The sequence below is a fragment of the Gigantopelta aegis genome, chromosome 1, assembly GCF_016097555.1.
Source record: "Gigantopelta aegis isolate Gae_Host chromosome 1, Gae_host_genome, whole genome shotgun sequence".
NCBI lineage: Eukaryota > Metazoa > Mollusca > Gastropoda > Neomphalida > Peltospiridae > Gigantopelta > Gigantopelta aegis.
The window spans coordinates 27,998,463-28,118,153 of NC_054699.1; the positions used below are offsets into that span (position 1 = coordinate 27,998,463).

General features: G+C 37.4%; 3 protein-coding genes across 4 annotated transcripts; 2 read left to right on the forward strand and 1 right to left on the reverse strand.

The window, feature by feature from the left end:
- Positions 1-6,766: 6,766 nt before the first annotated feature.
- LOC121373274 (phospholipid scramblase 2-like) lies at positions 6,767-58,015 on the forward strand. Of its 2 annotated transcripts, XM_041499798.1 has the most exons (8): positions 6,767-6,871; positions 10,520-10,578; positions 12,909-13,037; positions 13,751-13,828; positions 18,139-18,278; positions 20,341-20,505; positions 34,544-34,705; positions 38,203-39,481. In XM_041499798.1, exons 2-8 carry the CDS (start codon positions 10,548-10,550, stop codon positions 38,251-38,253), a joined length of 756 nt encoding a protein of 251 aa, XP_041355732.1. In that variant the 5' UTR covers positions 6,767-6,871; positions 10,520-10,547; the 3' UTR covers positions 38,254-39,481. The 2 variants fall into 2 exon arrangements, with proteins under 2 accessions (XP_041355732.1, XP_041355742.1); XM_041499808.1 differs by lacking the exons at positions 34,544-34,705; positions 38,203-39,481 and adding an exon at positions 57,360-58,015.
- A 117-nt stretch (positions 58,016-58,132) lies between these two features.
- LOC121373293 lies at positions 58,133-61,045 on the reverse strand. The gene is made up of 4 exons (XM_041499834.1): positions 60,455-61,045; positions 60,123-60,307; positions 59,659-59,895; positions 58,133-59,434 (listed from the first exon to the last, which is right to left on the reverse strand). Exons 1-4 carry the CDS (start codon positions 60,546-60,548, stop codon positions 59,291-59,293), a joined length of 660 nt encoding a protein of 219 aa, XP_041355768.1. The 5' UTR covers positions 60,549-61,045; the 3' UTR covers positions 58,133-59,290.
- An 8,053-nt stretch (positions 61,046-69,098) lies between these two features.
- LOC121374144 (tyrosine-protein kinase HTK16-like) lies at positions 69,099-113,718 on the forward strand. The gene is made up of 6 exons (XM_041501144.1): positions 69,099-69,218; positions 89,236-89,473; positions 90,452-90,619; positions 100,073-100,216; positions 112,489-112,563; positions 113,627-113,718. Exons 2-6 carry the CDS (start codon positions 89,260-89,262, stop codon positions 113,716-113,718), a joined length of 693 nt encoding a protein of 230 aa, XP_041357078.1. The 5' UTR covers positions 69,099-69,218; positions 89,236-89,259.
- The last annotated feature ends 5,973 nt before the right edge of the window (positions 113,719-119,691 follow it).

Here is a 119,691-nt window from a genome sequence, read left to right on the forward strand (position 1 = left end):
TGTATTGTCTATTATATACACTAGCATAATTCTTGTTGTATTGTCTATTATATACACTAGCATAATTCTAGTTGTATTGTCTATTATATACACTAGCATAATTCTTGTTGTATTGTCTATTATATACACTAGCATAATTCTGGGGTTAGACGTAGCTCAGTGATACAACGCTCACCTGATGCGCGATCGATCTAGGATCAATTCCCATCGGTGGGCCCATTGGGCTATTTCTCATTCCAGCCAGTGCTCCACAACTGGTGTAACAAAGGTCGTTGTATGTACTAGCCTGTCTGTGGGATAGTGCCTATAAAAGATATCTTGCTGCTAATCAAAAGGAGTAGCTTATGAAGTGGTGACAGCGGGTTTCCTCCCTCAATATCTGTGTGGTCCTCAAGCATAAGTCTGATGCCATATAACAGTAAATAAAATGTGTTGAGTGTGTCATTAAATAAAACATGGCCAGTTGATCAGCAGGCCATAGGATTTCAAATTTCATGGGAAACACTTTTTCGGTTCCGTGCTTTGTGATCATGGGAACCCATGGGAAACTGTTTTTAAAAAATAATTGTATACGTAACATGTATGATTAATAATATAATAATCATGGAAAACAAAATTTTGGTTCCGTGAAATCCAAAGGCCTGGATAAGGATCTCCAGTTGTCAGCCAACAATGGTGCAGGCTGTCTGTCCTCAATCTTGATATTCCGGCCTCGATGGCGTTGTGGTTAGGCCATCGGTCTACAGGCTGATAGGTACTGGGTTCGGATCCCAGTAGAGCCATGGGATTTTTAATCCAGATACCGACTCCAAACCCTGAGTGAGTGCTCCGCAAGGCTCAATGGGTAGGTGTTAACCACTTGCACCGACCAGTGATCCATAACTGGTTCAACAAAGGCCATGGTTTGTGCTATCCTGCCTGTGGGAAGTGCAAATAAAAGATCCCTTGCTGCCTGTTGTAAATGAGTAGCCTACATGTATGTGACGAAAGCGGGCTTCCTCTAAAAAACAGTGTCAGAATGACCATATGTTTGACATCTAATAGCCAAAGATAAGATAAAAAAATCAATGTGCTTTAGTGGTGTTGTTAAATAAAACAAACTTTACTTTTTACTGTACATTTCCTGTATGTTCAGGGAACTGCAGTTGTTTTTTATGTTATTATTACATTCACCTAAATATCGCTGGTCAGCTCCATGTGTGTTGCCTTTCTGAGTTTTGTTAGTTACCTTTACAAACCTCTATTTCTATACTGACAAAGCTCTATTTACCTGGCATTTCTCTATCCTGATAAACCTCTATAACCTGGCATTTCTCTATCCTGAAAAATCTCTATAATATGGTGTTTCTCTATCCTGACAAACCTCCATAACCTGGTATTTCTCTATCCTGATAAACCTCTATAACCTGGCATTTCTCTATGCTGACAAAACTCTATAGCTTGTCATATCTCTTTCCTGACACATCTATAGCCTGGCATTTCTCTATCCTGACAAACCGCTATAACCTTGCATTTCTCTATCCTAACAAACCTCTACCTGGCATTTCTCTATCCTGACAAACCTCTATAACCTGGCATTTGTCTATCCCAACAAAACTCTATAGTTTGTCATTTCTCTTTCCTGACACATCTATAACCTGGCATTTCTCTAACCTGACAAACCTCTATAACCTGTCATTTCTGTATCCTGACAAAACTATAGCCTGTCATTTCTCTATCCTGACAAAACTCTATAACCTGTCATTTCTCTATCCTGACAAAACTATATAGCCTGTCATTTCTCTATCCTGACAAAACTTCATAGCCTGTCATTTCCCTATCCTGACAAAACTCTATAGCCTGTCATTTCTTTATCCTGACAAACCTCCATAGCCTGTCATTTCCATGTCCTGACAAAACTCTATAGCCTGTCCTGACAAAACTCCTATTTCCCTATCCTGACAAACCTGTCATTTCTCTATCCTGACAAAACTATAGCCTGTCATTTCTCTATCCTGTGTCATTTCCCTATCCTGACAAAACTCTATAGCCATTTCTCTATCCTGTCATAGCCTTCACTTCCCTATCCTGACAAACCTCTATAGCCTGTCATTCTCTCTATCCTGATTTCATCCTGACAAACCTCCATAGCCTGTCATTTCCCTATCCTGACAAACCTCTATAGCCTGTCATTTCTCTATCCTGATAAACTCTATAGCTGTCATTTCTCTATCCTGACAAACCTCTATAGCCTGTCACTTCCCTATCCTGACAAACCTCTATAACCTGTCATTTCCCTATCCTGATAAACCTCTATAACCTGTCATTTCTCTATCCTGACAAACCTCCATAGCTTGTCATTTCCCTATCCTGACAAACCTCTATAACCTGTCATTTCTCTATCCTGACAAACCTCCATAGCCTGTCATTTCCCTATCCTGACAAAACTCTATAGCCTGTCATTTCTCTATCCTGACAAACCTCTATAGCCTGTCATTTCCCTATCCTGACAAACCTCTATAGCCTGACAAACCTCCATAGCCTGTCACTTCCCTATCCTGACAAACCTCTATAACCTGTCATTTCCCTATCCTGACAAACCTCTATAACCTGTCATTTCTCTATCCTGACAAACCTCCATAGCCTGTCATTTCCCTATCCTGACAAAACTCTATAGCCTGTCATTTCTCTATCCTGACAAACCTCCATAGCCTGTCACTTCCCTATCCTGACAAACCTCTATAGCCTGTCATTTCCCTATCCTGACAAAACTCTATAGCCTGTCATTTCTCTATCCTGACAAACCTCTATAGCCTGTCATTTCCCTATCCTGGCAAACCTCTATAGCCTGTCGTTTCTCTATCCTGACAAACCTCCATAGCCTGTTATTTCTTTATCCTGACAAAACAACTATAGCCTGTCATTTCTATAACCTGTTATTTCTCTTTCCTGACAAACCTCTATAACCTGTCATTTATCTATCCTGACAAACCTCTAACCTGGGCTTTCTCTATCTAGCGCAGTGGCTTAGTGGAATGATCATGACTTGCTGGCCCAAAGCACCAAATTTGGCACAGTTGTAGCTTAGGACAGTACAAGGTTTTTTTAAGAGGGGGCTACCCGATTGTAGAGGTCAAGGTCAAAGGTCAAATTTAGATAATGTCCATAAAACCTGTTTCAAAGTACTATAGGCATATATTTACCCTAAAAAATGTACGTACACAATGTTTAAGAGGCCACTCCCCCAATTTAGACGTCATGGTCCAAGGTCAAACTAAAATAGTTTTCAAGAAATTCAGAAAAAAATACACTAAATTTCAAATAAATAACCTAGTATTTTGATTGCTAAAACCTTTATCGGTGGTTGTTTTTATTTGTTTTTTTGTTGTGGGCTTCTTTTTTTTTGAGGGGGGGTGGTAGGTTGGTGGTGGTTTTTGTGTCTTTAAAAGGTGTTAATTCAGGATCCGGAGAATACAAACTTTGCACCCTTGCAAATTTTGAAATGTCCAAGATGGCTGTCAAAACAACTGGCAATATAACATATGTTATCACCTATGACAAACTGTTGATGTCTATGGCCGGCTTTTAGGGAAACGAGTAATTAATTTTGAACAACTCTCAGCTAATCATGACATTGCAGCATCATTTAACTCCAAGATGGCCACCACAATATCAGTCAAGACATTGTAATTTATCGCATTTTACATCAACTAAGGCAAGATTTTGATGTTAGTGATAACGCTTTAAGTGTCAAGGAATTGAATGAAATCATTTATAGCAACATTTTGTAACTGAAATATTGCATCATAATTAAAATCCAAGATCGCCACGAAAATTAATACCAAGAGAAAGAAGTGGGCACCTCCCCCCCCCCCCCCCCCCCGCCCTAAATACTTTTTACTTTAAATACAGGCTTTCAGGATGCAAGAAATTGAATTCTCGCATTCACTTTCTAATACTGTCAATGTTTGTTCATTGACTAAATCGAATAGGGCTACCAAAATGACTACTGTAACAAAACAGTGATCATATTATACGTTTTACATCACCTAAAAATAATTTTTCTTTGTTTATAGTGCACCAAATAAAATTTAAAAAACCTATACAAATGTAGCTGCATGATATGGGCCCGTGCTTATAAAACTTTTAGAGTCTAGACTCAATCTCTAATGACGTCACATGTATACAATGTGTATGGCGTTGTCATGACATTAGTGTCTCAGACTATTAGAGTCTCGAGTCTTAGACTCTAAAAGTTTTATAAGCACCAGGCATTGTCAAGCACTTCACAATACCAACCTTGCTGTGATAAATGCGCATATAATATGCGTGCAAATCGCAAGTGACTGATGTTTAGTTTTCACCATTTTGTCAACCAACACTATTTTGTCTCAGAAACTGTAATTCATTTGAGCTACCATTTGTCACCGTAACGTGCAGTGTATTCACAGGATACAAATAACAAACCTCTATATATCCTGGTGTTTCTCTATACTGATAACCCTATAACCTGGTGTTCCTCTATCCTGGAAAACCTGTATAACCTGGTGTATCTCTGTCCTGACATACCTCTGAATCCTGACAAACCTCTATATATCCTGGTGTTTCTCTATACTGATAACCCTATAACCCGGTGTTCCTCTATCCTGGAAAACCTGTATATCCTGGCATATCTCCATCCTGACATACCTCTGAATCCTGACAAACCTCTATATATCCTGGTGTTTCTCTATACTGATAACCCTATAACCCGGTGTTCCTCTTTCCTGGAAGACCTGTATAACCTGGCGTATCTCTGTTCTGGCATAGGCCTACCTCTGAATCATGGCATTTTTTCTATCCTGTAAAACCTCTGTATCCTGATATACATCTATATCCTGGCATTTCTTACTCTTGACATGCATCTACATGTGTATGTCCTGGCGTTTCTCTATCCTGACAAACAACTAACCTGGTGTATATCTATCCTATCTATAACCTTGTATATCTCTATCTTGGCATACCTCTGTATCTGATTCGGCAGTACAGAAGCATTTCAGTAAAGCATGGTTTAATGGCAATTAAAAAATTAAAGTTTGTTTTGTTCAATGACACCACTACAGTACACTGATTTATTAAACATCGGCTATTCGATGCAGTCTTAGAGAGGAAACCCGCTACATTTTTTTTCATTACTGGCAAGATATCTTTCAATTGCACCATCCTACAGACAGGATAGTCTTTGATATACCAGTCACAGATCACTGTCTGGATCGAAACATGGCCTAGTGGGCCTACCGACGGGATTGATCCTAGACCGACCGCTCATCAGGCGAGTACTTTTACCAATGGGCTACGTACCACCCCCTGGCACATGTAAAGATGAAATCAAAGAGCGAAATAGGACTCAGGAAAGGTTCAAACACGAATCTACCAGAGATAACGTGAATAGCTCAGGCAACATCTTGTAATGCAATCGGTTAGAGCAAAAAATAAAAATAAAATAAAAAAAATCATCTAGGAGAAATTATGTCTCCACGTTGTCTCAAACATCTGTGAAATCTGACAATGCCAATGCATTAGCAGGCAAATTCTCTCGTAACTCCACTTCTGCTTTCAGTACAGATTGTAACATCTGTTAAAAATAATTAAAGATTAAAATCAACCTATTTAACTTTTCATCAGAAATACCGAAATATACAACGGACCCTCAACATAACATCCTGCCAGGTACTCTATTTTCTGTGAAACTTAAGAGCACCATGTATCTCCTAGAGGAGTGGCGGTTCTTATAAGGACGAGCACCTGATAGTGTATCTTCATTTCATTTCAACTTATGTTTGGTGCTTATATCCACTTAAGGTTCAAGCACGCTGTCCTGGGATCACATCACGGCTATCTGGGCTGTCTGTCCATGACAGTGGATCAGTTGTTAGTTGGTTAGTGGTTAATGTGAGAGAAGACGCTGTAGTTGCCTTACACCTACCCACTGAGCCCTTAAGAACTCGCTCTGAGTTGGAGCCGGTACTGGGCTGCAAACCCTGTACCTACCAGCCTGTAGTCCGATGGCTTAACCACTGCGCCAACGAGGCCGGTTTACGAGTTTATCTAACGTCCTTTCGTCTGTCTTGTACAGAGATATCAATACGATTTTGATATCGGAATACGGTTTTGTTATTCAGATTCTGTGAAAATTAAGGGCATCACCCAGTTATTAAAAATCGTATTGATTGATATTATGTAGATGAATTTCAGATTTGCTACAGATCGTCCAGTATGAGTAATATCGAACGTTAGGTGTTTTTTTTTTTTTTATAAGCTTCAACTTAAAATATTTCCACCTGAAGAAGTTCATTGGAACTGAAAACGTGGAATTAGGCCTATAATATTATATCAATATACAAACATACATTTTAACATGTTCCATTGTGTAAATCAAATGCGACAAAAAAAAAAAAAAAAACTAATAAATAAACAAATAACAATAATTATATAAAGAAAAGAAAATCAGAGGGACGTAAAAATAAAACGGGAACAGAAAGCAAATCAAAGGAATGTGCTGGTAGCTAAAACATTAAAAATATAGTGATACGTTCGAGTACATAATGGGAATTCGAACTTCACTATCACAAATAAATATAAACTGACGCTCAACATAAGAATCTTGGGTTTTGTCTTTAAAAATTAAATTAAAATTACATTGCCATTTTTAGTTTTGATAAAAATGTTTGCGATCGTGTTCGCTAGGCATTAGATGCAGTGCTAATAAATCGGAGGGAAATCGACAAAGAAAAACAATTTACAATTTGCCGCGTTTTTAACTTCCGGAATATCCATACAACTTGTCACTGTCAGTCTTTTCTGCAGATCTACATGTATGTTCGGGAATATAAGCAGGCCTTTTAAGTTTCAGGTACAATCACGCTCTAAAAGAATCACTGACCTTCAGACTGGACAATTTTCGACATATTTTACTTGGTAAAATACACCCTGAAATCGCATGTTTTAGATTGGATAAACGAAACTTTATCATTTATGAATTCCTGGTCCGTTTTAGTCAGCCCGAGTACAGTGACTATAAGAGAGCAAGACAAACATTTGAACAGCATGTATATCAAAACTGCGCAATATGTGCCTACCAAAAGTAGTCAAAGATTACTGCTCTAATACAGTAACAGTCGTAAGTTTGACGTTAAATATCGTCCGTTGACCTGTTTCGGCGAGGGACCTGTTTCGGTAATTGCGTCTTTTGTGGGCAACAGTACGTACATTTGAATATTTTGGACGTCGTTGACTTTTGCATGGGGAAGTAAACAAATGTCTGCCATATTCACAGAAATGTTCGTAAAAATAAAGTTAAAAGGAGCAAAGAAAGCGAGATTGAACATTACCCACTCATAAACACATATGATACAGCACATTACTTAATACCTTTTCTCTATGATTATCAAAGACTAATTTGAAAGAGAACTTAATTTAAAAACCTATTTCTGCCTGTTCTCAGCTGTACTGGTATCTGGTTATTGAAGTCACATGATTGGAATAGTGTCTGCTTGTAAAACTTAACAGATATTTGCCAAAAATATATGGCCCTTGTTTGTTTTAACAAATATCTTTCTGGGTATCTGTTTATATATCAGTGATAGAAATAAGCAGAATTTACTTGTCCATCAATATTTTACTTATCCAAATAAGTTAGGTTTATTCAAGAGCAAGAACAATGTTTTTAATTGCTCAAAATGAAACGGCATTATAAATGTTTACTTGTCCACTGGATAAACCACATTACGGTTCATTTTGCTTGTACCAGCAAATTATCACTTTTCAGGACAAACAGATAAGTCCTTATTTCGAACACTGTTATATATTTATTAAAACTCAGAATGCAACTTAATTTTTTTTTAACCAAACAATTTTACCATTATAACCACTCGTTTGCTCAACTTACAACATGACTGCAAGACAGAATTGTTATATTCGTTTTCCTAAAATGTTCTGTTAAGATTGGTTCTCGAAGACTCCATTTTGTTATTATTATTATTTTAAGTGTATGTTTTGTTGAATTACATGTTTCGATAAAACACGAACATTTTTATATTGGAAAGTGTTTGCTGTAAGCTATACCACTAAACATATTCACCGAAACAGGTTACCTAGTTAACAATATTTACTACTGATGCATGCTACAGTTTTTGACGCATGTGCGGCAAACTTAGCTACTTAGTGGTCAGTTTAGTGCTCATTTATTTGAAGCATAGAAATACTAATAAAAAGGTAGGTATTTGAATAACAACTGTCTGTTTATAAATATTGATATGCTTTAGAACCGAATGCTTATGCTCACCGAAACTGGTTCACCCATGATGCCTTTCTTACACACCTGTTAGAGCATCATTTGTTGTTTTTGGTAACACATACTTGTTTACACATGTACGTGTGTTAATAATTTCGAGATGTATAACTGGCTTCTCCTAGGTGATGACCAGGTCACCAATGTCATACATCCAATGAAAAAACAGCACAATTGAAATCGATTACACTGACGTATAGTTAACCTGATAATCATTTGTCTGTGATGCGTAAGTCTGCTACCAGTGCAAAAGCTGTAAATAACTTTTAGTTGAAAAAGATGTTAAAATTTGTTTAAAAACTGGTTTTTGAGGATATGTAAGAAGTAGAATAATGCATTTGTGTCTGTTGGATACAATTTATCTTACAACTTGTTGTTTAAGACATATCAAACTGGCTTTTGCTCATTAGATATATTTTTAACACAACTCATTGTAAGATAAATGGTATCTAGTGGCCACTCATGTATTATTCTCTATTTACATCAATTATTTTCGAGTTAGCTGATAAATATTTGACATGTTAATTATTCACTAATACACACACTAGCTACAGGAAGAAATCCTACAGTACCCTCTATTTTATAAGGTTAAATACAAATTTAAAATCATTTCACTATACTATATAGCAGGGCTAACTCTGGGGTAGCAGAAAAAATTCACCAAATCAGGGCATAAAATTATAATTTTTCAGACAACCAACACACAATGTACATGTATGTTGTTCATGTGGTTTTAGTGTTTACACAAACAATTTTTTTCAGTAGTTAGATAGCATTTCCTATCATATATACAAAATTTTTTATTTTGTGTGCTAGGACTAAATTGAAAGCTGTCAGGTGAAAATAAAAATTAGGTTTGTTTCTCCTAACCCGACCCATGAAAACCGACTCGTGTCAAATTTTTTTGACCTTTTGGGGAAGAATTTTCTTATTTTAATTTTTTCTTTTCTTTTTAACCAATTTCAATTTAGATTTAAACTAGTATACTATTGATCTGTAGATTATACTTGTGAAATGTTTTAAAACATCGATGAATTTAACAAAAATTTATTAAAGTTAGTTTCGATTCGTTGGAAATCAGAAATTCTGTAAAATGCTATTCATAGTAATGAGTGCACAATTTTCCCACGAAAGTGGCATAAGATCTCATGCAATGCGGTGCATGTTCGTAATAATTGGTACATGCTCTTGTGACAGGCAAAACGGATACCTTCGCATGAGCCAGATGAGGCTATATATTGGCATGCTTTGACAGTCACAAAGTTAATATTGGTGGTCATTTTGTCTGACTCAAGGTAGTCGCTAGAATGCCATCACATTTGCCATTAATAGACCGATGTAGTCTGAAAGAAGCTATACAACTTACAAGCGTCAAACTCCGTCTTAATGTTTAAAAACATGTTGTTTTCCTCAGTGCCATTAACTTGCATCGGTATATAATATAATATTCTAAGAAACTACTCATAAAAGTTCTGTGACGTGCTTCAAATGCTGAATATCGTGATGTCAGGAGTTTGAGAATTTCAACAAACTTTCATAAATTGTAATGTGTTGGTGACGAGCTGACGTAGGTAGAATTTTTGAATGAAAGTAGACTGTTTGTGAAAGAAATAGCTGGACACATTGAACGATGGAAAAAAGTTGGTTAGAATATTACCATCAAGCACATATGATGTACATCTAGAACACGGATTTCCCACTGCACGCAATTTTCCAAAACATTGATGATATTAGCCAACACGTTTGTTTGGATTTTCTGATGAGCGGTTACAGCTTAAATTGCACGGATGATCTGTTGTTTATCTTGATATTGGTTTTGCATAACTGACAGACGAACGACAAAATCGTGTGTGCCAAATTTTATGCACTGCAAATCATCTATAACACTTCAAAAATTGCAGAAACCCAATTATTTTCTAACAAAATATCAATTTATTACATGTAATTATTTCGCCAAAATAATTAAAATAAAATTTGCCAATTGTTTTTAAAATTTGCAATTGGCGAATGGCAGAGCTGTCCCTGCTATAGTACGTTCATAACTGGTACACACGTTCCATAATTATAGTCTGCAACACATGTGTTTGTGTACAAACATGTTACAATAGTAAATTTATGCATTTCAAAACATAAAAAAAAAAAAAATGATACCAATCTCAGCATATACATGTACATTTAATTTACCTTCTATTTTCACTTTTTTTTCTTCAGATTTTCTATGTGGTAATATCACAAAAACATGTCTGTGGAACCAATCTTAGAAGAACCAGGTATAACCCCTGTTTACAGTATTTTACAATTAATTTAGAATTTTTTAGTTTTTATTACATTTTAAACTTTTAAATAGAAATTTAACTTTGCAGATTAAAAAAAATCAATCTTTTTTTTAAGTTTGATCAAATAGTTCTGAAACTAGGTACTATGATTCTCTGGGGCACAAACTAATAAGATATTTAGGAATTTTAAAATTTTTATTATTGAAAATTTCCTAAGTATTTTATTCAAGAGTTTTAAGTTTAAAATATTTGTATATAAATTTTACTTGTTATGACCATAGTCATTGGAGCTTTCCTAATACCAACTTGTCTGGTTTCAGTCTGGCATCGATCTGCCTGTCAACTTTGCTTCTTATAAATCAAGTTTCAATTGGATTGTTCTGAAACTTGCTACAGTTATCTTCTGGGGCAGTCTCCACAGACTAATTTAATAGATATTTTGAATTGCGTGTATATAATTTGATTAAAATTTGAAAAAAATTAAACTGAAAATTTGAGAATCTATCTTCTGTTAGTTTTGATGGAATAGTTCCAGGGAATATTTTGTTCAGTATTGCGTTGCTATTCACTATGCAAGTTTAAAACATATACATGTATAATATTATTACACAGTAATGTTGCTAATAATGATTTTGAAAACAAAATGTTTACCGAGTTGTGAATCTTGGTTTGATGGCGGGGCGGGACATAGCCCAGTGGTAAAGCGTTCGCTGGTTGCGCGGTCGGTCTAGGATCGATCCCCGTCGGTGGACCCATTGGTCTATTTCTTGTTCCAGCCAGTGCTCCACAACTGGTGTAACAAAGGCCGTAGTATGTACTATCCTGTCTATGGGATGGTGCATATAAAAGATCCCTTGCTGCTAATCGAAAAGAGTAGCCCATGAAGTGGTGACAGCAGGATTCCTCTCTCAATATCTGTGTCGTCCTTAACCATATGTCTGACGCCATATAACCATAAATAAAATGTGTTGAGTGCGTCGTTAAATAAAACATTCCCTTCCTTCCTTGGTATGATGATTCTCTTGGGCAGTTTTCACAAACTAATAGAGAGAGATTTTAAAAACGTTTTACTTTTTATTAAAATTTAAAAATTAAAATAAAATATTGAAAATGTTCAAAGTCTGTCTATTTGTAGAGTATTAAATTTAAATATACATTGAAAGCCTAGTTTTTACAAACTAATAGAGAGATATTTTTTCACTTTAATTTTTATTAAATTAAATGTTTTAAAATATAACATTGAACATATTCAAAGTATCTATTCCTAAAGTTTAAAATTTTAAATATATGTAATAATGTGACTGAGAACTTGATGTTCCGAGTGAATACATATAACAACATGTACTGGATAATAATTATTATGATTTCAATATTAGACAGTCAGGGTTATTTTCTGCCAGAGGGTAAAACGTGTATGGTGCCATACCCAGATTTTTTTGCAGATTTTTTTTTTAAAGTTAACCTTTTGACAAAATTAATTACTCTTATCATTAATGAATGACTTTCTTAATCCTAACCCTAAACTTAACCCATTCTCTTTCCCACAGACAGGATAACAAATACCACGGCCTTTGATATACCAGTCATGGTGCACTGGCTGGATATCCATGTATTAGGGGAGAAGCCTAGTGTGTTTTTCGATTAGCTGATGTGCATCTATAGGTGGTTTTACTGTTCCAAATTAAATTTAATTGGAGGTGATTTACTGGTTTCTTCTCTCATTCTCTAGAATATCCAAATAACTACTTAATATGTTAAAACACCAAATAGCTGTTGTTTAAATTATGCCAAGTTGTCATCAGAGAAATCTTTCTTTTTTTCTCTCTCTCTATCCAGATAACGACTTAATATGTTAAGACACCAAATAGCTGTTGTTTAAATTATGCCAAGTTGTCATCAGAGAAATCTTTCATTTTTTCTCTCTCTCTATCCAGATAACGACTTAATATGTTAAGACACCAAATAGCTGTTGTTTAAATTATGCCAAGTTGTCATCAGAGAAATCTTTCTTTTTTTCTCTCTCTATCCGCTGATGCTATAATAAAACAAATCAATGTGCTCTGTAGTGGCATCGTTAAATAAAAACTTTTAACTCTCTCTATCCAAATAACCACTTAATATGTTCAGACACCAAGTAGCTGTAGTTTAAATTAAGTTGTCAAGTTGTCATCAGAGATGTTTCATTTTTTCTCTCTCTCTATCCAAATAACCACTTAATATGTTCAGACACCCAAGTAGCTGTTGTTTAAATTATGCCAAGTTGTCATCAGAGAAATCTTTCTTTTTTTCTCTCTCTCTCTCTCTCTGTGTGTCTAAATGACAAGTTCTGCCTCAGTCATCAGGGTGGATGGCAGCCGAGGAAGCGCCCTCTGGGGGGGTGAACCCTGCAGGCCTCGAACGTCTGACTCGGCTCGACCTTCTGCTCGTCACACAGCAAATGGAGCAACTTGAAGGCAAGTCGCCATTTTATTTTCGCCATATTCAATCTAATTAAAATTAGCTCCACTATTACATGTGGATCTAACAGCAGCCCGTTGGAGCTCATATGTCCAGTTGACCTTTTATTCGACCAATCAAAACCTTACTTGCAGAATCATATGCCAGTGATTTGAAAAGAATTTGAAAACTTTCAGGATTATGCTGAGGGTATATGAAATGATTTGGGTGAATTACGAAGTATGCCGGAAACTACTTCCAATATAAAATTTTATATAAAATTTGTTTCAAGATGAAACAAAACAAAAACATGATGGTATAGCCATAAAATCTGTTTATACTAGTATACATTTATTACTGCACTTTTCCCCCTGTTTTTTTCAATATTGAAATAGACCAACAAGTTTGCCTATTGCATAAATAGTCTCGCCTGATATTTTTAGAATTTGTATGCTCCCGAATAACGCTATAAAAGGCGAAGTGTAATTGGTCGATATTTAAATTGTTATTTATAGATGAAATGTCACCTGGACATGGGAGTCCGTCCACACAATGCTGTTAGATATCTAACAGTATTGTGTGGACTCCCATTCATGTCCAGGTGAGACCAGTACAGCTAATTTTAATCAGATGCACCATATTTTAAAATTCTTCCATAAGAATTAATGGAAATGCCTGAAGTTTTATAATTTAACAAGTTAACAGTTAAGAATTTTGTTTTGTATTGTAGCTGTCGTTGGTTTAAAATTGACGAACCAGTACATAGTTAAGAATATTCGTGGAGAGAAGGTATATTTCGTCGCTGAAGGTGAGATTAGGTTTCATGTGTCATATCTGTCACCTACATGTGTAACGTAGCCATGGTTTAACTCTAAGATCAAGTCTGCACTGTAGTCGAGGGGTGCAATACTACTGTACTGATCCATTCTGCACTGTAGTCGAGATGGGCAATACTACTGTACTGATCCGTTCTGCACTGTAGTCGAGATGTGCAATACTACTGTACTGATCCGTTCTGCACTGTAGTCGAGATGTGCAATACTACTGTACTGATCCATTCTGCACTGTAGTCGAGATGTGCAATACTACTGTACTGATCCATTCTGCACTGTAGTCGAGATGTGCAATACTACTGTACTGATCCATTCTGCACTGTAGTCGAGGTGTGCAATACTATGTACTGATCTATTCTGCACTGTAGTCGAGGTGTGCAATACTACTGTACTGATCTATTCTGCACTGTAGTCGAGGTGTGCAATACTACTGTACTGATCCATTCTGCACTGTAGTCGAGATGGGCGATACTACTGTAGTCAAGGTGTGCAATACTACTCTACTGATCCATTCTGCAGTGTAGTCGAGATGGGCAATACTACTGTACTGATCCATTCTTCACTGCAGTCGAAATGGGCAATACTACTGTATTTATCCATTCTGCACTGTAGTCGAGATGTGCAATACTACTGTACTGATCCATTCTGCACTGTAGTCGAGGTGTGCAATACTACTGTACTGATCCATTCTGCAGTGTAGTCGAGGTGTGCAATACTACTGTACTGATCCATTCTGCACTAGTCGAGGTGTGCAATACTACTATACTGATCCATTCTGCACTGTAGTCGAGATGGGCAATACTACTCTACTGATCCATTCTGCAGTGTAGTCGAGGTGTACAATACTACTGTACTGATCCATTCTGCACTAGTCGAGGTGTGCAATACTACTGTACTGATCCATTCTGCACTGTAGTCGAGGTGTGCAATACTATGTACTGATCTATTCTGCACTGTAGTCGAGGTGTGCAATACTACTGTACTGATCTATTCTGCACTGTAGTCGAGGTGTGCAATACTACTGTACTGATCCATTCTGCACTGTAGTCGAGATGGGCGATACTACTGTAGTCAAGGTGTGCAATACTACTCTACTGATCCATTCTGCAGTGTAGTCGAGATGGGCAATACTACTCTACTGATCCATTCTGCAGTGTAGTCCAGGTGTGCAATACTACTGTACTGATCCATTCTGCAGTGTAGTCGAGGTGTACAATACTACTGTACTGATCCATTCTGCACTAGTCGAGGTGTGCAATACTACTGTACTGATCCATTCTGCACTGTAGTCAAGATGGGCAATACTACTGTACTGATCCATTCTGCAGTGTAGTCGAGATGTGCAATACTACTGTACTGATCCATTCTCAACTACCTAGTCGAGATGTGCAATACTACTGTACTGATCCATTTTGCACTGTAGTCAAGATGTGCAGTACTACTGTACTGATCCATTCTCAACTACCTAGTCGAGATGTGCAATACTACTGTACTGATCCATTCTGCACTGTAGTCGAGATGGGCAATACTACTGTACTGATCCATGATTCTGCACTATTCGAGATATGCAATACTACTGTACTGATCCATTCTCAACTACCTAGTCAAGATGTGCAATACTACTGTACTGATCCATTCTGCACTGTAGTCAAGATGTGCAATACTACTGTACTGATCCATTCTGCACTGTAGTCAAGATGTGCAATACTACTGTACTGATCCATTCTTAACTATTGGAGATGTGCAGTACTACTGTCCTGATCCATTCTCAACTACCTATTCGAGATGTGCAGTACTACTGTACTGATCCATTCTCAACTATTGGAGATGTGCAATACTACTGTACATACTGATCCATTCTCAACTATTCAAGATGTGCAATACTATGTACTGTACTGATCCATTCTCAACTATTCGAGATGTGCAATACTACCGTACTGATCCATTCTCAACTATTCGAGATGTGCAATACTACCATACTGATCCATTCTAAACTATTCGAGATGTGCAATACTACGTACTGTACTGATCCATTCTCAACTATTCGAGATGTGCAATACTATAGACTGTACTGATCCATTTTGACTCTAGTTATATTTCCTTTAATGTATGTTTACGCCTGTTGGGTAGTTCCATAATTGCATATCACAGATAGAAATAAGCAGAATGTTTTACTATAGTACTGTCGGAAATAGAATAAAAATGATTTTCGTCGATTATTTCTTACATACTAAACTGACAAGTAAATATTGTGTAAATACTCATTCAATGATACTTTACCTAATTTAGCATTTACTTGTTTGGCCTCTCACTGATGTACAAGGTGGTGTTTACTCTTGAAATTAAACTAAATATGTCAGTAAACAGGTGATTTGTGACCTTTATTGGAACAGACTATAACACATTTTGATCATATGTGTCAATTTCATTTACCCTTAAACAAACTTTTAATTTAAAACTGCAAGTTAACTGATTGTTTTGAATTGCAGCATAAATTATTAATTATGACTAGTATATTTATTGAATATAAATTCAATATAAGTACATTAGAAATTTACACATTCTTGCAACAATTTAAAGGTGCTATATAATGCGAGCTGTGATAAAGATTCTCCAATAAAAAAGTATTTTCTACCAGTAGATAAAAATTATTTCCTATAATCATTTATGAGCATATTGTTAAAGGTGTCTTCTTTAAATGTTAAATCAAAAGTTTATTCAAAAAAAAAGAGAAAAAAAAAAGAGAAAGATTTGCAATAGCTGTCATTGGGTAACATTGAGATAGCACCTTTAATGGCGGTATAATGGATCGTTATAATGGCTCTTGACAGTTTTGCTCAAAAGTTACTTAAATATGACTACAAATTTTTGTTTTGGAGAGGGATAGGGGAAAACCTTCATTAGAAACAGTCCCTCACATATTGTAACAGCAATGAAATTGACACGTTGACCAAAATTTGTTATAGTCTGTTTCAATTAAGTGCATAACTCACCTGTTCACTGACATTTTTCTTTTAATTTCAAGAGTAAACACCACCGTGAACATCAATGAGCGCCCAAACAAGTAAATGTTAAATTAGGTAGACTATCATTAAATACATGTAGATATTTACAAAATATTTACTTGTCACTTTAATATGTAAGAAATAATAGACGAAAATCATTTTAATTCTATTTCCGACAGTACTTTAGTCCAACGGACAAATACATGAACATCTAGAAATCTACTTGTCTGCCAATATTTTCACTAAATAAATAAATAAATGGTTTGTTTTGTTCAAGTACAAGGATAATGTTTTTCATTGCTTAAAATGAAACTGCATGCATTGAACATTTTCACTTGTCCACAGGTAAACCACCAAGGTACATTTCGCTTGTCAGAATAGATTTTTCACTTGTCAGGACAAACAGACAAGTGCTTATTTCGAACGCTGTACATTTGATGGTTAATAAATATTTAAATCAACATCTCTATATGTAGTGTGACCGGCCTCGGTGGCGTCGTGGTTAGGCCATCGGTCTCATTCTCTCTCTCTCTCTCTCTCTCTCTCTCTTTCTCTCTTATGTCATTAAGTATTATAACAATATTATTGCATAACAATTAATTAAATGTTAATTTATAAGAAAATGAAAAAAAATTTGACTACCCTTTTTGTTGTTGTATTCATGTCCAGATGAATTTGTTTAGTTTTGATGGTTCTGCTTGTTGAATGTTAGTGACAGTTACCCCCATGCATTGTGCTATTTCTCGTTCCAGCTAGTGTACCACCTCTGGTATATCAAAGGTATGTACTACCCTGTCTGTGGGATGGTGCATATAAAAGATCCCTTGCTGCTAATCGAAAAGAGTAGCCCATGAAGTGGCGACAGCGGGTTTCCTCTTTCAATATCGGTATGGTCCTTAACCCTATGTCTGACGCCAAATAACCTTAAATAAAATGTGTTGAGTGCGACATTAAATAAAACATTTCTTCCTCTATCCATCTCTCTCTCATTCTCTCTCTCTCTCTCTCTCTCTCTCTCTCTCTCTCTCTCTCTCTCTCTCTCTCTCTCTCTCTCTCTCTCTCTCTCTCTCTCTCTCTCTCTCTCTCTCTCTCTCTCTCTCTCTCTATGTCTTAAAATATTAATAACAATATTATTGCATAATAATTAATTAAATGCTAATTTATAAGAAAATGAAATTTTTTTTGACTGCCCTTTTTTGTTGTATTTTATACCACTTAAAAATAGTCATGTCCAGGTGAGTTTGTTGAGTTTTGACGGTTCTGCTTGTTGAATGTTACAGATAGCAACATTCTTGAACGCCATTTACTGGGGCGTTGTCGGCCATTTCACATTAGAATTTTCGACGAAGAAAATCACGAGATTATTCATCTTCAGCGGAGATTGAGATGTTCCATGTGCTGTTTCCCCTGTTGTTTACAAGTTGGTAAAATTCATATGTGTAGAACTAGCTGGTCATATATATATGTATAGGGGTTTATCCAGGTGTTCTGTGGGTACAAACATACAGTGTAGGCCCCTTCCCAAAAGAAAGTGACCCTGAAAATTCCCAATTTCTGTACTAAAGATTTCCAACATAGATGTATATACATATATTTAATTATGCCTGGGGTGGGGTGGGATGTAACCCAGTGGTACAGTGCTCTCTCGATGTGTGGTCTGTCTGGGATTGATCCCTGTCGGTGGACCCATTGGGCTATATTTCTCATTCCAGCCAGTGCACCACGACTGGTACATCAAAGGCTGTGGTATGTGCTATCCTGTCTATGGGATGGAGCATATAAAAGATCCCTTGCTGCTAATCGAAAAAGAGTAGCCCATGAAGTGGTGACAGCGGGTTTCCTCTCTCAATGTCTGTGTGGTCTTTAACCATATGTCTGACGCCATATAACCGTAAATTAAATGTGTTGAGTGCGTTGTTAAATAAAACATTTCCTTCCTTATGCCTGGGGTGGGATTTAGTTCAGTCAGTTGAGTGCTCGGCTGAGGTACTCAGGTTGCAGGATCAAACCACCTTAGTGGATCAATTCAACTAATTCTTTTTTTTTGTCGTTCCAACCAGTGCACCACAACTGGTCAGAGACTGTGGTATGTGCTTTCCTGTCTGTGGGAAAGTGCATATAAAAGATTACTTACTTCTAATGGAAAATATAGCAGGTTTTCTCTGATGACTATGAGTCAAAATTACCGACTGTTTAATTGACATCCAATTGCCTATAATTAATAAATCAATGTGCTCTAGTGGTATCGTTAAATAAAGCAAACAAACTTTAATTATGCCTGTTCTAATAAATTGAATTAATAGTGGTGTACTGCCTCAGAAATATCCCCAAAATTAGTTACTTCTGCTCATTGGAGTCGTGGTTAGGCCATCGGTCTACAGGCTGGTAGGTACTGGGTTCGGATCCCAGTCAAGGCATGGGAGTTTTTTATCCAGATACCAACTCCAAACCCTGAGTGAGTGCTCCGCAAGGCTCAATGGATACATTGTTGTAGGTGTATACCACTTGCACTGACAAGTGATCCATAACTGGTTCAACAAAGGCCATGGTTTGTGCTATCCTGCCTGTGGGAAGCGCAAATAAAAGATCTCTTGCTGCTAATCGGAAAGAGTAGCCCATGTAGTGGCGACAGCGGGTTTCCTCTCAAAATCTGTGTGGTCCTTAACCATATGTCTGACGCCATATAACCGTAAATAAAATGTGTTCAGTGCGTCGTTAAATAAAACATTTCTTTCTTTCTATAGTGAAAATTCCTGAATAAATCTATGATGATATTGTACATTAACATACTTTCAGTATAGTTCACATTCAAGTGTTTTTTTAATTGCCAGATATAAATGTGAAGTTGAAGTCAGCATGGGTACATCTAGCATTCTGTGTATAGCCCGAGTACTCTGACAGTAAGAGAGCTAGACAGACATTTGGATGGTTATTAGCCCTCTTACAGTCAGAGACCAATTTTTAAGCTGTGTAATTTTTTCGCAATATCTGCCCACCAAACAGTATAGTCTAATACATGTACCACACAAATCTTGTTTGACGTCAAATACATGTACCTTTATGTTGGTCATTTTCGAGTTCCTTGATAAAAAAAAATCCAAATATTAGTCACTGTAATACACACACTACCTCAAAGAAACCCGACAGCACCCACATTCAGCTAAGCTTCGTCTAACTCCGACAGCAGTATTCCAAGCTTGCCAACTTATATCATGACATAGCATCACCCACTCTGTGATTCCACTTTCCAAGAGCTGTGTCATACGACTCGAGGTTACATGTACAACATGGATTAGTTTCATTTTGTGTTTTTGCGATGGAATGCGCTTGTTGTAAGAGCATTTCAAGCATATAGCTTGGTCTCTGACTGTAAGAGGACTATAATAACCATCTAAATGTCTGGCTAGCTCTCTTACCATCAGAGTATTCAGGGTATAGCGAGCTCTGGTGCTAATGTTAACCAAATATTCCTCTGTTTGCAGAAAATGACAGTGGAATCTCCCCCAGGCAAAGTTATTGGCTATGTGAAGCAGACATGGACCACATGCCACCCACGCTTCCTGGTCCAGGATAGCAGTAAGAAAACCCTCTTGTACATCACAGGGCCTGTGTGTCCGTGTGGGTTCTGTGGACACGATAAATACAGGGTAAGGCTTGTTCAACATCACGGGGCCCGCTTGTCCGTGTGGGTTCTGTGGACACGATAAATACAGGGTAAGGCTTGTTCAACATCACGGGGCCCGCTTGTCCGTGTGGGTTCTGTGGACACGATAAATACAGAGTAAGGCTTGTTCAACATCACGGGGCCCGCTTGTCCGTGTGGGTTCTGTGGACACGATAAATACAGGGTAAGGCTTGTTCAACATCACAGGGCCTGTGTGTCCGTGTGGATTCTGTGGACACGATAAATACAGGGTAAGGCTTGTTCAACATCACGGGGGCCCACGTGTCCGTGTGGATTCTGTGGACACGATAAATACAGGGTAAGGCTCGTTCAACATCACGGGGTCCTTGTGTCTGTGTGGATTCTGTGGACACGATAAATACAGAGTAAGGCTTGTTCAACATCACGGGGCCCGCGTGTCTGTGTGGATTCTGTGGACACGATAAATACAGAGTAAGGCTTGTTCAACATCACGGGGCCCGCGTGTCTGTGTGGATTCTGTGGACACGATAAATACAGGGTAAGGCTTGTTCAACATCACGGGGGCCCACGTGTCCGTGTGGATTCTGTGGACACGATAAATACAGGGTAAGGCTCGTTCAACATCACGGGGTCCTTGTGTCTGTGTGGATTCTGTGGACACGATAAATACAGGGTAAGGCTTGTTCAACATCATGGGGCCCGCGTGTCTGTGTGGGTTCTGTGGACACGATAAATACAGGGTAAGGCTCGTTCAACATCACGGGGGCCCACGTGTCCGTGTGGATTCTGTGGACACGATAAATACAGGGTAAGGCTCGTTCAACATCACGGGGTCCGTGTGTCTGTGTGGATTCTGTGGACACGATAAATACAGAGTAAGGCTTGTTCAATATGGCGGTGTCCGTGTGGGTTCTGCAGACACAATAAATACAGGGTAAGGCTTGTTCAACATCACGGGGCCCGCGTGTCCACGTGGATTCTGTGGACACGATAAATACAGGGTAAGGCTTGTTCAACATCACGGGCACCGCATGTCCGTGTGGGTTCTGCAGACACGATAAATACAGGGTAAGGCTTGTTCAACATCACGGGGCCTACGTGTTCGTGTGGATTCTGTGGACATGATAAATACAGGGTACGGCTCGTTCGACATCACAGGGTCCGTGTGGATTCTGTGGACACGATAAATACAGAGTATGGCTCGTTCAGCATCACGGGGTCCGTGTGTCTGTGTGGATTCTGTGAACACGATAAATACAGAGTAAGGCTTGTTCAATATGGCGGTGTCAGTGTGGATTCTGTGGACACGATAAATACAGGGTAAGGCTTGTTCAATATGGCGGTGTCCGTGTGGGTTCTGCAGACACGATAAATACAGGGTAAGGCTTGTTCAACATCACGGGGCCCGCGTGTACGTGTGGATTCTGTGGACACGATAAATACAGGGTAAGGCTCGTTCAACATCACGGGGTCCGTGTGTCTGTGTGGATTCTGTGGACACGATAAATACAGTGTAAGGCTTGTTCAATATGGCGGTGTCCGTGTGGGTTCTGCGGACACGATAAATACAGGGTAAGGCTTGTTCAACATCACGGGGCCCGCGTGTCCATGTGGGTTCTGCAGATACGATAAATACAGGGTAAGGCTTGTTCAATATCATGGGGCCCGCGTGTCCGTGTGGGTTCTGTGGACACGATAAATACAGGGTAAGGCTTGTTCAATATCATGGGGCCCGCGTGTCCGTGTGGATTCTGTGGACACGATAAATACAGGGTAAGGCTTGTTCAACATCACGGGGCCCACGTGTCCATGTGGATTCTGTGGACACGATAAATACAGGGTAAGGCTTGTTCAACATCACGGGGACCGTGTGTCCGTGTGGGTTCTGTGGACACAATAAATACAGGGTAAGGCTTGTTCAACATCACGGGGGCCCACGTGTCCGTGTGGATTCTGTGGACACGATAAATACAGGGTAAGGCTCGTTCAACATCACGGGGTCCTTGTGTCTGTGTGGATTCTGTGGACACGATAAATACAGGGTAAGGCTTGTTCAATATCATGGGGCCCGCGTGTCCGTGTGGGTTCTGTGGACACGATAAATACAGGGTAAGGCTTGTTCAATATCATGGGGCCCGCGTGTCCGTGTGGATTCTGTGGACACGATAAATACAGGGTAAGGCTTGTTCAACATCACGGGGCCCACGTGTCCATGTGGATTCTGTGGACACGATAAATACAGGGTAAGGCTTGTTCAATATGGCGGTGTCCGTGTGGGTTCTGCAGACACGATAAATACAGGGTAAGGCTTGTTCAACATCATGGGGCCCGCGTGTCTGTGTGGGTTCTGTGGACACGATAAATACAGGGTAAGGCTTGTTCAACATCACGGGGTCCGTGTAGATTCTGTGGACACGATAAATACAGGGTAAGGCTTGTTCAATATCATGGGGCCCGCGTGTCCGTGTGGATTCTGTGGACACGATAAATACAGGGTAAGGCTCGTTCAACATCACGGGGTCCGTGTGTCTGTGTGGATTCTGTGAACACGATAAATACAGAGTAAGGCTTGTTCAATATGGCGGTGTCCGTGTGGGTTCTGCAGACACGATAAATACAGGGTAAGGCTTGTTCAACATCACGGGGCCCGCGTGTCCGTGTGGATCCTGTGGACACGATAAATACAGGGTAAGGCTTGTTCAACATCACGGGCACCGCATGTCCGTGTGGATTCTGTGGACACGATAAATACAGGGTAAGGTTCAACATCACGTGGACGTGTAAGGCTTGTTCAACATCACGGGGTCCGTGTGTCTGTGTGGATTCTGTGGACACGATAAATACAGGGTAAGGCTTGTTCAATATGGCGGTGTCCGTGTGGGTTCTGCGGACACGATAAATACAGGGTAAGGCTTGTTCAACATCACAGGGACTGCATGTCCGTGTGGGTTCTGCAGACACGATAAATACAGGGTTAGGCTTGTTCAACATCACGGGCACCGCATATCCGTGTGGGTTCTGCAGACACGATAAATACAGGGTAAAGCTTGTTCAACATCACGGGCACCGCATGTCCGTGTGGGTTCTGCAGACACGATAAATACAGGGTAAAGCTTGTTCAACATCACAGGCACCGCATATCCGTGTGGGTTCTGCAGACACGATAAATACAGGGTAAAGCTTGTTCAACATCACAGGGCCCATGTGGATGCCACAGAAACGATAAATACAGAGTACGGCCGTTGCTTTCCCTGTGGTAGCTCAGGCTTTGCATGTGAAATATGATGTCATTTCGTCGTCTTCTTCTAGTTGTGTTTCAAACTATAACAATAATAATATGGATATTAAAGAAATTATTACACACTTGTGTGTCATACTGATTTAATAAAACTTGTGTCGGGATTTATGTATAGTCTAAACAATATTTATTCCCAATTATAATGCTGGTTGGGAATTGGCCAATGGGCAAAATGCCTGGGATTTATGTATATTAGCCTCGCTGTCACTCGGACAATATAAAAATCTCGACATTTAATTGTTTCGTAAAATCAGTACGACACACAAGCTCATATAATAATCTCTATTTATTCTACCTTAAGTTAATCAACTGGTAGAAAGGTGCTATAGGTGTGTCCCTGGACAGTATTATACGCCCTTTCCTCTAATCCTTTAGGAGGCAGTCGGCTGTTGGTTACATACATCATTCAGTAAGCAAGATGGTAGATGATGTGTCATATAATATGTAAGATTGCTTGCATTCAGTAAGCAAGATGGTAGATGATGTGTCATATAATATGTAAGATTGCATGCATTTAGTAAGCAAGATGGTAGATGATGTGTCATATAATATGTAAGATTGCATGCATTCAGTAAGCAAGATGGTAGATGATGTGTCATATAATATGTAAGATTGCATGCATTCAGTAAGCAAGATGGTAGATGATGTGTCATATAATATGTAAGATTGCATGCATTCAGTAAGCAAGATGGTAGATGATGTGTCATATAATATGTAAGATTGCATGCGTTCCTTCTCGTGAAGGGGCAGGATGTAGCCCACTTGTAAAGTGCCCGCCAGATGCGTGGTCGGTGTGGGATCAATCCCCATCGGTGCGCCCATTGGGCTATTTCTTGTCCCAGCCAGTGCACCACAACTGGTATATAAATGGTACTATCCTGTCTGTGGGATGGTGCATATAAAAGATCCCTTACAGCTAATCGGAAAGAGTAGTGGCGGCAGCGGGTTTCCTCTCTCCATATCTGTGTGGTCCTTAACCATAAGTCTGACGCCATATAACCGAAAATAAAATGTATTGAGTGTGTCGTTAAATAAAACATTTCCTTCCTTCCTTTTCGTGACTTAATAAATATCAGCTGCCAGAAGGAGTGACGTCATCATAAAAAAATAAATTGCAGTAAATTATAATTATAAGAACTATCTACAAAATGGTGAATTGATGGTATCATATAACCATCGTATATCGCTGTGCATTAGTTGACTTTTCAAGTCTCTAATTACTATCAATACACAGTCAACCAAAAAATGTCGAAGAAAATACAATGAAATATTGGGGTGTATGGAAATGTGATACTAACAAAAACATGTTGGTCATTCTAGGCTTCAAAATTTCACAGTCCGTTACATTTTATTCCCATATACATGTAGTCTAATAATACACAAGGAAGTATTATGACATAAATGGAACAGTTGTAATTTAAAAAAAAGTGAAGCCAGCACCAAGAAGTTGTAATCGACAGAATGGTGAAATCAACAACTGTAACGATGCAATCGATACAACACATGGATGACCATTAGATGAAATACTAAGATGACCACTATTAAATACTAAGATTACTACTTGATAAAACACTAAGATGACCACTCGATGAAGTACTAAGATGACCACTTGATGAACTACTAAGATGACCTCTCGATGAAATACTAGAATGACCACTTGATGAAATACTAAGATGACCACTCGATAAAATACTAATATGACCAATCTATAGAACACTAAGATGACCATTCTTTGAAATACTAAGATGACCACTCAATGAAATACTAAGATGACCACTATGAAATACCAAGATGACCACTCGAAATACTAAAATGACCACTCGAAATACTAAGATGACCACTCGATCATATACTAAGATGACCACTCTATAAAATACTGAGATGACAACTATAAAATACTAAGATGACCATTCTTTGAAATACTAAGATGACCACTCAATGAAATACTAAGATGACCACTATGAAATACCAAGATGACCACTCGAAATACTAAAATGACCACTCGAAATACTAAGATGACCACTCGATGAAATACTAAGATGACCACTCTATAAAATACTGAGATGACCACTATAAAATACTGAGATGACCACTATAAAATACTAAGATTACCACTCGATGAAATACTAAGATGACCACTCTATAAAATACTGAGATGACCACTATAAAATACTAAGATGACCACTATAAAATACTAAGATGACCACTCGATGAAAGACTAAGATGACCTCTATAAAACACTAAGATGACCATTATAAAACACTAAGATGACCATTATAGGACACTAATATGACCACTAATTAAATACTAAGATGACCACTTGATAAAACACGAAGATGAAATACTAAGATGACCACTCGAGGAAGTACTAAGATGACCACTTGATAAAATACTAAGATGACCACTCAATAAAATACTAAGATTATCACTTAATGAAACACTAAGATGACCACTCGATGAAATATTAACTTATTAAGATGACCACTTCAAATACTAAGATGACCACTCGATGAAATACTAAGATGACCACTCTATAAAATACTAAGATGACCACTATAAAATACTAAGATGACCACTCGATGAAAGACTAAGATGACCTCTATAAAACACTAAGATGACCATTATAAAACACTAAGATGACCATTATAGGACACTAATATGACCACTAATTAAATACTAAGATGACCACTTGATAAAACACGAAGATGAAATACTAAGATGACCACTCGAGGAAGTACTAAGATGACCACTTGATAAAATACTAAGATGACCACTCAATAAAATACTAAGATTATCACTTAATGAAACACTAAGATGACCACTCGATGAAATATTAACTTTGACCACTTGATAAAACAAGATTTAAATACAAAAACCCACTAAGAAGAGTACTCAATAAAATAATAAGATAAGCTCATGATGAAACACTAAGATAACCTCACAATGAAACACTAAGTTAACCTCACGATGAAACAAAGATCACCTCACAATGAAACACTAAGTTAACCTCACGATGAAACACAAAGATAACCTCACCATGAAACACTAAGTTAACCTCACCATGAAACACAAAGATAACCTCACAATGAAACACTAAGATAACTTCGCGATTAAACATTTTAGTCCAAGCTCCAAAACCCATTTATGAGGTACTGTATACCTGACATGGAAAGCTGCAGAAGGTTTCTATGCATTTTTGAATGCAATGTCATGACCTGAAACTATTCAGGGTGAGAGTACTAAATTCTGACCTGGGCATGTTACTTTTTTTCACTATTATTGTTAAGGTACTGTGGGTAAATGTATAGCTATTTTAATCAAATGCATTAAGAGTATTCTGTAATCCAAACTGATTAAACTCTTAACAAGAAATAATATAAATAATAAAACCAACCATGCAACACAAATTCATAGCATGAACAACTTTAAAACTGTAATCCAGGGACCACATAACTCCAAACCGTAATCAACCCCCCCCCCCCCCCCCCCCCCTCCGCAATTTCTATCAATTTCAATAATAAACTGACCTAAACACCTTCAGTGGCATCACCTCCTACAGAATGACAAGGGTATAATTGTAATTAATGTCTATATACAATATGGTCTTCGTTGGTGAAGTACGTTTTATGCATCACACTTAATGCTGATAGGTAGCGGGTTCATGTCCTGGTACCAGCTCCCAGTCTAGCTGATTCAGTTTTACTGGCTTAACATGGTGTAGGCCTACTACAACAACTACACAGACTTCTCTCTCACTAAACACTAACAGCTATTGACCTACTGTACTTGACAAACAGCCCATATAGGATACTTTGTTTGAACATTAATTAAATATAAAGTCTGGTTTCCATAAAATATGACGCAGGTCTGCTACAGACGCAGATCGACAGGAACCATACATTTTGTTTAGCCTGTATCTATCTGTGTTGGTCGCCAACGTGTATCGAAACCAGGCTTACGGATGAAAAGGTTAAAGTGTATTAATAGTGGAGTTGTTTAATTGCATTTTTTGACGAAATCGAAATCGACCACGAAATCGGGAGGTCTGGATGACCTTCAAAATCAAGGTCAAGATCACAATACTGAAAATATCGAATATATTATGTATTTATCTTTCTGATTTACTATAATCGTTCATTTCAACTTAATCTGTTTACTATTCAACATAAGTTATAGTTAGATCACACGAATGACCTACATCATTTTGGTTAAGGTCATGAAAAAGGAATGTAATACAGTTTGCACCTGCATGTAATAGTCCAGGAGCCAAGTTTAAAAAGATGCCTAAAAATGATTTGTGCAACACCCTCTAAACAGTTGGCTTGTCATTTCTGGCTATATTTGTAAGTCCACAGAAGTTTTGAATGGCTGTACCTCCTACAAATCTCACAAAAGTAGATGGAAAACTTGAAGAAGCTAAAGCCATCGAAAAGGCTTGGATCTTAAAAGCTTTTAAACTCCTAGAAAAGGAAAAACTTGGCAAACGTGATCGAATTGCCTGGGCTGCATGTCATGCTTCTAATCAGCCAGAATCGTCTGATCCACCAGCTGTGGGTGCTTTACTTCCATTGTTTTATGAGAAGGCTGCTTCAGTTGCCATGATAAAGTATGGCATGGACATCCAAGGAGATATCACTACCTACCTAAATCCATGACAGATATCTGTGTCAACATTTGACCAACCTCTCATTACACTTGCCAAATACGTCCAGTGGAAATGGCCAGATATATATGGAGAGCAGATGCACATATTAATGCTCAGAGGGATTCACATAGAAATGTCATTTTGGAACACAATCGGTGACTTTCTACAAGCATCTGGTTGGACAACAGCACTCAATGAAGCTAGTGTTGCTACCTCTGGCATTGCAGATTAATTTCTCACCTTACCAGGACAAGACACGCCCATCAGGTGACAGCAGTATCTTTGGCAAAGCTTCAGAATAATGCATGGCTGGAGATGATAAAAAAAGACCAGACAGCAGTATGGGATATGAAACATGGCGACAATCCATGATAAACAAGAGTCTGACCTTCCAATATTGGGACATTATTCTTGAGTTTGAGATCCTGGTCATGATTTTAATCAGATCACAACGCACTGGTGACTTTGAACTATATGTTGAAACACTAGAGCCTCTAGCTCCTTGGTATTTTGCATTAGATCATCAAAATTATGCAGGACGGATATCAATACACATACGAGATATGAAAGCACTACCACAAAAGGTTGAAGAGGACTTCAAACATTTCTGAGTTATTCAAAAGACACAGCGCAAATTTTCCTGCATACCAATAGATCAGGCACACGAACAGAACAATAAGATTGTGAAAACACCTGGTGGAGCTATTGGACTCATGGAGAATCAAGTGGCCTTTCGACAGTGGATGATTGCTGGGCCAGAGCAAGCGATGCTGCTGAGTTGAGTTCTAGAGTCAGTTCATCAACGATGACGTACTGGCAGTTGATCACCATGAGAAAGGGCCCACAACTCAAGAAACATTCAAGCCACAGGAGATAACTCTGTGTGAGGCCAATGAAAAAATGGGCACTCTGGACACTCACAACTGGGTAAATGCTGATATGGTGGCAACAGTGAGAGGAATTAAGGGAAACAGTCAAAGTCAGTACAAGAAATATGTCATGGATGTCATCACTGACAGAGTAATGTCAATCCATGAACCAATCAACAGGAACTCTGCCCTTTTTAAGCATCCTCAAGGCAAACGATGGCTAGTCTTAAAAGTGACTACACTCTCTTTGGTCAGCTTTATATTGCAAGCATGTTCTGAGATCTTGATCACGAGGAGTTGTTCTCACATGAGAACCACCCATGGCCACCATCCTTATCAGACTATGGGAAGCTTCGACTGCGAAGAAAAAAGTCAGATCTACTGATATTGCTTCACACAGAATCTCAGGCTGAAAGGCCAGCATCATTCGATGCCAAGATATTTTATGGTGCTGTTATAGATCATCTCCTTCCAGCTTATGGTGAATACTGTGAAAAGATTTTCATCACATGGATCACAAATCAGATGGACAATAGTGAAAGGATCGACATTGTGTGGGACAGATACCAGTCTGGCAGCCTAAAGGAGTCAACTAGAGAAAAAAGAGGAAAAAGGAACAAGAACCAAGGTTCAGGGTCAATCGAAACTGCCTTCAAAGTTCAAAGATTTCTTGCGAGATTCAAAGAACAAAGAAGAGCTCTTCAATCTCCTGACTGAGAAAACAGCTCTTCACAAGTTTCCACCAGGAATATAGGTCTACATCACCCAGGTAGAATCAGTTACCTCAATTGGCTACAGCACCCCATGGGACTCTGTAACCATGAAGAGGCAGACTCAAGGATGTGTATCCATATTAGTGACGCTCTTAAGAAAGGTGCCAATATGATCCTTTTACGAACAGTTGACACAGATGTCATCGTCATACTCGTTGGAATATTCTTCACTTTTAAATCAAGTCACCCTGAGGTCGAACTGTGGGTAGCATTTGGTTCTGGAAAATGGTTTTAATACTATTCCATCAACAGTATCTGCAGGAAGCTTAGAAATATGAAGAGTCGAGCCTTATCTGTATTCCACTCTATAACAGGATCCGATACTACGTCGCAATTCTTTAGAAAGGGGAAGAAGAAAGCCTGGGAGTAATATCAAAGTGTCACCGAGTCATTCTGCCACATGGTTGACCATCCATTTCAGATCATTGAATTGGAAATGGCAATATTTGCTTCACTGGAACGATTCACATGCATTCTGTATGATGAGGCCACCAACCAGAGCAGCGTAAAATCAACACATAGAATGGAGAGTCTACCTCCAATCCAGGCTGCATTACTGAAACATGTCAACAGGGCACAGCATCTGGACCGATTGTCTTCAGTCAGAACCAAATCAGCCTAGTCCCCAGGGTTATGGCTGGACAAAACATGACGATTCTTGGATGCCAGTTTGGACCCTCTTGCCAGAAGCAGCAACGGCCTGCAGAGAAATTGTCAAATGCAGTTGCAAAGCTCAACCTTGGTGTCACAAACATTGCAAATGCAAATTGGCAGGGCTGAAGTGTACTTCAATGTGTAAATGCGGTGGGGTTTGTGTAACATAAGTACTTGACTTGTAAAATCTAATTGTGAAAAACTGACTGGCAGCTATGTTATTGAGAATTTTGTAGTCATCATCAATGACACCCATAATTGATTGATAATGGCACCATGACAGATTGTTTTTTTGCAAATATATATACATGTAGGTTGTGATAATTTTCAGATATAAATTGTTTTAATTTTGTACACAGGCATTGTTTTGATGACTTTGAATAATCAAACGACTTTAGGTCATGACCTTGACCTACATTACCAAGGTCATCTCAAGAGTATATTAGATACTAGGCTGGGAATATAATACAGAAATATCCATGATCCTATGTGTTTACAAAAATCACTAATTATAATTATGACAGTGACCTTGAAAATAATGTCAATACAACACAATTCCTAAGATATATTCCACATTGATATATCCTTATCTGGATACATTTGACGAAGAGTAGAGTGCTTAAATTTAGCCAAACATGAAAATCACAGTGTTATTATGAAATGTGACCTTGACCTAGAGTCTGAAGGTCACCGTACCCCCGACTTCGTGACACCCCTTCTAAATCCAGTATGCACCCCCTAAGCATCATGCGTGCCAAATTTGGTGCTTTCTTCACATCGGTATCGATTTTTTGATTAAGCAACCCCACTATAATAAAATAAAAAGAGGGTCTTGTAACTGTTACGTTGTTGGCCCTGATAAAAAAAGAATCCTTGGCAAAAAACCCCAGTAAACACTTGTATTATTGGTAATGGCTGCAGCCTTTATATGCTGACCCGCATAGAAAACACACCATGCTATTTTAGATTAAATAATGCTAGATAAGTATAACATAGAAATTCAATACATTTCATATAATGTAGGCCTAAATATTAATTATAACAAAATTCATAGCAGCAAAGACCAGTTATAAGATGAAGATTTCTAAAATACACTGATATGATTGTGGAGGGCAGAGGGGTGGGGCAAACTTCAAAATGTCAGGTCACTCAAACTAAATTTCAGTTTTTATTATACACTAGTAATGCGTATGTCCCCAATTTGAGGCAATACATAATGTATAGCGTCTCCTCGTTGAATTAACAATCCTCTGGGAAATCACTCATGGCAGATTGTTCCAGACATGCACCTAGGCAGCTTCCAATTGTTGGAGAGAGTGTGTCTCTATTCCATGCTGAACATGTCCTACATGTCTCATCTTACACGTGCTAAATAGGTGCCATGTTGGGTGAACGGGATGGGCATGGCAGTACTTGGATGCTGTGCTCTGCCAAGAAAGCAGTTGTGACCCCCAGCTGTGTGGGGACGTGCATTGTCATGTTGTAAAAACTGCAATCTTTGATTAGCTCTAAACATAGATAAGACGTGGTCCCGTAAAGCATCAACTCTGACACGTACACTATGACATGTAGACCCCATCTGTTGCACCCAAGAACACAACAGCCTGCAAATACTTACCCCTTCCCTGCCATATGTGAAGCCTACTATCCGTATTTGATAAGTGAAATCATCTTTCTTCAGTGAACAGAACCGTTGCCAAGATGATCTCCTCCAGTTGAAACGTTGCTGGGTCCACTGTACGCGACGCTGATGGTGCTGTCGTGTCCAATATGAGGATGTCTGCAGCTGATATTTGCTGCTCTTAAAGACCGTTGCACTGTTTCTGATGAGACGGAACCATGAAGTCCATGGGCACTAGCTGCCGTTCGACATGCTGCTTGAAAGCGATTTTGCAGATGGGTTAAACGGATGTATAACGATCTGCGATCTGCCGCTGTTGTTACTCTTTGTCTTGACAGTTTGTAAATTACTACAGGTTGGCTCAGACAAAAATGCACAGACAGATATGTGAAATTGTGGACTTCCTTTCTGTTGATAACTTGTATTTTGAATTATGGGATAAGACTTTTAAACAGGAACGTTTCCTCCATAAGCACCAACTGTGCACCATTACTTGCCTCTTTCTTTCTCTCTCTATGAATATGAATCACAATTTCTAATTAATTTGATTAAATCAAAACAAAATGAGTATAGCTATGTTGATCTCATATCATTTAAAATTGGCATCCAAAATAACATGCCGGTAACATAAAGCACACTTGTAACACATATGTCAAAGTACACCATACATAATGTGTGGCGTACGTCCGACGTAAGTGTTACGAGTGCTTTGTGTTACCGGGACCAGAATTGACATGCTGCTTGAAAGCACTTTTGCACATGGGTTATCCGGATTAACGATCTGCAATCTGCCACATTTGTTACTCGTTGTCTTGACAGTTTGTAAAGAGTACAAGTTGGCACAGACACAGATATATGTGAAATTTTCGACTTTCTTTCTGTTGATAACATGTATGTCGAATTGGCGGATAAGACTTTTAAACAGGAACGTTTCCTCCATAAGCATCAACTGTGTCCCATTACTCACCTCATTCTGTCTTTCTCTATGAATATGAATACAAAATTCTAATTAATTTGATTAAATCAAAACAAATTGAGTCTAGCTATGTTGATCTTGTATCATTTAAAATTAGCAGCCAAAATAACATACTGGTATTACCTTACATTTATTTACACACCAGAATTGAAAATCCAAAAACTACTGATGGCACCAGATCAGTTTCAAACATTGATCTATATACATGTATGCAAACTAAGCTGTATAGACCAAGAGCCCATTGCCTTGAATTCGAACAAACAAGGTACATGTACCAATATATGAGTATATGGTCATTCAGTTAGTGGCATAAGATGCACAGTAATTTTTGCTCGTGACCACACCCTGCATATATGTGGACCAACAATATGGCCTCCAAAATGGGTCATACAAACAATCAAAACCAGTTCCAAATATTACACATTACAAACCTGAACATGGCCAGGCCCACATGTAAAATACATGTTTAGAGTGCAGTGTACAAGGACCCATATGCCAAAAATGTGATCCCAAATTGGGTTATATACTTCGAGGTTTGAGATAAAACCAACTTTTAAGTGAAAAGGTAAATAACAGTCTGGTCTATGACAATGTGGTCCTGCCTGACATCCCCAGTACCTAACCCATAAGTGCAAGTTGATTATACTTTAAAATATTTGATATGAGATAAAACTAGCTTAAAATAAACATGTATATAACACAGTCTGAAATGGCGCATGCCAGGCAATTTGGACTGTTGACACCCCACTTCAACATATAACCCCAGGGTCCCAAACTGGTTATGTTTAAACATTAAGGGGTACATATAAAACCAACATTAAAGAAGTACATACGTCACAGATTCTGAACTGACCCATGACAGACAGTATGACTCCTGCCTTCGCCAGATTAAAGCATGGGAATGCATTTGATCTAAGACCAGCTGAAATTAAACAGCTAGATTTGCTATACTGACTCATTATCATGCCAGATTAAAGCATGGGACTGGATTTGATCCAAGATCAGTTCAAACTGAAGAGCTAAATTTGCTATAGTGACCCATTATCATGCCAGATTAAAGCATGGGAATGGGTTTGATCTAATAAAAGCTAAATTTGCTATACCGACTCATTATCATGCAAGATTAAAGCATGGGAATTGATTTGAGCTAAGACCAGCTGAAAATGTGAATAGCTAAATTTGACTAAACTAATATTTTGCTAGGTTATAGATGTCGAGGATGATAGAGATGTTGGGTGTATTGGAAAAGAGTGCAACGGCGTGGCCAAGGAAGTAAACCCTCTCTCGGACAACTTCGGTATCAGCTTCCAACTCAGCCTAGACGCCAAAATGAAGGCTGTCCTCTTGGGAGCAGTATTTCTAATAGTAAGTTGTTTTAAACAATATTTATTAACCATCAAATGTGTGATTTTGGGATTGGCCAAGAGGCATAAGCCTATATTAAGGCCTGTCCCTACATTTTTCAAATACAACGACATACAGCCAAGATGACAAATTTAATAAATTAATATTTGTAAACGAAGACAAATGAAGTGAACAAAAGGAGAAAGAGTGGAGAGAGAGAAAAAAGAAAATGAAAGAGAAAGAGAGAGAATGGATTAAGTGAATGGTTAAGTTATCTCAAAATGTTTACTATTTATATTGAAGTCCTGGGCAGATTTGAATATGCAAGTAGTTGAACATTGAGTTCACAATCAGATTGTTACAAGAATTTACTCTGAACATCAAGTTCAGTCAGTTTGTTACATTTATTTACTCTGAACATAGTTCACAGTCACATTGTTGAAAGTATTAATGCTGAACATCATTCACAGTCAAATTGTTACATATAATTACTCTGAAGATAAAGTTCACAGTCAGGCTGTCACTTGTATTTACTCTGAACATCATGCAAGTACAGTCAGATTGTTACATGTATTTACTATGAACATCGTTCACAGTCAGATTATTACATATAGTTACTCTGGATATGAAGTTCACAGTCAGATTGTTACATGTATTTACTCTGAACATCAAGTTCACAGTCAGATTGTTACATGTATTTATTCTGAACATCAAGTTGATTGTCAGATTATTATATATATTAATTTACTCTGAACATCTAGTTCACAGTCAGATTATTACCTATATTTACTATGAACATCAAGTTCATTGTCAGATTGTTATATATATATTAATTTACTCTGAACATCTAGTTCAGTCCGATTGTTACATGTATTTACTCTGAACATCAAGTTCAGTCAGATTATTACATGTATTTTCTCTGAACATCAAGTTCAGTCAGATTATTACAAATATTTACTCTGAACATCAAGTTCACAGTCAGATTATTACATTTATTTACTCTGAACATAGAGTTCACTGTCAGATTATTACATGTATTTACTCTGGACATAGAGTTCACTGTCAGATTATTATATGTACATGTATTTACTCTGAATATCAAGTTCATTGTCAGATTGTTATATATATTAATTTACTCTGAACATCTAGTTCACAGTCAGATTGTTACAAGTATTTATCTCTGACCATCGTTCACAGCCAGATTATTACATGTAGTTACTCTGAACATCAAGATCACAGTCAGGTTATTAATTGTATTTACTCTGAACATCAAGTTCACAATCAGATTGTTTCATATAGTAATTACTCTGAACATCAAGTTCACAGTCAGATTGTTAATTGTATTCACTCTGGACATTGTTCACAGTCAGATTATTACCTCTATTTACCCTGAACATCAAGTTCATTGTCAGATTGTTATATATATTAATTTACTCTGAACATCAAGTTCACAGTCCGATTGTTACATGTATTTACTCTGAACATCAAGTTCAGTCAGATTATTACATGTATTTTCTCTGAACATCAAGTTCAGTCAGATTATTACAAATATTTACTCTGAACAGCAAGTTCACAGTCAGATTGTTACATGTATTTACTCTGAACATCAATTTCAGTCAGATTATTACATGTATTTACTCTGAACATAGAGTTCACTGTCAGATTATTACATGTATTTATCCGCAGATTGTTATATATATTAATTTACTCTGAACATCTGGTTCACAGTCAGATTGTTACAAGTATTTATCTCTGACCATCGTTCACAGCCAGATTATTACATGTAGTTACTCTGAACATCAAGATCACAGTCAGGTTATTAATTGTATTTACTCTGAACATCAAGTTCACAATCAGATTGTTTCATATAGTAATTACTCTGAACATCAAGTTCACAGTCAGATTGTTAATTGTATTCACTCTGGACATTGTTCACAGTCAGATTATTACCTCTATTTACCCTGAACATCAAGTTCATTGTCAGATTGTTATATATATTAATTTACTCTGAACATCAAGTTCACAGTCCGATTGTTACATGTATTTACTCTGAACATCAAGTTCAGTCAGATTATTACATGTATTTTCTCTGAACATCAAGTTCAGTCAGATTATTACAAATATTTACTCTGAACAGCAAGTTCACAGTCAGATTGTTACATGTATTTACTCTGAACATCAATTTCAGTCAGATTATTACATGTATTTACTCTGAACATAGAGTTCACTGTCAGATTATTACATGTATTTATCCGCAGATTGTTATATATATTAATTTACTCTGAACATCTGGTTCACAGTCAGATTGTTACAAGTATTTATCTCTGACCATCGTTCACAGCCAGATTATTACATGTAGTTACTCTGAACATCAAGATCACAGTCAGGTTATTAATTGTATTTACTCTGAACATCAAGTTCACAATCAGATTGTTTCATATAGTAATTACTCTGAACATCAAGTTCACAGTCAGATTGTTAATTGTATTCACTCTGGACATTGTTCACAGTCAGATTATTACCTCTATTTACCCTGAACATCAAGTTCATTGTCAGATTGTTATATATATTAATTTACTCTGAACATCAAGTTCACAGTCCGATTGTTACATGTATTTACTCTGAACATCAAGTTCAGTCAGATTATTACATGTATTTACTCTGAACATCAAGTTCAGTCAGATTATTACATGTATTTTCTCTGAACAGCAAGTTCACAGTCAGATTGTTACATGTATTTACTCTGAACATCAATTTCAGTCAGATTATTACATGTATTTACTCTGAACATAGAGTTCACTGTCAGATTATTACATGTATTTATCCGCAGATTGTTATATATATTAATTTACTCTGAACATCTGGTTCACAGTCAGATTGTTACAAGTATTTATCTCTGACCATCGTTCACAGCCAGATTATTACATGTAGTTATTCTGAACATCAAGATCACAGTCAGACTATTACAAACATTTACTCTGAACATCAAGTTCACAGTCAGATTGTTACATGTATTTAAGTTAACATTAAGTTCACAGTCAGATTGTTACATATATTTAAGTTAACATTAAGTTCACAGTCAGATTGTTACATGTATTCACTCTGAACATCAAGCTCACATTCAGATTGTTACAAATATTTCGTGAACATATAAACCACTAATATGCACACTATATGAAGAAACCCGTCAGCACCTACATATTTAATGCGAATATAATTGAAAGCTAGTGGCTGCTGTCTGGTTTCTTCCTGTAGTGTGTATTAGTGGTTATGTGAAATGTATATTGTTAACAACTAAAGCCGTGAGCTGTGTTTCTGTTACATGCAAGGTGGGTAATCCTCTTTACTCGGTACCAGAGACAATAATTGTTCGATGTCAGAGTAACAGGAAACACTGCTTTTCCGACAGTGAGGTGTTTTTTCATGGCAGGAATATGAGCTATTTTGAGATTTGCTTTAAACAGTAAATTGGTATTGAAATGCATGAATACTAAAAAAAATTCTGTTTATTTTTCCAGGATTTCATGTTCTATGAGATTGAAATGGAAACTAAAAGAATCTTCTTCTAGTCGTTGGCAGTGCTTCATGTAACAGTGATCAGTTTCTTTTCACTTATCACCGACTAGTCTCTCACACTCACTCATACTCATAAAGGCATCACTTGGACTCATAAAGGCATCACTGAAGACTTGTAAAGGCATCACTCATAATCCCATAAAGGCATCTCTCAGACTCATAAAAGGATCACATAGACTCATAAAGGCATAACACACTCATAAAAGCATTCTTCAGACTCTCATAAAGGCATCACACAAAATCCCATAAAGGCATCACTCACTCTTATAAAGGCATAACATACTCATAAAGGTATCACTCACTGTCATAAAGGCATCACAAAATCCCATAAAGCCATCATTCAGACTCATAAGGCATCACTCAAGACTCATAAAGACATCACACAAAATCCCATAAAGGCATCACTCGGACTCATAAAGGTATCACTCAGAAGTTCACAAAGGCATCATTCAGACTCATAAAGACATCACTTACTCATAAGGGCATCACTCGTAATCCCATAAAGGCATTCATACTCATAAAAACATTTTTTAAAATCCCATAAAGGCATCATACGGACTCATTAAGGCATCACTCATACTCATTAAAAAAAAAAATCCCATAAAGGCATCACTTACACTCTCATAAAGGCATCACTCAAGACAAATGCATCATTCAAGACTCATAAGGCATCACTCAAGACTCATAAAGGCATCACTCAAGACTCATAAGGCATCACTCAGACTCTCATAAAGGCATCACTCAGACTGATCAAGTCATCACCCGGACTCTCGTAAAAGTATCACTCACTCTCATAAAGGCATCACCCTGACTCATAAAGGCATCACTCAGACTCATAAAGACAAAACATGACTTTGTACATCATAAAGGCATCACACACTCATAAGGGCATAACTCACTGTCATAAAGGCATCACAAAATCCCATAAAGCCATCATTCAGACTCGTAAGGCATGAAGACATCACTTACTCATAAAGGCATCACTCGGACTCATAAAGCCATCACTCAAGACACAAAGGCATCACACATTAAGGCATCACTCATACTCATAAAGGCATCAAAAAAAATCCCATAAAGGCATTACTCACACTCATAAAGGCATCATTCAAGACTCGAGGCATCACTCATAAAAGTATTACTCGAGACTCATAAGGCATCACTCAGACTCATAAAGGCATCACAAAATCCCACAAAGCCATCATTCAGACTCATAAGGCATCACTCGGACTCATAAAGACGTCACTCATAAAAGCATCACTCGGACTCATAAAGGCATCACTCGAGACTCATAAGATCTCTCAGACTCTCATAAAGGCATCACTCGGACTCATAAAGGCATCTCTCACTCTCATAAAGGCATCACTAATAATCCCATAAAGGCATCATTCAGACTTATAAAGGCATCACACAGACTCATTAAGGCATCACTCATACTCATAAAGACAGAAAAAAGCCCATAAAGGCATCACTGAGACTCATAAAGACATCACTCAGGCTCAAAGGCATCATTCAAGACCCATAAGGCATCACTCAGACTCATAAATGCATTACTCAAGACTCATAAGGCATCACTCGGACTCTCATAAAGGCATCACTCCGATTCATAAAGGCATTACCCAAGACTCATATGGCATCACTCGGACTCTTGTAAAGGTATCGCTCAGACTCATAAAGGCAAAACATGACATTGTACATCAATGTAGAACATTTGAAGATGTTTCCCGTGATTGTTAATATGTTGGTGACAAATCATTCTGAACATTTCGATATAAGACTTTATAACAGCAGCTTGTTACATGAACCATGAAAAGATGTTTCACACAAGTGATGGCTTAAATTTTACAAAATGTAGATCTACAAGACCTACATTGAACTGAAGAGGTTACACTCTGAAATCAGCAACCGTTTGCATCAGTTTCCACAGTGTAGCTAAAATCATTTGGCTAACAAAAATAGGACTTGAAAATACCTGTTCACGACATCTATATATATTTATTTTGTTCCAGAACATCTCAGTAGATGTTAAACAGCTGTTGGTATTTCGATACTTGGTCAACACATGGAATATCTGCTGCTCTGTATCAGTCATAGACTACTACCAACAAACAAACCACCTTAGATATCTTTTATGTGTACATTCCTGTGAGCAGGACAGTACATACCATACCTTGCTGTAGTAATCTATCACTGAATTGTGTCGCACTACAGGTGTGAGATCTAGCATTGAGATAATTCCATCGCCTCGCCCATGACTAAAAGTAGCACATTTATTTAACAGACCATTTTGAACTGCATGATCTGATTGTCTTATAAAGACATGCCCACATCTACACTTATTACGAGCCTTGGTGGCGCAGTGGTTGAGCCGTCGGATTACAGGCTGGTAGGTACAGGGTTCGCAGCCGGTACCGGCTCCTACCCAGAGCAAATTCTTAAGGGCTCAGTGGGTAGGTGTAAGGCCACTACACCATCTTCTCTCACTAACCACTTACCAACTAACAACTAACCCATTGTTCTGGACATATAGCTGAGGTATGTGCCCAGGACAGCGTGCTTGAACCTTTATTTGATAAAAGCATGAAAATAGGTTGAAATGAAATGAATACACTTATTCGTAATTGTTTTGTCCATATCTTGCACAAAAGAGGCGAGACGTAGCACAACGATCCTACTTTCCACAACCTTTTGGTCTTTGTCCTATTTTTCCTTCAAAATACCTAGTTTTTCCTACTTTTTTGTTGATGTTAAACTGTACATATTCTTTGCGTTATTATAAACGTCAACAGTTATGGGAATTGGTTTTAAGATATATCTTCCAATTTGCGGCAGCATATAATCATAGGTGTTTTCCGAAACTGGACCCAATTTCACTAAACATCGTAAGCCTAGTTTTGCACGTAAACGTAATTCTATGATAACACCACAATTCTTATTACTGTTATAGGACATCCGTAATGAAAATGACGCCAAACACTTGCAAATGTATACTTGATATACCTGCTAGTCGCAGACATAAACTTGCGATGATTTGTGGAATTGGCTCCTGTAACTTGAACAATCGAAACTATAACGTTTGTTGCATCTAATTATTTTTCAACATCAAGAAAAAATTCCATTCTAAATGTAGTACTATATTGTACATATGTTAAAATCCATTGCAATAACTTTTTGCTGTTTAAATAGTTTACAAGTACTTTTGTTTCATTTTAGTCTACACTTAAAACTGTTTCAACATGGTCTATTGTTCTGATGTGTCATTAGGCCTATTGTTATTAGGAATGTGTCTTTGTTTACGAATCTAGTTCCACTGAATGATTTAGTATTTTGTAGACACGCAGCTGTACATGAATTGTGGTCACTTTCAGTTAGTGTTTGTGTTGGCAGTTATTGTTTAAATAGTCCACGTGTACTTTTGTTTCAATTTAGTCTACGCATATAACTGTTTCAACATAGTCTATAGATGTACATATACACCTTTGTTTATCAAGTTGTACAGAAAATACACAATTTTATTACATAAACTGATGTTAAACTTCCCATGTACATTAAATTAGATTTGAGAAATAAATATTTAAACCTTGTGATATAGCACAAAGTGTATTTGTATTATGGGTGTTATGATACGGTGATATTAAGTCAGCTTTATTGCAATGCATATGATTTTATACAAGTAACATCACAGGCCTTAGTTTCAGAGAGACTTCCTTTTCTTGTTTTGTACTTGTAAAGGTGTTGAAATTAGATGGGGGGGGGGGGGGGGGGGTGAGCAGAGACGGTGCCACCCCAGTTAAAAAATCAAATTTACAAGTTTTATAACCCCCCATCCCCAGGTGCTATCATCATCTGTCCTTCATGTAAAATACAATTGCTGAGAACATGTGTATGTGATATAATCGTCAGTTGAGAAGTAATGCGTTTCATGCCTATGGAAATAATTATTTTGAGAATTACCAAAGTTGTGAGGACATTAAAAATACAGTGATGAAACAGCAGGACTTTCACTCCTGCTGTTTCATCACTGTATTTTTAATGTCTTCATTTTTCTTTTTGCAAACTGTAATTTAAAAATTTTAACTTTCAAGACACCAGGTTTAGTTCCAGATGTTCATCAATTTACCTTTGTGTTCATAAAAAAAAAAATCATTTTAAGCTACTCCAAGTAGCAAAAACAGAATAATAGGTTACAATTGATGATTAACACAGACAGGAAGACTGCAGCAATGGAGGAGGAGGTACTCATTCCCTATTCAGTTGGGGGTGGGGTAGGCGGGGACAGATTCTGGCTACCTCAACTTCATAACCTTGTTGCACTTCCAATACAAAGCACGGGCGTTTGGGTCCTGCTCTGCAGTTATAGGTGTATGATTTGTGCCAGTTGATGGAACACCGATGCGCGTAACGCTATATATAGCCGTTGTTCATGTATATATATATAGAGAGAGAGAGGGTAAACAAATTTACATTTATACGTCAAAACATATTGGTCGATTCCTGGAATGATTTGCCAGACTTGTTTCACAAGAGACCTTTTTTTAAAATTCCATATTCTTGACTAAATATTTGTCAGATTAAGTCTTTGTGACTATAATAAAACATTTAATTCTTTTGGGGCACGTGGTTTAAAATTTAAAGTTTGTTTTTGTTTAACGACTACACTAGAGCAAATTGATTAATTAATCATCGGCTTATGGATGTCGGCTATTGGATTTCATATATCAGAGGAAACCTGATACATGTTTCCATAAGCAGAAGGATATTTTATATGCACGTTCCCACAGACAAGAAAGCACATACCACAGCCTTTAATCAGTTGTGATGCACTGATTGGAACGAGAAAAACAAAACCTCAACCAGCTGCTATTTATATACACCGTAGCATGAGTCACCTACGTCCGTACCCCTTAATAAGGCTTAATGATATTAATATGTGGGGAAAGGATGTAATGCTGAATTAACTTTGCAAACACCCTGAAAACATCCAAAATGTAATATTCATAATTCCTCCACATCACTCTTGGAAAAGAAAACGAAAAACAAAACAACTAAACAAAACAAAACCTAGAAAATAATTAAATAAATACTATATCGTAGATATATTTTTATTTATTTATTTATTTGTTTATTTTTTTTATTTTTTTTTATTTTGCAGAACAGGTTTCGGTTTGACTATCATGCTTATAATATGAATAATAATAATCAAATCTAGCAAAGAACCACTGACAGTACATTTATACATTATCATGAAATTATAAAACATTTGGCCATTCTGAATTTCGCGCTATTTTTGTTTCGCATAGTGCATTTGCATTGGTCTATTAATAGTCTCTAACACGCCCGTTGACCATAATTTGTATTCATTAAAGGTCGGTAGGCACGGCCTAAACTCACTTTTGATGGAACTAAGCGGTTTTTTAGACGAAATTGCACAAGATTTCGGTGAATATGGCATGGAAATTATTCAATGAATACCATTAAACCCTATAAGTAGAAAGATTATCATTCTAGGAATCCACTGATATAAGTTTTGTAATTTTTGTATGTTTTATATTGTCGTTTTTAGCCAGTGGGTATGTGTATCTGATCGATCTTCGTTTCCGACCCTCTCTCTACATACATCAAATATGATTGTGCACCCTACTAAAAAAACTTATTTTACTCGAACATAGCAATGTTAATGTGGGTTGAGATGATTTTTCAGGTTTTTTTTTTTTTTTTTTTTTTTGGGGGGGGGGGGGGGGGGGGTGCTGTAAGCCCACCCCCATGGGAAATTATTCAAAATAGACCATGCACAGAGTACTTCTGAGCCAATTGGTTATACAAATTATGAAAATAAAAGGAATCCAATATGATGTCGGTTTTCATTCTAAGTTAATATTAATGAAACTCAAATTACTGATAATCCATCTTATACTTACTCCTCTGTTATATCCATATTCAAACTAAATGTGTGATGACAGCCATGAGTCACTTTTAGTTGATATTCATTTAAAATGTACAGGTACAAGTAGTGTAGCCAACCAATCATCATGCTGTCATGTACATCTTCATATCATGAATTATATTTTACAAGACAAATACATGCGTATATCATTTGCAAGAAACATTATTTAAAATTCATAAAAATAGTCGATGTATATCACCGTTGAGCGGTTTATGGTAGGTAATGTTTAAAATGTTTTTTTGATGTGAAAGTCGAGCCTTTTGTCGCTGCCTTACTGAATAGTTCTTTTCCTTTTCGCTTGGTTAGACGGGATTTGCCTTGGACACCTAAACCCTTCTTCTTTTCATTTTGTAGATGCTTCTTCAATTCTAGCTCTTCTTTGTATTGCTTGTATGCAATTCTGAATCCACCCTTTCATGCAAACAATGTGCTTTCCAGAAGTACTCCACACTATTTTTTTTCTGATGCCATCAAAGCATACTTGACATGTTGAATAGAATTGTAAGTTTCAATTTTTAGTTTGCCTGATTTTGAGTCCATGACATCATTCATAATGCTGAATGAAGATTCCACCTGTGGGCCATGAAAAAAGGAGAGTAAAGCTAATACCATTTTTGACAAGCATGGATATTTCTTTGCAGCATAAACCTCACCTCACCAATGGTCGATTCTTTGTTCTTCCATCACAGGAGGTAAAGAATCATCAGTTTGGAATATTCTGATTCCCAGGTCATACATTTCAGTTTCTTCATGACAGAACATTTGGTGCAAGGACTGGTAACTGCCCCAAGTATTTAGAGAGTTAGAGAGTTACCTGGCAATTGAACTAATGGCAGCTACAAACTTCAAGAATGGGTTGGTGATTGGCATCTCTGCTTGCAAACACTTTTTACAAGCCACATAAATTCATAAATTCAGTGACACTTATGCCACGTGACGCATCATCTGCTGGATTCTCTTCACCCATGACATACTTCCACTGAGAAGGATCGCTATGTTCTCTGATTTTTTGCACACGATTCACAACAAACACGTGATTCATTCGCAATATAACTTGGCACAATTTTGCTGTCAGACCAGAACGTTTCAGTAATGTCGTTGTAATAATGTTCACATTGCAGAAATGCAGTCAGTTCAAGCTGTGGAATTGTTTTTAGAGGAGCAACTCTAGCTTTACCCATAACGAAGGAAGAATGAACGTTTTCCTGGTCATCAACCAATCGCAGATATGAACACTTACCGTATCCTGAAGTACTTGAATCTGCAAAATGATGAAGTTCAACCCATTGTAGTTTTCCAAACCCATCTGGCTTGAAGCATCTAGGAATGTCTGTCTTTAAGAAGCAATAGTTGAGTTCTCCAGCTTTCCCATTGTATTCGTAACTCACCCGAAAGACGACTATCCCAGTCTGATTGATCCTTACACATCTGAGGAAGGATCTGCTTACCCATCAACAGAACAGGAGCAATGAAACCAAGGGGGTCATAGATAGAGTTTATTGTGGCAAGAACTTCTCGTCACTCTAACAGTTGATCCTTAAGGCAGGCTTGCAAGCGGGCCCTTATTTTCCTAATTTTCCTTATTTTTTGACAGCAGCCCTAATATTCCTTATTAAAGCTTCAAAATCCTAAAAAGCCCTAATTTTTTGGTGAAAATCCTAAATTTTCAAATTTTGATATTTTTTGATAAATGCAACATAAAATAAGTGTTGGAATTAATTAAATCTAGCCTTAGTATACTTTCAGATAATGAATATGTTGAATTAATGTATTTCTCAGAAGACATCTTGGTGGTTAGCAGCATCATATTCAGCATGGATTTGCACCATATCAGATTACTTTAATCTGGTTGTATTGATATGCTGAATATCGCTGTTGATGACCATTGGCATGATCTTCTGAGTTGGTAATTAGCTTTTGTATTTATGTTCTCCCTGGAGGTGAGTACAGAATGTTTTTCTTTTATATTGATTATTGAATTTCAGTCCTTATTTTTGTCAAAAAAAAAATTCCTAAAAATAGCCCTTATTTTTTAAGAATTTTGCCCTAAAAAAAAAGCCCTTATTTTTCACAAAATCTTGCTTGAAAGCCTGTTACGGTAATTATGAACTAAAAGCAATCAGATTCAACATACCAGTTCACTCCAAGGGCTCTGTCAACAGATAATGAGTCGTGTTTAAGATCATCATTTTGGATACCCTTCGCACAGTCTTCTGAAGGAATAACTTTATGACAAACCACCTTTCTGACACATTTTCTTGCTTTTGTGAATCGAGTCAACCACTTATTCTACAGTAGGTAGTGATTTTAGTCCATCGTCCACATAGAAATCATTTCGCAAAAAGTTTGCAGCAACATCTCCACTCCAGGTTCTCAGGTTCGTAGTCATTGACAACTTGTTTCAAACCATAGTTTGCACAACCGGGCCATCAAGCTGCACCAAACAAATGCACAGTCGTTCGGAATTCGGCAGGCTCACTGTCCAAGTCTTCAGTTTCCCACCAAAGGAATGACATAAAGTTTCTACGGCATTCATTCACCTTAAACTGGTGGAACATTTGCTTGATATCACATATAATGCAACTGGTTCTTTTTGAAACTGACAAAGTACCCAACTTAGAGTATTTGTTAGATCTGGTCCTTGTAGTAAGTAGTCATTCCGTGACACACCTCCGTGTTTTGCACTACAGTCAAAGACCAGTCGAATTTTCTCAGTGTTTTTTAGGGTGGTAGACTCCATGGTGTGGAAGATACCACACTTTACCTTCGCAGTTCAGTTCTGACTGTGGCACGTTCTCAGCATATCCACTCTGAATAATGTCCTACATAAATATCCTATAATCATTACAGTACCTCGAATATTTCTGAAAAAGTGTTTCAGCAACAAGAGACGATGAGCTGCCCTTAATCAGTTATTTGGAAATTTAGGTTCAGTGTCTCTGAAAGGCAATGACATCTCATAACGTTGATCCTTTCGTTGGTGAACACCTCTCTCTACATTGGTCAGAAACATTCTGTCATCACAGGACAGTGCAATGTGTTCGGACTTTCGTTCATTAAAATCGAATTCCATCATTTGGGTTACATCGCATGGCGCAAATGCTTCCTAGACATTTGTTTCGAAAGAGAAGAGCACCTTTTGAGTACCTTTATGTTGAACATTTGAAACACACAATTCAGTAGGAACTTCACATGCTATTACTATGTGGCTAACGCCAATGACATCACGACTGTCAATCTAATTGTCTATGATACCAACTATGCCCCAACCAAGATCTGTTCTTTGTCCATATGGTTCATTGTCATGCACAAGAGGAATGACATCATGAGGAATGCACGAGGGCAGTTGTAGCCAATCAGAGGCCCAGTTCAAGACAAGACAAGACGATATTTATTCAGTTATTGAGACCAAATGACCAAGATAACTACTTTTAAAATTCCACGTGTACAAATTACAATACATGCAGTGTCTGCACTTAACCTTTTTTTGAGTTGCCATCCAGGCAAGTGGTGACAGCACTTTCACTTGCCCGGATCTATTTTCACTTGCCCGAATAATATTTTCTAAAAAGACAACAATATTGCAACAGGATTATAAGAGAAAACATTTATTTTTAACTATGCACGTGATGGGTCACGAACTATGCATGTGTTAGAAGTTAGAACACGAGCTACGCACGTGTTAGGACACGAGCTATGCAAGTGTTGGGTTTGCGAAATCGCTTAGCGTTTCATATTAAATTCGATAATAGGATTATATAATTCCCGATTATATAATTTCCAACAAACAAAGATGCTTGCGTTCACCAAACGTTGATCACTGGTATAACCAACACAACTGCTTCCTCCCCCCACCCCCCACCCCACCCCATCTCAATGAAATAATAATAATTAAAAAAGAAAAATCCTAAAATATAATGTTCAGTGGATACGATCTATGACGTGTATCCATAACCAGGGCTCAATCTTGTCGACATGAATTTGTGCCCAATTTTACATGCCACTTAACTTACCTTACACCTATTCTTATATTGGGCATATGCTTATATGTAAAAGCAGACCTACACTTTTTCATGGTGCAAAGTAGGCTACATAGCTGTACTTTTATTTATTTATTAATTATTGATTTAATTTTTTTTTTTTTTTAATCGGTCGCTAGGCGGGCAACCTTACTGTGGGTTTTCATTCGCCAGGGGCGATCGGGCGAGCGTTAGGTTCGAACCCGTAACATGTATAATCAACTTAAACTGGCAGATTTCTTTTTATAAACAAGGCTATTCCTTCAATACACTTTATATTTTGGGTAGAAATCAATAGATTAAAATTTTCTCTTGAAGGATTTACTATAAAGTATTCTGATATGAAATATTTCCTGCTCAAAGCATAATATGGACATACTAAAAGAAAATGATATTCATCTTCCACTTGATTAAGATTACACTTTAAACAGATAGTTTCATTTCTTTCTATTACTGGATTATATCTGCTTTTCTGTACTTTTAATTTGTGTGACAAACACCTAAATTTAGAAACAATTCTCAAGAGATCTTTGTATTGTGATAAATATAATATATACTTTTCTGTTTCTAAAAGAGATTTATAAGAAGAATGTGCCTTTAAAAAAATGAGAAGAGTTAATATTATCATGCCAGTGTTGAACATGAATGTCTTTACATCTCTGTACAAAACTGAACATAAATAACTTGATACTGCCACATTCTTGAGCAATCCAAACATAAGAAAACCCTGTTTGAAACAACAATGTTCTTACATGTCATACCCAATTAATTGTACCGGTTTCATCATGACATTTCAATATATCATAACAAGCTTTGGGATATCTGGATGACTCCATATATATCAATTTACACCAATATTTTATACAACGGCAAAAATATTCACACACAAATAACCTCTACCTATTTCCCCAAGTACAGCATTTGATGATACTCTCTTTGAAACTCCTAAAAACCTTTTAAAAAATTTACTTTGTACTTTTTCAATAGATTCTCGGTAAATAAATCCCCATATTTCAGAGCCATATAATAAAATAGGAGCTATTGTAGTATCTAATATATTCTGGACACTACTATATGATAATGTAGGGTATTTCTTGAATAAAGTAAAAATGGGGAAGAGGCATTTCTCGCTTGAATAGATAAAGTCTCACAAGCCTTAGACCATTTCAAACGAGAAGAGAATGTTATACCAAGATACTTATAATATGACACAGTTGTTAATTGACTGCCCTTAAAAAAAAAACTTCTCATTACGTCTTAAGTACCCACCATTTCTAAATATAATTATATTAGATTTATCAACATTAACTTCTAATCCCCATTTTACACAAATATTATTTAATACATGAAGGTTTTTTTGCACCATCATCAGCAAAGACAAGCATTAGAATATTATAAATATTTTCAATCACAAAAATTCCTCTAAGATTACTATTTTTCATCTCATTTATAAATTCATTAATAAAAATTATAAACAAAACTGGGCTTAACATACACCCTTGACGGACACCACTAGATGTTGTAAAAGGATATGTTCTAACATTCTTTACTCTAACACAAGCCTTTACTTTTTCATACATATCTTTTAAAATGTTAAACATTTTAAAGGCCCAGTTCTACATCTCACAAGGGCATCAGTTCATCAACTATGCTTTCCAGGTGAGGCAACATTTTTGCCTTTTCCGGTGTAGGAATGTGTGTTCTATTCGCAGGCATGATTTCCCTGGAATATGTCGCAGGCAAGGAAATTCTAACAGCACTGTTAAATCCATGAATCACTAAACCATTTATTTTTGTGCTCTGGACAAGCTGATCCTTTGAGGACATTGTTTGACAGCATGAGGTTAACACTGGGTCCAACTAGCTCCAGATCATCACTGGTACATTCTAGTATAAATGTTATATCGGATTGTGTGTCAAGCATAGTATACACCAATCGTTCTGAGTCTGGCCAATCACAATGTGACAACCAAACTGGAAGTATCATAGAACACTTGTCACCTATCTGGCTATCACTCAAATGCACGATACTTTAATGAGAGCTGGTAGATACAACAGTCTCTGTTGACGTAGTAGTTTTTTTCCCCCTTAAGTCTCCATGCAGAGATGTCTTGCACTTTCTCCTTTTCTTGCAGTCTCGAGATTGATGTCCTACATGCAAAGAACCAAAGCAAAGTTGTTTCTCTCTTGCAAACTCTTTCTGCTCACTCACAAATTTTGCAAGAAAGGATTTACAACTGTCAATTTCGTGGTTTTCATTACACAGAGCACACCAAGAAACATCACTAATGTCATTCTGATCAGTCTCTTTTGTCACCATCACCTCTGTAGAAAATGAAGTACAAGTTGTACGTGTTCGATTAAACTTATTTGAATGTTCTAATTCAGTCTTGTTTTGTTTTTACAAAAGAAAAGATGTAACTGGGTCACACACAATGTCTGCTTCCTTAACAATAAAGGATACAAATTCGCAAAATGGGGAAAATCTGGCAGTTTTAGAAGAAGGTTTTGATTCTCGTAATAATCGTTCAACACAATTAAACTACTTACAGTTTCCATAGCTGTAAGACACTGTCGCAGAAAATCAGCTAATCTTCTTAATGCAACACCATCATGACCTGTTATTTCCGACCACAATTCTAGGTTATTGCAAAAGGCATTGGCAACGATAAATGAATTCCTAAAACGTTTTTCAATCAAAGTTCTGGCTTTTTCATGTGCTTCCTCTGTGGACAATAGAAATATCTCCATCCACAGATTCCATTGCAGAACCACCAACATATCTTTTGAAGTAATAGATCTTCTCAGCAGATGGAATTCCCAGTCTTTCTATCAATGTCTCAAAGGCTGCTTTCCAACCAGGGTACGCCTGGGGATTCCCAGTAAATATTCCTGGCTCTGGAGGGGAAAACCTCCCTAAACTGATTTTCTGTGCCAATGAATTTGTTAATTTCTCGATTTCCAGCATATGGGAAGATTTTTCTTCTGGTACGAACTTTTTAGCTGATGCACTAAGTTTTGTGGATGAAAGTAGCTCTAGGTCATTTACAACACGACTTTGTGTATTTTCCACTGGAACAGACTGAATGTAGCCTCGCACATACTTATTAACATCATGAGACTTAGATACACTGGTAACAGGTGGATATGAATCACTATTATTCTTTCAATGAATTGCCTCTTCCTGCTCTACTTGTCAACATATTTTAATTTCACCTTTAATGCTGCAACCTCAGCCGCTGTTTCTGCCTTGGAAGACACGCTAGAAATTACTGATTGCTTGTCACTCATATTTAAATGTCATTATATGTACCACCATGAAGAATAATGATCCAATGCCCACACAGTATCCACAAATACACGAAACAGTTAATATTGCTAAATTTAACGGTAGCCCGTATTCACGTAGTACTACAGTAATTGTTCAAAATGAAGAAACGTTTCACCGCCAAACGTAAAACTTCTAATATATATATATCATATCTTATTTCCGTTGATCATCATCATCATTTCCTGTCATGCCTAGTGGCATTTGGGGCAGCGATGAAGTTCCTTACGCCAATCTATCCCTTGCCAATCTCTCGATGGTGCCCCAACTGCGTCCTGTCTCCCACATCTCCATTTTCACTGTTCGGCGCCATTTTGTTTTCTGACGTCCTCTCTTTCTTTTCCCTTCATGGGTCCAGCGCACTGCAGTTTTGGTGATAAATGTGTCTTCTTTTCAGAGTACCTTGCCAATCCACTTGCACCGTCTTCTGGTGTTGATGGTTCTCATGCTTTCCTGATTGGTCTCTTCCAGTACTTGTTCATTGGAGGTTTTTCTGGGCAAGAATATCCTTAGGATTCTCTGGAGACTGGTTGTGTGGAAAGAAGATGGCCTAGACATGTCTTTCTCTGTCAGACTTCAGCACTCTGATCCATCAGAAGGGTGGTAAGTATGCAGCATTGGTAGATTCTTAGCTTCATACGTGTGCTATATTGTACTGACTTCCATACTGCCTTCATACTCATGGAAACACCTCTGGCCTTATTTAATCTGCTCTGAATGTCCATGCGTGCACCTCCACCCTGTTAACGACGCTACCCAAGCATGTGAAGGTGGTTGTACTTGTCAGTTCAGACTGCCCGACCTTCACTGCTGACAGACTGGATGCTGACAGTGATCACTTTTGTTTTCTTTTGGCTAATTTTTAGTTCAACTTGTTGGCTGAAAGTGTTGAGCCTTGTTGTCTTTTCTTGTATATGACAATGAGAGTGCGACAAGTGATCAAGATCATCTGCAAAATCAAGGTCCTCTAGAGTGGTTTGTCTTCTGTTGTACGTCGTAGTACCTAGTCAATGATAATGTTGAAGAGGATGGTCGACATTACACACCCCTGTCTGACTCTGGTTTTCACACAAAAAAACTTGTCACTTTGGTCAATGCTGCATGTGAAATTTGAATAGAAGTTTCGAATGATATTAACAATCTCGATTGGAATCCCGTATGCTCTCAATATTCGCCATAGACTTTCCCTGTGTATGCTATCAGATGCCTTTTCAAAGTCAATAAAGTTGATAGATAACTGTCTTTGCCATTCTGAACACTGTTCGATGATGTTGCGAAGTGTAAAAATGTGGTCTGTGCATCCGCATCCTCTACGGAATCCAGCTTGTTCTTTCCTGAGAGCATCATGAATAGCATCTGTGATTCGTCGGACAATTATTTTGCATAGGATCTTACTTATGATGGTACAGATAGAAGGGTAATTCCACGCCAGTTATTGCAATCACTTAATGCTCCTTTCTTTGGAATCCTGATCATCACACCTTTGTTCCACTCATCTGGTATTCTACCTCCTTCCCATACTGCAGTGAAGACATGTGTCAAGATGGAGGCTGCTGTTTCTGGGTCTGCTTTAAACAGTTCGGCATTCAGGTTGTCTTAGCCAGAGGCTTTACTGTTCTTCAATGACTTGATTGCAGTGATGATCTCCTCTTTAGTAGGTATATCCACGTTGATGTCAAGTGTTTAGTATTTCCTGGAAATGTCTAGTCCAGCGCATTTCGTGCTCCTTTTCTGTTGACAGTAGGTTTCCTTGGTTATCCTTGACAAGCGTGTTCCTTTTTGTATGGCATTTGCCGCTGATAATTTTCGTTAGTGTGTAGACCATTCCTTGCTCATTGCATACTGCTGTCTCCTCTGCTTGTGCTGCCAAGTCCTCAAGATATTTACGCTTATCTGCTCTCACCAGTATTTTCACCTCCTGGTTAGCATCTCTGCAGTTGTCTTGGTACCTTTCCTTTATCCTCAAATATCTTGCATCTAGAGCTTTCTCCTTCCATCTCCCTCCTGAGCTCAATTGCTTTCCATGTGTCAGGGGTCATCCAGTCCTTTATTTTCCTTGTTGTGTATACTAGGCATTCTTTGCTGGTTTCTTTGTTTATCATAACACAACATTATTCTGACATAAAACGTTGTTAGGATGAATGTTTGGCTGAATGTTTTCACTGTAAGGATTTCGCAATCATTTTCATACCTGGAATCTGCATTTCCAAAACACATGATAAATCACATGATGAAAGTTTGTATGCTCGCACACTGATAAAACTTCGCAAATACATATCACAACATGCAAAGGTATGCAAAATCACAAAGTACATCGACTCAAATACGTGAATTGCGCAAATACGTGAAAATATTAAGGGCCACATAATCCTCAAAACGCACATCGTTGGAAAAAGTCAACAACTCCTCCACTTCCCCCAAGGGACGCAACTCGCATACACCTTCCGCACGTTTACAGCATATAACAGTTACATGTTGTTTTTTATTCCTATTTATTGCTCTCATTTATTTTGTGAAAGAATATACCACTCGACCACTACGTGGTCTCGTCGTATATATTCTTGCACAAAATAAACTTGTGCAATAAATAGGAAGGTGAAACTTTGGCGGAAGCTGTTTGGGAGGATTCCAAAATTAATGGGATAACTTTATAAGATGGCTTCGTTAGTAAATGGGTAGGGTACTCAGGTGACTGTAACGCACCTTTATAAGACTTAGACACAGTCAAACAACTTTTAAAAATTCTACACATTTATGAACGTGCATCTGGAGCTAAAGTAAATCTTCAGAAAGCCAACGGTTTTCTAATGGGGAAACTTAGGAATGAGAAAGACACTCCCCTTGATATAAATTGGAATAATGAAAAAAGTTAAATATTAGGATTTTATTTTGGCAACATTGACGTTTCGGCAGATAACTGGGAACACAAAATTTAAAAAATTTAAACAATTCTAAATATATGGAGTAACAGAAAATTAACATTACATGGTAAAGTAGTTGCTGTAAATTCACTCGCCATTAGTGGCTTGTGGTATTTATCAAACCTTTTGAAACTTCCGGGAAAATATGCTAAACAAATTGACACAATGATTTTTGAATTTATTTGGAGTTATAGAAAACATTTTATATCAAAAGAGCAACTACCTAAGGAGTTAGGTGGGTTGGGGTTTGTAAATATTCGGCTAAAAATAAAGGCACAAAAAATTAAATTTGTAAGTAGATTTTTGAGTTTAGAGGGGGAAGGAAATTGGAAATCGTTAGCAGATAAAAAGAATTATGCCAATACAAAAAATTTAATATTGAAAAATACATTTTAAAATGTAAAATTAAAAAAAGAAAAGAAAAAGAGGCAATTTTAACCTAATGCCGAACATTTACAAAGAAATATTATTAATTTGGAACAAACTTGACATTATACGTGACATGGAGAGCTATTAAAAGATTCTGTATGAACCTCTCCATGACAACCCGACGATAAGTAACACACAATACAAAAGTATACATAGAGAAGGACTAAATTTAGTCAGAAACATATGGGACTTGGGGACGAACGAATTTATGGACTTCGCTGGTTGCTCGACTAACGCGGCATTTTATCGCCAAATACAAAAATCTACAAAACAACTTTCTCGACCTCTATTGTGGACGCTAAAAAACGAAGACCCCTGCGATGGTGACTTGGATGCCATCTTTCGTATCAACGTAGGTGTTAAATTCTCGAAAAGTAGGGACATATATGCAGTTCTGCTATTAAGGGGCCCTCACATATCAGTCGCGGCACTCGCGCGACTCCTAAAACAGGCCAAAAAGGGCATTTTCGCACGAACCCCGTGACCGTGAAAACCTGACTCCCAAATCTGCAATTTTCCAAGCGTGATTTTAGATCGTGGCAATCACGTAGACATGTCGCTAGGACCCTGCCTGGTGGTCTGCCGGAAACTGACTGGTGATCTGGCGGCAGCCTGAAGATTTTGACAAATATTATTGGGAAAAAAATCTGCCGGCCACCGTGGGATTTTTACAGACCCCTCACGGCCATCCTACGATAGCCTCACAGATCCTGGGCGATCCCCGGCGGCTTCCAAACGGTCCCCACGTGGACCCCAACTGCCACTCCAAGATTTGGGCCCTGGAGTATATATAGTCCCTGGATTTGGCATTTCATTCAACGTCTCTCCCAGTCCTGTAGCCGTCTTTTTAGAGCCAGTACTGAACCAAGTCATCGCTGTTTTTTGACAATATGGTGCAACAACAACTCATCCCCCCGGAACGGCACCGACGTGCGCACATTGCAGAACTGCGGATGCAACTGGAGCGGCTGCACCGCCGTGAGCAGGTTGTGGTTGCCATGCTGCTGGCTGAGGAGTTGGAGGAGGCCCGTGCAAGACGCCGCCGCCGAACGTACTGGGTGAAGCCATGGCTACAACACTGTGTCATGCTGGGCCAGTATGACACCCTCATGCAAGAACTCATGCGCGAGTCCCAGGGCGACTTCAAAAACTATATGCGCATGGAAGTGGATATGTTCCCTGAGATGCTGTGAGGGTGGCACCCCGAATCACCAAGAGCACCAGGACTGAAGTTGGCAGTTGCTCTGAGGTTCCTTGCTACGAGAAACTCTTATAAGATCTTGTCATATGAGTTTCATGTCGCAGACAACACCATATCATTGTTTGTGCCAGAGGTGTGCGATGCCCGACGAGTGGAGAGAAGTGGCGAACAAGTTCGGCACTCGGTGGAACTTTCCCCACTGCTGTGGGTCACTGGACGGGAAGCACATCGCCATCCGCAAGCGAAACAAAGCTGGAAACCGCTACTTCAACTACAAGGGCTTCCATTCGATTGTCATGTTGGCCCTTGTCAATGCTGATTACACGTTTCTCTGGGTCAACGTTGGCGCTGAGGGCTCCAACTCGGATGCCAGTGTGTTTCTGTGGAGCAACCTGGAGTCATGCTTGCGAGAGGGCACCCTGGGACTGCCTCCCCCGGATCCTCTGCCAAACGACGATCGGGACACCCCCTACTTTATTGTAGGGGATGACGCGTTCCCGCTATGCGACTACCTCCAGGAGCCCTTCCCCATCCGCAACATGACACATGATCAGCGGATCTTCAATTACCCACTATCCCGTGGAAGACGAGTGGTAGAAAACGCATTCGGGATTCTTGCTTCCAGATTCAGATGTGTACAGATACTATTATGGACCATATAGTCATGGTATAAATAACAAAATAATGGTATTTTTTATTTTTTTTCCCACAATTACTAGTACACTGTAAGTATAACATATAGCATGGTTTTCCTGCTATATGAGGAAACCATGATATGTGTAATTTGTACCATACCCACTGCCGACAGGCTTGAATATTGGGTTAAATATGGTAGTTATACTATTGGCCAGTTCAAATGAAGTTAGTGTTTCTTTTTTCATGGAAAATGGTGTAGATCGTTATCAGACTCCATGTTTACATGTATCTATGCTGTTTTCATACATCATGTCATACACCATGTTGTGTGTTTTGACTACATGTCAATTATTGGTTGCAACCACTGGATACAGGAAATGTCATTTGTCTGATGGTTCACCATTGGTGTGACATCAGCTCAAAACAACTAGCTGTGATGAACATGGCAGTTGCCCCTCCCTTTGCAGTACAAGTAAAACGTTATGGGGTTTATACGGAAGTACTTATTGCATGGCTAAGCCCCACCACATGAAGTTTTATGGAAATTATAGTACTGTGTATATAATGTTAAATGTCTCGCAAGTATGGTACAATAAATAAATGTTTCGCTTTGCTCTGTTTCAGGGTGTTGCACACCAAGATGCAAGTCAAGCCCAAGAACGCCACCAAGATCACCAAGGGCTGCCTGGTGTTACACAACATCATGTGCACTCGGTACCCCAACTTGCAGAACGAAGAGCTGGTCGAAGAGGTCAACGGTGTCATAGTGTCGGGGTTATGGCGTGACGCAGGGGTGTTTGCCGACTGTGAACAAGAGGCAGCGGCTGGTGCCCGTTCTACACGCAAAGGCCGGGATCTGCGTCAGTATCTGATGCACTATGTGAATGGTGCTACAGGAAGTGTCCCCTGGCAGGAGGCTGCCATCCATGCCCCTATAAATTGACTGTGCTCTATGTGTGGACTGGTCCTCTATGTGTGGACTATATGAACTTTGTGATACATTTGTTCAAGTTCTACTGTTCATTATTGTTTGTGTGCTATGATTGCTGTTGAAAATAGGAGAACTGTTTTGTAATAAATAGATATGTTTGTAGTAACTGAATAAAATAACTAAGTAATAGATGTAGCATAGTGTTTCGAGAATATCAGGAGATAGACCCTCGCAGCTTGCCAGCATACAGCCAGTCAGTCTGCACAATCACACACTTTTATTGATTGTGTAGATCTGTATATTATAGTTTATGCACACTAAACTTACAAAAATTTTGCTCATGATCAAATGGCAGACTGACCTAAGTCTATGCTGGTTGCATTTGCTAAGTTGGGTGTTTATGCTTGCAAACTATTGGTTACATCTGATAAATTCATGTACCTCTATGAAGTGAATAAATAGCACATACTTCCAGAATGTTTTTATTGTAAAGGGTAATGAAATAAAAGCAAGCAGCCTGCTTAAAACAGTATAGTTGAAAATGAAAACAGTCGTATTCACAGTTTTGGCCAACAGGTACATATGAGAAATATTATAACCACACTGAGTCCTGACCAAACGAAGTGAAATATCACAGTCTAAGCACTGGAGTCATTATCCTTGTCCGAGTCACACAACCACGCTGGGGACGACTCTGTGAACACCCGCTCTATGAGACTAGTGGTGGTCGCGGCCGGAGCTGAGGCTGGTTGGGTGGACTGTGACGGTTCCAGCTGGGTGGTCATCGGTAAGTAGAACAGTAAGTGTTTGCATTTTACGGCTCATAAACTTGTAACTTAAATCATTTAGAGCCAGGGTCAACGGGGCCGAATCACGTATTTCACCTGTACCGAGTAGCCTAAGCCCCAGTCCAAAGTTGGCTGCGGCTATGGATGGGGAAAATCCCAAAATCAGAACTGAATATTTACATAAACTATACATTCAGTCCTTAATAATCTGATCTGGTGCTAGGTCCTCACCACACCAGAATCACTTAGCCCATCCCCTAAAAGTGATAGGATAAGCTGCACTAATCGTACTACTCTTATAAGGGGTATAACCTGATTTGACTCTCATATACAAGAAAGCCAAAGACGTACCCGAGGGTCAAACCAGGTAGGCTGGGATTCTGCAAAATATGAACCCCATTGTCAATTTACCCATCGGATGCTCTCAACCAACCACCCAAAAGTAAAACAGAGAAGAACCTATATAATATATAAGAATCTAAAAATATATGGAACATTATTCCTGCAGCTGAAAAAGTGAAATGGGAATGTTAAACAACACTTAACAATACTCAAACAAATGCCAACAATACTTATGACGACTTCTGGTGTGGCTTGGGGGCCTTGGGGGCCTTGGGGCAACCATCCCATGACCTGTGGCTGGGTATTGGCGCCAAGGTACTGGACGAATCCCACTCGTTGCTGCTGCTGTATGGGCTGCTGTAGCTGCGGTATGGGTTGCTCTTGTTACTGGCCGTAGATGTTGGAGGCTGCAAACGTGTGTTGCGGCATCTGTCATAGGGGAACGGCCAACGATGTTGGAGCTGTTGGGGGGCGGTGGAGGGTTTCCTCGGAATCTAGCGGAGCGTGGCCTCAAAGGTGTCCCTCTGGTACTGTTGAAAGTGTTCTGAGGGAACCCGCAGGCAGGTAGACATCAACCAGTGCCTCCACGACACCCGCTCGTCCATTGGTTGCTGCGACTCCTTGGCCATGGTGTCCATCTGGAACAGAGCAAAGAAACATTTGTGTTAATGTTAATTTGAAAGTGCAAAAGTACTTTATTTTCATGCAGTGTCAATGATTTTATATTAAAGTTATGAAATAAATATAGTTGTCCCACTTTACCCAAAATGACGATGTTTGAACGTGATTTTTAGGAGAACTAGGCATGGTACGGACATTAAAGTAGGACAAAACAGTTAGAGTGCTCTTACTGTATATTTACCTCCTTCTGAGTCTTCTTTTTTTCCTGCTCTGAAGACGTGAGGAACTTGCTCAAAATCTCAGCCACAGAGGAGCTAGCTGGACTCTTCTTCAGCTTCTTCTGCTTTTCCCCGCTCCCCCCAATCGCCACTGAACCATACGGGGTTGGGCCGCCAGCAGATGTCTCTGCCACATACTTGTCCGCTGCATCCTCTATGTCAACTCCATCGTCATAATCGTCCATCTCACTCCCCTGAATCTGAAGCATGAGCAAAAGAGAAGTTGTTAGAAATTACATAAGAAGAAGAAGGAATAAATACAAAGAGGGAATATTCACATCGAAAAGAGCAAAGAATGAAGGGAAATTGGTGGACATCTGAAGGTGTCTCAGAACAAAGAAAAGTTGGTGTCAATGTTAATAATTAAAGTGGAAATGTATTTTATTTCAATGTCCATTTTTTAAAAGTCATCCTTGCAAATGCTTACCGTTCCCAAGTCCTCCTCTAGCTGTTTACTCAAGAAGTGATCCAAGAACGTGTACTGCCTGAGCTTCCATTTCTGCAAGCTAGTCAACACCAACTTGCCACCACCAGATTTCCTTTTCTTCAACCGGTTCTTCAGCTTCCCGTACTCGGTTCTGTGTGACCGGAACTTGGTCTCGATGTCCTTGGCTGTACACAGAAAGACAGGAAATATTAAATATTAATTGCTGAAATATGAAAGTATTCATTATTCAGTAAAGTATAGAAACAGCAATACAATTGCAAACTATCTCAGTATATCATGTATTTTATTTAGTAACAACAAATTAAACAAACTTATGAGTCTTGCCCATATCAAGCTCCTTCGAGAATTGCTCAAGGAGCTGTCTCTTCCGCTCCTTGTTTCTGTAATTCGGGTGTCCCTTGTCATAAAATTGGGGGTGGGTTTCGTAGTGCTATCGCCTCTTCTAGCTTAGACTTGATTACTGTTTCTTATTTCTTGTCTCCCTCCCCTTCTTCCTGCGCATCACCGGCGTCGGCACCGTCCTTATCCACGTCGTGCCAGTCAGCCTCGGACCCTGCCTTGGACTGCTCTTCCGCGGTCTTCTTCTTTGGTAGTGGATTCCGTGCGGCCCCCTTCAACTTCTTTGGCAACTTCAAGTTTTTTGGCGGAATTCTGTCCAATTTGTCCGAAACTTTAAATATAAAAATAGAGAGACGTGCATGCTCCAAGAAGTCCTCAGAAATAATGTACAACTTTATACAACACATCTATATATACTCGAGGTGCGAACGCCAGGGGGAAGCCCGACATCAGTCGCCAGTCACCCGGCCGGGCTCCGCCATGATGCCTACCGATTTGTTCTTTGATCAGCTAGCACCTGCCTGATTATCTAGCTGCATTTCCACTGCGATCCAATGTTCAAAGGGCACCTCCCGGATCCCGTCTAATATGTGAGGTCACACGTTGCAGACATGAAATATGCCCGATTCATCCACGGGCTCTAACTCCCCCGGCTACTCCTGCGATTAGAAATATCGCACGGATGCCAGCTAATATGTGGGAGCCCCTTTATGAACTCACAAAGACGCATCATTTTAGTCCAAATGGGAAACCATTTTTACATGCCTTTTTTCATTGCAACACAACTAGATTATTTATTAAACAAATTGAACCTATTTTTAAAAAACGTTTTTGGCCACAAATTCAGATTAAATCCATACATAATGATTTTTGGAATCAAACGTAAATTTGGCAACTATGCGTCGAACTTGGAAATTTTTCTCTACTGTCCGAACCAAATGTTAACAACTACAAAAAGTACTCTCCTACCTTTAATTACCGTTATCTTTCCCCCAAATTTTGTCCACACACAAGTTGTGAAAAACCATTAAAGTGACACAGCTTCCACATATCAGACTGTAATGATGTCTCCAGTATCGACTTTGCTGAGATAGCATAGGGCAAAATACATGCAGTTTTAGCCATCTGCCATTTTGCTTTTTTATGGAATATTCTTCAAGAGGGGTGAAAGCCTCCAAAGTATGTGACATAATTAATATAAAATCAATGATCTTTAGTGGTATATTTAAACAAACAAAAAATAATTTTAAAAAAATAATATGACGTCATCACGTTTACTTCTATATGATAACATGTTATGACGTTGCTAGATTAAGTTATATCCTTTCACCCCTCTTGAAGAATATTCCATAAAAAGTCAAAATGGCAGCCGGCACAAAATTACATGCTTTTTGCCCTATGCGATCTCAGCGAAGTCGATATTGGTGACATGGTTATCATCTAGTATATGGAATCTGTGTCATAGCAATGGTTTTTTTGAAAAAATAAAGGTAAGAGAGCAATTTTTGGCAGTTGTTAACATTTTGGTTCGGACAGTAGAGTAAGGCAATAAGGGTAATTTTGACCACACATAAATTATTAGAGGGAAATAAGCCATGTAATGAAATGGCACTTTTCAAGCATTTAGTATATTCAAGCATTTCTACTCGAGACAGCGAAGAATGCGGTTGTGTTCAGCGAACGTCCAGACATGAGTCGAATATAACAGCTCCTTTTGGCTTTAGGTCCCTCGACGTAACTACTAAATTCGTATTCCAAATTCCGCCCACCTTAAATTCACAGCCCCCCTCCCCGGCCCGGACCATATAGATCGGACTTTTAAACTTTTAGACCTCCGTTAAAATTTTGTCGAAATTACTTCTTTTTTTTAAAAATATTATTAAATAGTCCGACCCTCTATTCTTTCTCTTATTTATTTTTAGACTGTCCTTCTAAAATGCTCCAAATTATATAAATATTCGGCCGAGCAGTCAATTCTTTTTATTTTGGCTTGTAACTTTTTATTTAATAAAAAAAATATATAATTCTATTAACTTTTTTTTTTTTTACTAATTGCTATTTTTAAAATTCTGCCCATTTTCAACTCTACCCTCCCCTCCCCCATCCCGAGTCAGGCCACTGATTTTATCGGAGGTCGGACTCTGGATGGGCGTGTTCGAAACCTTAGTGGTATATGGGCACGTTAAACTACTTATCTATCTGTATATTCAAGGGCTGAAATTGAATATTTTGCCGAATTAGAACGGTCTAATAGAAGAGAATTTTGTTTTTTTAAAACACTGGTGCTTCGAAGGGGTCGTTGCTTCGTGCAATGACGCCTTCGACATTACATATCAGCTGTGATAATTAGTGGTCAAATATGTACAAAACGTAGAAAAATAGGCGTGGAACTCCCGGCTTGTAGCTTTGCAAACCAGGTTAGAATCTTGTAAATAATTTTTAATCAACATATACTAAATGTATTAAAAGAAAACAAAAACAAGCATAATTTATTATAATACAAGCAGAAACACTCCTATGTACATCTTTATATTTTAACATTCAACGAGAACCTGGTTAATTGTATATAGGTAGGGATTTTTCATGAATAAATGGGGTACCTGGCTTATCCAGTGGTGCCTGAAAAAAAAAAAAGGAAGCGAAAACAAGGTATGTGAATATCTTTCCATTTAGGCCGACCGTTCAAAATTGCGACTAATTTCCTTCATCAAAAATGTGTACCCATTCTCTCTGGCTTAATCCTACAGGACATTCCAAATTCCATAGCACCATACTACCTTCCGCCTGTTACCGATTACGGTCGGACTGCTGGTGCTTCCTTGCACCTGCTAGTGCATGTGTGGTGCATATAAAATCCTGGCTACGCCAATGTCGCAGATATGCATGTATTTCAACTCGATTTATAATCATCATTGTGTGTTTACATCTATATATAGTTTGTCCCATCCTCCTACAAAAATGTTTTTTGTAAATAATTTCAGTTTTGGTTTACTTAAAGGCATATTGTCACAGACCACTGACCTATTACATGTCCTAACAAATTATTACTTAATATATGTATATATATATATATATATATATATATATATATATATATATATATATATATATATATATATATATATATATATTTTGGTTGGTGGTCCGGGTGTGCATCTTTCCAACACATAAGGCTCTTGTTTGAGTTGACCCTACCTTTAACAAGAAAAGTAAAAGTGTTTTGGAAATATTTCTTTTTTTTTTTCTTTTTTTTTCTTTTTTTTACTATTTTTGTGTGCAGTTTAGAAAACAATCGCTTAGAAATAAATAATTTGTAGTAAATTTCATAGTACAAAAAAGATGTTCCCTGTGGGAAGAACTATAGCTATAACCCACATTAAAACAACAAACAAAATATTTTAGTAATAAAAATGTGCGTTACGTACTGTTGTTCAGTACACCCATCCCATGTAACGCTACATAACGTGTGTACATACATCCACCCACACCCTCAAGCTTTCACACATATTTTACTATCTTACTAATGCAGTATAAATATTATTTTATAAAATAAGATTTTATTTATATTAAAAAAAAAAAAAATATCTTTACTTGTTTTATGGACCAGTAAGACATTTCAAATATTAATTTTGGAAAAGTTTCATGTCTATTTTTTATAACTGTAAATAGTGAAAAATTGTGAAATGGGTTAACTTGAGTAATATGTCTTTCATTTGGGCTTTTTGATACATTATTTAGGTGCATATCACATTTCACACCTGTGCCTTCTTCAACAACCCCGATCAGGCCCCATTATATCGATTGGTAACTTTTCTGAAATAGGTAGCGTAACAATCAAAGGTCACGGTTGCAATACACTGTTTTAAAGTTTTGACGGCAAAATACTTCGAGTTTACAAAACTGGGGAGCTGTATCTTCGTCATTATCATGAAATAAAACGTAAGGCGCCTGTCACGGGGATGCTATAATACCCGTAACTGAATAAAACACGATTATCCAAATATCTCTCCTAACTATATATCTATTAGATCTCTCTGTATTGGGCAGTCCAATACCCGAGTGGCTCGGCTCTAGGTATAATCAGAGATATGATCTTATATACACATATATAATATAGCACGTTTAGTTCACTAGAAAGCACAACAAAACACAATACACTTTGGAATCTGTATTAACTTTAACGCTGACAAATGTACTTGCCACAGTAGTTAATTAGCAACAACAATATAATAACAACCCAGAGCTAAACACTTAATGGGTTAATCACTAGGTGTCTAGTTTACACAATATTCTAATCACTTCACCGTGATACCACACATACACGTGTGATAATTGAGAAAAGCTATCACACACGCGTGTGATAATTGAGAAACGCTGCCAGGGGAACTTAATTAATAAAGGAATTACAACTCTATTCCTAACTGGTTAATTTTTAATTAACCTTTAACTACTCATTCAGTAACCTTGTAATACAGAATTAATACTGGTACATATCACAATAAAGACAATAACCTACAGTTTACCTAGGTCCTCTAGGATGACTGGCTAAGCTTTAATATTTTAGACAGTGATGCCTACAATTTACTTCGTCAGATTACCGGAAACACTGTCTAAATAATATTGGTATAATACAGTATTAAAATATTTAAGGTCACATCAATGACATCAAGGTTATTACAACAGAGCAGAAGAATATATTTACCACGTCCGGACTGAACTTATTTATTTCGTTCAGTGGTCGACGTCCGTTCCCCTGCAGCCTTCCAATGTTTCTCCTCGATATATCTAAAATCCTAGCTATTTATTATAAAACCCGAATTTCGCCTGGGGGTACAAGGAGGTACCGAATACCTACATGTGATATTTCCACAGAGACCAAGACGGCATATTTTTCTTAGATGGTCAGACTAGCTGTCGCCAATCGCTAGAAATACAAGGGCGTAAAACAGAACTCCCGGAGATATTACGTAACTACTGGCCACATGGCCTCCACATCTGGTCTAAGTGCATATTGGGATACAAGACTACCACCGTCGCGCGGGGGGTATTACATAACCAAGCCGCACACGGCCCTCTAAAACAATTAACATCGCCACAGGCGAAAAAATAAGAGCATGATCCGTCACAGCGCCATATTGTTTTTTAGTCTACGACAGGTAGGTAGGAACCTGCCGTAGGATCTACGATGTATTTACAATATTTTAGAATTTAGAAAATATGCCACATTTGTCACAGTCGCTTACGACGGATTTACGACAAATCGTGGCTAAGATGGCTTCGAAAATATGGGCCCTGGACGGAGGACAAAATCCTGCCTACGTCACTGCCCAGGACAGACGTGCCCTACAACAGCTTGCTCTGAATGTGTACGTTAAACAATCTTGTTCTTGTCCTTGTCCTTGATGTATGTGAAGTTCTGTATATTTATAACAATGTTTGGATTTTAAGGACTCGACTATGTAGGAGATATCGCTGGCACTATAATTTGCGATGTATTTGTTTCAGCGCTAAACCTACCATTAGTGACGTCACGCCACTACCGTTCTGCCAGTTAACGAGTCTACCGCTGACATTCAACCCACATTACTGACATTGTTTACAACTGTCGCATATGAAAAAAAAAGACAATGGATGATAAAAAGAATACCCCCCTCGTGTCTTGTGATATTATAATTTATCAGCACTCGTTGATAAAAGTAACAACGAAACAATGATATTATACCGTAAATGTACTATACAGGCAGAATGTGTTATTTACGGCGTCGAATATTTGTTATGACGTCAGTCTCAAGAGGACCCCCCCTCGTGTCTTGTGATATCATAATTAATCAGCCAGCACTCGTTGATAAAAGTAACAACGAAACAATGATATTATACCGTAAATGTACAGGTGATGCGCCAGTTCCGGTTCACTTCAAACAAAATTGTGAATTCTGTCAACATGCGCGCGTATGACTTTAAAAGAAATTCTTGGTAATAAAGATAATCAACCATATAAATAAACAGTGATATAAAATGTAAATTTAGGTAAACATTTGGCACCAAAAACAGTGTTGTTCGAGCTGGCGTACTTACGCCAGTTGCGGATCACTTTGTCCAGTTCCGGATCACTTTCGAAAAATAGAGGCTTACGCCTTCAAAAACACTATTTCCAACATGTTAGCACTTTCAGCACGTTCAGCATATTTTATGATCATTTGCAACTCCATAGGGTTCCCCCCCCCCCCCCCTGATTACGCCCCTAATTAGCAATTTCTAAAATCGATTGAAAATCAACGATGGCGTCCCAAGACGTGTCAAAAGTAAAGGTGCGCGATCCTTATTATTTTCGTTGTGTACTTTCATTGTTTCAACAAGTTGAATTATATTTGATTTCTGGCATTCTAGTATATAATAATAATAATTAATATTATTATTACTAATAATAATTATTGTTTTTATTTATGATCGTATATATCAATAATAATAATAATAATAATAATAATAATAATAATAAATATTATTATTATTATTATTATATTGATGACTTTTAAAACTGAAAGGAACAAAGGCTTGAAAATAGAAAGAAATGACATATCAGCAAAATATCAACTTTGGGACTGTTTAGTATTTATCATAATACAGGGGCGAATTATGCTTTAGGTGGGGGTCCGAAACAATATGTAAATGTTTATAATTTGAAATTATAATTTTTACAGATTATCTACGTGGTGGGGGTGGGTTTTTTTTTTTTTGCCGGATATAGGCTAATCCGCCCCTGTTTAAATATTAAAATTAAACAAATAATTTTGAAGCAGGACGGTTAGACCCGTTGTTAATAATGATACATTTTAATATAGTGACACACACTAAACAGTCACAAAAGTGGATTATTAATTATTATTTTTGACGTGTTGTTCCATTTGCCCTTTTCTGGTTAGTTCTCTCCCCCCCCCCCCCCCCCCCCCCCCCCCCCCCCCCCCCCCCCCCCCGCAAAATAATTCCTGGATCTGCTCCTGAAAACAGAAATATTTTAAACGACGGTCTAAAGGCTAGGGCTAGCTCAGATTGACCATGTGAATACACAGATCAGTGGCCGACTGACTCTCCTTCATCAGAATGCGATTGTGTAAAACAAAAATTCCACTGAAAAAAATAATCCACCCTATAGTGGTACAGACTGTTTAAATGCGAATTATAATTAAGCCGAATAAGAGATTTTCACTTCGTTGACAAAACCAAATAGAGGACCCCTTCCCTCTCTCTCCCAAAGTCGAGCAGTCGAGTATGCGAAAAGCACGTGCAATGGCACATGCGAAACAGACCACTGGCGGTGGCATGGTTTTATAAAGGTCCTCATGTCAAACTTGTGCCGATTCTTTTCTTTGTACAGTAAACTTTTTTTTTTTTTCAATCAATCAATCAAGCAATGGGGTGGACGGCTCTCACACTGAGGGGGGCGGGCAACATTACTGAATAGTCTTATGGGGCAAATACAAGACACGTGTGCAACGATTTTAGCGATTCTAGACTGGCGATCTAACAGGTCATACGGGCTCCTATTTTTGTAGGGGGCAGGGCACACTAATTTTTGCCCGAATTAAACGAAAATGGAATTTTAAAAAACTACATTTGATTTATATTAGCCATATTTGTGAATGACTGCGGCTGGTATTTGTACGAATGGCTAATTACACGTAGGCCTACAAATAGGCTACAACGTGAGAGACAAGTGGACGAACACTTAAAATCGTAGTTTCAGTTTATAAAATACGTGTCTTTACATTATATACATATTATCATTACCTGTAGAAAACAAAAATAATACAAGAAAAATAGGTGGAACTACAACGATTAATATAATATTTTGTAGAGGATGACTGGCCATGGGACGAACAGTCTAGGGCTACTATGACATGGGCCCCGAGACATACAGAGTCGAATTATTATGAACTAGTGGTTAAAATGACGTATCAAGAGAGGTTTAAGAAGAAAATAATAATAATAATAATAATTATTATTATTATTATTAATTATTATTATTATTATTATTATCATGGAGAAAAAAATTCCACCGTATTCAACGTTTTTGAGTCTTGAGATAAACCCTGCGTTCATCGCCCCATCTAGCGGCAGTTACAATGTAAATACTTCCGTTTTGTGAGTGATCCGCAATTGGTGTATCAAGTGTGTCCCCTTTGAGGAGTTACAGTAAGTCGTTTACAGCATCACTTTTCATAAAACTAGTCATGCACAATCTATATATGTTTCCCCTACTCGTACTATAAAATTTCAAAGGATATAAAAAGAAAAACATCAAAAACTTCATCTCTTTTTAAACGTCTTCTTTTTTTTCATGTCGTCTGCTCGTGTAAAGTTTTAATAGTGGTTATGTATCGCCGTCCAAAATAAAACCAAGACTATATACTGTTACAGTTATTTTACGTACAATTTCAAGAAACATGTATTATTTATTTATTAGAATATTTGTTTAATGAAATTTACACAGAAATTACTAAAAATTTAATATACCGACAGACTGATCGGTAACTACAGGTGATCCGGAAGTGATCCGGAACTGGCGCATCACCTGTACTATACAGGCAGAATGTGTTATTTACGGCGTCGAATATTTGTTATGACGTCAGTCTCAAGAGGACTAATGACGTCACAAACATTTGGGATTGACCGTTTCGAAAGTATATAAAAACTCAGTTGTTCATAGCCGAGAGCGGAGGGGCCGTGAATCATATAAATGTAAGCATTGATTTTATTAAGAAAATGATACATTGTCCAGGCGAGACCCGTGGAAATTAATTATTATCATTTGCAATTTAGGCCTACAGTGGTTTATTTTTATTTCTCCGAAGACTACGTTTTTATACTACAAGGTCGACGTCAGTCGCTTTTCGGACCCTTGTTTTGACTTCGTACACAATAAATAAAACATATCCAATATTTTTTTAATATGATATATTTGACAAAAGGTACTTTTTATTTATTTCATCTTTTAAAACTTAAAATTAATATTTTGTACAAAATTATGAAAAATAAAAAATACCGACCTGTCTGCTTGTTACAGAAATTCGACAGGGGTCAAGGTTAACTTAATAGACCAGTTTTTATTTTAATGTGGCGAAGCATTGTAATAATATTCCGGTAGCTAATTTTTAATTTGAATGACTTTAGTATTCCAATGATGTCACTTTGCATCTCCTTAAAATAACCATAAACTGGGTACATGACGTTTCCGTTTTAAGAATGCTGGAACAATTCCTATGCAAAATTGTTATTGAAAATGTTTTGTTTGAACATTACTGTCCGAACCTAAATGTTAACAACTACAAAAAATTACTCTCCTACCTTTAATTACCGTTACATTTCCCCCAAATGTTGTCCACACACAAGTTGTGAAAAAACCATTACAGTGAAACAGCTTCCACATACGAGACTGTAACGATGTCGCTAGTATCGACTTTGCTGAGATAGCATAGTGCAAAATACATGCAGGTTTCAGCCGTCTGCCATTTTTCTTTTTTATGGAATATTCTTCAAGAGGGGTGAAAGCCTCCAAAGTATGTGACATAATTCATATAAAATCAATGATCGTTAGTGGTATATTTAAACAAACAAAAAAGAATTAAAAAATTTAATATGACATCATCACGTTTGCTTTTATATGATAACCTGTTATAACATTGCTAAATTAAGTCAGATCCTTTCACCCCTCTTGGAGAATATTCCATAAAAAGTCAAAATGGCAGCCGGCACAGAATTACATGCTTTTTGCCCTATGCGATCTCAGCGAAGTCGATATTGGTGACATGGTTATCATCTAGTATGTGGAATCTGTGTCATTGCAATGGTTTTTTAAGATTTCTGTCTGGACAAAATGTGAGTAAAATCTAACAAAAAGTAAAGGTAGGAGAGCTATTTTTGGTAGTTGTTAACATTTTGGTTCGGACAGTAGGCCCCTACTAATGCATCTGAATGTGTTTGGAGAAGAGCTTGTGAATAGTTCTTCAGTCGTAGATTTACGTTTACGTGTAAAATTAGACGTATGATTTTTTGTTATGGGTCCAGGACCGATATTCACGAAAAGGTATAGAGTTAAGTCTGCGACTAGCACTTGCGTCTGCCGTGGATTTACGTTTAGGCCATGAGAATGAAAGTTATAGATTTGCGTCCACCGCCCGCATGCCGTGAAAGGTACCGCTGAAAATGTTCATTATTTACAAAAAAATGCATTATTTGCACAAAAAAGGCACTTAATGATCATCACACAAATTCAAGTTCCAAATCGTTAATAGTGGCAATGTCTACGAGGTCCTTTGCGCCAAAACTGCCATCTCCATCATACATTCTGAAGTGTAGCCCAGCAGAGCATTGAATCCTCAAGCAGGAAGCTGTATATTCCAAACATTGACGAAAATTGCCGAACTCTTGATGTGTCGACCTCATCTGGACTTGAATCTACTATGGAAATAATATATCAATAAAAATAATGAATAATAAAAAATGAAAAAAAGCCTCATGTGTTTTTAAAACTGTTCGGACGCAAATCTATAACTTTCATTCTTTTGGCCTTACGTGCAAGAAGCACCTGTGAACTTAACTTAGGTGGACGTACATTTTCGATTGTAACTCTCTCAACGGAGATTTTTTTTTTTCTTCTTCTGAAAACGATGGCTACCGGGTAAATATAACAAATGCGCAAAAACCATTTTCGTTTGTCGTCTGCTAACAATAACATCGCGAACGGCGAACCATGGCATTTTAGTATTGGTGAGGATCCGCGTTTTGGTACAAACTTTAGAACGTTCTTAAAAAGGAAAAGATAACTCCGGAGAAATGTGACCGAGTCTAAAACAACCGTTCGACCACACACAAAAAATATGTTCAATCCGTGAGCGTTCGCCATTGCGAACTGCTTCACTTATTGGAAATGCTGTCATTTCCCGCAAATAATAGTAAATAATGGCGACCCTGCTTGATTTATTACATGTACTTGACTTACGTGCAGCGCGCATGCTGTAACCTCACCGTGGTGCAGGGGTGTAACATTCTCTTTGAGAATGGCCAATACAGCACAAAAAAAAGTTTTGATAAAAAGTCAGTATATATCTGTGATATTTGTATTTTTGCACAGTTCTTTACACTGTTTTTATTTAAATCTTGAATTTTTATATAGATGTTGATCATCACCTTATTTGTTTGCATTACCATAGTTTGACACCCAATAGCCGATGTATTTTTCGTTATGGGGTGTCGTTAAACATTCATTCATTCATTCATTCGTTAGTTGTAACCGGAGGCACTCGTATTTTTTTTTTTTACGTCTAACTTTACACGTAACTTTACGTTGTTTCGTGAATAGCTCATCAGTCGTAGATTTACATTTACGTGTAAAAGTAGACTAACAATGTTTTGTGAATATGGGTCCAGTTTTTATTTTAAAGTGGCGAAGCATTGTAATAATATAGCTAATTTTGAATTTGAATGACGTTATTATTCCAGTGACGTTACTTTGCATCTCCTTACAATAACCATAAATTCCAATGCAAAATTGCTATTGAAAATGTTTTGTTTGAACATTACTAATGTACCGTAATGTTTTTGAAGAAAATATTGTGATTAAAAAAGTGTACCTTTTACGATAAATAGAATTCAAGTGAAATTACGGTAAGATATGCTTTATTTATTGTGTACGAAGCCAAAACAAGGGTGCTAAGAGTGACTGTCGTCGACCTTAGTCTACGAGTTACTTTATAGTTCGTCCCATCATTCTGTGAAACGTTTTTTTTTTGGTGTTTTTTAAAATAATTTCAGTTTGGTTTGACATAAGAAGACAAGTAAAGGCGTTTTGGAAATTATAACAACATACTAATTTTTGTGTGCAATTTATAAATCAATCGGTTCCGAAATAAATAATTTGTAGTAAATTCCATAGCATGAAAAAATACCTTTTCTGTGGGAAGGACTATAGCATGGGTTCCTGGTGATTAATATATTTTAAACTGCATTGTAATTTTATTATAATTATCATGTTAAAAATTAGTTTTTGTGGGGTTTTTTTTTTTTTTTTTTTTTTTTTATGAGGATTGCTTTGTCAGGTATGTTTGCACAGCAGTATTATTAAATCAATGTGAATTTAATAATTAAATAAAAATAATTTGTATTCAAATTTCTTTTAAAAAGTCTATGATCAAGTAAATTTTCTGGAAAAGTTCCATAGGAAGAAATGTATCATGGCGTTACCAGTGATAGAAATAAGAAAGATAATTCACCTGTCTGCCAGACAAGCATAGCCTTCCACAAAATCTACTTTTCTGCCAATATTTACACTTGTCCATCTATGTAGGGCAGGAGGTGGATGCAGAAGGAAAAGTTAAACCCCTTTTACCTTTTCTTTTTAAACCAATTCGTTTACTACTCTTCACTTCAAATCGCATGTAATTTCATGACTCGGGTGACTGCAACAAATTGTAGAATGTTTTACAGTCGAGACTGTTTCAGCGGGAAACACAAGTCATAAAAAATTTGTGTTTTTGTTTAGGATTCAATGAAAACCAGTTAAATTGTCCTCGAGCACATTCCATTCAGAACACGTCACTGGTTTTCAACTTTCACTTTCAGCTGAAGGAAATGTTTTATTTAACGACGCACCTTTCAGCTGAAGGCCTGGAAATAATTGTTTGGCGGTACTTGTCGAAATGACCTGTTATAAATGAAAATGTGACTGTCACCAAATGTTAAAATAATGTTACTGTTGTCCTTTATTATTCATGTACTGTTACATATACTATAAGGCCCTACGTACAAGTTTTCACGATGCAGTAAATCTCCTCTAAACAGTAGTTTAAACCCACGTGCCAAATTGGGCCAAACTAAGTTTGATGGGTATCCAGTTTACAGGGCGATTGACGTAAAAGTCTTTGTTGTATTCTGTTCACTATTAAATATGGAAAAAGTAATAAAACTCTCAAATAAAAACTACAATCAAATGTGGATAAAATGATGCAATTTATAAGCACGTAGCTTGGGGGATGGGAGGTGGGTGGGTGCGTTTTCATCATCAAACAAGTGACATTTTGTCGAACTTCTGACATGTTGCAATTTCATTTCAAAATGAAATACAGTCGATATCTTTCCATGAGTCCAAGACAAAGGTTTACTTTGTTAAAGACACGTTAAAACCTTAACAACTAAAAATCCCCAAACAAATTCATGATTTTTGTCCGGTTGCTTAATTGACATTTTATCAAAAACGCAACACAAGCTGTTCAAGTGAAGGTACCATAGAGTGACAAGGAACCCGAAGACTCGTCCAAGGTAATATTCTGCCTAAATGATGACTGCTACCTGCGGGACCATGCGGTTTCAGACGTACAGTTTACATTAAATAAACACAATGGAACCAGATAATTCGTCTACTGTTCAGTTTAGAAGGATAGGCCAAAACATTGATGCGTCGTCGTTGAGCCATTCGCAACGCATAGGGCTTCATCGGGTCTATTAATAGACATGAGCAACTCTTTTCCACGGAAAACACAAAGGCGTTCTAGTAACAGTTCAAGTATAAGTACGTGTGCATGATATGGTAAAACAACAACGACGGCATCCCCCCCCCACCCCACCCACCCCCCACCAATTTTTTTCTTTTCTTCTGTGAATGCATTTTATATGAAAGGCAAAGACGCACTCTCAGGAATTCATTGCAAAGATTTCAGCCAGTAGATTTAAAACTAGTTTTAAATGGTAAAAATGCTCTAAGTGAAGAAGACAATAAAGAAATATTTTTTCATGTACATAAGTATATAAATGAAACGAAACGTTTCCCTTAATTGTTAAATGAAGTATTCAACTTTAAAATTATTACCATTTATTTATTTTAAATTTATTGCTATTATTAGTTTTGTAGCCATAAAAGCCCCGGTCAATGATCAGGACGCCGGGTTAGCCACGGATACGATCCGGCATCATTCGTGACAATCCGTTGTGATCCGTGATCCGATGTCTGTATTAAATCGCTGATCAATCGTTGTAGTACTTGTACGAGAGGTGATTGATACGTTCGTACGAGAGGTGATTGATAAGTTCGTACGAGAGGTGATTGATAAGTTCGTGGCCTAAGTTAGAAGGAGTCAGTTTTAGAAAATCAAATACAGTCATTTTTCAACATAGTCCCCCTCCCACATTAACACACTTAGTCCAGCGGTCATGGAGCAGGCGGATCCCTTCTGTGTACAAGGCGCCATTTTGGGCCCTCAGAAAGTGGTCCTGGTGGAAGAGCACTCCTCTTGTCAGCTTTTCACGCCGAATCTGCTTGATTTTCTCCCGTAGCTGTCTCAGAAGATCAGCATAGTAGGCCCCGGTGATAGTGTGACCCTTGTCTAGGTAGTCCACCAACAGCACTCCTTCTGCATCCCAGAAAATGGAGGCCATCACCTTGCCTGCGGACAAGTCTTGGCTTTCTTGGAAGGCAGAGAACCTGGGTGTTTCCACTGCTTCGAGTGTTGCTTCATCTCTGGTTGGAAGTGATGGACACAGGTCTCATCCACAGTCACAAATCGCCGAAGAAAACTTAAAAAATGGCAAGATTTTCCCTTGACATGTTGAACCGGGTGCGTTTCAGATCAGGTCCAAGGAGCTTTGGGACCCAACGTGCTGACACCTTTGACGTTTGAAATTCGGTGTGGCTGACTGTATGGATGCGTTCCTTGGAGATACCCAACTCAGTGGCAATGTAACGCTCCGTTACTCGTCTGTCTGCCATGATGATGTCATGAATCTTGGCAATGGTCTCCTGTGTGGTGACGGTGACTGGCCTTCCCGGACGGGGGTCGTCTTCCAGACTCTCCCTGCCAAGTTTGAATTCAGCAGCCCACTTCTTCACCATGTTGTATGAAGGTGCATCCTCCCCTAGTGTGACCACCATGTCTTCATGGATCTCCTTGGGTGTTAAACCTTTGAGATCGTGGTAGCGGATGACCGCACGATGGCTGATGTTGTCAATATTATCAGAAACCACCAATGCTCAATGTTTAATTATCTGACACAGAAAAACAACTCAAATTAATAACTTCAAACATTCTGTGTAATCATTCAAGTTGAACTGCACTCAAATTCAGTGAAATCTGTGCAGCTCATGTACTTGTGCCTTAGGCCACGAACTTATCAATCATCCCTCGTATGTCCGTGGAAATTTTGAACATGTCCAAAAATTCATCACGGATCGAACAACCGTAGTACATCCATAATGATCCGTAGAAGAACGTAATGATCCGTACAAGAACGTAATGATCCGTTGTAATCCGTAATAAACCGAACTTAAACCGTACTTATCCATCATTCGTGACAATCCGTTGTGGTCCGTACTAAACTGTACCGATCCTTAGCGATCTGTAGCGACCAGTAGCGACCCGTAGCGCTCCCCGTTTTCATCTAACTCCTATCCTTAACAGGCATGTGATTCTTCGGCTAATAGGCGGTAATCGGCTTTTTTAAAGCAGTAGGTATGATAAGGGTCATTTTTGGCCCCCAAATAAATGTCAGAATGTCATACATATTTTTATAAATATATGACTCCTAGTCAATAATATGCCATTTTTTAGATGTCAGCTGCTATGGGAAGGGAAATAAATGAGGCCTTAAACGGGAGATCCGTATTCTTGAAACAAAACACAAAACAAGCCAAAAATGTTAACAAAATGTATTCTTTTTATAAATTAAGAAAGATAAATTGGTTTAAACATCACAATCAACAAAGTACAATATATTCAAGGTTCAAGAATACAATAGTTGATAGATGTCAATAATGTGAGGCCCAAATGGGGATGTACAATTGAAGAAAATATATCTGCGTTATTTTCCTCCAAAAGGGAAATAATAATTATAAATACAGAACAGCTACACAAACACTGAATTGTAAATTTTAATGTACATTACAATTAGGTTTCATCTCATCTCCACCCTGAACCCAAATGTGAAGGTTAATCTTTGATTGTAAAGTTGGCCTATGTTGTCATATTGATTTACTATTTTCAAACCTTTTTGTATTTATAACCAAACAACTGAAAAATAAAATAACAATTTTTAAAAATTTGAAAGTTAATATATAAGCATATAGTATATTTATACACTTGAAGGGGTGGGGGTGGGGATGGGGGGTTGAATTTAGTTTAGTCGGTTGAGTGCTCGCTTGAAGTGCTTGAGCCGCAGGATTGAACCACATCGGTTTATTTTATTAGGAAAAATGTAGCAGATTTCCTCTGATGACCATGTGTCAGAATTATGATGATTAATTAACCAATGTGCTCTAAAATATTTGTTAAAATCATTTTCAAAAGTAATAAGTTTAGTCAGTTATATTTGCATTAAAGAAAACCATACAATGCCTTCACTTTTGCATAATGTAACGGGCTAACCCATCAAATCAACTCATGCTTGAAACAAGTCTAAATGTCTAGTAACAATGTTAATTTTAGTCCTGTATTACCGTATATCTTCGTCTATAAGTCAAATTTGTTTCACCCAAAAATTATTTTATAACTTGGGGGGGGGGGGGGGGGGGGGGGTCGACTTATAAGAGGGTAAAAAAATTTCACCAAAAAATATTACTGTTTTGGGGATTATTTTACAAGTTTTATTGTTGAAGTATGCCATGTATTTATACTCAAATATGTTAATTTGACACATTTATTTTTTATAACCTATTTTTGGGGGCATTAGAACGGTTTTGGTTATGCGAAAAGGCGTGCGATCTCACTCACATGCCAAGAGAACAGTCCACTTAGTTAAATTAACAGTCATCACTAATAGTAAAAATGTAAACAATACTAACTACCTGTTGCCTGAGTTTATTTTGAAATCTGGTCACTGGCATTAATGGTTGTTCAAACAATGTTTTGTCGGTGATTAACTTCATGAATATTACTGAGCTTTCCCTTAAAATAGACTGATCTCTGCAGTTCACTAGAGCAATAGGCACACATCATTTGGTACAAAAACCAGTGTACTTTCCAGAGTTATCCTCCTTATATGTATTAATATGGCGGCAAAACGTGATACTTTCAGTTTTATCGTAGTGATCTGTTGTCAGTGTTTATAAATAAAGTTGTTGTCTGTGCACAAAACCATCTGTACAGTACCATACAGTAACAGTCAAACAGCTTTCACTCTCTACTAAGGGAATATTTCGCTTTGATGCTATGTAATAATGATAGTTTGATTGGAATAGTCTGATTATATTGCGATGTACAAAACGTGAAAACCGAAGTTTGTAAAATAATTTTCTTTTGTTCAAATCTTGTACATTATTGTTCTCATGTGCTGAAAATAAGAAATATTTCAATATTTATAAGTTGTTTTTCATGGGTCGACTTATAAACGGGTCAATAAAAAAAAAAAGTTTTCAGGGCTTGAAATTAGGGACTCGACTTATAGCCGAGATCGACTTACAGGCGAAGATATACGGTACCCAGTCATATTGTTTAATTAATACACAAGAATATGTTATCACAGGTGCAGTATGAATAGATTTATAGCTTTTACTACCCAAGTTTGTGTTATGTGAATTAAACATAGTTTCATACAGCAGAATATCTCTGGATGCTATAAGCATGCATTTATTTATAGTGCACTTTCATGGGGCTGATAATAACATTGTTAACTTCAATATAAATGGAATACTACACAATAGGAAACCCGTTCATTTCATTTCCTCAGATCAGAAACTGTATTACATATGTTAAGGTTCAGTGTACACCAATATATGGTATAATTATTCTTCTTGACACCTGTCAGTCTCTGGCGAGGTGTCATTTGCTGGCAAGTCACGTGCATCCAAAAGGGAATACTTGGTTTCTGTGATATTTTTGTCTTGATTTCTCCATAGTCCTAAATACCACAACACACTAGCTACGTGTGCACAGCAACCTACAACCCGAGCACCTACTTTACAGGTACAGTACCATCCTATAACAGGTTTACAGGGAGTGTCCCCATACTCAATCCACAGCGTATGTGCAGCACTACTTGTATGACGAGACTGGATTTTCACTTTGATTAATGTTGGGCTTTCCTTACACACCATCACAGCATACTCCCCATTGTCATCAACGTGTTCTCTGGAGTATGATGAGGCTTGTTTCAGCTGGTATACTCCAATGGTGATATCTCTTAGCTGATCCATGTTCAACTTAGGGAAGTTTTGCAGCTCCACAGTTGCATCATCTAGATTTTTAAATAAAGATTTCTTCTTCAGCAAATCGTTATCCTCCAAGTACTTCTGAAGATGGTTGCCTTCCTCTGCCTTTTCGAGCATGTATCTTGCTATATTTTCTGATTGACTGTCAGATGACACTAGAGGTTTTCTGTATTTGTTACAGATTGCCCCAATAACTTGCAAAAATTCACCAATGTAAGGGATCATTGTATTAGGTACAACTTTATCTAAATATTTAAAATGCTTGAGTCTGCCATTTACACTTTGTACTTCCCATCTAACTTTTGTTATCAGTCTGCTTGAGTTAGCTTCAGCAGTGGTGTGTTGTTTTTGGCCTTTTGGTAAATAGGATGGCATTTTCACATCAAGTCCTTGTTCTAGATTAAGAAACTCCACAGCATCCCGGAATCCTCTGTCTACAATACAAACATCGTTCTCTTGGATCCACTCATTTATATTTTCTAAATTGTGTGAGAAGGCATGTTTTGTTATGGAGGCATCATTATTTTTGCCATCAGCATAATACGGTCCTAAGATGCTCAAAATGTAACCATCTGTTCCGACAATAACCATAGGTTTCACCAACGGTCTGTGTTTGTGCATAGAAAAAGAACGTCTTTGGAAATTGTAATGTCCACTCTTTTGAATGTACACATATGTTCCATCCAGCACTATCACAGCCTGATCGGATGAAGAGGAAAATAATGTTCTAGCAATTGGTGTTGTATGTAATCGGCAAAAGTTGTCATGTGTGATGTGTTTAAACCCAATGTTTTCAGGTACAAAGTTTGTCATCATGGCCGACAATGTGGAATGTATTATTCTTTGCACCTGGTGTCTTTTCAAACTAAAGAGAACAGCTAGAATTTTATTGGGAAGACCAGTTTTTAGCTTTGTTAGGAACACACCTAGGCATGTAGGCAATGACCGAACAGCTGTTGCCCGAAGTGGCTGTAAATAACTTGTTAAATCTACAAACTGCTCTTTAGTTAAACCGGTTAAACAGCAGCAGTCATCATCCGTCATCATTGATGGAATGTTAAAGTTGATGTGACTTTGTGTTTTGATCATATGACGTATATTTTCCAGCAATGAAACAATGTCCGTCCTAGAAAAAATATCACACTGTTTTGTCACAGAAATCATTGACAGTGCTGATTCTGAAAAATAATTTTTTTTCAATATGTTTAAGACAGCATCTGTTTCTAGAGTCGATGAATACACGCTTTTCTATGAAAGCTTGTGTTTTAGCATGGTCAGGAATATTTACCAAGTGGTTTCGCTGATTTCCGGTCTTCTTACATACAATGCAGTATTTGTGGCTCCTTGGGGTTGATGGAATTTTAAGCTGTATGGTCTTTGGGCTCAGAAGTTTGGCTTGTGGTAATTCTTCATCAACATGCCGTACTGTTGTAGAAGACTGTCGTCGGTACTTGGCATAACAAGCATTGCAGATGATCTCGTTGTTGTCCACTTCTCTTAAGAGGCATTTCCCGAGGTAGTTCTTGAGGCCACTGTTCACAACGTGTCTTCTTGCTGCTTGTTTACACCTCTTCAAACAGAGGCAGCAAATAATCTGCTTTGGCATAATGTGTCCTGGAAGAGAAAACATTACATAACTACAAGCATTTCAGCAAAGTTAGGATCATGGTTATTCAACATTTATATTTACTTAATTGCTTTAACATTTCAAGCATGTTTGCTGTACATTTAAAAAGAAAACCCCCAATTTAAATTTAAAAAAATTCCATCTGTATATTGAAATATATAAATAAAGCAATAATAACAAACAAGGTTATTAAATCCATCTAATTCCTTTTATCATCATTATTTTTAAATGTTATGATGGAACAAATAATAATGCAATTTTTTTTAAGAAGAGTTAATTTTGGAGAAGGGAAAGTATAATTAAAAAAACATTACATTCAAAATAATAATAATAATAATTAAAAAAACAAAACAAAAAAACAAAACAAAACAAAAAAACAACAACAACCCGTAGACAAGATTGGAACACAAAACATACTACACGGGAGTCGAGCACCCTACCACAACACCACAAACCCATTTAATAATTTTGCTGAGAAAGTAATATATGAAGTTGTCCTTTCATTTAATAAACATTTTCGTTTGACATGTTTTTAGCAGACGACAACATAGTTTTACAAATAAAAACAACACACCGAAATGGACTTTAATGAATGAAAAAATATATATATATACTCATCAAAGGAAGATTGCTTAGGCCATGAAGTCGATGTAACTGTAGCTTACATTGCAAATCCATAACCTGGCCTATCTGTCACTGACATTGAAAACCGATTGATAGATCGAAAGACAGTAATTTGCCTATAAACTTGACAATATCGTGCAAAACTAAATTTTAGGAAATGTAGGATCCTCAATAATTTAAAATACTTACCAATTTCTTAAATCTTGGATGAATCACCAAATCTTCCACTTGATGTGCAAAATCATTGTTAATAATTAACGACAGGACCTGAGGACGCGTTGACAGGTGCGATCTGGATCGAGCTGAAGATCACGACATGACGTAGTTGCGTCCCTTTGTTGTAGAAAACGATACAAAACTAATCAATTTATTTTGTTTTCACTATGAGCGCATTCGTGTTCAATCTTTATTTTTACACAGTAATTATATTATCTTAATATTTTGTTGTGTTTAAAAAATGAACACTGAACACGACTGCGCTGATACATTTCTGACGCTCTGAAATTGGCAAAAACGGCTAAAAACATGAATTGAGCCTAAAATCGAACACTTTGACACCAGATTTATAATACTTTCAACACATAACACAGAAAAATATGTGTAACACTAAAACAGTAAAACCTTTATTTATGTCCAACACCTACTTTTAAATCCAAATTGTGAATTTTGTTTCCTTGATTTACTGGGGGCCGCAAACACATTGCTATCTTACCTACTCCTTTGTCCTTTCATTCATTTTCCTTGCATTCAGCACTCGATTACGTGCCTTCGACACGCATGTAGCATGTTCAGCTTTTTGAGAAATGTTTCAATGACATGCCTGCTTAATAATCCTTGGTTTATCCGTCGAAAACCTTAGTTAAACCGTGGTGCATTTGTAAGGGACCGCGGATAGACCACTATCCGGGGTCATCCTTGAGGTTTTTATCCGTCGTGGATCCGGCCAGACGATCCTTGACAGTGTGACCGGGGCTTAAGCCTCAGTCAACACCGTTCCGGTGATGGCCACGCTATCCCACGGTAGGTCCCGGTGCTATGAACCGTAGCTCACCGTTGCTCTGGCTCCAAGTTTGTCCAAAAAGACAGGCTGTCTCGGTGGTGTTAAGGTTATTATACGGTGAGCTACGGTAATTCACGATAACCCACGGTTTCACTACGGAAGACCACGGTATTGCTACTGACCCCACTATGGTTTCCCATGTAATTTCCATACGTAATCATTGCGATGCCTTGTATGTGTTTTGTGTTTTCCTTTAGCAAACCTGCTGTCTGATTATAGAACACATAGAAATCCTTTTTTTCTGTCTCCTTTCTTCTTTCTTCTTTCCCTTTTTGAATAATATTTATTTATGTTCATATTTAAATTGCAAAAATATATTACTGTCGTAAAATGTATGTAGGCCTATTATGGAGAAGGCCTAGCAAGTTGTATAACTTGTGCCTAATCCATTGTTCTTTAAAAAGCAATGAACTATGTTTCAATCAATCAATCAATCAAATGAAGTGAGTTCAAAGTTTTTATGACGAGGCACAAAATGGAGTTGATTATTCCTAATTCTGCAAGTTTTTCCCACGAACGTTGGCAGCCGCTGGCATCTGTTGTCGAGGGGTAGACTGTAACGGAAGACAACCACATCTACAAGTCTAAGGGCTATTTTCGAATACGCTGTACAACCCACTTCTGTGTGTAATGCTTCGGCAATTGTCGACGACGAAATGGTAGCCAGCTGTTGTGTGTTAAAACACACATTTTATTCCTAAATCGTCGTCGTCGATGATTGCCAAAGTATTACACACAGTCCTCACTAGCCCTCCCCATCAACATATCAATAAGGGGAGAGCTAGACGTTACTCGAGCTACAATAAGGGTGGTTATGATCTGTTTTATTTTTATTAGGTACCCTCAAATTATTTTCTGGCAGAAAGCCTGAACAGAAAAATGTGTTATGCAGCCCTCTGTATTGCGACCAATTTGGTCGCATAAGCGGCCATGTTTTTCATTTGGCGACTGAAACATTTCGTACTATCTATATAAAAACACAAGTAGGCGCCATATGGCTCCTAGATGGAAAAGATAACATAGAGGGATGGTGTTATGTATGTAACTGCTTTGAGGTTTCTGGCGCATGTATATTTTCTGGCAGAAACCTTGCTGTTTAGGTCTCACTACACAGATCACTTCCGGGTGAGAGTTCATTCATCACGGTCCACTATAGTTCCTAATTGTGACATATGTTATGGTTCACATATTCACTTCTAGGAAATGGTGAAGAATTAAAACAATATGTATGTTTAATGGTAAGCCTTCTGGCTGTATTTTGCCCATGTTCGGACCAGTACTATAGCCAGATGCGGTCATATAGCAAAAAACTGAGACGGAAATGTTCTCAATTTTAGAGTGAAAATAAATGCTTATATAATGTATGTTCGCAATGGTGTATATTGTTAGTGCCAACAGAACCCGTTCTATTGGCAATCTTCGTTTGAAGTTGGGCAATTTAACATGGGTTTCAATGGCAGATGACATCTGTGTAGTGAGACCTTACTGGATGGTGTTATAGTTTCGTCAAATACTAGAACCATGTAAGAATGGATTCGTTTTACGTCCAAGTTGTTATTTGTTTTTACATTAATTAATGATTGGAATATATTTTGTCAGTACCATAACTGAAAGATGTAAAAATTAGAATATTATTTCCGTAAGTTAAAGTATCGTATTTCCGTGTTTGTCGTTAGTCGATGCTACATATAATATATATTCAAAGACAAAACGATAGGACATAACTATGGAAATGCAATGTCGCATGTTGGAAAGTGCCAAACATTTGCACATTTGTTCTATTAGCCCTTGTCAGAAATTACGCAATGCGCTAAATATAGTAACATACGTAAAGTTAGTATACGCATGCGTGTGCCCAAACCGGAATAGGAAGGCAAATAAACGTGTTTATCTGCATGTACACAACGGCAAATAAATCGTATTAATGGCAAATGGTAATAGAGGTATTTATTATTCCCACTGCGCGAAGAGTAACGTCCCTTGCCGAATTACACTGTATCCAGGCTATTTACCACTGTGGGGGGGGGGGGGGGGGGGGGGGGGGGGGTTGGGGGGGGGGGGGGGGGGGGGGGGGGGGGGGGGGGGGGGTTGGTTCGGAATGGTTTAAGACCAAAAGCAGTGAAACATTAACTTAGACAAAGTCTCCGGAGCCGCCGCCTGTCAAGGGTTTTAACAACGCAAAATTAAAAGATTCATACAATAAAATAAACTTAATTGGAATTTGTTTGCTACTTTTAACAATTAGAATTATAGTTAAATATTCAAACGGATTTCCAGTGATGTTTAATTCTCCAGATATATCAGTATTTAAAATTTAATAAAATATGCTTCCCCTTCCCTCTAAAAACCAACAAAACCGCTACCTCACATATTAATTAGAGAATAACTAACGAGCTACGAGGAATTACGAATTATCTGTCCCGAGTGAATGAATGTTGTAAACCCGAGCCTTTGGCGAGGGTTTTACAACATTCATTCACGAGGGACAGATAATTCGTAACTCCTCGTAGCGAGTTGGTGATTCTCTTTATTACCCATTGTCAATTTTAACTGATTTTTAATGTAAAAATTCCTCTGCAGTCTACAACAAAGCCATCAGCCATTACGTCATATAATCTTACGCGCATTACATGACGTAATGTAAGTGACGTCATAGCATTAACGACGTTCTTTTTACAGCCAAATAATTCCAATCTCTAAAAATCCCTTTATTATAAACCCTTGGATTGGTTAAATTCGTATCACGTGATGATAAAAACTGGCATTCATAGCACCATGAATCTCAGTTTAGCACTATTTTTGGCTATATAGCCGGAACTACTTTATGAATTATGTCAACAAAGGAATCCCCGAGGAATTTCCTTGAGATTCTATTTTTAGACATCAAACAGTAATCGTCTGCCGTCAAACTTGTAAACATCTAAAAATCTTCACATATAAATTATACCATACAAAATAGGTCGCTTCAGACATTTTTTATTAAAGGTTAAAAGTTATTGAAATTACTTACGTTACATGTTTATAGTGAATTCAGAATCCCACAGCTAAAAATCTATTTTGTCGATCCAAAAAAAGTGTATAATTCCAATGGAATTTGGTCTTTTACAAAAGCGATTTCAAAAACAAAATTCAGTCAGTTCATGCCAACCATTAGCAGTAACGCGCATTCAACGGCATTGTACCGGCCTCGGTGGCGTCGTGGTTAGGCCATCGGTCTACAGGCTGGTAGGTACTGGGTTCGGATCCCAGTCGAGGCATGGGATTTTTAATCCAGATACCGACTCCAAACCCTGAGTGAGCAAGGCTCAATGGGTAGGTGTAAACCACTTGCACCGACCAGTGATCCATAACTGGTCCAACAAAGGCCATGGTTTGTGCTATCCTGCCTGTGGGAAGTGCAAATAAAAGATCCCTTGCTGCCTGTCGTAAAAGAGTAGCCTATGTGGCGACAGCGGGTTTCATCTAAAAACAGTGACCATATGTTTGACGTCCAATAGCCGATGATAAGATAAAAAATCAATGTGCTCTAGAGGCGTCGTTAAATAAAACAAACTTTACTTTTTTCAACGGCATTGTAGTATGACGTACACGGTACACAACACATAACCACTGCGATCCAATCTTTAAACGACTCGGGTTTTGAAACTAGGCATATCATGTACATGTCGGGACACAGGAACGAAGCTTCAATTCGAAGCTACAACAGAGAATGTTCCACTTTCCAAAAACGAAACATCAGCATGGCACTGTCAAATGTCACGAATACTTGTGTCGCACCACTTGAAGTCACACATGCCAAAACCATCCTGTGTTGCCACTTCCACAATTACAAGGCCAGTAAACACAGAAACTCGCGACACACCTGTTTCATCCATCTCCGGAAACATTGAAACCACTTTCTCCATGTCAAATCTATCAACACATGGAATTATCACGCACTCAAATATTTTATAACTGTAATTTCAACGTCGTAATTGGTAAATCTGGACAGTAATAAAGAAATGGCGCCCATCCACAGTTCGTAGTTAAATATTCATACACCAACCGCTTCACATATAAATTATACCATACAAAATAGATCGCTTCAGACATTTTTATTACAGGTTAAAAGTTATTAAAATTACTTACGTTATATGTTTCTAGTGAATTCAAAATGTTTCTACTTGGTATTGATATTTAATGCAAAAAATTAATATGAATTGTATTAATGATTGTAACATTGTCGTTCTCTCATTCGGCTATTGACGGAAAAAGCCGAAACTACCATAGGCATTCCGCTAATGTTGAGTATGAATTTCGTGTTAATAAAATAGTAAATAGTTGGAAAATAGAGTTCACTTTTTATTTTAAAGAGGTTTACATTAATGACATGGTTATGTGTTTGGAATTATAAGAATTGAACGTGAAATTTTTTGAGTTTCATGCTAGTATGAAACGCAAAACCGCTTTACACACTTTAGTATGAATGGCGTAGCGCGTTAGCGCTACGCCATTCATACAGTGTGTAAAGCGGTTTTGCGTTTCATACTAGCATGAAACTCAAAAAAATTTACGTTCAATTCTTAAATGTTTACAGTACACAATAATACAACTGTATTTGCATTTGAAAATAATTATTTTTATATATTACTAAAGCCGCTGCTTATGAAAATATACCATTTCATGTTTACGAAACAAATGAGTCCATTTTTTTTTGTAAATTTGTGAAGATCGTATAACGTATGTGTAATCTGACTCATGAATGGAAACATTATATGAATGAAAGTGAAGTTCCGGCCATAGCAAGCAACCAACCAAACGTCGTCATTTTTTAAGCCAGCCAATCAGTGGCTGTAGAAGCAATCTGCACACTGTGCAGAGATTGAAAAAATATTACCCCGTATATTTTAGCCCATATGGGTAATACATATCTTTATCACAACTCTATTGTCCCATTATAGTTTCAGTAAAAAATACAGTCATATAACTACTAATCAATGCTACATGTCTATCTACAATTTATTTATTTATTATTTATTTGATTGATTTATTGATTTATTTTATTTACTTTTTACTATCACTTATATCAGTCACATACAACTTCATTTGAAATATCTGGAATTTACGAAGTTTAAAATTATTATTTTTATTTACATGCATTTATTTATTTATTTATTATTCAATTTTTTTTCTTTGTTTGTTTCATTCCTTCTTCATTTAGACTTCACCATAAATTATATTAGTCAAATACAACATCATTTGAAATATCTGGTATTTACGAAGTTTTAAAATTTAAAATTTATTTGTTAGGCCCTAATTCTTCTTTTTGTTTCACCGTTTTAATTATTGTGGCTTAAATTCAGACTGGGCCTGTTTACATTTGTTGATTGCCCGTCGTCCGAGACATAGTACTTAATATGTTTGCTTCCAACATTCAAACGAAGTACCTTATGACTGCGCATAATAAACCCTCATGAGTTTATAATAAACATACCATGTTGAGTTTGTAGCCATATTATCAAGCAGGCCCGTACGCAGAAATTTATATTGGGGTGTGTGTAATCGACGGCCCAAAGGGGCGGAGTTGCTAGCGGGGTCCGGGGGCATGTCCCCCCGAAATGCAGGAGATGCATCAAAATCGTATACAACGTATGCTGGAGATCGTTTCTGAGAGGTCATGACCCAGTTTAGTGTTATTGTAAGGAGATGTAAAGTGACGTCATTGGAATACTGACGTCATTCAAATTGAAAATTAGCTGTATTATTACAATGCTTTGCCACATTATAATGCTCGTTTTTCATGAATTTCATTTTTTGAGTAGTTGGCAAATGCTCTATTTTTTTTTTTAAGCAAAACGAATCTGTTAGTACATTAGTGATTTGGTTATGACGTGGTATGTATGCTTAAAACCAAGTATCCATACGACATGACCCAGTTAAGCCTGTCGTACACAAGAGCTATCAGCTGAGCAAAAAGTTACTTGAGACGTTTTACAGCTAATAGCTCTCGTTTGCAACAATTTTGCTGAGTTTTTCGTCTCTCGTGGTCGTGAGGAAAATATCTATCGTGTTTGATATTTTTGGCCACGCCTGGCAAAAATCTCACTGTGTGCAAGGTACGTGAGCTATCAACTGAGCTGAATTTACTGACCAATGAAAACACGAACATTGCGTTAGAGTGACGTCATCGCTACAGTCGTAAGCAAAGTGTCTGTTTGATACCATGTATCTTACAACTCGTTGTTTAAAAACGTATTCAACTCGCTTTCGCTCGATAGATACGTTTTTTTAAACAGCTCGTGTTGTAAGATAAATGGTATCATACGGAACTTATGTATTATTCTCTGTGTATATTCCATAGGAAATTCTACAGCAGGATATGACTTTTGACGTCACTCTTGTGACATGCATAGCTACATTGAAAAATAGCTCATTTGACCTCTAGGTCATCGTACAATGTGGCTAAAATAACAGAAATAATAGCTTTTGAATCCCCCCTTAATTGTTATGGTCTGCAGGATAAAGATAATAACTAGTTAATGACGTTGGAATCTGCTTTATCCTGTTCAAGCCGAATGAGAAATCTCCCATTCTTACCTTCACAGGAAAAGGCAGATATCGACATCATTAACTAGTCTCTCTCTCTCTCTCTCTCTCTCTCTCTCTCTCTCTCTCTCTCTCTCTCTCTCTCTCTCTCTCTCTCTCTCTCTCTCTCTGTGTGTGTGTGTATATATATATATATACACACACACACACACACACAGAGAGAGAGAGAGAGAGAGAGAGAGAGAGACACACACACACACACACACACACACACACACACACACACACACACACATTACAGTACTGTACAGGAAGAAACCCGACAACACCCTCTTTCAACAATGTTTTGGTTATATATGTAGGGACAATAGTGTCCAAACCTTCCAGATTTTCAAAAATTGCTTATGTTTATTTAACAAAATTATTGCTGTTATTGTTTCTTTTAAAGTAGTCGATTGCAATACACAGAATTTTTTTTTTTTTACCGGGTTTCCTCTCTAAGACAATGTCAAAATTACCAAATGTTTGACACCCAAATAGACAACTATTAATAAGTCAATATTGTCGTTAAAGAAAAACAGACTTTTAACTTTTTTGCAAATACACAAAGTGAAATATGTCATCTGAAATACAGTACGTATACCCAAATCATGTGACAAAATAAAAATGTGCAAAACCAGGAAGTAATTTCAATTGGAGGATGCAAAAATGTAAAAAATTGCTTTTTCAGACAATTTATTTTATATTGGGAAACATGAATGAGGACGATGTTTATGCTGGTGAAGACGAAACCATTTATACGGATGATGAGATTGCAAAAATCGCAAAAGTTAACGAATTGATAAAACCTCATAATCTCCGTAAACTTCTGAAACAGGATGCTTTGGATGTGGAGAAGGCAGAAGAGAATTTGACTTGGTATCACGGGGAAATATCAAGAGAGTCGGCCGAGTCCATTCTTAAGGAAGGTGAATAATGATTTGCCAATATTTGTAAATGCATTTATATTCATTGATTTCCTGAGATTATTTGACATGTTGAAGTTATATTACATTTTGTGAGGTCAACTGTTATGTGACATAATCTGGGTTCTGTGGTTATTTGACATGTTCTTTGATTGTGTGACATGTTATGAGGTTATGTGACATGTTGAGGTTATTGACATGTTGTGAAGTTATTATGTTGTTTAATGTTCTGGGTTATGTTACATGTTCTGTGGTTATTTGACATGTTCTTTGATTGTGTGACATGCTATGAGGTTATGTGACATGTTGACGTTATTTGACATGTTGTGAAGTTATTTGATATGTTGTTTAATAGGTTAGCTTCCTGGTTGGTCCAGAAGTGTCAACACTTAAGTTAACACATTAAAACACTGCAGCATGATGATGTATACATATACTGTAACACGTTTTTCAATAAAATATTCATAAATTCAGGCTAGACATGGCAGTTTTTGACTTAATTTTAATTTTAAATTCTAGAAAAATTAAAATAAATCTTAAAGGGACAGACCCTAGTTTTTAAAGACTAAGGCATATTTTTCATTATTAAGGCCGTTTATGATCACTGAAATCAAACTTTACTTATATTTTATTGTTTAGATTATTCATTTCCGTACAACCGAAGTGTTTCTGGTCATCCTGGTGTTTCTAATACCACAAAATGCATTTTTCATATTTTTAAAAACGCACGTGCGTCTGAGAAGTATCGGTTATGGAGTCGCGTTTTAGTTTATTTTTAAGGGTATTTCAACGTCACAGACGCTTGTTTCATTCTGTTGTATCCAAATGTATTACAAGTTTGTAAATTAACCAATATTAGTGTCCATTTTTACGGGTTGAAACTAGGGTCTAAGTGAAAAATATACTTTAGTGTTTAAAGATTAGGGTATGTCCCTTTAAAATAAGTAAATATTTATGTTTGTATATAATTTTTAATTGAAGCAATTGAGAAGCAGGGCAGCCAAGACGGCCTGTTTCTGGTTCGTGACTGTACCTCATCGAAGAATGATTTCTCCTTGTCTCTCGTGTTCGACGACAGGATCTATCATTTCCAGATACACCAGGTGTTTGACGGTGCTTATCAAATTGACGACGGGCGAGTCATCCAAGGTAATCTGGTGCTTAAATTATGAAAAACAACTGAACATTAATTTTATTCGTCTCACATAAATATAATGTAAATATTATATCTACCTTTATTACACACCAGTGTAAGATATTGCTGATGTCATAGCAATCACTCAGTGTCTAACTAGTGTAATATTGGCGTCACGTAGATCACTCGCTGACCCAGTTCGTAGTAGGTCTCGACATCTACTTACTTATGCGGTGCGGTTTGTTTGCAGTTGGTTTGTAATAAATAAAATACTAAACTAGCTTGGATGTCATACCATTTTTATGAAACTCGTGAAACTAGCTTTCGCTAGTCAGATACCAAAAGTGTTCACTCGTTTCAAAAAAATGGTTTGACAGGCAAGCTCGTTTAGTATTCTACATTTATTCCACTTACATGAATATAATGTAAATATAATTATTATATCTACATTTATTCCACCTACCTGAATATAATGTAAACATCATTATTATATCTACCTTTATTCCACATACATGAATATAATGTAAATATCATTAGTACATTTACATTTATTCCACCTACATCAATATAATGTAAACATCATTATTATATCTACATTTATTCCACCAGAGTTTATGCTAGAACGAAATTTTTAGTATGGCACTATGGAATTGAATAGTTATAATTGTGTGTGTGTGTGTGTGTGTGCTGAATGCAACCCGTCAACAGAGCATATGGGGCCTCCCCCCCCCCCCCCCCCCCCCCCCCGCGAAAGAAAATGGGTTAGGTTTAGGGTTAGGGTTAAGAAAATATACATGAATGATAAAAGGTCAACTTACAAAAATAAAGTCTGCAAAACATTTTGGGTACAATGCCATACCCGTCTTACTCTGGCAGCAACCTTGTCCACCTAAATGAATATAATGTAAATATCATTATATCTTTAGACAGTATACGCAAACGACACAACAATAAGCTACTTACAGCTAGTTTGTTGTAATCCATAATGCAAGCCCATAGAAACTGGACAGCATTGGGGACGGGGTTAGAGTGGCTGTGCACTCCCACTTGAGGACGAAAATATAGATTTTTGGTCCTACTCTATATACATAAAGATAAAAAATGCTTGTGCCCCCTCCCCCTTCCCTCCCTCATATTAGAGACTGTTCTTTCACCATTAGATATTGTGTTCTCCCCACTTAAGATATCATTCTTAACGGTCAGGGCCCAATTTCACAAAACATTGTAAACCACGTTTTGCACGTAAACGTAAATCTACGACTAAAACATTTCTTGTTAGTACTAACAGTACTGATTATATAGTTTCAAGAATATATATTTAATTTTCGTTTGTCCTTTTCTTTTGTCCTTAAAATACTCCCACTTCACTTACCCGTCCATTCAACTCACTCATCCATCCAGTCAACCCACCTACCCATCCATTGAACCAACTCACCCATCCATTCAACCCACTCGCCCACCCATCCATTCAACCCACATACCCATCCATTCAATCCACTGACCTATCCATTCAACCCATTTACCCATCCATTCAACCCACTTACCCATCCATTCAACCCATTCATCCATCCATTCAACCCACTCACCCATCCATTCAACCCAGCTAACCATCCATTCAACCCACTCACCCATCTATTCAACCCACTCATCCAGCCATTCGACCCACCCACCCATCCATTCAACCCACCTAACCATCCATTCAACCCACTTACCCATCAATTCAACCCACCTAACCATCCATTCAACCCACTCGCTCGCCCATCAATTCAACTCACTCATCCATCCATTCAGCCCACTTACCCATCCATTCAAACCACTAATCCATTCAACCCACTCACTCACCCGTCAATTCAACCCACTCGTCCATCCATTCAACCCACCCACCCATCCATTCAATCCACCTAACCATCCATTCAACCCACTCACTTGCCCATCAATTCAACTCACTCATCCATCCATTCAACCCACCTACCCATCCATTGAACCAACTCACCCATCCATTTAACCCACTCACCCACCCATCCATTCAACCCACTCACCCATCTATTCAACTCACTTACCAATCCATTCAACCCATTCACCCATCCATTCAGCCCACTTACCCATACATTCAACCCATTCACCCATCCATTCAACCCACTCATCTATTCAACCCACTCACTCGCCGATCAATTCAACTCACTCATCCATCCATTCAACCCACCTACCCATCCATTGAACCAACTCACCCATCCATTTAACCCACTCACCCACCCATCCATTCAACCCACTCACCCATCTATTCAACCCACTTACCAATCCATTCAACCCATTCACCCATCCATTCAGCCCACTTACCCATACATTCAACCCATTCACCCATCCATTCAACCCATTCATCCATCCATTCAACCCACTCACCCATCCATTCAACCCAGCTAACCATCCATTCAACCCACTCACCCATCTATTCAACCCACTCATCCATCCATTCGACCCACCCACCCATCCATTCAACCCACCTAACCATCCATTCAACCCACTTACCCATCAATTCAACCCACCTAACCATCCATTCAACCCACTCGCTCGCCCATCAATTCAACTCACTCATCCATCCATTCAGCCCACCTACCCATCCATTCAACCCACTCACCCACCCATCCATTCAACCCACTCACTCGTCCATTCAACCCACTCACCCATCCATTCAACCCACTTACCCATCCATTCAACCCATTCACCCATCCATTCAGCCCACTTACCCATCCATTCAAACCACTAATCCATTCAACCCACTCACTCACCCGTCAATTCAACCCACTCGTCCATCCATTCAACCCACCCACCCATCCATTCAATCCACCTAACCATCCATTCAACCCACTCACTTGCCCATCAATTCAACTCACTCATCCATCCATTCAACCCACCTACCCATCCATTGAACCAACTCACCCATCCATTTAACCCACTCACCCACCCATCCATTCAACCCACTCACCCATCTATTCAACTCACTTACCAATCCATTCAACCCATTCACCCATCCATTCAGCCCACTTACCCATACATTCAACCCATTCACCCATCCATTCAACCCACTCATCTATTCAACCCACTCACTCGCCGATCAATTCAACTCACTCATCCATCCATTCAACCCACCTACCCATCCATTGAACCAACTCACCCATCCATTTAACCCACTCACCCACCCATCCATTCAACCCACTCACCCATCTATTCAACCCACTTACCAATCCATTCAACCCATTCACCCATCCATTCAGCCCACTTACCCATACATTCAACCCATTCACCCATCCATTCAACCCACTCATCTATTCAACCCACTCACTCGCCGATCAATTCAACCCACTCATCCATTCAACCCACTCACCCATCCATTCAACCAACCCATTCAACCAACCCACCCATCCATTCAAACCACTCACCCACCCATACATTCAACCCACTCACCCATCCATAAAACCCACTTACCCATCCATTCAACCCATTCACCCATCCATTCAGGCCACTTACCCATCCATTCAACCCATTCACCCATCCATTCAACCCACTCACCCATCCATTTAACCCACTCACCCATCCATTCAACCCACTCATCTATTCAACCCACTCACTCGCCGATCAATTCAACCCACTCATCCATTCAACCCACTCACCCATCCATTCAACCAACCCATTCAACCAACCCACCCATCCATTCAAACCACTCACCCACCCATACATTCAACCCACTCACCCATCCATAAAACCCACTTACCCATCCATTCAACCCATTCACCCATCCATTCAGGCCACTTACCCATCCATTCAACCCATTCACCCATCCATTCAACCCACTGATCCGAATGAATGTTTAACGACACCCCGGCACAAAAATACATATCGGCTATTGGGTGTCACAAATGGTAAGTATATGAACATATTATTTATATATATTTACGTAAAATCACAGTGTATCCCACTGATCCATTCAACCCACTCACTCACCCGTCAATTCAACCCACTCATCCATCCATTCGACCCACTCATCCATCCATTCGACCCACCCACCCACCCATCCATTCAATCCACCCACCCATCCATTCAACCCCCCCACCCATCAATTCAAACCACCTAACCATCCATTCAACCCACTCACTCACCCGTCAATTCAACCCACTCATCCATCCATTCAACCCACTCATCCATCCATTCGACCCACCCACCCACCCATTCAACCCACCCACCCATCAATTCAACCCACCCACCCATCCATTCAACCCACTCATCCATCCATTCAACCCACTCATCCATCCATTCGACCCACCCACCCATCCATTCAATCCAACCACCCATAAATTCAACCCACCGACCCATCAATTCAGACCACCTAACCATCCATTCAGCCCACCCACCCATCAATTCAACCCACCTAACCATCCATTCAACCCACCCACCCATCCATTCAACCCACCCACCCATCAATTCAACCCACCTAACCATCCATTCACCCCACCTAACCATACATTCAACTCACGCACCCATCCATTCAAACCACCTACCAACCATTCAACCCACTCATCAGTTATACAAATCCAAAATCCAGGTTTAGGTTGCACATATGTGCGATACAGGATACATTTATTACACGGTTTCAAAAGGCCTTTACCACTATAGTAAGATTGAATAGGTATGTAATAAATATATTTTCTTGTTTAGAATATCGGTGTCTGTATAATCAATGTGTTTCAGGTCGTCTTAATATTTGTAAGAAGCCCAAACTAGACTTTGTCTTCAAATAATTTCGTACGTACAAAAAAAAGATATTTTATGAAATAAAATTAAATTTAACTTAGTACAAATATTAGAACGATCAGAAACACGTTTAATATATAGCAGCTAATATTTTATGCAGAAAAGTATATTTGATATGTAATTACATTCGTTAAAAAGTCTCTGTTAGTCGATAACATCTTACAAAGTGCAGCAAACTCAGGAATGACCATATTTCACAACAGAGCAACACTCACTTGCGGCACGTGTGTTCTTCATTGACGTATTTAGCAGACGATATACTATATTCTTTTATATATTCTGTATTTTAAGACCTAGCTACACATCTGATAAGCCTCCATGGCAAGTGGCTAATGTTTTCTTTGTGAAATAAAGTTTTAAACCATGGAACACTGTTTGTTTATATTTATTTTCCGTATCTCTATCCAATTAAGATTCAATCACGCTATCCTGGGCACACACACAATTCAGTTATCTAGGGCTGTCTAGGACAGTGGGGATAGTACTTAGTTGTTGAGATTCTCCGGTCTAACACTAGTCCAATAATCCATTAAGGTTTAAGCACGCTGTCCTGGACACACAGTTAAGCTATCTGGGGATATTTAGGACAGTGGAGGCGTGAGAGAGATTCTCCGGTCTAACACTAGTCCAACAGTCCATTAAAGTTTAAGCACGCTATCCTGGACACACGCACGCGCGCACTTAAACTGTGGGGCTACCTGTCCAGGACAGTGGGAGGTAGTGCTTAGTAAAATGTCTGAATACCAGTTGATACCCGGATACGAACCCAGTACCTACCAGTCTTAACCACTACACCAATAAGGCCGACCATAATGTGGAGTACAGCCATGTCTCGGGCATGACGTCACACCCCACGCCATCCATAGCGTACCCACGCTATCTCGAGGTCAAGACGTGTCTGGACACGTTCTGGGATGACTCCTGGTGTTCCCACGCCATGACCATATATGAGCACGTTTCAAACGCCGTGGAATTATCCACTCCCCGTTACCAAGACTCACATCTGGATGACACACACACACGTGAAACACACGTCAACACGATTAAACCCATCTTGCCATCTGATAGTCATTAACGACTTCCGCACCATCTGTTTCAGTACATCAAAAGACCAGCTGTCACAGTCAGATAAACCCAAATCACTCTAGGAGTCATTAACAACTTCCGCACCATTTGTTTTCTGTACTTCAAAGGAACCCCTACGGTTAACACACTCATAAAACCCACGCTATTTTGTCATCTGATGGCCATTTACGACTTCCTCATCATCGGTTTCCTGTATAGACCCCCGACAGCTGCCAAAGCTATTAACCCCGTTAAAGTAGCGTCCCCACGCTTAAAGGTCAGCCAGCTGCTTGATCCGGAGGTCTCTGCACTGAACGTCTAAAGGTCTAATTAACGAGCTACTTTCGATTCACTAATGTCTGGAACTTTCTTTTTGGCCGACCGTTCAAAATTGCGCCCAATTTCCTCAACCCAAATTGCGCACCTTTTCTCTTTGGCATAATACTTTGCTCTGTTCCAAATTCAACGGTACCATCACCCCCCCCCCCCCCCGATCCCCCCGCCTCCGCCTGCTACCGACCACGGTCGGGCTGCTGGTCCTCCCTTGCACCTGCCAGTGCAGGCGGTCCCTCCTCCCCCTCCCCCACCTTTCCTGTCATGGATGTTATGCAGGGCCGTACCCTCCGGGGGGGGGGGGGGGGGGGGGCAGCTGCCCCCCTGAGAATCTTGTGCTTTTTTTTTATTTTATATATCTCCAGTAATAGCACAGAAATGTTTAATCTTTATAGTATGTTAAAAATTATTTATAAAATTTAGTGCCCCCCCATGGATTTTGGTCAGGGTACGGCCCTGTTATGTATCTCTTTGGTTGTTATTTTTTAAATATGTCAACAATGGCGCTGTTTAAATAATTTTTATATTTTTGAAAATGGCGTTTTCGCGTGCTTTAAACTATTGTTTTGAAAGGGGCATTCGCACGCTTTAAAATGAAAATACCAGAAAATTCCGGAAAAATATTTCCATTAGGTTGGTCGCCCTGTGATGCACTGGCTTAAATCGAATTAAACCGAGAAACCGTAACCGGCAGTTGTGTTCCAATTGCAAAAAAAAAATAAAAAAATCACAATCTTTTTTCTCTCTTTCTTTTTGTCAGGGTCCCTACATAACATTTGCCAAATTTATAACTTTCCAGACAATACTTCCTTAAAGCTCACAACCATATAGCCCCCCCCCCCCCCCCCCCCCCCACATACACACATACAAAAGCACATACACACATACACACACACACACACACTCGCACAGACGCCTACAAACATGCAAACAATAAAAAAGAAAAAACCGGAAAGACTTCCAAACGTTCCAGCATGCTGATTAATACTATCACTAATCCTAAACCTAACTTAAGCCTGAATGAACTGAATGCTGGAACGATCAGAAGTCGGACTGTGTGCAGTTTAACGACGGATTCTTAACGACAATATACACATCGAAAACTGATTAAATGAGTCAGTAAATTTCATTACATTGGAGCGAAAGTGACTTTTAAACGCTTGCCTTCGTAGAATTTATATATCAGTTGAATTTTGATGGATTTCGGCAAAACTTCACTTTCAGTACCATCATAACCATGTGATGTGTTTCGCAGGAAAACACTGATATTTTCGTCAATCGTAGGCTCCGCATAGCTGTCATCGCTGATAACACGTCAGCAGAAGTATATGTTTACTATTTGATTATGATTCAGTTGGAGGAGACAATTATTTTAACTAATTTTAATGCTAACTATACAAAAATATTACACATAAAAAAAATTGTTGTCAAAAGCTTAGCGCACACGGCCAACAATTGTTGCCAACATTGTTGTCAACAATGTCAGATTGATTTATTTTACCCGCACACGGCAGACCTTTGTTGGCCGTGTGCGGGTAAATAAAACATTGTTGACGTGACGTCATCGTTAAAATGGCCAACTACAGGAATAAATGTCAATGATGTCGCGTCGTAGATGAATGGCCCTGGTCACAGGGCGCGAAATAAACGGTATTGCATCGCAAAATGCGACATAAATAACGTGGTTCGCTAGGCAAATGCCTTTTTGTGAAGCAAAGGATTGCATTTCAATTTTTAATTGTAATTAAATATATATATATATATATATATATATATATATATAATATATATATTAATATGAAAATGTGCATGGCATTCAAGCATGAACTAAATTCAGTCACCGGGTCTATAATTTTGAAAGAGGCACGGCAGGTCGGAGGTCACATATTCCGTAAATATTCTACATACCGAGGAGTTCCGATGGCCGACTCGGAACACTTTGGCCAATAAAAAGTATTTTTTCGATTGACAAATCATATTCGTTAATATTCTTTGGCAGTATCATTATTATTATTATTTATTTATTTTTAATTAATAAATGAAATAGCTTAATTGTTTTTCATCGGTAATGTGGTACAACGAAAGCCAGTTAAACTTCAAAATAGTTATTAGTGAATTATAGTTATACATAACTACATGTATCAAGTTTCAGAAAAATTAAATAAAAAATGTACAGAGGTTAGACTTCAAAAGAAAAGTTGACTGCTGGATGCCGCGCAAATCGACAGTAGAAAAGCTTTGCTGACGAACGTCATAACAGAGCTAAAAAAAGGATGTGAAATTTTAAAGATTAAAAAATAAAAAAAAGTGATACCAAGAATTTGTTGAAAACCATTTTTAAATGTAATTTGTTTTATTCAGATGTGGAAAAAATTGCGTTTCAAGCCATCTATATTTCAAAACACTTCCCGAAATAGCATGCCGATTAGTGCCATCGCCCCGTCCCCTCCCGCCGTCCCCTCGCCAACTCCTGGGTCCACAAAATCATTTTAGATATTTTGAAATGTATTTTAACATTAAAGTGAACACGTTTGTATGTTTATTGTTGTTGTTTGTTTGTTTTGTTTTGTTTCTTCTTTTTTTCCCCTTTTTGTGGTTTTCTTTTTAATTTTTTTTTTTTTAGTGGGTTCATGAGCTCTTTTGCCTGGCTGAAACGAGAAATAGCCCAATAGGTCTACCGACGGGAATCGATCCCAAACTGATAACGCATCAAGCGAACGCTTTACCACTGGCTACGTCCCGTTCCGGCTAATAATAATGATAAATGCCTAATAATAATAATAAGTTTATATAGCACTCTCCCATACATTCCGCCATTATATTAGGCATATCACATGACAACTTACTTCATGCTGATTGGTCAGTGCAGTAGTTTTGTCGCCAACATTGTTGGAGTTTGTTGTAGATGGTGATTTTGTTGCCAACACAATTGAACATGTTTGATCTCTCCAACAATTGTTGGCAACATTTTTTTGTTTGTTACAAATTGCCGCACACGACCAACATTTGTCGAAAAACATTGTTGATAACAATGTTGGCCGACAAATATTGGCCGTGTGCGCTAGACTTAACCTAATGGCGTCCAAGCAAAGTTGGGCCCCGTTGTCTTTAAACCGCCAAATATGATTGGTCTAGCACGGCTGTCAATCACGCCGTACGGAGGGGTCAGTTGGTGTAATGATACACATCAACGGCAGGAAACGGTTTAATATATGCAAAGTATGCGAAGTCAGATTCTGTATTAATGATATATCTTCCCGCAGGTCTTGACCAGCTGATAGTGTACTACAATAATGACGCACATGGCCTGCCCACCAAGCTGACGAATTTCTGCAAGGGATGTGCGCCTCCGACTCACAGCCGGAAATACGGAGTAACCAATCTGCTGCATCGAGTTTGTCTTTCAGGTTCAGTACTCTCTCCTCTTGCTTCTCTGTGAGGTGTAATGGGTGTCCCTTAATGGTCTCTCTCAATGATCTCCCTCAGTGAGCCATGGAATCAGTGATTAAAACATATATTTACTAGCCACGATTAATAATTAACTAGCCCTACTTTACAATTTCACTAAATAATAGTAATAATCAGATATGTCACTTAAAGATGGAGATAGAGCTTAAAAACACTGTCGTTGGGGGTTGGGGTAGGGTCAGGATATTCATATTTACAAAATTGACTTAACTGGCGTCGGGAATTGCAATAGTATTATTTACTAACTCAGCACTGAATATTACACGCCATGAGAGTGGGGCTACCATATCCCAGGTCCTGTTTTTGAGTTATTTCCCTTCAATCCATATCTTCCCAACTTAAAGAGTTATTTCCCTTCCATCTACATCTTCCTAATGTAACTCTCTATAGCTTATAGTACGTCCACAGGAAATGTCTTTTTTTCATACTACATAATGCAATACAAGTTATTTATTTCTGTGCTGATTGATTTGTAAATTTCACATAAAAATAGTTTGTTTGTTTTTTTAATTTCCAAAAACACGTTTACATTTCTTCTTAAGTCAAACCAAACTGAAATGATTATTAAGGAGGGGATGGATTATAGACTTCTTACTCTTCTATCAAAATTCTCATAACTTAGTTATTTCCCCTTCGATTACTTAAATGAAAGGTTTAGGCTGGACCCTAGGTTGGTAAATGTGGTCAGAAATAAAGAATTATATTTGCCAAATTTGAATTCAATTCACATTTGGAGATTTGGTGAAGAATACTTAAAAGTCTGCACACCAACACTAAAGATAATTAGTCACGTGAACAGGTTTCCACCAGTAAAAGTTAACCGTGTAACCAGAGTAAGAGTTGACCGTGTGATCTTAGTAAGGGTTAACCCTGTGATCTTAGTAAGGGTTAACCCTGTGATATTAGTACGGGTTAACTCTGTCACCAGAGTAGGGGTTAACCGTGTAACCAGAGTAAAAGTTGACCGTGTGATCTGAGTAAGGGTTAACCCTGTGATCTTAATAAGGGTTAACTCTGTCACCAGAGTAGGGGTTAACCGTGTAACCAGAGTAAAAGTTGACCATGTGATCTGAGTAAGGGTTATCTCTGTGATCAGAGTACGGGTTAACCGTGTAACCAGAGTAAGAGTTGACCGTGTGATCTATCACAAAGATATTGAGGGAAGAAACCCACTGTCGCCACGGGCTACACTTATCAGTTAGCAGCAAAGGTTCTTTTATATGCACCATTCCATTGAGAGGTTAGTACATATTACAGCCTTTGATATACCATTCGTGGTGTACTGGCTGGAGCGAGAAATAGCCCATTAGGTCTACTGACAAGGATCGACCCCAAACCGACCGCGCGAGCACCTTACCACTGGGTTACGCCCCCTCCCCCCGTAAAAATGCGTGGTGATTCTTATACATGCGTGTGCAGAGGGAGGGGGGGGGGGAGAGAGAGAGAGAGAGAGAGAGAGAGAGAGAGAGAGAGAGAGAGAGAGAGAGAGAGAGAGAGAGAGATAGAGAGAGAGAGAAATATATATATTACCTGTTGGAATTTATACAAATAAAGAATTGTTTTTTTCATGTGGATTATGAGCCCCACACATAACCACATACCCAACCCAACCACCATCGCAACAGTCTTCTTTTGGTTCAGTATATGAAATGGACAACATTTATGAAAATAAACACCCAGTGAAACACACTTGGGGTTTTGTTAGAATAAATTATGGCACACACATTCGTAGTCTGAAATATGTTGGCAGAACCCGCAAAAGAGAAAGGGAAACTGTTTTTAATACAGGGGCAGTTTTTCGTTATTATTATTTAATAGTCATACAAAAGTAATAATATTAAAAAACTAAATATTTTAAAAATCCAAATGCAAATACATGTACTCAATTTATAATCTGGAATAAAAGTTAGATTTTAAAATGTCATCAGTATTATTTAACACACATTAACAACTTTTAGAGGCATAGCCAAGGCATGGAATGCTGAGTTTACTTTCAGTTTTTCATTAATTTGTCATTGCTTTCAATCAGCTCTACAAAGATTTGATTTCCATTACTATACCGAGTGTAATAACATTAGTCCATCAAACCAACTGTATCTTAAATAACTAGTAATGTTAACTATTAGTTTTTACACGTTTAATACATAGACTTAATTGAATGTTACAGTATATATACTCTATTCCATGTTGAAACTTAAAACACCATAAAAAGAAATGACGTTTTGTACATGATATACAAAATATACAGAGAAAGAAATAAGGGAACACTTAGTATTGAATACTATTATCGTCCTAATGTCTGTATAAAGTACGTAGATATAATGTGAGACTCACTGAATGACAGGAATGTGAGACTGGGTGACAGTAACACAGTTAACTTCCTGACAAATTAGGTGAGTGTTTTTGTTGCAGTCAATATCTCATGTAAGTGTTGGTGTGATCCCTTATTTCTTTCAGTCAGTACATATTACCAAACAGGGCATACACTGAAATACACAACAAACAACAACAATTCAAAGTAATATTTATAATTTATTTCACCTTACAAATTGTGAAGAGTGAAGCAAGTATAGTGTAGAAGTAAATAAACCAAGAGTAGATAATTTAAGATAAACCCATCTTAAATTGTTAATTAAATTGGGTGACATGTCAGAGAGATGATGTAATTAAATAGTTACCCAATGTTGTACATGGACAAAATGTATTTTTCATAATTATTTTGTTAATTTGTCGTTATTTTATTAATTGTTTTGCATTGTACTTCTCAGTTATAATCATCTAACTGTAACATTATTTTCCTGTTGCATATTGATTTAATTTAAAAATTCAAAATGAAGATGTATGAAAAATTTAAAATATGAATATCATTTTGTGTTAACAGAGCATGTAAATCAGAAAGTTCACATTTACGTATTACTTTGTCATCTACAGCTGTCTTTAAAAGTAAATGTATTATTAGTATATAACAGCTCTGCTATCAACGTGAACTACTTGACTTGAAATCTCTTTCATATCAAAGTTATCATCTTGTAACAAAACAAAACCTGGATCACTGTCATTGAATTTCTCGGAATCAGATGGAGCTTTTTATCACAGTTATGCAGCATTACACAAACCGTAATAACTTTATGAATCTTAGAAGGTTCCAAAAGGCACACATTCAACACCTTGCTTGAACTTTGTCCAGCTGTATATCCTCACTTTAGATGTATTTGGGTTCACAAACAGTAAACAGCAACTTATGTGCCATGTACCTGGAACAAAATGTTACAAATATGACATTTATGGTAATAAGATGATCTGGGTAATAACAAGTGTTTTTTTGTGTGTTTTTTTCTTCTTCTTTTTTGTTCTTGGTTTAAAAAAAAAAAAAAATCATCTGCTTCACTAAGGTAAAAAAAAAGAAAGAAAAGAATTTGACAAATAGTCCAGTGGCAGAACAGAAAAGCATGTTTTAGAGTATATACAATGTTTTATTGTTGTGTCTGGTAGATTGGACCTTCCTGAACATATTTTAGCCGGGTGACAAGCTGTCACCCTTGAGCAATTTGTTTTACAACCTAAATTCAAAATGGCCGCCACGAAATATTGGTTTTTGCCATATCTTTGTTAATAATGAACATAGAGGGCTTATGTTTGTGGCAAACTCCAGTTTTTCATATCCTAGAAGCACAATAATATGATTACATAGGGTCTATGATAAAAGTTTTATTGGTGTCCAGGTACGTTTATGAAAAACAATTGAAAAAAATGCCCCAAAACAAAATCATAATTATGATTTTGAAGATGGCCTTCTGTTTGGCAAATGGAAGGATTTAACGACTTTCCAAAACTTCTGAAAGATTTATTTTTCATTTTATCTTACAGCTTAAAATACCAATGAATAATAATAATAATAATAATAATAATAATAATACATGATATATACATCAGAGCAGGAAACAATTACACCTCTCCAAAAATCGGAGATGAGAGAGGACATCCTTCCAGACATACCAGTGCAACGATATGATGGCTCCCAGAAACCCGACATGCCCGTTGAGAAGTCTACTCATTCATCTTTGCCATTCAGGATACTTGCTTCTCAACAATACCTTCATGCAAGCTGTAGTGTGTGAGCCTAACATACCTGAGTGTAATGGCTTCAATGCAGGTCATTCCAGGCAGCAAGGACATACTGTTAAACCTAAAACAAGAGCAGTGTACCTTCCTTTACACAGACTTGATGGTTCTCCTGGAGGAGACATGTACATAGTCAACTTGCATGCGGTATGGTCATGGACCTGGTGGCATCATAGGTATCACGCTGAAACGAACACCTCTGAAAAGATGGGCTCTTGGTCTTGACATCTGTAGTCGGCTGACCAAGGATGTATCAACAATAAGAGAAGGTGATGACCATAGTATTGTGATAGCTCACAAGGAAGAAATGTCATATAGGAAACAGGCTGATGTGGCTGATAGACAACACATACTAGAAAAGCTAGCTGTGTGCATCGATCCTCTCCAACCAGTCATCCGAAAGGTCTCATCAATATTGTGACTGGTAAGATTGCTCCAGATAGTGTACATGCTGATAACTCAGCAAACAGCAGATGAGAGAATATGAAGAGAGTTGGCCTGGCAATTTTCACAAGCCCCTGACAAAGCAGGTATTCACTATGCATAAAGTTGGTCAAGTGCCTGCATATGATATCACACTGATATATTCCAGGGTCTTAGGTCTACAGAAAGTGAGGGATATTGATTTAGAGAGTGTTCTGAAGTACGAACTGGCACCTGTAACCACCTCCATGTTTGACAACAATGGTGACATAAGGATACCCAAGTCAAAATCAACTCTTGAGAAGAAGTTGCAGGTTGAAATGTTTGTCAGTCCTCAACAAATTGTTCACTGATGCATGTCTATAACATAAAATGAACAAATACACTCATGTCATCTTAGTCTGCGCGGCACAAAAGTCTGCGCACGTTAATGGCGTTACATTACGTCTTGAAACAAGTATCGGGTTATGTTTGTAAACAAACAAACAACGTTAATTTAATTCACAAAACCATCTTGATCATGAATATATGTATAAAACTGGTCGATAACACTTTTATTGAAAAAAACTCTGAATTAATGCACTAAAAGTATACTTTTGCCAGCCTCGATCAACGTGTTTTTCTACCACCTATCAACACGTGTCTGTCAACGTTGTAATGATCAACCTTGCATATCAACTTATATAAATTTACATAGAAGCTTCAATACATACCTTATTGTAATTTATGAATCCATAAATGAAATGAATGTTTTATTTTATCTGTTGACGTAAACATCCTAGCATACTTTGAATTTCCTTCCGAGTGACACAGCACAACCAATATGGCTGCACACAGACTTTGAAGATTGAACTTACAGCATGGCCTATTTCAGCTATAGTCTGTTTCAAAATTATCATTGATTGTCCTATATGTCTAACGAACACTGTTTGTGCTCATTTATACAGTTAATAACAGACAAATTTTGTTGAATAATGATCAAATACTTTTACACTGGCTTTTTTTTATATTGTCATTTTATGTTGTCCAAACTAAGGAGCATGACACACCATTTATATTTATCTCATTTACACAGTCTAAATGTTTCTGAAACAGACTATAACAGGAAGTGTTTGTTATTTAGAACTTATAAAAGTCGGATCCATTGTTTGTTGCTGTTTTATGTAAACATTAGCGACAGAAGTGGTTGCTTTAATGTTTGCTGCGCAGACTTGTGTGCCGTCATGTAGACCAGTAAATGCAGGGAGGTCCCACTAAAAATGTGCTCATTACTTGAGTTTAAAAAACATTAAAATTAAAATAACTTTAGTTGTAACACGTTTATTGTTCCATTGTACTGCGGCGGTGAAACACATATTTTTAAAGAAATATTTTAACTTTAAAATATAACTCAAATGCTTAGGTGCGCAGACTTATTGTCCGAACCAAATTGTTAACAACTACAAAAAATTACTCTCCTACCTTTAATTGCCGTTAGATTTCCTCCAAAGTTTGTCCAGACACAACTCGCAAAAAAACCCACTACAAATATACAGACTCCACACACGAGACTGCAACGATGTCGCCGATATCGTCTTTGCTGAGATTGCATAGGAAAAAATACATGCAGTTTTCTGCCGTCTGTCATGTTGCTTGTTTATGGAATATTCTTCAAGAGGGGTGAAAGCTTCTAAAGTATGTGACACAATTAATATGAAATCAATGATCTCTAGTGGTATCATTAAAAAAATAAAAAAAATAATAAATAATGTTAATAAATAATATTACGTCATCACGTTTGCTTTTATATCATAACATGTTATGACGTTGTTAGATTAAGTCCTATCCTTTCACCCCTCTTGAAGAATATTCCAAAAAAAGTCAAAATGGCAGCTGGTACAAAATTACATGCTTTTTGCCCTATGCACTCTCAGCGAAGTCGATATAGGTGACATAGTTATCATCTGGTATGTGGAATCGATGTCATTGTAATGGTTTTTTCAAGATTCGTGTCTGGACAAACTTTGGAGGAAATTTAACATCAATTAAAGGTTGGAGAGTAATTTTTCGTAGTTGTTAACAATTTGGTTCGGACAATAGGTGCCACCGGTGTACATAAATATGTCAGTCAACGAATCAATGAAAATAGCTTATATTATTATTATATATCTTGCACATGTTTTTAGTAAAAATAAAAATAAACTACATGTTTCAGTTACGAAAACTATGTTCCGCTAAAAGGGTAGCCTACACTACAGTACTGTGCATGGCCATTTCAACATCCGGTGGTTTAATATTATTTACGCGGACGCTTTAGTGAAAATTTAAAACTTTTATTTGCTTACCTTAGGCTAGTTGTTTGACAAGCCGTTGTCTATGTTTCCAGGCATACCCACCCCCAATAAAAACATACAGATTAATTTCTATATTTCCATTTTTGTATATTTTCCCCAAATAACCTTCCCATTTTTGGATAAGTTGTTGACGTGTTTTCGTGAACAACATATATGTATGACGTAATCAAAGTTCGTGCTTACGTTGTTTGAAGTTGAAAAGAAATAGGAAGTAACATAGCACGTGGCTTATAGGACAATATAGGATTCTGAATAAAAACAAAATGTCTAACCTAACGGTTTGTTTTGCTGTTTTGTTATTCATGCTTTCATGCATACAGTGAGAGGGTTTTTGATGGGGGACGGTTTTCGATAGGTTACATTAAAACATTGAAGACAATGCATGGCGATGTGGCAAATACAAACAGACTGAAATAAATATGTAATAATTATTACATAAAAACAAGTTCCTCACCGATCAATTACCATAGACATATTGAAAGTGTTGCAAACTTGTAGACTACTTTTTATATTTTTGACAGCGACGTTAGCAAGCCCAACCGACTGGACACTTCGATGTTTCCCGCTATTTCATCTGTGATCTTCAGAATATCCTATTGTTCAAATTTAAATTCTTCATGTTTTTCCACATTATAAAAAGTGTGAAATTGCTTTGTTCGATCAAGAAATAACCAGTTTTGTCGACATATTTGCCTGTTTCTGAATCGCAACACACCAGCATGGCCATTTTCCTTTCAGACTTATCAGGCGGATAGGCCTTTAAATACGCAGAAAATGTAGCGAATAGCGTTGTTCGCGTTTAGGCTATTCAGGGAGCTCTATCTTGGCCTCATGCATACCAAATTTTGCCACTTATCCGGCGAATAGGCACTATTCCCGGATAGTAGACTTATCCGTCCCTCATGCATACGGCCCCAGATATTTAAACTTATTCCAGGTGAGCATGCCTCCGAACCCCCACCAACAGGTTCGGGTCCTCAAATGTATGCCCCCCCCCCCCCTCTGGACAAGTGTTGTTTCTAAAACATTTTTTCTTTTAGTCTGTGAAATTATTGATTAAAAATAAATAAATAATCGACAACAAACATGACCAATGCCATGGGGGGGGGGGGGGGGGGGGGGGGGGGGGGGGGTAGTCCGAATCCACCAAATCTCTCCCCCTCACCAAAAAGCAGTGAACAAAACACAAATAAACAAAATTGTCCACATAACATACATAAAAGGAAGAAAATATAATATTTCAACTAGATTTTATTCAAATAATATATAAATAAATACTTATTTTTTTTTAAATCCACACACCGACAATAGATAGGTTTTTGGCATCTATGATACAAATGTCTCGTTTTCCAACGATTCACTGGTAGTTTTTGTTGTTGTTGTTGTTGTATTTTGTCATATACTAGATCCGTTATGCAGTGCAGACATTCTTTGTGCAATGCCTCATCGTCTGAAAAAAATATGACCACTTTTCCTGTTCGTACAGAGGTGGACGTCACAAAGTAATTTTATACGACCAGTGGCTTCAGATCACACTACGTAACAGCTGTGTATAGTGAGACTATAGAGTGTATAGTAACGACGCGACCTCTAAGGGGGAGATAATTCCTGGGCGTTCGCCATTATCACGATGGTGATGTATAGTAGTAGATTAAACAATGTGCTGAGATGTGATTTCATTAACTACAGACGAACTGTGACAATTGTCCTCTAGATTAAACAGTGTGCTAGGGTGAGGTGATTTCATTAACTATAGACAAACTATAAAAAATTGTCATGTAGATTAAACAATGGGCTGGGGTGAGGTGATTTCATTAACAAGACAAGACAAGACAAGACTTTATTTACACTCGGGCCGTTAAACAACGGCATAGAAGGAATATATACGTAAACATTTTGTTATATACACGTGACAAGCTGGTTGACAGTAAATACATTAATTACAATACATTCACAAACACATACACAAACATTCAATCACGCACATCAATATATTATGTAATAATACAGATATTTAATACAGATATACGGGTATCCAAATACTTATAAACGAATAGATTGTTAAACTTGTATATGGTGCAGTGGATAATGATAGAATTTTGTTAAATATGTTTGGTTTTGATGGTGTTTGTAGTCAAGGGCGTTTGAATACATTAGTTATTATATTTATGAAATATGATAATGTCTTTAGGGTATTAATTCGTTTATTCGCCATTAGTTCTCTAAATTTATAAGTACTTGGTCGCGTATAATAATATGGGTGTAGCAACTGGACTCTTGAATTATGGAAAAAATGGCAAATAAAAAGATAATGGAACTCGTCGCCAATGTCCATTACATTACATAATGTGCAAATTCTATCTTCTTTGAGTATATTATTCCAACGTCCAATTTCAACGGGTAGGTAATGGTTAGACGTTCTAAATTTTAAGAGTGCTGTCCACAGTTTTTCTGGTAGTTTATTGATATAGCTTTCGAAAAATAGTTGTTCTTTGTATAATCGGTAAGTGTTGCCTCTCGATGACAGTGATATGTTATTTTTCCATGTTTGTAAATACTGATCGCATTATCTTTGTTTAATTTGTTGTAAGAGACAATTTACTTATTTGAAAGATTGTCTTATCCAGATATCACCCCTTCCCAAGTTATTCAGTGTGTTTTTAACAGTATTAATCCAGTTATAGTTAGTTCCGTTAGTAAGGTGGTCATTTAACATAATTTTGTATAAAAGAGTAGACAATTTAAATTTTCCTGATATCAGTCGCGCCCAGTAACATACCATTCTTCTCTATATAGTTAACTCGACAGGCGTTCTCCCTAACTGTCCATAAAGCATAAATATTGGTGTTGCGTTCTTAACAGGTATGATGTGTCTTAGAAAGTTTATTTGTACAGAATTAAATAAATCAACTTTTTCATGTCCCCATATTTCACATCCATATAATGAAACTGGCAGAACCATTGAGTCAAACATTTTAAGTTTACATTCGGTTGATAGATAGTTGTCCTTTGATTTTGATAGTACAAAGTGCATGGCTTTGGTAGCCTGTTGTTTAAGTGTATTCTTAGTAACTCGAAAGTTGTTTAATTTTGTAAAAGTAATTCCTAAGTATTTGTATTCTTTCACATTTTCTAATGTATTATTTCCAATCTTAAAATTATGTTTATAATCTCTAGTTAAATCAATATTTTTGTTTTGTTGCCGTTTATTTTAAGTTTCCATTTATTGCAATATTGATAAAACATATTTAAGGTGTGTTGCAGGTCTGCTGCAGAGGTTGATAATAGAGCATGTGTAAAGCAATATCTATTGGGTGATCTTGGTTGTCTGTTGTAGGGGAAACCCCTTCACATCCACGGCTAGATAAATAATCTTCTAAATCATTCAAATACAGGGAGAATAGAATAGGGGATACATTTTCACCTTGACGGATACCGTTGTTACATGGGAATAAAGTAGATTGCTGATTATTTACGACAATCATTGATTTAAAACCTTTATACATTTGATGGATAATTCTAAAACATTTACCGGTTATGTTATGCTGTAGTAGTTTATGCCAAAGCTGTATTCTAGGTACCGTATCGAATGCTTTCTTAAAATCCACAAAAGCGCAATATAATTTCTTTTTCCTTTTTTTTCTCAAGATATCTATTAAGTGATGTAATGTAAAAATATGGTCTGTAGTTGAATTGCCTTTACGGAACGCGGTTTGAGCTTCACTAATGGTATTATTTTCCTCAGTAAATAAACGTAAACAGTTATTAAGTAAAGTTGTGAACAGTTTAGAACAGCAGCAAAGTAATGTGATTGGTCGGTAATTTTCGGGATGTAACCGACTTCCTTTGTTTTTGAAAACTGGTATAATAATACCGATATGCCATTCATCTAGTAAGACTCCATTATCAAAAATAGTTGTGGTTTTTTTGGTGTTTTTTTTTTACATAAACTGGAATGAGCGACGTAGCGGTTGACTTAATGTATTCGTTAACTACTCTATCAACACCTAGTGCTTTATGATATTTTAGTTGTTTTATGGCTTTCATTATTTCATCTGCACTGCATTTTTCGTTAATAATACTGTCATTGTTTACTTCATATAGTACTTCATCCATGTTAAAATTAAATAAGTTATCATTATTGGGTTCGCCCTTATTTAAGTCGCTGAAATAGTTGAAAAATGTATCAATAGGAGGAACGTTAACGTTGTTATCTAAGTTATCTTGTTTCTTAAAAGTATTTTATAAAAGGCTTTGGATCATCTAACTGTAACCGTCTCATTTTAATTTCTGTTTTAAATTTATTTTGTGCAAAAGCTTTAAATATACTCTTTTTATAAGACTTACTGGCGTTAATTAATCTCATTTTATTATCTGTAGTTTTATTTCTAGCATATATTGTTTTGGCCTCGAGATACTTCGTACGTAAATGTTTGTGTCTTATCCCGAACCAGGGTCGCTTGTTGTGCGCTTACCTTTTGTTACGGCTGTCACTGTATACACGCACGTGACCGAATGTCGAGGCTGCCGTGTCTAAAAATAGATCTTTTAACATATCGGTGGCTTTTGTGACACGTGCTTTGTATTAGTAGACTCGTCAAGAATTAGAGAAATGCTTTCGATTATGTTGTCGTCGATATTATTTATAAAGTGTTCACGTTTACTAGGAACCCATTTGCGTGCTGTTTCCCTTCGTACACCGTTACTATGATTTACATGATTGTTTGCGTCAGTATTACATTTACACGAATATGTAAATATTAGAGCACAATTGATATCAGAAAGAAGTGGGTCAAAATCACAGATTTGAAAATCAGTTAAATTTTTTAAAACATGGTGAGTACCTATAGCATAATCAATCAGGCTGCAGATAGACCAACCATCACAACTGTTCTGTAGATTACACACTGGGCTGGGGTGAGGTGATTTCATTAACTATAGACCAACCATCACAATTGTCCGGTAGATTAAACAATGGGCTGGGGTGTTAGATTTCATTAACAATAGACCAACCATCACAATTGTCTGGTAGATTAAACAATGGGCTTGGGTGTTGTGGTTTCATTAACAGTAGACCAATCATCACAATTGTCCTGTAGGTTAAACAATGGGCTGGGGTGTTGTGATTCCATTAACTATAGACCAACTACCACCATTGTCCTGTAGATTAAACAATGTGATGGGGTGAGGTGATTTCATTAACGATAGACCAACTATCACAGTGTGCCTGTAGATTAAACAATGGGCTGGGGTGTGGTGGTTTCTTTAAATAAACCAAGTATGACAACTTCCAAACATGCGCTGGGGTACTGATCAAGATTTTTTACTTTCAGGTAATACGGATCTCACACATGTTGTGCTGACTCACCCCGACGGGTGCCCCAATGTCAATGCAAAGGACTCAAAGGGTGAGATTTTTGTCTTATCAGGCTTGATTATCATAGAATATATATATATATATATATATATATATATATATATATAATATATATATATATATATATATATATATAAAGTGACGATTAAATTATGTTTATTATAAATAAACACAATACAGGTTCATGGAAGGTTAGATAGGTTCCAGTATTGTTCGTTATAATGCAATCAATGACTAATAGTCGCACATTGCTGCGTTTGGGCAATGCCGCACGTGCAAAATGAGTTTATTCATCAAATTTATACTGCACGAGAAACATGATATTCGTGCACATAAGGGTATAAAAAAAGGGTGCTATTGTTTAGAACATGCCTAAGTCAACAGTAAAACACCAGAGAACATGGCAAGGCTAACTGCTGAAGAAAGAGAGAGAGCTATTGGTATGGTGCAGGTGGGTGCGAGTTATGCCCATGTGGCAAGAATCCTGAATTGCACAAAATTGACGATCACCAGGTTAATACAGCGTTACAGGGTGACTGGCAGGACTGCAGACAGACCACGAAGTGGAAGACCCCAATTCACAACAGCCAACGAGGACCGCCATCTCTGCATCTTACACTTACGTAACTGATTCCTCACTGTGACGTCATCTGCAGCGACTGCCCTGACATGTCACACTGTACGTCGTCCACTACGACAGCATGGTATCAGTCTATCGACCATTCAGAGGGATGACATTGACGAGGCAACATCGACTTCGACGTTTACGTTGGGCACGTCAGTTTCAACGTTGGCAACATCGGAACTGGCAACGTGTACTCTTTTCCGATGAGAGCAGGTTCCAGTTATTCAGAGTTGATGGCAGGACTCGGCTATATCGACGTGCAGCAGAGAGAACAGTTCCGTGCTGTGTTCAGGAGACAGAACCGTTTGGTGGTGGATCTGTGATGGTTTGGGGCGGTATCTGTGGCCAACAGCGGACAGACCTTATTGTCATTGACGGATATCTTAACGGACACCGTTACATCAAGCGGATTTTACGTCCCGTCCTGTTACCGTTCTTGCAACGCCATCCAAGACTCTTGTTTCAACAGGACAATGCCAGACTTCACACAGCTCGTGTGGTGCATCAGTTCTTCGCCGAAAACAACGTCAATGTTTTGCCATGGCCAGCCCGTTCACCTAACCAGTCACCGATAGAACATTTATATATATATATATATATATATATATATATATATATATATATATATATATATATATATATATATATAGTTATATATATATATATATATATATATATATATATATATATATATATATATATATATATATATATATATATATATTCGAGGGGTTAGTGTCAGAACCCATTATATGGTGAATTATACAAAAATGAGTTAATTACCTTGTCAGCATCATGGAAATGTGTACTATCATTTCACAATATCTCATTCAAATCAATCATTTATTTGTGCTTTTATACATCAGAACCCAAACCAATTATCTTGTATGTCCATTTCCATAAAAAGCCAAAACCATGTTTTCAGCACTACCTTATTCTGTCTCTCTAGAATGTTGTAGTACCACCCATAGCTGACAGACATAACACGTTAGCTTACAACACTGGATTGTGGTGGGCTGTAAACTGTCTGAGAAGATTGAATCCTAGGTGCCAGACCGCATGACACGCTAATGACACATGCTAGCTCTAAGTGTTTACATCCAGCGATGGTGTTTTATTTAAACTATCTCTGGCAGGTAGCTAGAATTAATTGTTTACGCTACACGATGACCAGTCCGTTGGTGATAATCTGAGATGGGCTGCAGACAATTGGGGGAGGGGGGGGGGGGGGGGGGGGGGGGGGGGGGGGGGGGGGGGCTGGAAGTGTTTAGTTCTTAGACATCTGGAATGTGGTAAAATGTGTGTGTTGTTAACTAGTTGCTGAATAAATGTCAGTTATGTAAATAGTTTAATTAGAAGTGATTGCAGAGTTCATTTATCTCTACAGAAGAAACACGCAGTTGAGAAAATATTAACTGAACAGAGACATAGAGAAACTAGTTAAAAAGGAAAGTTATTTTCCCTTATTTTAGTTTGAATAGTTACTATGTGTACTTGTGGTCATTAACCACATGTCTGACACCACATACCTGTAGTTGTGTTGATTGTGTCATTAAATATAAAATTGTTTTCTTTCTTTCTTTCTTTCTTTTTTTAAACATGGCTCCCATACACAACAACCTTAGTTAAAAATTATGAACTAGCTATGTCTGTATTGCGTAGACAATGTGAATATTCTATATAAAAAAAATTAAATTAAGGATGCTGGCCCAAAGATGATAAATGTTTTATGACCATACGCAATAAAATATTTTAATTTACTTAGCATAGAGGGAAATTAGTTTATATTATTTCGAAGGCATCATCACAGGATTTTAACTTTTCTAGTCATTGTATATTTTATAGACATTATATAATATTTGACACATAGTTGAAAATGAATTAGTAGATAAGTAGATTAGTAGTTCTTTAAATTAGAGTCCGTTCATATTATAACTAATTGGTTAGAAGAAGCAACCCCTTTATGTAAATGACATAACATAAATATGCATAGTACTAATAAATATTGTTCATTGTAGTAGTTGAAATGTATGCACATTCATATTTTCTGGGCTAAAATATCTAGATATTACTACACTAACTGGAATAATTGTAACATTTCAGATGTTCCAATGATGGGGGATCTCTGGTCATTATAACAACGTGGTTACTGCTATAGTGTGTTTAAATAAAATATGTGTGTGTACATGATTATCATTGTATATTATCATTATTATAATATCAATTTATTAAATTTTTTAATCAACAATCTTTATTCAATGAACAAATTAAAATGTTTCAAAACATTGACAATCAGAACATGAAACTATACCTGAAAATGTGTCTTATTTTGTATCTACAGTTACCGCAATGTATTTGCAATTTGTATATAATAAGACTAGTAGAGAAGTTCATTCCTGTACACGCATACAGTATATCACCCATGTCAGCATAGTTCAGTGGATATATGATTGATTGCCCTTAGTGGACCCATCGGCTTTTGTCTTACTTCAAACAGTGCCCAGGACTGGTACATTAAATTAAAGATTGTGGTATGTACTTTCCTGTCAATTAGGAAGTGCCTACAAATGATACCTAGTAGCTGTTTTCTTGGAGCAGCCACTATGCTGGTGACAATTTTCCTTTTCCATTTTATAGGCCAAGTGTCGAAATACCTCACAGAGAGGACATATAAAAATATGTGCTTGCGTGCCATTAAATATTTCTTTCCCATCCATGCCAATATCCAACTAGTCAATAAACCTTAACGGCGCATTTATATTAGGGTAGCCAGGATTTTATACTGGGGATGGAGTGGGGATAGAGGGCACTGCTTTTACACATGTTATGGGACGACATGCATTATAAAAGTTGGTATTGTGAAGAAAAAAAAGGTATGTTTGAGAAGGAAAGGTTCTCTTGTACCCAATCCCTGGCTACCCGAATACACCAGTGCATATCTGTGCAATTTAAAGTATATCAATCAATAGATTTTGGTTTCAACACAGTTATCTTTAGTAGTATTACTTGCATATTTAAAATATACTCAACAAAATGAATTAAGGACCAGTGTTAATCACAAATAACTTGTAAACATTGTTTCAGTAATATCTGACCCATGTTACATGCAAACATCTTGCACACAATGAGTTTTTTTGTGCATTTTTGTAAAACCTACGAAAATGCGTATTCTGCTAGAAATCATTACACGTTGATTGTAAATATATTTGTCATTTTATTCTCTTTAAATTGCTGTTTAAATCATTAAGTTAAAGAACATTTGTTTTAGAACATGTTAAAACGTAGACACTTTACAACGAATGGAAACTTTAAAGAAAAAAATGCCGAATATAGTTATTGGCCCTGTATTAATTTTGAATCGTTAAATTACTGTGTATCAAAAATCATTAGACGTATTAACTTATCTTAACTGTTGAATTAACATTATTAATTCAGTCAGTACCTCAACACTACAGATATGGTGCAGTTTACTCTGATAGCTTACATTTCGTGTTTAATTAGTGTAATAAATATATCTGTTATAACTGGTATGATAGCTTACATTTCATGTAATAATTAATGTAATAAATATATCTGTTATAACTGGTATGATAGCTTACATTTCATGTAATAATTAATGTAATAAATATATCTGTTAAAACTGGTATGATAGCTTACATTTCATGTAATAATTAATGTTTTCAGGCATTGCTTTGCTTAACAAATTGTTTTTCTAAAGTTTTTAAGTGCTTCTAGCAACCTGCTACAATAGCAGCAACAGCAGCAGCAGCAGCAGCAGTAGTAGTTGTAGTAGTAGTAGTAGTAGTAGTAGTAGTAGTAATAGTATAATAACAGTAGTAGTAGTAGTAGTAGTAGTAGTAGTAGTAGTAGTAGTAGTATAACAGTAGTAGAAGTAGTTATAGCTGTATCTAGTATAGTAATAATTAACAAACAAACAAACAAACAAACAAACAAAAGAATAAGAAAAAAGTGTAATATAGCTAGGAAACAGTTTTGATTGTGGCATGAGTTATTCAGTTACCAGGGCGTTTTAAAAACCTGGCAAATTACATTTATAAATTTCGCCAACTTCTTTAATACACTTATTTTCTTACTGCTCATTAGTTCTTTGAATTTGTAGGTGCTTGGTATTGTATAATAAAAAGGATGTAGAACCGAAAACGTTTACATACCAATAAATAATGGAATTCATCACTGATGTTACTTTCATCACATAAAGTACACAATCTGTCTTCAAATAATGTTATTCCACCTTCCAGTTTCGACAGGTAAATAGTGATTTGACGTTCTACATTTTATAATTAATCTCTACAGCCTTTCGGGAATTATATTTTTATATTTTTCCAAAATAAGTTATTCTTTAAAAAGTTGATAGGTTTTGCCTTTTGATGACATTGCCATGCTATTGTTCCATATTTGTCATATTGATAATTTTACCTAATTTTAATTTGTTCTGAGAGCCAAGTTAACGATAAAAAAGTATGTGATATCCAAACATCCCTCATTCCTAAATGCTGCAAAATATTTGTTTATACTAGTGAGCCAAATTATAATTAATTCTATTTGTAATATGATCTGTCAACACAAATCTGTATAGAAGAAATGATAATTTTGATTGTTTCCTTGAAATAATGCGTGCCTAGTAACAAACCATTCTTCTGTGAATATTCAATTCCACGGGAACCGTACCTTCCCCAATTCTCCATATAACATAAATAATGGGGTGGATAGAATTAAAAGAAATACCATGTGTAAATCTATTAAAGAAAGAAGCCTAGACATGATAGATATATTTAAATATGTTAAAGCTTTGAAAATTACTTGTTTACAAAAACTGGAAAGTAATGATTCAAAATCGAAACATCTTTTATTGGCATGTTTTCCCCAACTACGTAATATTCCTGTATTTGGTAATGATTTCCGTCAAAGATGTTATAAAAATATTAACAACTTGTTTTGGAAGGACTGTATTGGGGCTCTTTGTGATTTCTCAACAGCTATTAAGGTAACAGACTTTAAAGATTTTTTTAATCAGAACCAATCTTCTATAATTGTCATATAAAAATCGATAGGAAAACGTTTCTAAAACAAAAATGGCTCGAAAAAGGCATCTCTGAAATACACGACCTTAACTGAATTTAATTATATTTATGACTTACATGTGTCTTTTTTAGAATATCAGGGAGTCATTAATTCACTCAAGGTAAACCTTAAAAAACTAAAATTAGTAAGATAGACACAAATATTCCTTTAGACGATTCGCCTGTCCAAAGTAAACTTTGTTCCATTAAAAAAGGATCAAAATTATACTATTACATATTAACATATTCAGACGTACCAAATACCGCTATGGCAAATTGGTAAAATCGTTTTAGTACTGATCTTATCTAGCCCATTATCTATTTGAAACCATTTCTCACCACACAAAAAGTAAAATTAAGATGGTTCCAATATAGGATATTACACAGAATACTAACGACAAATATTTTTGCCTTCAAGCTAAAACTTATTGATACTGAAACATGTACCTTTTGTAATGTAAATAAAGAAACAATATAACATCTTTTTTGGGAATGTAACTTTGTTAAAACGTTTTGGAATTCGTTTTTAAACTGGTTATCGAAGTACTGTAATCGTTTATGTAACTTAAAACTGTCTCTCAAACTTGCCATATTTGGATTTAAAGACAACATTAAAACAGATAATATCTTTGATCTCTTGCTACTCCTAGCTAAGTATTTCATATATAAATGTAAAGTGCAAAATGTTACGTTAAATATTATTCATTTTAAAAAAGAAATTAAACAAAGATACTCTAAAGAAAAACGTTTATATTTTAGTAAGAACAGTCTTAGCAATTTCTTTTTACTAAGTAGTCACTGTATTATTCATTAGTTGAAAATATTTAATATAATAATTTTTGTATTATTATTATTATTATTATTATTATTATTATTACTATTATTATTTAAATCCTCTCGTCTCTAGCAACAGATGTAATATATAGTAATTTAATACAACATCTACTTCCCGCAGTATCACAGAACATTAAACAAACTATAATACAATTGATAGGAAACTAATCACATGTATACATTTGTTATCAAGCTGTGTTGCGTGCTGGTGTATGTGTGTGTATGTGCGTATATGCTTTTTTAATGTTAAAACTGTCTTGCTGTCCTGTTTTACTTCATCTCTCTGTCTCTCTCTCTCTGTCTCTCTCTCTCTCTCTCTCTCTCTCTCTCTCTCTCTCTCTCTCTCTCTCTCTCTCTCTCTCTCTCTCTCTCTCTCTCTCTCTCTCTCTCTCTCTGAGACATGTATTTAACTGTGGTTTAGAATTTTTGAAAATGGACTGCAAAAATAACCTACATCTGTAGCCCTTCCAACAGGGAATACCTTTTTTTTCTCAGATATAAATGAAATTTTTGTAGGACTATGGAACGGACTGTAGTTTATTTTTAAACTATGCGATTGAGAGCTTTCAGCTTTTGAGAGAACATTTCAACTTTCATTTTTTTTATTGATTCGTTATGT

Bases quoted from the DNA above. Each gene is read 5' to 3' on its own strand.
- LOC121374144 (XM_041501144.1), top strand. From the start codon at position 89,260: ATGAATGAGGACGATGTTTATGCTGGTGAAGACGAAACCATTTATACG. The intron at 89,474-90,451 runs GTGAATAATGAT...TTTTAATTGAAG, and splicing joins CGAGTCCATTCTTAAGGAAG to CAATTGAGAAGCAGGGCAGC. The intron at 112,564-113,626 runs GTGAGATTTTTG...TTGTTTCAACAG, and splicing joins CAATGCAAAGGACTCAAAGG to GACAATGCCAGACTTCACAC.
- LOC121373274 (XM_041499798.1), top strand. From the start codon at position 10,548: ATGTCTGTGGAACCAATCTTAGAAGAACCAG. The intron at 13,038-13,750 runs GCAAGTCGCCAT...TTTGTATTGTAG, and splicing joins GCAAATGGAGCAACTTGAAG to CTGTCGTTGGTTTAAAATTG. The intron at 18,279-20,340 runs GTTGGTAAAATT...CTCTGTTTGCAG, and splicing joins GTTTCCCCTGTTGTTTACAA to AAAATGACAGTGGAATCTCC.
- LOC121373293 (XM_041499834.1), bottom strand. From the start codon at position 60,548: ATGACAAGGGACACCCGAATTACAGAAACAAGGAGCGGAAGAGACAGC. The intron at 59,896-60,122 runs GTAAGCATTTGC...CTCATGCTTCAG, and splicing joins TAGAGGAGGACTTGGGAACG to ATTCAGGGGAGTGAGATGGA. The intron at 59,435-59,658 runs GTAAATATACAG...GCTCTGTTCCAG, and splicing joins AAAAGAAGACTCAGAAGGAG to ATGGACACCATGGCCAAGGA.